Raw genomic sequence first — 144179 nt, forward strand, 5'->3', positions numbered from 1 at the left:
TAGGGAAATGAAATCTCATCTTCAGTGTGGGACGACATACATCAAGCAGTGACAGCCCCTCCTCTAAGCCTGTCAGTCCCGCCCCTGTCAAAACGACCAATTAAAGCAAAGCTAATTCCCCTGTTAACCTCTAGATAGCCTCCGTCCAACACATCCTTCTCATGTAAACAAGAACAGAGCAACACTGTCTGGGGACAGGAGTGTGTTCTCTTATTCCGACAAGTCCATGAGTCTTATCCCAGTAGTTGGAAAAACATGAAAAATGCAGAGCAGACAATGTTGTCACATCCATCATGGACATATTTTGATTATAGCTATATGCTTTTTTTCTCACTACACTAACAGCCAGACTAATTTTCTGTACTCTTTCAAGATGAAGTATTCATACTCCTAAATCATCTTGTAAAATGATGCCAACATAATGAATACAAAATACAATTTTAGGTAAATGTATTACAACCCATGGTTTAAATTAACAGAAGCAGTGATTGAACAAGGTTAAAGCACTACAGTATATCTTTAAATATAATCCATTGGAAAACATGTCATTGTAAGTCACCAATTCAACGAACAGGGTGCAAAATGCATCACCTCTTTAACCAAATTGCTTTCAAGCCATAAATCTCCACACATCTAAATATGCACTTACACCCAGAGTAACATCTTACACGCCGACTTCAGTAACCAGGGACCTACACACACATTACCAGGATTACAAACCTCTCTCCCCAGCCTTTTTTATCTAATATTCCTCACTTGAACTATAAAAAAAGTGTTGCATGTGGATTTGTCAGGCACTGGTGCAGCTGAGAGAGAAGAGCAGAGATAAACAACAGTGTCAGGTGTGGCGATGATAAAGAATTATATGTGTCCCTTTATTAACTAACCCTAAACCTTCTACTCACACACACATGTAAACCCATGCACACGCCTGATCTGATTAAACCCCACAAACATAGATTGGTGGGAGTGTCCACAGACCACAAGGCTAATTGAACTGTCTTCATCCTGAGAAGATGGAGGGGCACGGAGAGAATGATGACGACTGGATTCAACAAGCCGCGGCAATAGTTAGGAGAAGATGCACACAAAGAAAGGAGGGGAGGAGAGGAAGCATCTGATGAGGGAAGCAGTTCTGTCATTTTGTTCTATAGTTGGGATTCAAGTGTGAAAACCTCAGAAAACAAACAGTTAAAAGAGGAGAGATTAGTCAAAAATCTATGCTTTTCAAATTCTGGTTAGAAATATATTGTCCTCCACGTCCCTCTGTTAGATGGCTGAGCTGCCATGTTGGTCAAAGGTGAGTTTTTTCAACGATGGATTCAAATACCAAACCTAAGATGAATGTTCTCGTTCTGAGTGAAATGTCTTTTATAACTGATCAACAGATTGAAAGATGAATGATAGAATATTGTATTATGTAATCTCTTAACTCGCAGATCTGTGTTAAAAAAAATTCAGTGCTCCAGTATTTTGGTTTATAATATCTGTGATATCTTTTTGTGTACTGCAAGAGCAGGCCCCACAAAATATGTTGATTTATTTACCCAGGTTCCTTAGTGCTCATTTCCTGAAACCATAGGCCTGGTTTTGGTAGACTTTCCCAACATTATATGATGGTTTTATCTGAACTCTAAGGAAATGTGAAAAAAAGAAGATTTGACAGAAATCTGATGGAAATGCATATTTGGGGTTATGAGAAAATGATTCATAACTTAATCACACTCCCACAGGAAATCGTATATTTTCACCCAATTATACTGTCATTCCACCAATGTTAATATTTTTCAGGATTTGTTGCAGCGGGGAATCGAGGCTTTGCTTGTTATCTCTTTGTACATCTCTTTTCTTCAAAGTACTGTCTTTAATTAACTAATCTCATCATGGAAGTGAAAATGATTTGGTTGAATGGCACCAACAATGCCAATCAGTGATGACTGCAGAAAAATTAAACTCAGTGGAAAAAATAAATAAATCAGGTTGCTACTTTGAAAATGTTGTACTTGGTTACTTCATTGTTTCCAAAGTGGAACACTCCAAGAGAGAGCTCTGTGCCAGCATCTGCCTGAAGCTCAATAACCTACAAATTGGAACAGCAGACATTCATTACTCACCTAAATCTCCAAAATATGTTCGAGGGCACATAAACAGATGCTCGTTTTGCACAGTATTTTTCAGTAGTTTAAAGCCTTGGTGGATTTGTGTTTAGGGAAGAGCATGTTTGAGAAACAGGTATTTTGGGAACCTGACCCTGCAGAGCGTCTGGGTGTCCAACAGAGCAACAGATGTTTAACTGCTCTGTGCGGCCTCCTCTCTGCTGCCCCGCCACTGCCCCTGTCTTTGTGTATTAACCAGCTCTACGTGTGTCTGTCTCCTCCCCTCATTCACAGACCTCTGTTTAGTACTAATTAGCTATTTGCCTCCTCTCCTTTCTCCCTCCACTTCTACCCTGAAGGCCCATCCCATTCTACTGCCATCTCACTGTTTACTGTTCTAAGTAATAATCATCCAATCTCGGCTCTCCTCCTCCCTCCTCCCCTTCGGACACTCCTCTTCTCCTCCTCCGCTCCTCCCTCTTGTCCTCCTCATTATGTCCCAGTCTCAGTTGTGACGGCCGTCATTAATCAACTCATTTTGGACGACGTTGAACCTTGCAACCCTGAACACCCACCCCTGCTGAACCAGGAAGTGTTCCATTCCTGCGGTCCATTAGGCCAACCAGAGCAAAACTGAGGCATGACAATAGACAAAACAATAGAAACCAAAAGCAGATATTAGACTGGATCACAATAGGACACAGACAGAAGGAGAACAACAGGCCTTATTATACTCTATCTGTTGGGGATTTTCTTCCTGCCCTAATGTCTCCTGGGATACATAGTCATATTTTACTTTGCTAATGCACCGACCCTTGTAATCTGTAATCTGTTCCACATTCAGGGGCCAGTGCACTCATGTCAGCAGTGAGGCTCATTTGGAAAAACAGAATATGAAACAGTCAATTAGTATAAGCAGCAATTCCCCTCATGGTTCATATGAATGTTAAGTGATGTTGCATCAACAGCAAAATCAAATCATTACTCTTATGCTTAAAATCTAACATGTACTAGAAATGTACTCCCACGGTGACAACGTTTTCACCCCTTAACTATGGTGGGTTAACAGACATCGCCCACTGACTTAACCTCTTTTACATTTGTGTATGAATGGAGGCAACATGAATGGTTCTTTTACAGCTAAGGGTAGAGAGGACCAATGGCCTGAGTAGGTGCTCTGTGTCTCCCAGACTTGCTCTTGTCTACTTCCTCTGTGGTCTGCATTGTTGCAGGTCTGCATCAGAGTGTGAGAGCCTTTGCATGCATACTTTTGTATCTGTTTCTCAGGTTGTTTGAATCCAAACATGGCTACTAAAAAAATATGTCCATCTCATCCATAATGCAACAGTTACAATGCCAAAATTCATTAGTGCAAAGGCATCTGTGGTGTGTTTTGAATAAAGGGGGATCTACAAAGTATAAACCAGGATCAAACAGGAGAGAGCACCAGACAGTTTAGCTCACATCAAGCGTGGTGATTGGCCATAACACAAGCATCAGTCTCCTAATTTGACACATAAAAACCTGATATGTCTGCATTCATCATTGCTACAAAGTTTTGAGTTCGGTGCAAAATAAGTGCACATACTGTAAATGTAGCCTAATTTTGCTCTTCTGCCCACAATATGATCTGATTTATGCAGACCAACAAATCCACAACATCCTAAGACAAAAAAAAGAAAGCTAGCTTGTGAGGCAGCCATGGCTAACCACAGTATTGATTTTCTTTTTTTTATCCTAGCTGTCATCTGTAATAGAATCCCATCCATTGGGATGTACTGTCTTGGTAATTCATATTCCACATGTTATAGCTAAATCCTGATGCATGGTCAAAGGCTATGAAAGCATCAAAGTGGTAATGGCCATTACAGATTTTCCTGTAGGAATTCCTACATTTCATACATTTTGATTTCAGTATTACGTCACTGTCTGGTAGATAATTTGCAACAAACAACAAATAATAGTACCTAATAATAAAAATCATGGATGCTAAAGGAATACTTTTAGCAGAATAATGCTTCTGAGAAGGAATGAAGTGAAAACATTACAGCCAAACTGTCTGTCACACACCAGCCTGAAAACCCTTAAAGCAGATAACAGCGGCACGGCCGTTTCGGCTAATGCTGTGTTCAAGGCAGGCTTTTGAAACCGTAAGTTACAGCTTCAAGTCACAACTACGACTTGGTAGCGTTCCAGGTAACCCGTAGCTCGTGTTTTTACCGTCCTGTTGTCTGTGAAAGTTCCCTATAACGGCCACTCGTAACTTCCGACCCGTGAACTCGTACCAGATCGAACTGGTATGACTTCACAGGAAGGAAAAACACAAAGTACGAGTTTCCTTGAACGCACCATGAGTTAGCAGCCCCCGCCCTTGTCAGGCATCAATTGGTCCTCGTGCTACGTCACCACATTCACGCGCATCCCTTGGCTGCACACACAGCCCTTCATGCCGTTCTCTCTCCTCATTGGATAACACTTGTATCCCACAAGGAAAATTTTCTCCTCGGGTTACAGCAGAGCAGAGTGACGGAGAGACTCGTGTTTAGGCTGAAATACTTCATGTAAGTGATTGCTGACGGAAAATAGGACTATTTAGGACTTATATTAACAAAAACATTCCACTGATATCTGCTTTAAATAGTCTTCTTTGCTGCTTCTGTAGGTACTGGTAGGGAAGTGTGAGTTTCTCATTTTCACCAGAGTGGATGAGATATAGTCATATACGCCTCCTGACTTCAACACGGAGGCCTTTATCCTCAAATGTTATTGATCAACAGTGTCTCTATGGTCAAATCAGACACTACAAAGACAGGTCAACCTCATCCTCGCACCAGAGTATATTACTGTACAAAGTATCAAGTTATGACTGATCTGAATAGATAAATGCTATGTGTATGGTCATAAGAACACAAAAGAGTCTATTGTTAAGGGTGATTCATGTGGCAATCTGACCATAAATCACAATTACATTATATTACCAAACATAATAACTCTCAGTGGTGTGAAATTTCAAACGTTGTGTGCTTTGTCTTTATCTACAGGACCTTATCTCAAATGATGTGATATTTGTGCTTGACTACAGTGTCACTGTCAAGACATATTATAAAAACTTTATTAAACAGTGTGATATATGCTTTCTCTTCCTTATCTAATGGAGAACAGATCACAGAGTGTAATTATTTTACAGCATACATTTACAACTCTCGTTTTTCTTTTTTTTTTCTTTTACCTATCTGATGGGAGCAATGGGAAAGAATGTCCTCATCACTAACAAATACAGCACTTATTTTGTCATAGATAATGTCACATAGATGTGAATAACCTTTGATCTGTAATTTAATGCCAATTCCTTCTGCTAAAAGACTAACAGAAAACAAATTAAAATGTTGGACTACATGTGGGGAGAACTTTATTTGTAGATTTCATAGCTCTTGTCTTTCAAAATACAATTAAACAAAGCAACTTTGTGTTGTTTATGAACAAGGTTAGTCTCCAATTGAATGCTTCCATTAACCATACATGCACTGAATCCCAAAAGCATGACATCATTACCTGAAACATTGTAATGCATGCAATCTGACAACTTTCTGCATCCCTTTCCTCTAAATGTGTTTGGTTTCGCTGTGGACTATGAGTATGATAGGTTACTGTGAGTCATTGCAGTAATGGATGATGTAACTTGTAAATTAGTAACCTGTGTCTCCTGCGGGATGACTTTAAACAAAGAACATCAAAGCCTAATGTGTTTTGTGTGTGTATGAGTCAAATGTGGAATGACTCTTTATCAGCATTTCTTTCACTTGTTAAAATCATTGGACTAAATCTAATCTGTAACTGTTACTCAGGCTACAACAGTGCCACAACAGAACACAACAGAAACAATCAATACCTGCCTATTCAATGAGTTATAGAACTTTGTCGACTTATAAAAAAGCATGATGTCTGGAAGCTTTCATATCATATCGTGACACTGAGATAATAATTTACCTAGATGGTCACTCACACATGCCTGCACACCCACATGAACTCATTGGTCGTTAAGTTTATATGTTGGGTAGTTCAGCAGGTGTTGGTGTGTTTGTCTTTGAAGTGAGAGCGGTTTGTTTTCCCAGGCCTATGACTGTCTCTTATCAGTCCTGTATAAACCAGCAGGAAATCACCAAACTGCAGTGAGCACCTACTTAAATGCAGTCTACAGCCAAGTGAAACTTAAGAAGCTCCACCTGACACATTTGTACATTGATTTGGCGAATATGTCGACTACTTGAACTCTATCATGCAGACTTTTGCTCCATCTTGACTATACTGTGTTCCTCCAAGGAATGACATCCACCATTATCATCTCTGCATATAAGACATTGCAACCCTGACTGTTTTTATCCGTGGTTCCCTTATTATGGAACCCATAGATAGCAGGGGGGTTCTGAAAGCCCATCATCCTCTGACAACTGTAAGACCCACTTACAATATACTTTTGGTGCACGCATAGTGTCCATCACTTAATTGTTTTTCAGTTGAAACATCTGCCAGATGTGTTATGTGATGAAATGAAACGTTGTTAACTATACCGGACTTAGAATAAATCTTGATATACATTTTGTATAGTGGTGGGAAAAAGAGCAAACAATTAACAAGGCTTTGTGTCACCTAATCACCCCGTCTAGGTGTGACCCTGGTCTGCAAAGAGAGAAAATGGGTTTGCTCTCTGTCAATTTACAGCTCAATTATCAGGTCCATGATGTGGTGATGACTGATAATCATAGCAACAGCCTGATAAGACCTGGCGGGTTTCTATCAATGTTAGCAGGCAATAAAATCTAATGAAGATTTGGTTGTAAAAACATGAATTTCATCATCTCTCTGAAGCGAGATAAAAACAATTAACCCAGTAAAGTTATAAAGTGCATCTCTGTGTGAGTGTGGCATGTTTGTGAATGTGAATGTGCATATTGAGAGAAAGCTTCAACTAATCTCACCTAAACCAGGTCAAACTGCCAAACAGCTAAGAGAACTAAATAAATAGCCTTCAAAACAAGAAAAATAGAAACACATGCATTGTTCATAAAGCAATAGAAATTAAACCCGTAATTTAAACCTTACAAGAATTTTAACATTATTTCTATGCCTTTTTGTTTTCTTCTTAGTTTTTTTTTCTATAGTTCTCACTTGTTCTTGAATTCCTAGCCTACAACTGACCCTTCAGCATGAGGAGCACAGCCTGCCCTACTGCAGGGCTCTGGCCAATCACGATGCAGCAGATTTTTATAGATATACTCAGTGCGAGTGATTTCTCAGCAAGCTGTCTGAGAGTGATGTGTGTTATTTACGCGCATGGCACAAGTGGAGAGGGGCAAAAAGAAAACATTTCTTCAGCGCAGAGGAGTGAAAACAGCAGTTTCTGCGAACTCTAAAAGATATAAGGTCAACAGTGAGTGCAGAAGTTACAGAGACCAGTCAGAGGAATCTATTTGTTAAGTTCATCACAAGTTTAGTTTCACGTAGCTTAACATCAGCTGAAACATTTTTGAACAGAATGACTGCCGCCGTGGAGAAGTCAAAAAACTTTCGCATTGACGCGCTGCTGGCACAGGACGTGGAGCAGAGGACTGACAGCGATGCTGCGTCCCCGGGGTTGTACTACAGCAGGAGCCCCGGAGACAGTCCGGTGTCAAACCGCGGCTCGGAGACTCCCTCCCCTCATGCAAACCCAGCGAGCTCCTCTCCTGCCCCGCCAGTCCTGTCCAAGTCCCAGCTCTTCAACTTATCCCAGTCAGGACTCAGTGCTCTGCACCAAGGGGGTCTCATCGGAATGTACCCGGGCTCCATGTATCCTCTGGGGGCCCTCGGGGGCCAGCACCCCGCATTCATATACCCCGGCTTTACGCAGCTAGTCCAGCCATACCCGGAGCAGCTGAAGGGGGCCACCATGCCCGGGACAGTGCCACTGGAGCCCTGGATCAGAGCTGGGTTGATGTTGCCCAGATTTGGAGAATATGGAGGTGAGTTTTTTTTCTCCCCCCACCACGTATAACTTATCAGACAGCCTTGTCAAAATGACAGGAATCTTTTACTATAGTTTATTATTTACATAAACTAAATATTATGCGTTTAATTCAAATATCATTCAATAAAAATGTTACACAAGTTACAAATTTAAGCTTTGTTCGTAATTGGACAATAAGATTAAAATTGTAGCCTATTTCATTCTGCAAAATATTTTTCTTTCATTTAAATCAAATGGACGAAAAGTAAGTGAGAAGAATGAGTTCACAAAAAGACAGAAAATAGGTCCTTTATTTTAAAATAAGGTAGGATGTATAGCTAAAGGCCCATCCTATAAGGGCTCAAACATTACTGTCTCTTTAAATATAAATTCTATCTGTCTGTAAAAAGGCCAGCAACCATTCATGTTTGAGGGTCTCCTATCACCTGTGTGCTGATCCTGGTTTTGATAGTAGCCTACCCTGACATTGAGATGCTGTCGCTTAAGGACAATTTATCTCATAAAAATAACAAGCAACATTTACGGTAAAGGTAACACCTGAAATAGATCTACCACTTAATCAATTGATAACATTTATAGTGTTTTCATTAAGGTAATGGACCTCTGGTGGTTTATTACCCCACTAAAGCAATATCCTCTCACCACCACCTCACATCAGGGTAATAAATGTTAACGAACAGAGAGACAGCAAGATACACAGACAGGAAGACAGACAGGCAGCTGGGCCTGTAGCATTTAAACCATGGACTGGTAAACAAACTGGGGGATTGTGGGATCTTCATTTTAGAATTTATTTTTTAAAAAGTCTGTCAAATTAATATTTTATTTCTGTTTTTCTCAGGCTGCTGTAGGCCTATGGGCCGCTGTTGTGTTCTAATAGAAATAAGCTGCATGAAACTGTCTGTATAATAAAAAATGTAAACAATGACAAATGCCCAGAATAACCCCTTTCTTTGCTCTTGGCCTGTGTCTTTTTTTTTTTTGCCCCTCAGCTTCGGCCCAGGCAGGTTTGCTGGGGAAGTGCAGGAGGCCCAGGACAGCGTTCACCAGTCAGCAGCTGCTTGAATTAGAAAACCAGTTCAAGCTCAACAAGTACCTGTCCAGGCCTAAACGCTTCGAGGTGGCCACTTCACTCATGCTGACTGAAACTCAGGTGAGGAAGAAATTACCTGAGACTACAATAATGACATAGCCTAACACAATACACTGACGTTTGTTACTATATCAGACTCTTTTGAAGATATATCGGCAATGACCAACACTGAGCATTAAGTAAACTTTCAGTTATATTGGCTGACTATAAACATGTATAAAAAGAAAAACATAATTTCCAGTCCTAGCAAAAAAGCTAGTTTAAAATCTGTTCAACATTATAAGATTAATATATTCACCAGATGTTAGATTATTTCTTATTACAATACATACAGTAGTACAACTTCCTCACTCATTTTCCTTGAGGAGGAGCAGATTAAAAAAATCATATTTCATCACAAAGTTGGGTAGGCTACACCATTGTTACAACTCACAAAGAGCGCTCACAATATTTAATCAAGTCACGGCATGCCTTTTTAACATTTCTCTCTCCTGTTTTCTTTCACCAGGTCAAGATCTGGTTCCAGAACAGACGTATGAAGTGGAAGAGAAGTCGTAAAGCCAAAGAGCAAGCAGCCCTGACATCCTCACTGACAGATACAGAGAGAAAGGGGATGGACATTGCCAGGCCTCAGGCTGACTCACACAGCTCAAGTCTAGAGGATGAAGAAGAACTCGAAGGGGTGGATGAGGATGAAAAAGAGGAGACAGACATGCTGAGGGCAGGTTCTTTAGGCTCTGTAGGCTTTATGAGGAACGCTATGGGAGGAACAAGGAACTACAATTCTTATTTAGATGAGGAGCTGGGGGAAGGGACGAGAAGCAGGGTTTTTTCATAGCTATAAATTTCAGCACGCTTTATGTCTTTTCATGTTTATTACTCTTGAGAAGACAACACACAGTGCCATACTGTATGGTGGCCTCCCTAAATAGCAAAAAAAAGTTTACATCTGCACATTGGGATAGATATGAAAACAGATTTTATCTAAACATTATCTACTTTGTCCACCTGGACATCATAATTCTGTTTTAAGGGCATTTTTGTGCATGAATTACATGAAACTGAATCTGTATGAAGGGGTGAGGTGGTTGTTGTTGTGCTGGTAATGGGGTGGGAGGGGGGATATAGCACTTTCACGGTAGGTAGGCTAGTGGATGAAAACAATAAATATCACCTGGAGATATTGTCAGTGTTACATTATTATCAGTGCTTCCCAGTCTGTTACAAATTTTGAACTAATATTGGAAACTTAAGACCAATTTGCATTCACCCACTTTAAGTTATGGGGCATTATAGCCTACTCATGGAGTGACAAGAAAAAAAATGGTAGGCTATTCAGGTTATATTGTAGTTTTTTGACTAGGCATATCTTTTATAATATTCAGCTCTTTGTTTTGTATTATCTTTGTGAAATTGCATGTTATTCCTAGTAAAAGCAACACCCACAAAGAAATGACTGCATGTACTAGGCTACTGTATAGAAATGAAAGTTTACTGTTGATATTGCAATTTCAGTTTGTGAACTATTCTCATATTGGTCTTGTCAATATAATTTAAAATTACAGAATTTAATATATTTCATCAAGAATGTAACGCCAATGGTTTGTGGAGGAAACTCTTAAATAAAGTTGAATTAATGAGTGTGTCTGTGTAACGACTTTTTACAATCCATCATGTAGCATCATCTCCATAGGCTACAATCACCGCATCTTCGGAACTTCGCTACTTTATTTCCGTCTCCTTACTTCCGGTAGCCTACTGGGATTTCAAAATAAGGGCATGCATGGAACACTTTTACAAGGGATGTTTGTAACATAATAAAACATTATAACATGTATTTATGCATCGTGTTAAATTTAAATTCGCTTTATAGTAGGTATAAATGGCTAATTTTAATAGCCTCTGCCAGTTTCGCGGATTAGAAATGTCCCTCCTTGGCTACAGTGGTAGCCTGCTATGGTGACACAAACAATTGCTTGTTGCCATGGAAACAGACGACCAACTTCTCAAACCTCCGTTGTCAGCGGTGTTCTCATAACTCACGCGGAGTAAATAGCTAGCAGTAACGTTACCCTTGCTGCCCATCTTCATTATTTGACGTTTGGAAGGAGGTAAAGTTGCGTTAGACGTCCGCGGTTATGTTTATCAGCAACATTAGTCTGTTCAGCTACCAGCTCTCTGCGCCCTGTGTTAGCTTGGATATGTGCAGCTAACGCCAACGCCAGCTTGTGTAACGTTTAAAAGGTGTGTAAACTGCTCTCAACAAAACACTACAATACATATTCCCACTTGTATTATCTTGTTTGATTGATTGTGCCGCCGACATGCACATTACCGTGCCCATCCAACATACGTTACAAATACACACAATAGCCTAAGTTACAATATAGTAAGTAGTCTTACGTAGGGTATGATGATTTCTGTGATAGAGTCCATGGTTTTTCAATAAATCTGGCTAGGACATGGATCTCCACATTGAAAAACCAGCTCGACATACCACACTCAGACATCCAAAATAAGTCGATGTAAAAGTTCCTTCTTTCTCTTTTACAGTCATGTCTGCCGAGGTTCGAGGTCCAGGAGCACCTTGGCAGCCTCCCACCCCTGGAAACGATCTCAAAGTAACTAAAGACTGAACAGAAACAACATGACATCATTATATCCTAGTTGCTAGTTGTTTATTAACATTTCACTCAATAGTGTGTTAAAATTGATCACTTTATATCCACCCCTCATGAGCAATGGTCCATGAGTCATATCTGTCCATTATTTATCATAAAGCTGTCACTGTCCTTTCTCTCCGTTTATGTCTTCCTATAAGGAAAACAAATAGGTGGGCTACTATTAGAGGGACAGTTTTAGAGAGAATGGGCCATAAAAGTCTGTAATAAAATTGATTATTGTTAATATTGGTCTATTTTGTATGTCCTTAAACAGTTACAGTGTTGCTCATCAGCTAGTGTCCTCTAAACTGCACTGTAATAAAACTGACCTCATCATTTGTGCATCAGTTGCTCTGATGTAATGGCACACATGCACAAAACATATTAATTCATGAATGATCTCATCCATTCTTGGTGGGTCTCACAATAATTACATTGATAAGAATGACAGAGTTCAGGAGTCTTTTTCAAAACAGCTATTGATGAATGGCTGTTCACCTCTGCAAAGACTATTAAATACTGAATGTTCAATGCATTATTTTTCTTATTCTAATGACTCTTTCCTAAACTCATCTTCTGCCCTGCCCGGTAGTATCCACGGAATCACCACAGGCAAAAGGGAAGAGAGCGGCAGCAACATGCATTTAACCAAAGAGGATGCTTCTTTGGTTTCGAAACGAGGCCAGAATTGGTCTGGGATGACTGGGACCTCGAGAGCGAGTTCACCAAAACAGTACTTTTAAAGAACACACTTAACAAGCTGCAGAAGCTACACGTGAGGTCTTTCAAACTCACATGGACACACCTTATCATATAACAAATGTAGGTGTTTCTGTCAAGATATAACAGACTAACACTCTATCTCTTTGACCCATCACAGGCCTCCAGTGTCCAAGTTTTTCACTATCTCAATTCCAGAGATAGTTGTTCTCAGTCCAGGGGCTACTTTCTCCATCCCAGTCACCTTTAGACCATTAATGAGGGTAAAACATACAGTACCAAACTTAAAGGGATAGTTCAACATTTTGGCAAATTGGCTCATTGGGTTCGTTCACATTCACCACGCTATGAGATAATAACGGAAGGTTACGAGACAGAGTTGTTTTCGAGGCAAATGCAGAAACTGCTTGCCGAAAAACTGCGGTTTTGCATGAATTTACCTCGAAAACAACTCTGTCCCGTAACGTTTTGTTATTATCTCATAGCGTGGTGAATGTGTGGGTCACAACTTTGTCCACAAGAGCGTTTTGGAGCTGTTGGGTTGTGTATTTGAGCCTCCATAGCATAGCTCTGAGCAGCTTGCGGCTCTGCTCCCCTGTTCTAAAAATAGCTTGCACTGACAAGGTAACAAACCTACTGGTATGACTATAGCGATTATGGCAATGGGACAGTTTGCCAAAATGTTGAACTATCCCTTTTATCTAGCCAATCTTACATACTGTATATTATAAAAATGTTGTGTTACAAGGCTTTCAAATGTAACAAAACATAAGTTTGTTCTTAAATTGCAGACCTCATAAATAGGACAATTTATAGTTATTTCAGGGTTGTTACATGATCTAACTGTTTTCTGTCTTCTGTCTGTGAAATGTTTTGTCTGTTGGACTGCTTGGTACAGTGTGACTATGAGGACAGCATTGAGTTTCAAGGTAAAGATGGCAGCTTCCAAATACGGCTCCGTGCCCCCGTTCCCTGTCCTGCTGTGGAGATGCCTGACACTGTGCAACTGCCCATCTGTGCAGTTCAACACTCCTCAGATACAACTTTCCGGCTAAAAAATTCAAGGTACATCACTGTTGCCCATCAATTCTTCCCATTTTTTTTCTTCTGTGTCTGACTCTTATCCACTTTGCTCATACTCTTCCTCCCACAGTAAACTCGAGACAAGCTTCGAGTGGTTGTGTACAGCGCCATTCCAGCTGAGCCCTGAGCAGGGCCTGTTGAGTCCCGGTCAGGAGTGTCACATCAACGTGGTCTTCCAGCCACAAGAGGCAACGGTGTACCAGCAACAGGCCTTCTGCAGGTTTGGAGAAGATGGGGACAAGGCAGAGCGCTGCTGCACTGTGCTGCTGCAGGCAATAGGTACTACAACCAGAAACTGAGACGATGAGTTTAGCAGATCCAAAGATTTTAGCTGCATGTTTATGTCAATGTATAAAAAAATTGAAACAAATTAAACAAACCAGCTTTGATTTGATGATCTTTTGCATTATGGAATGAGCCAACATTAGAAGTACAGCATTAATACTCTTGTCTTGCCCCCTTTCTAGCCAAATACCCATGTCTTCAGATAAGAAATCCAGCTGAGACAGAGGAAAAGCAACAGGGGAGTTCAGTGCTACACTTTGGTTCTGTGGCAGTTGGTAAAAGTTTGCAGAAGCACTTTGTTATCTCCAACCCCCTTCCTGTGAGTAGTACAAGAAGATGCACTGATGCATATGTGCACTCTGAAAGACCTTTCCTCTCATTTCCTCTTACCTTTTCCTTCAGGTAGCTGCGTCTTTCTCCTTGTCGCGACTATCTGGCGGGTTGCCTTTATTTGGGTCAGAGTTCAGATGTGATGTCTCCAGGGGTAGTGTGGCTCCTGGTGGATCACTACGAGTTACAGTCACCTTTTCTCCGGTTCTGGTGGATACTGTTTCTGTTGACTACTTATCTGTAAAATGCAGAGGGGCACTTAGCGAAACCGTTCTTAAACTCATCGGGAGCTGTGTAGGTAAGGAACCCACAGAAAAGCAAACACATTCTTAGTTAAAAAAACAACAACATTGTTTTAAAGTGATAAATCAGATACTGCACAAGTATATTCTTAAACATTTTCTGTATAACAGGAGGAGGATCTTCAATTCAGGATCTTAAAAAAATGATTCTTTTTGTAACTAGGTCCCAAAGTTTCCTTGTCCTCCTCTGTGCTCAACTTTGGCTGTGTTAAAGAGGGAGAAACAGTCACACAAACAGTGGATCTGGTTAATTCTTCTCCAGCTGAGGCCATCTACCAGTGGGACATAGACTGTAATGGGCACAGTGTGTTCAGTATCCAACCAGCAAGTGGCACTGTACGCCCACATAGCCATATTACACTGAAAGCAGTTTATAAGCCCACACAGCCCATTGCACACCACAGGAGAGTGGCATGTCTCATACTGCACAAGGTAGGAGGCAATATGTAGATTTATACACACACGCACAATATGGAAGTAAGTAATTCTAACCATCTGCCTACATATTCTTCCCTCTAGGAGCCTCTGTTCCTTGATCTGATTGGTACCTGTCACTCAGAACTTCAGAAACCTGCCATTCTGAAACCTGAACACTTGATTTTGTACAAGCTTCACTGGAACCGCAGACAAGACACTCTCAGTGCTGTGCAGCCAGACCAGAATTTACATTTGGATCAGCAGCAGCTGCACTCTACCACGGAAGAGGTGAAGTGGCACAGAGAACATACATGATATCTAGATAATGCAGTATGGGTATAATATTGTCTCTTCGGCCCTGAATCTTTCTCTGTGTCATTTTCTAGCAGTCAAGCCACAGACTGGACAGTACTGCTCTTGTGTCAAGAACCCCCATGGAGGAGCTCTACCAAATTTGCTTGGGGTGCACGGATCCTCTCTTTTCCAATTCTTCATCCTCCTCACATGTGTCTGTGGTGCCTAGTGAGCTGGTGTTTAATCACAAAATGTCAGGCTCCTTGTCCGCCTCAGCCTCTCAGCCTGTCTCCATCATCAACCACACCAGAGGGAAACTTAGGTACCACTGCCTTGCCTTGGATCTTGGCTTCTCACAGTAGCATTACCAGCACACATTTTTCTCTATGTTAAACCTTGATGGACTTTGTTCATCTGTTTTTATAGATTTTTTTTTTTGCTATGTCTGGTTCTGATTTTCTTACAGCCTGGTGTGGACTGTTGCCCAAGACTCTGCATTTTCTGTCAGTCCCTCATCATGCGACCTGGCTCCACTGAAATCCACCTCATTCAGAGTGACCTATGACCCCAAACAGCTGAACACTTTGCATGGAGCCCAACTTGAATGCTTTGGATGCTATAAAATGGTATATAGGATTTTCTTAACTACAGTAAAGCATCCACTAAAAATGAGTTGAGATACATCTCTTTTGAGTTACAAGATATGCTGTCAAAAGTGTGTTCTTTTGGATTTTTCTTCATTTCTCTCTCATGTTAAAATCACAGCAACAGTTTTTATGCAAATCTTTTTTGCTGATGTTGTTCACTCCTTGCCCCCCCCCCTCTCTGGATGCTGTAGGATCACAATGGGGAGCAACTGTTGTGTCCGCCCTGGTGTGTTACTGTCAGAGTCATTGGCCACTCCTTTCAGCCCGGCAAAGAGCACTTCACCCCATGCTGCTCTCTGAAGCCCACTCGAGTGGTGAGACATAACCATGAAAAAACACACAAATGTTTATGTGTTTGTCTCTCTCTCTTTATTTGTCTCCGTTAGTTGCTGATCCCTCTCTTGTTTTTCCATTCACCCAATAAACAACAAAAAATGAAAATGGCATTAAAGCTGATGTATCTTTTCTCTTGACATGAAACACTGCAGTACATCAAGGCTGAGGCACTATAACTTTATCGTCTTGTTCTTTATAGGTGTTTCCAGCTGTCAGTGCTCTTTCCTATCAAACGGTGCTCTTTCAGAATGGTGGAGACCTGCCTCTCACTTTCTGTCTGGACCACAGTTCAGACCTTGCCCTGGCCGAATCAATGTCTGTAATTCCAAACTGTGGTCTCGTCCGACCTGGTCATCACCAAATCCTCACCCTCAGAACAACTCCCACAGAAGACAATCCCAAACAGGGGTTCAGTTTACAGTTGAAGCTCAATGCTGCTAACCAAACAAAGGTACTAAACACACGGCAACTTTTGTATTGTTATTTAATAGTCATGCTGTTCTTGCAAGTGTTTCTTTCTGTTTTCTTTAGGAACTGAAAGTTGTAAATGCGGTGGAAAAGCCTTGTGTGTCTCTTGAGGGAGACGGCAGTTTATATTTCCAACCAACAATCGTGGGTTCAGAGACACAACGCACCCACCACATCAGGAATCTCAGCTGTTTACCGCTACGGTTGGTTCGCTGATTCCTGTATTTCTGACGTCTTTCAGTTTATTGTTTGTAAACCTTAATGTAATCATTGATCCTGTCTACAGCATTACTGTATCTCTGTGTTTGTCCTTTGTGTCAGGTTCCAATGGAGCATTCCAGAGCCAGACCAGGACCTTATCTCTGTTGAACCAGATGCTGGGGAACTCCATCCCAATGAGAGCTCAGTGAGGGGATTGAGAGAAGCACACATGACACTACATTTATGGACACAGTACTCACTTAACTTAAGCCAAATTTTATTGAGCAGTTGACTCCATTGATTTTTATTATAGGTCCAGACCTGGTCCTTCAGTCCGCTGGCAGAGAAAGCATACACACTCACACCTACTCTCACCTTTTGGCCAGTCCAGACTGATGGATGTAAAAAGTCGCAACACACCCTTAACGTTGTGGGAGTGGGCTCCAAAGGCTTCATTGAGGTAGGCCTGTCATTGAATGTGTGTTTGTATGTGTGTGTCTGTACTGTAACTTTGTGTTCTAGAAAATTCATATAACATTTAGAGTGAATAAATTCAAATTTTCAAATGAAGGTTGATGTGAACTGAACCAAGCAATGTTTACATGTTTGTCACCTTCCCAGGCAAAAAAAGCAGTCCTGGATTTAAAGGATACTCTAGTTGGAAGTTACCGCTCAATAGAAATTCCTCTGGTGAACAACAGCCCCTGTCCTGTGACCTTTCACCTCGCCGTGCAGCAGATATTTCAAGATGAAGAACTTATTTCCTACCCTGAAACTGAGCAAATTGGTAAATTCTTCTGTGGTATTTGTGGCAGATTTATGTATGAAATGTTTTTTTGATTTTACCATGAGTATCTGTTAGACTGATAACCACCGCTAGTACGGATACAGTTGAACCAGTGTACAGTATTAGTCTGAACATAGTCTGTACTGTCTGGCCCTTTTAGCACTACAGCTGGACTGTGAGAGCGGAACCATCACCCCACGCTCCACAATGCTGCTCCGATCAACCATCAGACCAAACAGACGAACCCAGTACTCGTGGAAAATCAGCTACCAGACTCTGAATACTAGTGGTAGTTAACAAAACCCACACACAAACTCTACATGCTGGAATATATTCTGCAGTTGTTTTCAGTTAATTCTTCATGCTTACCACTCTCTCCCTCTCCCTTTCTCTATCTGTCATTTTCCCCAGGCTGTGCGTCATCTCCTCTTCAGCCACTGTGTGAGGTGCGAGCCAAGGGTGTGTTCCCCACCCTGCAGGTGACAGATGTGCGCGGTGGAGGCAGCCTGGCCAGACTCAGCAAGGTGCATCTCTGGAAACTCTTGTCGCTGGGAAGCCTCAACAAGCACCTGCTGTCCAACCCCTCCTCTGCAGAACTCACTCATCGAACCCCCACAAGACACAGGTTAGAATATAGAAACATGAAACACACATTTACACACCGCTGGCTTGCACATATTTTTTGCATTTTCAATTAGTTTTGGCAAGTAGAATAGATGTCTTATATTTAGAGTACATTGTGGTGTGTGCATGACTTTGTCTCTTCCTCTTGTCTCTAGTCTGCGCAATTATCCCTCCACCTTCACCAACACCATGTTATATTTCTACTTTGGTGCCGCTCCCATGAATTCAGACCCCTCAGATTTTGTGCTGATGTTGCACAACCCTGGTCCGATCCCTGTTGATTGGTAAGCAAACAACAGACTGTAGGTACAGTAATATGGTCATCCAATATAAAACTACATCTCATATCAAATTGTCACACAAATGTCCCTCTGTTCTGCTCTGTAGAAAACAGACAGCAAAGTCGCACTACCATAGACTGTGAAGTAGAATTTGTTACAGATTTCTACTTAGTTTTGCTCCACTGACAGTGTGATTGACTAATTTATTTTTTTCTCTTCAATATTAGGGCATTCTTGTTTCCAGAGGACCAACAGATAGAGACGGAGTACTGGGCAGAGACAGGAGAGTTCAGCAGCAGTGAGCTGAACCTGATGAAGGTCAGGCATGTTATTATATTCTTATCCAAAAACATTAAGAAAGAATGAGTCAATATCACTACATTTTACCTATAAAGAAGTTACTGACGTAAAGCACAGATACTGTATGTTCACCTCATTGACAGATTCAAGAAAACCGTGTGTTCAGCATTTCACCACGTGTTGGAACTTTGCAGCCAGGCCAGCAGAGGGCAGTACACCTCAGCTACAGGTCAGTTACTTGCGCACAAGATACAGTTCAGGCTGTTGTTCAAGTCAGAGAGTTATTATTATCCTGACAATGATCTCTCTCTATATACAAATATATCAAAATTGCACTCTCCTAGGTCTTAGATCATTAATCATATGAGCCCCCAAATAACCCAAACTTCCTCCTTCACAGTCATTTATTTGCTGGGTTAAATCGGCTTCCTGTTGTTTTCAAACTCTCTTATGGCAGAGAGATCTTGGTGAGGCACAACTCCAGTGATAATATAAAAAAAATAATTTGCCGGAATAAGTTGAATCATAGTTGTTAGATTTTCCCTTAACCTCAACTCCTTGTGATCTGTCATTATGCTCAGCTTAACTTCCAGGGTGTGACAGAGGGGCGAGACAGACCATTTCTCCTCTTTACCTCCAATCATCATGTCTTCACCTCTGTAACTATTGGGGACTGCAATCCCCCCAAGCAGGTCTGTGTTTTACTTAAAACTTTTAACTGTGACCTGTGGTCTGATAAATATTGTATTTCAATTAATATAATATTTCTATCTATTATTAACCAAATTTTGTGTGTCTTTGTTGCAGGTGTATGAACTACACAATGCTGGTGCCTTGCCAGTCCATTATGAGGTGGACAGAGCTGTGTTGTCACAGCTTCAGATGGATAATTTTAACCATCCAGTGCTGTGTTGCCTCAACCCAGAAGGAGAGATTCCTCCTGGTAGGACGGCCATACTGGAATGGATCTTTTCTCCACTGGAGGCAAAGATGTATCATGTATGGATTAAACAATACTGTACTTACACTCTTTCATTCTGCTCTCGCCCTGCTGTTGTCCCTACAGAACCTAAATACTGTGCAATTGGTTTGTCCATCTTTCACTGGAGTTACATTGTTTCGCCACGTGTTTCCTTCTGTAGCATTATGGCCATTCAGCTCATAATAATAACAATATATGCCATTGTCTTCACACAATTAGTCATTGAGAATACACTGTCACCATATGTTTAGTCTCTTGCTTGAGATTTTGATTTGTGACTTGTGTGCATCACTAGATGGATATTCCAATCCACATCCAGGATGGGAAGTCGAAACTGGTGAGGTTTGAGGGGTGTGGGTTTGATAGTCCGGCACTAGGCTCCTCAAACCCCTTTGAATGCAGTGAACCCAAGGCACCAGTATCCTCTGTCCAGAGGGTGCCATTCCCAGGACAGGTGAGAAATTCAAGGGCATTTAATTCAATCGTAATTGAATGTAAATGGGAGCTCAGTTAGATTCTGCTGAATACCATTAATCTGTTCCTTGTCATTCTACCTTGGTGGCTGTTGTTAACTGTGGCTGTCTGCATTCATCTCTGTGTGTGTGTTTGTGCATAGGTGGCATTTTTGTCTCAGGACAGTGTCTCTCTAGGTGACATCTCTGTGAGCTCACAGTCTTCGAGAATCCTCTTCCTCACCAACGTGTCTCAAACAGAGATTGTCCACTACACATGGGACCTGTCCCAGCAGAGGAGCCAGGTAGTAGGCGCAGAAAGGCATACACTACTGTACATGAAAGATATGTGTAATATTTCATGTGTTTGTGTAAATTAGATCATCTTGAGGAGGAAACAAACAGTTCCTCGCTCCTTGTATCTGAAAGTCACATACATGTGCCATATAACAAGTTGCTTCTTTTCTTTGATTAGCTATATGTTGCTATAAGAATTAGCTTTTATTTATAAGGGACTGAAGATGGAAATTAGCCGTTGGCTATAATCTTGCATATTTACATGCATATGTCCATTAATATGTATTGTCCCTATTTTAAATAAATAAACTTAAACTTATTTATGTTCCAGGTGACACACAAATAAAAGCATTTTGAATTTGACAATGGAGGTGTAACATGCTGATGATGTTTGAGTTGTTGTGTTGTTGTTATCAGGTGGTGCAGATCACTCCACAGCAAGGCAGTCTGTGTCCAGGGGAGTGTGTACTTTGCGTCCTCACCTTCACTTCTACTGACTACCCAACCATTTATCAGCTGGATCTCATATGTCAGGTAGCACAGCAGTGTACTGTAAAGTCTCATCAAGCAGCACAATTGATTTTTTGTTTGTTTTTTTGAGCATATTAAATGTAAACACAATATTCACTGATATGTTAGCTCAGTTTTGGAGAGTGTAGTTCTCCAAGCCATTGTATTCTCTATTTCTTTCCTCTTTACTCTTCAGGTTTTCCAGGAAGCTGGGCTGACTCGGTACCATGATGCTTGGAGGCGCTTAGAGGAAGAGAGAGAGAGGCAACTGAATGAATTCATTATCACAGACAAGAACCTTTCGGAAATCCAAGAGGATCTGGTAGATAAGGTCCTTCCTCAAATTGGGAAATTTTGGAAAATTTACGTTACTGTTTTCTTCTCCATATTCACCTTTTTACTTGTTACAGGAACCTGTAGCAGCTCCAGTAAGAAAAGGGCCACCACTCAGGAAATATAAGGTGGTCTTCATTTGCTGTAAAGGCTCTGTCCTGTGAATAAACATTATAATTATCAAATTCATTTGTCTACATCATACAATATTTGTGAGTTTTTAAATCTCCAGCATCATTTTGATGACACCTCTTTGTCTAATTTTCTTTGCTCTGCAGACTCTTCCCCCTATCTGTGCCAGTAGTAGCTATGAAACAGTGGGGTCTATTTGCACTAAGGCAACAAAAGCTGAACGACGGGCACGTCGAGAAACAACTAAAGTACGGAGGCAGCTTGAGCCACCACGACCTGCTCTGTTGCATCTGGAGGTTACGGCACGCTCCCACGCACTTCCAGAGTACCTCACGCACTTTCCTGACCAGTTCAGTAATCTTTCTAGGTAAGGTAACATTAATGAGAAACATCCTGACCTTTGCGATACAGATAGAAATCCCTCTAAATGCTTGTAAACATTTCACTAAAATATTAAAAGTTTAAGAAATTAGTGGTCCATCTTCCATCGAGAGACAAGCAGTAACGATTATCTCTGTTGTGTTCCTCAGGCGTCTCCAGTCAGTCAAACCTAAGGAGCCCGAAACCACTTCTTCAAGCATGTCGCTCTCTGTTAGACTGCCTGCACCAACACATGACCCTGGGAGAGACATTGTCACACACGTACTCAATTCTCTGCTAAGGTGACAAATACACACTTAGACCCATATGCCCCTAAATTATCTTGGTTGTTTGATTGTAAATGCAATTTTTAGTTAGGTACTGTACAGTAATGACTGGATTTACAGTTAGGTTAAAGGAATAGTTCAGCTTTTTTGAAGTGGGGTTGTATGAGGTACAATTGTCCACTAAGTATAATATCTGCAGTAGAAAGGTCTCTGCCTTCCCCCACCGAGAAATACCGGCACATCGTGCTGCACAGAGACACAGGCAGTAAACTGTTGAATGGGGGGCGATTAATCAGTGTATTTTCACCGCCTATGAGAAGTCCTGTCTCAAAATAATACACTAGTTCAAGAGTACGACATAAAGTAAAAATTTAAAATGCATCTGCTGGTCGGAAAAAAAGTTTGTTTATCTGGAACTAAACAACTCACTTAATAATCCTCCGTGCAGGCAGGCTTTGCGACGCGCTGGATCAATTCACCTATATTATACTTATGTGGCCATTTGTACCTCATACAACCCCTCTTAAAAAAAAACTGAACTATCCCTTTAAGTATATTGTTTTGTATTTGTGTATCTTCCTCCTTTTTTTCCAGGAGCATACTGGATGATTCAGCCTTCGTCGACACTCTGGTAACTTTGGCCTCCAAGCTCCACCAGTCCTCTCAGTGCTCCCCAGTGTGTCCCACATCCTCAAGCGAGACAAAGACTGAATCACATGAAGAGCACAACACAGTGGACAGGGAGGGGACAGCAGGGTGTTCAGGAAACGCACCTCCAACACAGAGCACACTGCACGCTCATTGTGTACCTGATGTCCTGAGTGAGGCTATACTGCTTAACACCTTCCAGAACCTGATGATGGAAGCTGTCAGAGGAGAGCTTGTCCTCACAGCACACCCACGCACTGTTATCTTACCACCTGTTTCTACCAGGTGAGGACAGACACATTGCACACATGCATGCATACACATGTGGTAGCTCTGGAAGTGTTCCCTCCCTCTTCTCTTTATTGCATATATCAGGATTAAAACATTATACAAAATGTTTAACATAATGTGTGTTTCATTAAAACCAGGAGGATGTCCAGAGCCATGGCTAATGAGAATGACACCCCAACATCCCACAGGCCCAGCTCTGTCCATCAGCGGTCCACCTTTCCCCATTCTGGATAATCAGACGCATAATTTGTATCTCTTCTGTATCCCCTTTCCATTATTCATCTTTATTCATGTGTCTCCTTCCTGGCCTGCTGACTTCTCACAGATTCCTCCATAAATATTTCATAAAAGTATGTTGTAGTTGTATTAAGTCATTACAGAAGTTCTGAGCATAAGTGATAATAACCTCTGACTATGTGACACTTCAGCAACATTTCAGTGATATGAAATGTCTTTGACCGTGATATATTTTATATATATAAATATATTTTATTCCTTTTTGTATGAGTGTGACAATATGCAAGATCAAGAACTTTGTATGGCTGAGGATACAATAAGACACCATTCCATAAAAATTTCACAATCAGACTTCATTCACCAATATTGCTGCAAACAACCACTTACAGACCCTGTGACCCTATACCAGTTTTGAACCTTTGGCAATTATTTCACATCTTCAGAGTTTTCATGTTTACCATCTGATAAATAGCAGTCGATAGAAATTGGGTTACAGTACAACAATAGGGGACACTGTTTATACTGAAGTTGTTATCATACAGTAGGTACTAACCTCAATGTACATTGATTTATCTTTAAGATTTTTTTTCCACACATCTCATGTACATTTATTTTAAATTTGAACATTTTGTTCAGGCACAAACAGTATCAAGGCTGAGAACAAAGGCTTCATCAATGTTATACTATTTACACATCTTGTATTTAAATTGGCTGCATAAATAGTCATTATGTCCATTTCACAACATAATAAATTAACAGGATAACACAAATAGACACAATTAAGTTTCAAAACTTTTGTTACCTGAAAATGGAAGTTCAAGTAACTACAGCCAGAGAAACTGAGCAAAATCAAAGTCAGAAGGTGCAAACATAAAAGGTGTGGTCACCAATATCCAGCAAAGAGGAGGAACAATACATCATCAAATATCTCCATTCCGTTGTGAAAAATATCCTTGGGAAATGATGACATGTATTTTAATATGTAACATAGTTTGATTTGTGAAACAAAGGTAGGTTGTGAATGAAATGAGAATATGAACGTTAAGGCAAAAACAAAAATTGGATCACTGATTTATTTAGCAGTAAATTCAGTTCTGTCAGGACCACTATGTCAAAATAATATTTATTTACTTGCACAGTTTTATTTGGCGGTATGGTACTGTTCTGGGACCCCCTGCTCTTCAACGCGCTTGCGTGGAAAGCCTGAGACAGGAAGAGCACACCTTCCTGCCCTTCATGGGCCATAATGAACGGCATAAGCAGGGAGCGCAGCAGCAAAGAAAACCCAGACAGAGTAGAGCAAACAACAAGATACAATGATAAGGTTTATGACAGATAACAGGAGGAGCTGGGTTGCAAAGAAGCCAGCAGAGGAAGCAGCAGCAGCAGCAAGGGAGGTGACGTCGGGCTAGAGCAGTTTAAATAGCGCGCTCTGAATGCAATTCCCCAATAGGAAGCAGCCACGGGGAGTCAGCTGAGCCATCAGCTGATCTGCTCGGTGATGACAGCTACGCTGTGCTGATTTAAAGCTTGACGTCATGGCCTGCCAGAACTAACGCTACGCTTGATTTAAATTAACTCAGTATCATCACATTAGGATGTGTATATGCTGAAGACCACAGACAAAACTCTATTTTCCATTCTCCACTTGATATTTTTTCTATTAAATCTATACATTAGAGATCAACCACCAAAAGTCACTGAGGAGCCTCTGGTTGAACTTAAACTGCACTTGAGGTGAGGTGACCGAGATCAGTGTTTGAATTTGAAAATGGTGGGATTTATCTTGTTGTGAAGATATTGGACCTGTTCCTTCTGAGTTCTCAACTTCTCAAATTCAAAGTAAGGAATCTGTAATAAAAGAGGAAGAAGGTGGGAGTTGAGTCAAACAATATATTATTTAGATTATCTCCTTTTATCCATCTACTGCTTGGAGCACCATCAGAGAAAAGATACTATTACATTTCAACTATACTATACTAATATGGATGCATGTTGGGTGAAGCATGTTGGCTAACTTCAGCTACTACCAAAACAAGTGTTGTTGTTTTTTTTTATTTTGCAAATCAGCACTTCTTGACCATCTTGACCATGACAAACGTACCTGCACCACCTCAAAGCCCATCCTGCGCAGGTGTCTCCTCTTTGTGGCCTCCTTCCCCAACAGGTGTTGTGTGTTGCTGCAGAAACGGCTGTGACCATCTAAACACAGCGCCATCCTGGACACCAATATTAAAATGTAATCAGTCAGCTGCTTCAAAATAAAATTGGTTGATATTCCATTATTGTCTGTTGAAGGGATACAGTATAATCTACTGTGACTGCACCAGCCAGCAGTCTTACCTCCTGTGTGTGTGCTCCCACTGAGAAAGAGGCAGAACATATCCCTCCTCATCCAGACAGATCTCCACATCTGGACAGGAGAGGGCGACAAAACAACACAGCGTCCGTGAGGAGGAGAAGCAATAAAACAGGCCAACAGCCTTCTGGGCCATTAGGTTTGATCAGGGATTTGCAAAACCAGTGATAAGCACTGTATCTTACTAAGTATAAAACTGTGGTTAGTAACGTTTAATATGTGTTACATACAAACCATTATTATATACCAAACTGATTACTATTACATTGATTATTTTGACAGTTTTGATTAAGCCTATGGGAGAACCACAATCTGAAGAAACACCGGTCCTGAATGTGAGCCGTGCAGGATGACACGGACATCAGTGTGTTTGTTTGTAGTCAAGAGAGGGAATTCACCCCTTCACTCGCATAGGCTGGAAATTACCGGGAATATTCACCATTGTAATACACTGTACAGTAACTGCAGCCTGTGTTTGTGTAATTGTGTAGAATTCCTCTTTGGGTCGACAGAAGTTACGCACTATATCTTCAACATGTGAAAGCTTACCTATAGTATATCCACTGGAGGTGAAGACTTTGGTAGTGTAAAGCTTTCCTCCAAGCAGCTGTGTTAGGGGCCCTTTGATATGCCTGTACATGAGACTATCCATAGGTGTCTCAAAGGCCTGGTCCACAGAGGAGAACCTCTTCACATGGAGGAAGTGAGGCAGTCTGGGACCCTGTTGAAGGAGGAATTGAGCAGGGCTCATCAATATTATTATTTGTATGACTCGACCACTTTTACATTTATGTGTGAAGGTATGTTTAGTGAATGAGAGACACTTACCCTGTAGTATTGACACTCTAATGAGGTAGAGAGATGCAGCTGTGTCAGTTGTCCCAGTGCATTCTTGCCCAGTGGCTCCCCCCGTGCTGTAGGACAGACAAGGACGGCTTACACAAACATTGCATAACCTACATACACAGACAAACTAGACATCCACCTGTTGTAGCTTTGAGAGCTGTTCCCCTCACAAACAGCAAAATGGCCATTCATAATTAACTGTACTGTACAAAACACATGGTGAAATCATCTACGTGAGCAACGCAAGCAATGAGCTTCTGAATCAGACACAGCTGACAGCACAGCTCACCTTCCTTCAAGCTGACACATATATACGTAAATACACTTACCCTGTAGGCTCTGGAGGAAGAATGGGCTCAAGACTTTGGACATGTAGTTAAGTGGAAAGCGTTCCAGGTGGATGCAGGCGTGCAGCACCTCTATCAAGGAGCGAGGCTGGAACTGGGAAAACCTTGTCGACAAGATACTCTCCAGCTTCTTAAACATCTGGCTGGAACACTGAGGAGTAAGAGGATTTGTGAGAACATAATAGAAACTGGCTTTTCATCTTTTTGAAATTTTAATATCCCACAGCTTTGATTTTCAAATAGTTCCAGCCTAATACAATAACCATACTTCTAAATGTTGTTATAGATAATATTGATATGAGCCCATTTTTTATTCAAAAAGCAGCTGCATGTTTGTGAGTGAGTTCCAGGCTCTTTCTGATGCTTGAGTACATACTGTACAGTACCTGTGGCAGGTAGTTGAGTCTTCCCATGGCAACGATCTGTTTTGCTATCTGAGGGGTGGTATGCCTCTCAGCATTGCACACAAAGTTCTCAGCGACGGCCTCAAAGATGGGCTCTGAGCGGCACCTCATCAGCAGACAGTACTCCATGACAGTGCTGATCAGCTCTGGATCGCACTCTCCCAGCCTCCCTGATGCACACAACAAAGACGTTCATCAGTCATTTTTTTCCTTGTTCTTACGTGACCTCTGAATAGCACACACACACACTCATATGACACACACCTGGCAGGTGTTTCTCCATGGCAGCCAGGAGCTCGTCATTATGCTGCCCCAGGACCATGAGCGCTGAGAGCACCTTCATTATTTCATCGTCGCTGAAAGCCTTAAAGACTCGCGATGCTCTGTGACTCAGCCTCAGCACCAGGGCAATGGCCTGTAGGACATAATATTTGTATGAGTGTCATGCCCTCTCATAAAGCTTCACTAAGAGGGATAGATCTAATATATTTGGTTCTTAAAAGTGTAAAATCGATAGTAAATAAACAAATTAATGGGTGTCCCTTCAACAGAGTGTAATAACTGTTATTGTGTAATTAAATAACAGAGTATGAAGTTATTAAAGTGACAGTTTGATGTTGAAGAATGTGTCAATAGAAGCTGATTTCATTTAAAGGGATAGTTCAACATTTTAGCAAATTCACGTATTGCCATAATCCCTTTAGTTATAGAGGTAGGTTCATTGCCTTTAATTATCGGTGCATTTTGTTTTGAGATCTGCGGGGCAGAGACGCGAGCTGCTCAGTGAACACAATGGAGGTGAATGGTACAGGTCCCCTGTCCCTCATCAAACTCATCAAATACACAATCCAACAACTCCAAAACGCTCTTGTAGACAAGTTGTGACCTGCACATTTGCCACGCTATGAAATAATCATGTATAATTGTGTAACATTACGACCCATGAAGCAAATACTGACTGGAATGTAGTTCCGGCTATGCATTTGCCTACAAAACAACTCTCTTGTAATGTTACATTATTATTTCATAATGTGGTGATGCAGGTCACAACTTCTCCACAAGAGCGTTTTTGGAGTTGTTTTAATGTGTTTTGTCATTTCCTTTGTGTTCCCTGAGCCACTCGCGTCTCTGCCCTGCGGATCTCAAAACAACATGCACCGATAATTAAAGCTAATGAACCTACCTCTATAACTATAGGAATTATAGCAATAGACAAATTTGCCAAAGGGGAACTGAGAGCTGGCTGCTCCTCCTACCTGTTTGTGCTGTAGCTGCAGCAGGGACTGCAGAATGGAGCTGACTTGACTGGCTTTCAGGCGGTGGACCAGCCTCTGTGTGTGTGCATGCAGAGTAGACAGCATGAGTGCCTGCGGTGGGCTGGCAGGATCGCAACACGAGGCCAGCAGGGAGTAGACTCTGACAGCATCACGGGGAGGGACCACATCCTCTTCTACAGCGGCACCCATGGAGTACAGGACCTTTGCCGCCAACACTGACTGGCGTCCTTCCAGGGCGTGTGCCACCTCACCCAGGTGGCAGAGCTGTGCCACACCGACGTCCCTGCTTATGGACAGCAGCTCCAGGCACTCTTCCATCAGTCTAACGACCAGAGGGCTGTGGGCTTCCAAGCCAAATTCAACACATGCTCCAAGTAAAGTGGCCAGTCCCTCTGCCCGGTCACTGCTGGGGAGGCCTGCCAGCCTGGAGCATAGCTCAGGAATCACACGCCCCTCAAACAGAGACTGGATGCTGACCTGTGCAGAGGCGCTGCCCTGATGTTTGGTGTAGGGGCTGTAGGGAGAGAGGTGTGCAGCCGATCCTGGTACTGTGTTGGAAGAAGGCATGCGTCTGACACTTAGCTCTTCTGGTCTTCTCCCAGGTATATGGAGTGGGGTGGGGAGGGGGGCAGCGCTCACCTGCCTGACCACCGCCGTGTTTGTACTCATACTACTGTGAAAGGGTCTCACTGGCTGCTGCGTGACCACTGAATCCACATTAGAGCATCTCCCCACTGGACTGCAGCGGATGAGGGCACGGTGGAAAGGCAGACATGTGGAGGTGTGCTGCTGACACGCTGCTATTACAGACGAGGAGATGCATGCTATGGACTTCATTGTGTCTGTCAGTGATGTAACAGCTCCCTCCTGTAACAAAGTCAAGACAAGAAAAGTCACTGTCAGTTTCCTGTCAGACTTTTACACGTGTGATTTGGAATATAAAGCCCAAACATTAGTTGAAGAAAAAGAAAAACACAAAGACACTTAACGACAGTGCAAAGAAACAACAGAGATAAGAAAACTCGCCTTTAGCTATCAAATCTGAAATCATAACTCGAGCATTTAACCATTGGCCGTGAATGAAACTTAATTTAAATCTGCCTGAGTATGAAAAGACGCTCATGTGAGGAACAACTTACCTCCACGGACACAGCAGGACTCGTTTGAGAAGGAACGGAACTCCCCTCCAGTTGTTTGGTTTGGTAAGAGGTTGTGTAAGTTAACATGTGTTTACATGTGCTGCCGCCCTGCGGTCACGGCGCGTACTGCAGCCTGCCGGGTATTATATACTCGACTCTTCCTGCTCTGATTGGCCGAGCCACACCTGTCTGTCGGTCTGATGGAGGATGTAGAAGTGCAATGAAGATGTGGCCACGTGCGATCTTGTCATAAAGCTGTCATATTTAGAAAGCAGCAGTAATAATTTTTAAATGTTCACTGTCAAAACTGTGACATATGTTTCAAATGAAATAAGCTATATCAAATAAGTTATAGGAAGAACAACCTCCTGTGTTGCCAAATACAGTAGTGACATTCCCTTATTGTCTGTATGCAAGTTTTCTTTTTAAGAAATACTAATGTGTTACAATTTCAAAGTAACCTTTACTTGTACATGTTAATAAGTTGTTTTTAATAGACTCTACATGTTTTTCTTTTGTTCATCCTTTCATTACAGTATCATCTTTTTGAATTCCGTTCCCTGATGGAGGAAGATTATCTGAAAACAGAGCTTGAGTCTGAGCAGAGATGAGATGTTTGGTTTTGCACAGAGGTTTGGTGAAAGTAGTCAAAATATTGTGTTTACTGTTTGGAGAAAAGCAAAAGATGGAAATTAGCTTAAAGTTCTGAACTGGTATAGTGCATCAAATGGCAACATTTATGTTTGAACACACTGTCCCTTTTAAATAAATTCAAATTGGATTGAATTGAAAAGGTTTTGAGAAACGTGTAATAGTGCATTTGTGAAAAACACGTAGCTACCTACTTCATTGCTCATTTATATTGCTTAAATACTTTATTGTTTTACAGTGCTTACAGTAGGTCAGACTGACACTGAGTTGTGAATATTTTGAGAATATATAAAATACCATTTTCTGTTGTAGAGAAAAATAATAATTTATGGCGCTATGTGCTCTGAGCATCTTGTTTTCCATTTTTCTATGTAACAAATGATGGTCTTTTATTTTGATGAACTATAGTCTGTGGTTAATGTCAGCTTCATCATGATGCTGCAGCAATACAGCATCACTGCTTAGCTTCAAACTTTTGCCACAAGATGGCGCAACATACAAAGAAACTGACATGCCCCACAGCTCACACAGCCCATGTTGCCTTCAGTCACAGCTGAGCTTGATTTCCCAGGGAACATCGTATGAGTGGTAACATTATAATATGTATTATTATAGCATTTATTAAACATCTGAGACTTGTCTTTTATCCAGAATAGTGTCATACAGTACAGACAGTGCAGTTAATGACAGTGTTATTAAATGTCTGAAAATATCTGCTTTTTTAATGACATATTGTCTGATAGAAACTGTGTCATATCAAGGTCACAGTTTTATTTTGATCTGTTGTTGTTTAGCAAGGTCAAAACCAGAATGTGCTGCTTCTAAAAAAGCTTTGAATTTGCTCCGAGGGCCTTGTGTGTGGCTGGTGAGACACAGAGTGTGTGAAGGTTGATCCAAAAGTCATCTCCCTCTATCTCGAAGACCATCTGTGTGTGTAGTGTGTGTGTGTGTGTGTGACTGTGTGGCTGTGTGTTACCCATCTGGCTGGTCCCCTCTATCTCTCTGCAAACAAGCAGCAGCACCATGAGCCCTCTGGACACGAGTTGGACAGAGAAGAAAGAGTAAAAATACCCAGGGCTTTCAAATGGTGAGCAGGGCAGACTAGATAAGATCTGTTATAATAAAGTTACTGTTCTGCCGGTAATGCTGATGAATCACACTGAATAGTCACTCTGACTGAGTGGAAATATTTACATTTATCTTGCTGTAGTAAATCTTTAAATGAGCAGTGTGACCAAAAATATATAGTTTACAAGCAACACAAATTCTGGAGTTTAATCAGGTCATTTCATCATCATAAATCATAATCATAACACAAGTCTTATAAAGTTTCTCCTGTGACACAGGATAGCATACGTCTGTTCAATTTGCATTGAACAATTAATGTAAAAAAACAACAAAGAAAACACTTTTAAAGACAGGGAACTTTGTGTGCTAGTCGGAGAAACTGGCAAAAGTGTTGGAAACTTACAAAATGTTATTAACACAGTGGAAACACGTGCCAGTACACACATTGATCTATGTACCCACAAACACACAGTGTGTGGGAATAACATCACACCACACTTTGGCCAAATCTAATCTAATAATCAAAAGTCCAGCGGTGATGTTATCATTAGTCACAAATGGATGTGACGCATTTGGAGAACATGTCTACTCGGTCCCCGTCTAGCCAAAATTATTGCTGCTATTGGATTAAAGATAACACAGTACAAGTGGTTAACTTTATAGTGGGAAATTAGGAAACTCTGGTGGTTCATCATATCCACACTCAAGTGCTCAAAACTTGAGCAGATGTTAAGTTGCTTATCTAGCATCATGTTACAGCTTAAGGGCCATGACAAGTTTTGGTTCAGATTGAAAGAAGATCAGAACAGCTAATCAATAATGTTTTCACTCGCTGCACATCTCAGGGCTCTCTGCAGCGCTGCTTTTGTTTTAAAAGGGCTTATTAGCTGCTGAGCGGCTGATGTCATAACCTGTAAAAACGCTGAATGCGTAAGAGCCTGCGTGCCACCTTAAGCAGCTGTTCTCATTATTTTGTCCACCCCTACAAATTAAAGGACATATTCCCGAGCATACACCAGCTGGACAGTTTAAGAATAACTATTCTGATCCTGATAAAAGTACAACATCATACAGCTGAATGGCCAGTGTTAATCTATGCACTGCTATGTAATGTGTAATTTGATGACTGATTGTTGCTGCAACATGTAAACAGTATTTTATATCATGACTCAATGAAAGGGTGATAATAAATTGTTGGTAATTAAATCTGACAAAAAGCATCATATTTCATGACGTTTTGCGCACAGACCCTGTGAGTGTCTTTGCGGTCTGACAAATGTGTTGAACTCATTTTCTCCCTCATGGAAAAAAAAAAAAAAGTATCTATATATATATATTCCTGACTATATTCCTGACTCAATGAATTGTGCATTAGCTATTTACGTATATGTTTGCACTGGTGAGTTTCTGCCACGTGTTACCTCAATCTGAATCTTTTGGCATAAAAGTATATTTGTGATAACGACCAGAATAAGCTTCTACCACAAAGCTACGAGAGGTCAAACACTCCACTTGGTATATTTTATCACTGTCAATTAAACCCAGATCGATATAAAAGTGACATATTTGATTCTGAAATTAAGTAGTATAAAATTATACTTTAATGTAACAGGAAATTATACTCAAACTGTACTCAACTTCACATCTCATTTGAAGTTCATTCACTGACTTTTGCTGGGTAAAATTCAATCAAAGCTTGAGCACTTTTATGCAGCTAGAATTTATCTTGTAAATTTATCTTGTGAACTAAGAATGTAAAAGTGTTTCCAGTCTTGTGTTTTGAATTTGGCCACAGTTATGCCTTTAAAGCAGTGAAATAATCCTCTAAAAAGAGGTCACAAAAACCCATTTATAAAAGCAGTCACATAAAATCTCGCCAAAACTTGAGGACTATATCCACAGGCACAGTGTACTGCTTTCTCCTCTACTCTCTGTCTGTGTACAAATATGGCACTGCAGGAGGAGATTCTTGAACAATTCAAATTCCTCTGGCAGTTCAAGTGATATAAGTTAGACCTTTCTGAAAAAAGTACCTGTTTCATTGGAACCTTCCAGTTTAACTCATCACCTCTCTGCAGAGCTGCCATTTGTTGTCCCAGATAACTGGACATCCGATCGATTCCAAGCGTCTGCACATTGTTACGATTCAAATAATGTGTATTCAATTACAATAGGGTCACTGAGCTGAACCTGGGCCAATCTTGTGAGAGAGAGAAAAAGCAGGATATATGTGAGTCACACCAAATTATGTCGTTTTTGTTGACAGATCGCAGCCATCCTCAGTGAGGAGCAGTTGCCTGGAACAGGGTTTACTTTCATTACTTGCTGTAACAAGACCACAATTTTGCATAACTTCAGTTCCTTCCTCTCTGAAAAGAGACTTTCTGCTTCTGGACATGTAAAATCATGTGGCTGCGAGAGGTATCAATATTTCATACTACAACCTCTCTAACACTTAAAGTGTGTGTATGTGTGTGTGTGTGTGTGCCAGTTATGAAGGAATTTTATGAACATGCCTTTCTCCTGGGGATTCCAGGGATGACTGTGGTTTGTTTTAAAAAGGTTAGGGCTGTCATATGTTTCTGATTTAGATCTAATTCAAGTTGTCATATAAAATATTAGCTCCAATGGGATTTCTAATCATTTTTGATCATAATCGCCGGGGAATGTGTTTTGTGGACTTTTGAGTGTGGGCGAGGCATTTTTCTGTGGAAACAAAAGGGTGCACGTGTGGCATAGAGAATAGAAAAAAAAAGAAAGAGAGAGAGAGGGTGAAAGAGAATCACATCCAGAGATAGGTGGTGCATTCTGGCAGACAGTAGGAATCCATTTCACGCCCAGATGAAAGCAGTGTGAGAAGGGGAATGTGTGTGCAGCGTGTGTATGATAGGTGTGGCGGGACAGGGGTTAGGCCTGTTAGCTTTTCCTGGGTGGAGGAGGGAGGGAGAGAACACTTCATAACCCGGACCAATGCTCTTTCGATTCAATCAATGACAGACCCATGAGGAAACCACATTATTGCAACCAATTGTTTATTTAGTATTTTTTTCAGGAGAGATAAAACTCCTCGTATTACATTTTTTAATTCATTATGACACAGACTTTTACAGTATTCCAGTATAGTACACAACAGTATCCACTGTGACACAGTAACTTGGGTTAGTGCATCACCGAAGTTATTCAGATTCAACATGAATTTCTGTACCAATTGTCATAGAAGTCTATCCTATAGTGGTCAACATGTATGTACCCCTAAAGGCCAGAAATGTAAACCTCATGAGTGACAGTGTCTGATGACTAACTGACTTTTTACCAACTATTTTGCTTTCCATAAATCCATTTTATTACCAGAACAGTAGTTTCCACTGCATTGTAATATTCTGGGCATTCTTAAAACTTATAATTTCATGTGACGGGCTTTAAAATAAACAGACACACACTGTCCTGAAACAGGTGGGATTGTGTTGAAATTATATCAGTGTGGACTCATGAGAAATTTTCATGTCTTTGACTGAACATGCCCATATTCAAAGTGCTGGAGTTTGGAGGATGCCAAAGGAAACATGAGGATTATATTAAAAAGGTCTGACACACGGGGCATGGGCTGCAAGATCAAGTCCAACTTTTGTCATGTCATGAACAAATCCTTGTTTCACTCCTGCCATTCTTCTCTCCCTTAACTACAAAAAATCTTGTAGAGCAAAACTAACATTATAAGTTTAATGTAATGACTGAAAAATGCACTGCTGGCAGCTCCAAGTGACGCTCCTGTATCTATCAGGGCGTTCTCCTGTACAACTCTGATCTAAGTCCTCACAGATGTCTTATATACACTGGAAGGACACGTCACATATCTCCACTATGAGATACGTAATTAAAATGAAACAGCCAGAGAATAAACAACTGAAGAAATTCTCAGCTAATCACAAAACTCCTCAAGGTCGACATGGTGTGTCAACGTCACGGGAACTGGGATGAGGGAGGGTAGAGAGGCTGCAAGTGAAACTAGAAAACCCTGGTTACAGCTTCTGTGTTGGCCCGCATCTGTTCTGCTGAAGCGTCCATGGGTAAAACACCGAGTCATCTGTACAGTTGTTTTGAAGCAAACAGGGAGAGACAGGACAGTAAAGCTCCCAGGAGGCCACACTGATGGTTTTTTACCCATGGGCCTCAAATCACTTACACTTTCCTGCCAAGGGATACTTAAGCTTTTTATACTGATTTAGTAGTAACAGTCAGTCACCTGCTTTTAACTCAGTTTAGTACAAAAAACTTGAATTAAAAGTGGCACGGAGTCGGTCACCACCCCTTTCAGGCACACATTAGGAAACTCCAACATTTGCAGCATCAACTGCAGAGTATAAACCTTTTTATGTGTGTTATCTTAATATAAATGACTTTTGTCTTCAGAAGTGTAGTGTATATACATTTTACAATATCAGTGTATTACAACACTGTGCCTAATAGTTATTCTGTGGTCAGTGGAGCTCAGGGACTGTGGCCAAGACTGTGGTGATGAATTGTGGAGCTGTGTGTGGACAAGAATCTGAACAATACACATAATGTACAATATGAATCTACTGTATGTGGGCTGATGGCCATCTGGTTAGGGGCTGTGCAGCGTCTCCTCCCAGCAGGCAACTAAAGCTGTGAGCCAAGACCCCAGGCCCAACACCCTGCCGGACTTTGAAATCAGATCTTTATTGTCCATAAAGCCTCAGCCAAGTATGAAGAATCAGCCCTCCCTAACAAAACACACTCATCCAGCAGAGAGAGGGACAAGACGAAGAGAGAAATTGGGGGGAGAGTGAGACACAGATACAGAAAAGAGGAAAGAAATTGGGGGAAGAAAAAAAGAGGTGAAGGTGGTTGAAAGATAGATGTGGAGAGAGAACAGCCGGTACATAGTGTAATGTTTATGCTCACAACTATGCTGCAGTTATTTATAGGTTATTGAGATAACTCAATTTCCATAACTTTCTAATTTTGTTGCAGTTGGTGCCAGTTCACATATCAACACAGCACTCTCCAAAGAGTTCAGCTTCCTCTGCCAGAACACCACAAAATCTTCTGTTTCAGGCACCACATGCTAATTCACCATGTTTTGATTTGATCACATGACACATGTAGGGGAAAGAAACAGGTCAATGAAGAGAGAGAGAGAAAGGAAAACATGTGTAATTATTATGAAGGCTAGAGGTAAAGTAAACAAATATACACAGTACATTTACATATAGTAGAGACTTGAGACTTTTTCAATAGATACACTTTTTTCTGCTGTAATAAACAAAGTTGTTCATTATATGTGTAAAGCGTCAGAGTAAAGTGAAGGAGTCTGGACACTGGTGGAGGAGTAGCAGTTACTACATCCGTCCCCCCTGAAGAGTTTAGAGAATAAAGTGGATTTACAGAGCTACACTTGTTAACAGCTTTGTATATTCTACAACTTTTTATGAGGGTGCACTAAGAGAGGACCGAATATGCACTTGATGAGTCGTCAGTATATTGTGCTATTGACCATTGACTGACTCAGTGGCTGAATCATAGTCAATGAGAAACTTCTCATGGCTGGGATGCTGATCCACAAAAATCTATGTGAGTCAATAATGATTTATCAGTGTTGTTTTTCTCCCCATTTGTTCTCCAGTAACTCACCGTTATTTACTATAAACAGTCCTAAGAGCTATAAAAAAGCTGTTTGTAAGTTTTGTTATTGCTATATAGTCAATAGCAGGAATAACTGTTTACATAGGAAACATGTGCCTTGCCAATTTTAAGTCTTGGTTCTATAACTTTTCTTATACTTAAGTCAGTATTAACAGTTAGGTTCTTCCTGTACCATTAAGACTTGTCACATTTACATAGAAACTAGTTTCCAATCTCTGCTCTGATATACTATATTTCCTTAGAAACTATTCACAGTATTGTTATTGTGTTATTTGCCTATCTGCAACACAAAATCATATTAACATTCTGTCCTCTCAAGTGTCATTATTTCCTTTGCAAATAGGAGATTTGATTAGTTCTACACTAATCATTAAAAAAATACCACAGAAATGTACATATGCTGTGTATGTGCACACACAGTGTGTGAAATTAACATTCAGTAACGTACCAAATATGGGTCAACATGAATAAGGGCAGCAGTTAGTAAATGACTTACTGTATTCACAAGAATCTATATACAGAGAGCAAAGTTAGTTAAAGTAGGACAAGATGCAAATGATTTAGCTCATTATGCTGTAGCAACTGTTGATCGAGGTAGCAGACAACCAAGTGCCTCATCCTCAGATCTCCAGCCTCTTCTTAACAACGGTAGGGGAATTGTTCTAATCACTGTCATGTTAGGTTGCAACCAGAACTGAACTGGTGCTAATGACCCCTTTTCTTTTTTTATTACAAGCAGTCACCCACACTGAAATGACACAAACGATACAAAACTGTCCCTATCCTCTTTCACCATATGAACCCACTGAACTGAGATACATGAGCAGTTCCTCCACCTGCTCTTCTGAGTGTACTACACAGGTGAGCTCATGTTTTAAGAGGTTTTCCTATGTGACTCACTCAGCTGATGCTGCCAGGTGAACACATGTGTCTTGAGGACTTTCATGATAGTAAGACCCTTCATCACTGCTATGCAACAGACACTACACATGTTTACAAAAAACTTGACAAGCATGCAGTGCTTCTGACAAATGACTGGTTTTGAAGAGGGCGTATGGTTATAATGCCAAAACTGGTGCAAACGATTCTTTTAGTACATTTCTAATGAACGCAGATAGGATCTGAACAGTGTGGGCTGATTGGAGATTTGACATCACAAGCCAGGCTATCAAAAATAAAACTTTGACCAACAAACAAAAACATGTATGACATGACTCACTAACTGAATGTGCTCAAAGAAAATATGCCTCTATTCACAAGTAGACTTGTGTTTTGCATAGCACATGTCTGCACCTTTCCACCTGACTTACATGTCAGTTCACATTTTCAACTGTATTACCACAACCGCACTATGATACTTTGACCAATACAAAGTAAATTAAATGTGATGATTCAGCTCAAGTAAACTTCAAGTCCAAACACGTTGTTGTTCACGCTGAAGGGAAATGAATGGGGATCATGTCTGATAGAGAGCTGAGGGGAAAATACACTAAAAGCTCTGCAACATGGAAATTCTTCAAACAGCTGTGATGTAAAGTATAGACAACATGATGTAAATGGACCAAATCAAGAAAAACTCAAGTGTGTTTTCAGTGGATTCGCTTCTAGTGGTTTTTCAACCTTTTTACAAGGTAGTGACACACAAAAATATTTGAATGGATGGAAAGTTTGGATAAACAAATGAAACCTGACACGACGGCTCAGAATTTGCTGAGCTTGACTGTGAGTTAGAAAGAAAGAAAGAAAGAAAGAAAGAAAGAAAGAAAGAAAGAAAGAAAGAAAGAAAGAAAGAAAGAAAGAAAGAAAATCTGATTAAGAATTTTTGGAAGCTTGAGTGAATTGTCGAGAGTAAAGCGCACAGTTGGGGCTGTGCCTCAACATAAATGGGACTGAGGCCTTCTCCAAAAAGACAGTGGTACATGACTGGGTGAGTTCTCCTTGTGTTACACTCGTGATTGATTGCATCACTGCAGTGGAACGAAGTCGGGTGTCAGGGCTTTTATGGGGGACTACAGTACAGTGGTGTTGAATTTCAATGGATATGCCCTTGGCCAGGCAGGTGATAATACTACCCCGTCCCTACACACACACACACACACACACACACACACACACACACACACACACACACACACACACACACACACATACAAACTTCATGGTTTCTCTGGGGGGCAGCTGTTACACTTTGGACACTTGTGTGTACAAAAAGGTTGATATGACATAACAGTTTTCTCTTTCTAACAATTCATATAAAATTTGTATAAATGTACCATTCCATCCAGATGGAACAATAAACATAAAGGTGCTCCCTCACCTGTACTGACATAGGAGGCCATAAGCTTTTATTTTGGGTTCACCACAAACTATGACAGGTCTCTCTCTCTCTCTCTCTGCTCAGACTCTGGTCCTCCTAAAACTAATTGCAGTTTCTTTCTCTCTCCCTCCCTGAGTGACAGCGAGGATTTCGCTGCGCCCGGAGCGACGTCACACTAAGGTGGAAGAAGACGAGAGCATTTTTTTCCTCCCTTTATCATCCAAAGAAAACACATCGTCAGACTTGTGGCACACAGACGCCTCTACCTGCAGCCGGTGCGCACCCAAAAAACCCCCCCTGTCCCATCAGCGCGTCAGCTCAGAGCGCACGGGCAACATCCATCACAAAAGCAAACTTTTTTTAATTGTTATTATTTCATCGGAAGGCAGCAGCGCTCATTTTCGTCTTTAATATCATTTCATGGTTAAAAAAGAAAAGCAGAGACTCCGAGCTGTCCTCACAAGCAAGAGTTCGTGTCGTGCGCCGTTTCGCACTCGGGGAGGACCTCGCCGCCCTGTCGCCTCTCTTTCCTCCTCAGCCCGCGGTGAAAACTGAACAGTTGTAATGTGCTGCGACAGATAGAGCAGAACGACAATGAAGAGGTTAACCACACCTTTGAAAGCGGACGTCTCTTCAGTAGCCTCTTGACCAACTTTGCTGCGCATTAAGATGCGCCCGACAGAAGAGGAGTTGGATGATGAACCTTTCGCGCTCTCGTTGACAGACAGTTTCCAGTGAGATTTTTTGCTGAGTGGCGCCGTCAGAGAACGAGAACCTCCTATGTATTTCAGAAATAACCCAACTCGGTGTTGGCTTAGCTGAGTCAGTCTAAACTTTGCTGGGGGAAATTCTCCTTGAGGATTTGCAGTGTTCAACATGACGGTTCGTCTATCGCGGATCCAACTGGCCCTGTTCTTTATCCTGCTCTGTCCGGTCAATATCATCGGACTGTGGTGGTAAGTGTTGTGTCTTTACCACGTGTTTTTATGTCTCTCTGTCCGCTGTCAACCTGAGATTCACATGAGCTCATCCGACTTAGTTTTATTTAGTTTCTGCGCGCAAACATGGGGCGTAATCATGTTATCTATAATTATCCACAGCACCATCACTCAGCATTAGCTTACCGGCTTTTCACCTAAATACTCACAATGCTTCAGATTGTTCCCGGGATATCCCGAGACTCTGGTCCAAATACAACTGTCTGTGATCACTATAACTATCCAAGGCTCCAGCAGCAGGATGTGAAAGAAGAGCTGACACAATAAAGAGAATCAATAAAAAACGACCACATGAGTAATGACGCACACAAGTACTTGTTGCTGAGATTAACCCTAAAATAAAACATCTTAGCCTGTTTAAATTTGTTGTCATGCAATGCAGTTATCAGTATATATATTTTTTTCTCTTTATGTTCCTCCAATAGCGCATGGACGTAGGCTTATGCTACAGCTAATATATGTCCCAATAAGTAAGAAACAGCCTAATTTATAAGTAATAAGCAGTGAATTCCATGAACACTCACTGGACACGTGAGGACCATTAAAAATTCACAAGTCACAATGAGTCTTAATTGGACAGAATAACGTGGGTTCTCAGTGTGAGGGAGTTCATTAAGATGCATCTTTTTTTTTTTTGATGGGAGTAAGGTGTTTAGAGTGTGTAACAGGCTGGAGTAGGCCAGAGGAACAAGAGACAGAGAGAAACAGGGAGGTGAAAGAGAGGTGTCTGCTGTTCATTGCCTGCAGTAATAGGCAGAGGAGAGGGGAGAGGGAGCACGGTGGAGGTGGTGGGTGTTGATGGTGTGTGTGTGTGTGTATGTGTGGGGAGGGGGGGTTCAGAGTAAGGAATGTCAGGTGGCCCTCTAGGCACAGTGGATATGTCATCATAAAACAATCCATATAGGCTCAGCTCTGCAAGGTGTGTGACAGCTGGACAGACAGACAGACAACCCCTCTGCAGATCTGCTGATAACATGTGGGTCTGTCTGTCTCTCTGTCTGTTGGGCTTTTGTTGTCTTGTGCTCTCTGTTTCATTAGACAACATCCAATGTTTCTGTCCTCATCTCCCTCTCTCTCTCTTTCTCCCTCTGTCTCTCTCTCTCTCTTGTTCTTTCTCCCTCACACACACACTTCTGCAAAGTAGCCGCGTTTGAATGTGAAGCTTTGTGTTTTTTTTTTCTGTCCAGCGAATCCTCCCACTGTTCATTCACAGCCCAGTCAAGGTCAATGTGGGATGTAGTGTCACAGAGGCTGTGTAAGTGGACTGTACTGTATGTCCTTGTAAAACTGGTAGATGTGCTCGCTGCTCGCAGCTTCAGAATATGTGTCCCCACATCTGTTACTGGGTCAATAAGGACAGACAGCCCAGTAACTCAGCTGGTTAAATCTCTGTCCTGGTCCCCTCTGATCTCCATCGTCAGATCTTTCCATAAACCCAAACTCATAATCTGTTCTTGTTCGATATTTTTCTATGTTGTCAGACAACTGAATGAGAACAATACAACATTTTGCTGTTGGCTCCGAAATGCTTCTCGTTGACCAAGAGCAATGGTACAATGCTGCAATATGGATCAAATCACAATTTTGTAAAGTTTTTGATGAAATCAACATAAATATTAGCTCATGACAAAATTGTATAATGTTGTTGTGTAGGCTATATCAACATTTAAAGGGAGAAAGATATTTTTAGTTAGTTGTCCTAACTTTGCTGAGGCGTAATTTCCAGTCTGTCTGTTATGTCATCATTTTCCAAAACTTGTTTTTCTTATCCACACAAAAACACAAGGCTGTTTCTTTCAGATTTATCCACTCTGGTGTTTTTAAAGATTGAGTATCAGGTATGATGAATGTGAAAATAGTGTAGATGATTAGGCAAAATGGGGAGAAAAAGATGGCTCTGTGGTATGTAGGTGTCCTAGTATGGACATACTAAATCAGATTAACCAGAGGGTGCTGATCTGTGCTTTGACCCAGCTGTGGAGAAAAAGAGGGGGGGGGGGACAATGTCCCTGGAGGGGTCAGTAATTTATCATACTGCCTTTAAACACGTGGTTCACTTGGGCTAAATCTTGCAAAGAAACAGCCATGGAATACACCAATTATAATTATAATTTAAAAAGTGTATTCTAAATATGACATAATTCATTATGGATCATTGCACCAATATTAGTGTTCTTTCACATAGTCACTATGGTGTGATCAAATAACACTGAAGAATAAAATAAAGACTAAATGTTTGCCACACCTTCAGACTAACCTTGTCATATTTATGGAGTGAGCTTAACTGAATAAGATCTGACTAAATTATGCTGTTTATTATCATTTTTATAATGTTTATTACACCGTCCTATTGGCAGCATGATCTATTGGACTTTTATCTTTTTAAAAAAGCTGTAGAGGATTAAGAGCGTCAGCATTAAGAAATCACCTACTTCCTCCTAATTCCCATTGACATACGTTGTCATCTTCTTTCACTCACTCACTTATTCATTGGCTCGCTTACTCACTCACTCACACAGACATGCGATACGCACATATTCATGCAAAGACACACACACAGTGCCCGACTGTGGTGCAGCTAGGGTGAAGCCACACCTGCGGGTCGCTCCCTAGTCTTTCAGGACAATGATGCTCTCTGTTGAAAGCTGCTGGACATACCATCGTACATCTCTCCTTCTCCGTCTCATGCGCGCTCCTCTTGAATGTCTCTATCTCTGTCTGTCTTTAGTCATACTTGTCTTTTGAAGGAAAATACCTATCATATAGATAGGCCGTCGCTGAAGGAAGAGAGAGAGAGCTGCAGTGAGAGACGGACAGTGGAAGAGATGAAATGCTGGGAGATAACTGTCCTTTCAGAGCCCCTGCTGATTAGAGCGCTCTAATCATTTGGCCTGAGAGCAGAGAGCACAGCTCAGAGTCTCAGAGTGAGGAATGCCTTTGCTCTCTTATACTAGTTTTGACTGCAGTGCTTAGCAGGGCCAACTTAGTGTGTTTGTGTGTGTGGTGTGTCTGTCATAGTCCCAGTTTGGCAGACAGCCTGCCTGGAACGTGCCACTGGCCCACAGGTGCACACACACACACACTCACAGTTTTGTGTGTGTGTGTTGAAGCTCTGCCCTTTGTGTGTTTATGTATGTCGGTACAAATACATCTTGAACCAGTGGATCCTGGTTAATGTGTTTAACATGTGCTTCGAGATGTAAAAATGCTCTAATTTAGTCATACAGTACTCTACGTGCACACACACACACACGCACACAGTAGAGTCTGAACCATCATCATCACCAGAGGAGAGTTTCATTGTAACAGATCTTATCTTGTCCACTCCACTCCGAGTCTGAAAAGCTAGATGTCTAATCAGGACCAGGGTGATGGGCACAGATAAAGATTAAATGACGATGTGGGTTTGGCATCAGGTAGAGAACTGAATTAAACGTGTTTATGTGTGTATGTGGGTATGTTCGTGTCTTCAGTTGTGTGCAAGCCTGAATTTCTGACATTGATGATGCAATGTATTCCAGTGCCAGACATATAGACAGACAGGGCAGAGAGCAAAATGGTTCAAGTAATGTCCAACATTGCAAGCTAACAGATATTTTACATCATTTGCAATGTAAAATAGGTTTAGAGAGTTCAACACAAATTTCCCCACAGGGACAATAAAGTAGATTGAATTGAATTGAATTGAACTGAATTGAATTGAAATGAAATAAATCTGTTCATTTGCAGTGTTATGCTGGTAGTAGGGAGTATTTTTCCTTTATGTTGGCACTGTTCAGAAACTTTTATCAAAGCTGTCTGAGCCGATTCCATTTGTCAAATTGCTTGCAATGTTGAATGGGCAAGATTTCCCATCTAATAACAAAAACGTCAGTGGCCACATATCGTTAAATCAATGACTTGATGACTCTGACCTGCTTATACCCTTTTAGTGGCAGAAAAATGTCGGTGGAGGTGTCTTTAGAAGCATAACAATAGCAATGTTACTATAGGGCTTTTCAAACAGAGAAAGAACTTACCTACAAAAATGCTACAGATCTCCGACCAATGTTTTAGCAGCTAGCCCTATTTCAACAGACTTCATGAAAATGCTTGCTAATGTTAAATTGTGTTAAAATGGCTTACTTTGATTAATTACAGTAACAGAGCTATTGTTGGTTAAACTGTATCGCTTCTCTCAAGTCACAGCAGCATTCACAATGACTTGGCTTCCCAGCATAGACTGTAGATGAACATAGCCTCCTTGACGACGCACATGGTTTTTGAAGAATAGTTTTGAAAGTCAGAGTGGGTTGCATCTTGTTGCCCAAAAATGGCCAAAAAGATGGGGCACATGTGGCAAGGATATGCTGCTGTTGGCATTGTTAGCACAGCTGGATGAGTGGGTGTATTGCTCAAACCTTAATCCAAAGCTCTTTCCTGTACTGACTAATGAGCTTGTTTATGACTTAAGCTAATTCGGCAGGTGTGGTGAGTGCAGACACCAATTGTAGCTAGTTAGTGCTAACATATACACAATAAAATAATAGGCTACTTGAGTTTTACCCACCTCAATAAACAGCAGTGCAGACTTCCTCGTGTTCTGTTATAGACCGAAATTGTTTCTAGTACCACGCTGTAAACATGTTTAATTCTGCTGTAAACCATTTTATCAGGGGAAATTTATCGTAAGGATTAACTCACTTTTGGCACCAGCCTCAAGTGGCCATTCAAGGAACTGCAGTTTTGGACACACCATTGTTCATTTTTTCACCCTGGTGGTTGCCACTTGGTTCCTATAGCCGTATATTTAGTGCTTAGCTCCACAGACCACAGAGTACATTCCTGTACATTCACACACCTTTAAACCTCTGTGTCATCTGTTGTCTGTTGTTTGACAGTTTTCATGATTTGGGGCGTCTGGCCTGTTGGGTGTGTCACAGTTGTAACAACAGAACAAACTGTGGATGTTTTTCTTGTGTCAAATTGGTTTAGTAGTGTTGGTTTCCTGCTGGTCAAATTTTATTGCTACTGTTTAAATTGGGTGCATAACAAATTAAGTGTTTTTTTTTTTTACTTTTTATTGCAACAAATGCCATTGTTCTTATTATTTTGTACAACAAAAAAAGGTGGCATGTTTGAAAGTGATGAGCGTGTCTCAGACTGCAGGGTCAGGAGCACTGAGAATGGCACTTGGACTCTTGGCGGAGATGCTGAGGAGGTACTAAATTAGTTCCCATCCATCTTCAAAATTAGTTTGGGACTGCAGACAAATTGTACATGTGTTTTGATTTCCATCCCCATTTCTTTATCACCTTTCTTATCTCATTATGTCTCCTCCTTATCTCACATTTAACCCCCGACAATTTTTTCCCATCTCTCCCTAGCTTGTCTCCATTTGATCCTTTTTCTTTTCCCTTTTTCATATTCACTCTGGCGTCTTAGACTAGCGCTTGTCGTGACTTTCTTCATCTCCAGCATACTTGGGGGATTAAGGAGGGATGAAATTCACTCATTCGTGGGTGGAGTGAAAAAAAAGAAGGGCCCCGTACAGTACAGCACTTCATCTATGGTGCCGTGAGATCCTTTATGAAACCTGAGGTCGCTCCTAGCACCGACGTCTAATCTCTTTCTGACCCACCTCTCGGACCAGAAAGCACCGAATAAGGCATCTATTTCTAATTTCTTCTTATTTTCCCCCTCACTTCCAGCTATGGTCCACTGTGAAAAACAATCCACCCAAGCTGTTTTTGAAACAAATAAAATGTAAAAAATGTCACTGATAAGACCTCACATATTTCAGGCAGTCCAAGCAACCACAAGGTAAAGCTTTAGTTCTAGATTGGACTAGCTGTGAACCTGTTGCAGGTGGGAACAGCATTGATAGTTGCACTATCAGGGCTTTTGATTTTTCTATGTTTTTTTGTGTTTTTTTACTTTATCTTGATTTATCTTTCCGTCTGTATGACCCTGTCTCTGTTTTGGGACTTTATCACGATGAAGAACTTTTCATCCGAGACCGTGTTTCCTTTAAAACCCCCTGATAAAATCAGTGACTGCACATCCCTTTTGGTGTGTTGTCTTATCCGTTATCTGTTCAGGAGCTGCACCGTAAATGACAGACAGGGAAATGGTGGAACTTTGCATGGGAAGGATCTGAGGATCTGATTATTGTCTGACTTTGAAGTTCCCTCTCACAAGTGTGTGTGGGCTTTTGTCTGTGTGCAGGTATGCACTGTTGCAAATGCACCTGCTGTGCATAATGTGTGTGTGTGTTTATGCAAAGCAGTGTGTGTAAATTGCATGTATGAATATGCACCATCCCATTACAGTTATTTGAGCTACAAGAGGGTCACATTGATTTGTGTATGGTGCTGTAGAATCAATACACTCATGCAAGTAGTTCAGGCCATCGTTGTGGCTGCGCAAGATGACAAATAACAGAATTCCTGCAGGATTTGAGCTCAGGCCGACAGTTACATACATCATTTCTAACCAACCAATACGATCAGAATAGAAATAAAACAGAAAACACAGATACATTACATATTCTGTCCTGTCAGTCATTCTCAATGTGCTCCTAGCTCTAGTGACTTTATCTCTGACATTTTGACATTAGAAATTGCTTTTTTAAAATACTTCTCTTTCCTTGCTTGTCTTCACTCCTGCACTTTTTGGAGTCAGTGACAAAGTATTTGCCCATTTTTCAGGGTTGCACACTTTAATGTTGCACTGTCCAAACATGGGCAAGAATGCGGGGCACCCACATTCATCCTGTTATCCAGTTAATGCACCCCATTTTTGGGTATGTCTCCAGCGATGCGCTTTTCCACCTGAGTTCACTCGCCCTTTTAGATTCATTCCCTTTTTCTCCTCATCATGCCCTGTTTTTTAGACTTCTATCTTAGACAGTTGAACGCAGATTATCAAGAACAGCCGTCACCCAACATTAAGCAATGGTTCAGACTGAAAGTGTGAGCTACAGTAAAGTAAAGAGGAAAACGACAAGACACTCTCCCTCTTTTTTTGACAGTGGCTGAAATAAGATGGCAGAGAAGAGGTTCAGAAGAAACCTAAACGCAATACAAAAAACAATGACTAAATGCAAATTCCCCAGATCCAGCGAAAATTTCACAAATGAGTTTGCATTTTTTGTGTGGTACAAAAGAGATTGAGTTAGTGCCAAGGGAGAAACTTTATAAGGAACCACAGTTAATTAAAAAGTGCATAATTATACAAAATATTCTGTTTTATAAAAATTGTCATTAAAGTTAAACAGCAACTGCTCTTTTGCCAGTTGCAGCCTTTCTGAACCTCCTTCACCTTGCAATCTTTTTTTAATTTTTTTGCCAAAAAAATTAGGAAAGCTTCTTCACTCTGTCGTCGCTGTCTAACTGTCTCTGTCTCTCACTTTCAGACTCTTTCTCTCTCTGACAGTGATATGGGACTCGGAACAAAACTCCATCCAGTACATTCGCTAGTTTTACAACTCTACACCTCCCATTATAAAAACCAGGCTGGCTTTTGTGAGCTGCTGACAGAGCTGGCTTCCCAGAGCTGCCCCTGGCACATGCACCCGCACAGGCACACACATAGGCACAAACAAGCCAATTCTTATTTTCACACCCAGAAAAATTTTAAAATTGAACATATTACATAGAAATACATGTCTGCATCCACCAATGTGGATTTAACTGTCTGACATACACATGGACACATGCACACCCATACACACACACACTTGCTTGTGGCATTGGGTAGATAATAAGCGGTTGTTAAGAGGGAGTGTGTGTTGCTAAGTATTATACATGTACCTGCTAATTAACATGTACAGACTGTCTGTATGATTTGATTATGTGTGACTACCACACACATTGAGAAAGTCCCACGCACACGCAGTACATGTAGAACACCTGTGTTGAAAATAATGTATTGTGTCCATAGCGATATTGTCAATACACTCTCAGTAATCATAGAAGGAATGCAACAGTGGGTGTCCCTGGATTGTGGTACAGATGTATGTGTGTGTCTGCCTTTGCAGACAGTGCATATACACTCTGGTGCATGCAGTTGTCTGTGTGTGTTTGTGTGCAAGTGCATTGGTTAGTTTTGGACCATAATTAGCAGGTTGTCAAATAATGTGCCAGATATCATCTAGCTACAAGTGAAGTTTTCATTCAATCACATTTTGACATGTCAGTCTGTCATATGAGTGACGTTATTAGAATAAAAACAGACTGGTTTTCCAAAAACTTCAAAAACACTGGCAGGGTGTGTGCAAGGATGAATATACATGCCTGTGTGAATGTGTGTGAAAATGTCTTGCTCTGTATCAGACCGCCGAGGGAGGAGATGGGCAAGAGTGTTTGTTCTGCTTCTTAAAACAAACTCTCGAGGCAGATGAATGATATCAGGCGGCGCGATTAACAGGCACAAGGCTGAATGAAAACCTGGTCCTTTGCTCTCTCCTGCTCTCTGTGCCATGTGAACTCTTCTGATTCCTGTTTCATGGGAAAAGTTATGGATCGGTTATGGACTAAAAAACTCCTGAATCTCAGCTGATGTGATGGAGTAAATGAGGTAAATAAAAGGATGTGTGTGTCTGTGTGTGTGTGTGTGTGTGTGTGTGTGTGTGTGTGTGTGTGTGTGTGTGTGTGTGTGTGTGTGTGTGTGTGTGTGTGTGTGCGTATGGGATAAGTGGCTGATAGTAAATGCAAAAAGCAGAGGAAAAGAGTGGAAATAAAGTCATCTCATAAAGCCACTTTCCTGTTATACCGCTGAAGTGGCCACAGAGACTGGCATTGCTTCAAAGTAGTAGAGCCAAGCCATTAAGAGTTAGAATAAACTATTTATCTTTATTATATATACTCATCTGTCAAAGCTTTTGAGGAGGTCTACAGCCCGTATGTGTATATACTGTATATTTTAATGTTTTAAATATTTGAACTACATGCGGCACACTTGATTTATCTCCCTACACTTTTAAATATGTATTTTTTTTCTTCTTCTTTTCTGTAATATAATATGTAGACTTTTCATTTAGATGGTTTTAATCTTGGAAGGTCTTAAGGAGGGCTGATTTGAGTAGAATGTGTGGTTTAAGCATTGAAGTCCTTAACTGCTACACAAATCTCCAGAGAGGCTATATCATCTGAAAATCTAGAAAGTCTGCCTTCTGGTTCACCAAAATCAACTTAGCATTAAGATCAACTGTAAACGGCCTGTCTGTTAAGAGACTTCCAACTGTGTGACTTCCAACTTTGTGAGGACCACACACTTCTTCCGAATGCAGTCCAATAGCAAAATAGAGACCGAATGTGACGTCAGGAGATGCCTCTGGGAAACTCTGTGCTCTCTTGTCTCCCATGTGCCTATGCAAGAGGCACATTGTCGCCACGGCTGAGATGTGGTGGGCAGAGTTGGCAGGCGTAGCAGCCGCAGAAAAAAAAACTTAGTTTGCATTTGGTTTGTGGCTGCTGATGAGTGCAGCCACATTGTTTACTGTGTGATTCAGTTAACAGGTGTTGCTCAACACAAAAGAGCATGGAGAACTTTCTATTGTCGTCATGTCACTACAAGGTTTTGTCCTCCTCTCTGACGTTGTTTAAAACTTCTTGCAGGGCAGTGGGCAGTCCGCTGGTGATGGACCCCAACAGTATCTGCAGGAAGGCGAAGCGTCTGGCAGGGAAGCAGGCTGAGCTGTGCCAGACTCAGCCGGAGATTGTCAGTGAGGTGGCCAAAGGAGCCAGGCTGGGAGTCAGGGAGTGCCAGTACCAGTTCAGGTACCGCCGGTGGAACTGTACTAGCCACAACAAGTACTTTGGCAAAATACTCCAGCAAGGTGAGTAAGGGAGGGATGGATGTTTAGTTCCTCTTTGTCTCTATGATGGCAGCTCTTTTAGTCCTTCTTTTTCCATCTCGTTTAGTTTGGTGTCCCATTTACATCCACAAAAGTTCAACATTTGGGAAAATGCACTATTGGAGCCAGCTCTCTGTGTAGAGTAAAGACTGGAAACCAACACCTCTCGTATTATGTTTTATCCACGTGTTTAATACGTATAACAGCAGAAAAAATATGACAATTGGGGTTTTTTTGTCTGTGGCTGTGTCTTGGTCAGGTGCAGTGACATCCTGGGTTCACTGTGATATACAGTCATGGTTGTGATATGATATAGTATATGTGCTATGTCCTGGCACTGTAGCCAGATATTAAACAGCCAGATCGCTGCTGACCTTCTCGTTTAGCTCAGTGTAGGAGAGCTTATTGGGCATTATCAAATTCCCTGTAATCGTCTTTGCTCTCTCGACGACCTCTTTTCATCGAATTTAAAGTTCATGCATAAAAAGAAGAAACAGATTAAAAACATTGTCATGCCCCATTTTTCAACTGCGAGTGCCTTAGGATCTGAACCCATGACCTCATGACCGCAGCCGGCGGCCTTACGTCAACTTGAGGTCAGATCCCCGTCTGATGGCAGCACAACAGACAAGGGCAGCTGTTGTATTTCAGACCAGACGTATTCACACTTGACTGACTCTCCTCTTCATCAGATTGGGCTCGCTTGAAGTGATCAGCTAAGATTGCCCGTTCCCTTAACATCTCTCTGAAGATCTCTTGACATCTTCCTCCAGCTCTTTGAAGTTTGTAATATAACTGATGTTGGGTCAGCACCGGGTCTTTTGCAATTACTGTGTTGGTTTTCCTCTCGTATGATTAGATTTATAGAGAGCTGCCTGTCTCTTTGACTGCTAATACAGAGGACCTTTATCTGCATGTTTAGTCAACAAACAGGCAATAACTAATATTAATACACAATAAAAAAAATAATTAAAAAAAACGCATCAGACATGTTATTAAATCCATTTTGGGTCTGATTGCTGGCGGAAGTTTTGTGTTCTCCTTTGATTAACATCACAAGGAAGTAAGGAAGTGGCATGTGACTCTTTGATTTAATTAATTTACCATGCTTTAACACACAGGGAAGACTGGAGAGTGAATTGTAATTTTCAATCTACAGGATTTTTACAACTTTTCCATTTTGAAAAATGTGTGATTAATTCATAACAATTTCAAGTTTAGCAAAGGGAGTTCAATACTCTTAAAATGATGTTTGACTGGTGCATTAACTTTAAATAGTTTCTTGCATCGGAATGAAAACTTTTACAATTACATGAATATGAATGGCACCTGTTTGTAAATATGACTTTTTCAAATGTACTGTACTGTGTCAGTGTGGATCTGTTGCACAACTAACATTTAAGCTTTTAGTTCTGCTGTGAACAAAGCTGAACATTTTGTAATTTGATATTTTATAAGAATCATAAACTCCTGCAACAGCAATTAGTCACTGTAATGGAAACGTCTGAAGTTTGCATCTATACAGTCATTGTGTAACATTAGAAACATGCAAAGTTGGAAGTTTGATACACAAACAAGCTCATATCTGTCTGCATTGCTATACATTGTTTGCTACATTCTGTTTGTTTTGTGGACAGCTTAAAGTTCTCTACACCAAATCGTGTCCTGAACCATTCACTCCAATAATAATACAGACTATGTTAGAGCACATCAGCTTCCCATATGAGTGTGATTTAGCTCCACTCCTTTACACCATCAAAGAAGCTGGCAGGATTGTGTCAGTGCCTCGTGTGACTGAAACTGACATGGTTAAAGAGCATATTGTTTTGTCTCTTATCTCCTCTGAATTTACGACTCTGCCAATGTTGCCAGTGTCTCTGACGGAGAAATAAAGAAGGGGGAAAAAGAAAGACGGCAGAATGATAGATTGAGAAAAAAGAAAGAAAGAGGAAAAGAGGGGGAGAGGAGGCATGAATATACCAGTAAGAGACAGACTAGCAATTAATCATAAATTCCTGCCTGTCTATAAGAGAGGCCAGAGTGCTCCTCTGTTTTGAAGTCTTTGTCCTCAATTACCTGGATCTGCTCTTAATGGTTGTTTATCATGAAGTAGTACCAGTAAATGTCAAAATAAAAGTGCCTTTTTATGTAATGCACTCTCTTTCTAAGTGGTTTACTTAACCTCATTGACCTCTGTTTAGAGTTTTATGTGATAGGGTTATACACTGACACACACCTCCTAACTGTACAGTGAAAACAAAGCCACGGGGTGTTTGGGTCTGGAGCATAACCAACCTGGCTGAACCATCTTTTTCTTTTTTTTTCTGTCTCCACTCTACAAAAACATCTCGGGGCTATCTTCAGCCATTATTCAAACATAACCGTGCTGCACTTGTGTTATGGGCTGTGTTTGTTACCCAACCCTCCTGTGAGATTGGATTCGCTTTGTGGCATTGGTGCTGCATGTCAGTGTGTGTGTGCTTGTGTGTGTGTATGTGTGTGTCCAACTGGGAAGCAGTTTTGTCCTTGTTATATTTTGGATGATGAACATGATAATGAAAACATCACTTCACCAGCTGCATGAAAATGAAAGAACACACACATATTCGTGTGGCGTAGGGAAGGCAGATACCTATTTTGACTGAAGGCTGAAGATGTGTGTGTGAGTATGTGTGTGGTGTGTTAATAGGGGTTTTAGTCGATTTCACAATATTATTGAAACACTGCCATTTCACACGTTTATATGCCAAGAGTGTGAATGAATGAACATGTCGACACAAGGATGAAATCTTATTGTGCGTCAGAATCAAAATGTTCTCTTCTCTGGACATGAACCTTTCACACACAGTCAGCTCCAAAGCAAGGTTGATTTTCTGGTTTGATGTAATTAAATTGTAGTTATTATCCTCTTTTCCTTGATCTCTGCTGCACTCAAATAACACACGGCCCCTGGAGCGCTTATGAAAGGCTGGGTAAGCCAACCAGCACACCGTGATGCTGGGAGTGACAGGAGGGATGCTGCGGCTTTCCTTTGAAGGTCCTGTTGGGTTGTGCGCACGGATGTAAGGACTTGTGTAGGATAAACAAGGGCACTTGCTCTGGGCTGTACAATGGTTGCACATTAATTAAACCAGTCGTCAATTGTGTCAGAATTTTTTAGAACTTTCTCATTTATAATCTTCGTAGGTTGTCACACAGGTATAGAGGCATGATTACACATGTTTACACCTTTGCACACTTCTCCATGCCCTATTTAAGTGGTATTTAAAGAACTATCATATTTGTCAAACAGTAGTGATCAACTCTGGCGTGATAATGAAGACACTTTGACACCATGGCTGAAAGTACATTTGCATATTAGAACCAAGATCTGTTGGGACCGTATACCTGACCTTAATAGACAATAGACGGTTCTGCAGTTTCCCACCACAATCCAAAACATTTTCTGATAACTTGGAAAGTGAATTCATATGGTTTAATGCTGCAGCCTGCTGATAGATTGGTCCTTTATCTGTGGTACCCTGTGCCTCTCATCAGTGTGAGCTCCCCACCTTCGCTCCACCATAAAACAGAATATAGTAAAATATACAATCAATGTTTTATATTTGGATATAAATCTTGTTTGTTTTATATACACTTATATAAGTGGATCCATACCTGTCCTCCAACTCAGCCACCTCTATGACTTTGTGGCCCATTAGATGCTGCAGGATGAGTTGGAGCACTTCCACAGCTCACTATGCAGACTGATCCGCGTGCATTTGAGAAATGAGTTCCTGCAAGTGTCACACAGAAGTAGAACGAGAAAAACATGAGAAAACATGTTTTCTTTTCTACCTCAGATTAGAGCATTAGACCTCCCTTGTGTCTTGGCCGAAAGTAAGAGTATTAAAAGAATATGTGCTAATTCTTGCAGAAGGGACCTCTGGAATTAGAAGCAGACATAGACAGGCCCAGACACCCACCGTGGCAGAGTATTTGTTTGGAATTCATGTCTCCGAGGAAAATATGAAACAGGGTGCCTCAAATCATTGGATTTTTGATAGCTTCTTTTTACACAAAACAATGCTCTTCTCTCTGTGTTTGCGCTCTCTCTCTCTTTTTAATCCTGTGATCTGTTGATTTTATATTCTGTCGTTTAACCTCTTTCTTTGTCTACTTTTTACTGGGTTCATTTAGCCCGTTATCACTTACACTTTCTTTTGCATCTGGGCCAAAAAAAACAGGCGGTTAATAGGACAAATAAGACAAAGTTAAACACATGTCAAAATGACAATTGTCCTCTGCAGAGTTGCCTGGTAGATGCAGTGTTACTTGAGTGCATGTGAGGACATCTGGACAGGCTCCCAGCTTGTTTGGATACAGCTTGTGCTACTATCACCATATTGTTCTAATAATGAGTTGTGTGCTGATGTTTGACACACGTGGTTCCAAATCAACCCAGGGATGTTTTGAAGATGACACATCTTTGATTTGAAACTGTCGCTGCTTCTGAAAGTCTGAGCGCTTTTCTGCTGAGCTGCAGGAACAGTAAGGTGTGGTCTGTCTGAGCTGTAACAAGGGCATGCAGTGCGCGCGCACAAACGCACACACACACACACACACACACACACACACACACACACACACACACACACACACACACAAACAAATATAAACCATGAGATTAAAAACATTAGACAAACAGACTATTTGTGAAATGTCATAAATACTTAAAATCTACATGAAACAGTATTTGTCACACACACAAACGCGTTGACGCACATGCACACAAACTTACACTTACATTTCCCTGTATTGGAGACATCTCAGGGTGTTGGGGCGTACAGCTGGTATTGATATCACGGCGTGCTGGGGTGTGCAGGTTTCGTCGCACGCCATCCATTCTGTGTGTGTGTGTGTGTGTGTGTGTGTGTGTTACCATTCCTAATGAATCCCATTCACTGAATCATGCGATATGGAGTTGGCAGTGTTGATGGTGGTGACTGCACGCTCACCGCCTTCCAGCTCTTAGAAATAAAAGTCCTCTGCTCAGTCTCCACACACACACACACACAATGGCCGAACAAGTGACTATTCTTCCTCCTCTCGTCCCCTCTATTGCCTTTGTTTCATGTCTTTGTGACATAAATCTTTATTAAATAGCTCACATCCAATGCATTTCTCCATTAATACATAAAAAAAAACATTGTCATATCCCTAAAGAGTTGGGAACTGTAGTATTCAGCAAACATGACTTAAACAGGTCCAAGAGGAAAACACATTACCCAATGCAGCAGGGTGGTTCATCTATGAGTCTTTAATAATTACTGGACACAAAGTTTTTGGAGCTCTGTGGCCCAGAGGAACACAGGTCAGGATTTGTAAACACAGATGATACAGATTCTCAACTCCTTTCTTAGCTGCTCTTTTCCTGTGGAGTAAATAACAATAGCTGCAATAACTGAGGATAAAGACACTTTTAGAGTCAAGGGTGAGGATGATGCTGAGGCCAATTGCGAGGACAGATGATCAATTTGCAGTTGTGGTTGGACATGCCTTTAGCCAGCAGTGTTAAGCCCTGCGCCTGAAAATAAACCAGCAGCTGTGGTGTGTTTGAGTGCACAGCTGAGTGTGTGTGTGTGCACGCGGGACAGAGAGAGAGAGAGAGAGAGGAAAAGCCACCCTCTCAGCACGGCAAATCCAAGCGACGCTTCAGATTGCTTTCATCCTGTTCCATGTAGTTGAGATATGGACTGACCGACTGGACGGAGGGACAGATGTCTGGATGAATGGATGGATGGAAACGCGCCTGTTGCACTTGCAGAGCTCTTTCTTTTTCCTATAGTTGTTATCCTGGGATTGATTGTGGACGACATGCATGATTTAATACAAAAGACCTGCGTGTGCCAATGAAAAAATCAACAGATGTTGAGTGTGATGTGGTGATGAAGTATTTATCATTTGAATGTACTGTCACTGTATCAGGATCAAACAGTTTAACCCTGTGTAAAGTTTGAAGGCGTGCATTGTCCAAAACGTTGAACTCATTATGTGAATGAAAGCGAGTTCCAGTCCTGTTCTCAGTTCTCGGTGTGGGCCTGTTTCAAATTAGATTATGAATAATTCCTTTAAATACATACCTTTCTCTGTCTCATTACACATCTGCATATCACTTAACTCCTGCATTTTAGTGACTTTGTAAACCAAACTTCAGCAAACTCAGCCTCCACTTTTTGCCTATCTCTTTCACCGCAGATATCCGGGAGACAGCGTTTGTTTATGCCATCACGGCGGCCGGGGTGACCCACGCCGTGACCCAGGCCTGCAGTATGGGAGACCTGCTGCAGTGTGGCTGCGAGGCCACCAGGAACAGAGCACCTCCGAGGCCTCCTTCACCCTCGTCGCCCTCGTCCTCCTCGTCCTCCTCCTCTACCTCCCCCTCCGGGGATGGTGTCAAGTGGGAGTGGGGCGGCTGTGGAGATGATGTGGAGTTTGGTTATGAAAAGTCAAAGCAGTTTATGGATGCCAAGAGAAGAAGAGGCAAGAGTGACATCAGGACGCTCATAGACCTGCACAACAATGAAGCTGGGAGGCTGGTAAGAAGTAGTCTCAGGGTCTCATCACAGCATTTTAAATTAGTAAAGTTAAAGGGATAGTTCAACATTTTGGCAAATTGGCCCATTGCCATAATCCCTATAGTCATAGCAGCATAGGTTTGTTACCTTTGATTGTCGGTTCAAGCTATTTTTAGAACGGCAGAGCAGAGCCGCGAGCAGGTCACAACTTGTCCACCAGAGCGTTTTGGAGTTGTTGGATTGTGTATTTGATGAGTTTGATGAGGGAAACCAAGAAATCCCATTAGCCTCCGTAGCATAGCTCTGAGCAGCTTGCGGCTCTGCTCCACCGTTCTAAAAATAGCTTGCACCGACAATTAAAGGTACTGTAACGAGTTGAACTATCCCTTTAAGAATACCCACCACAATATAAATGCACTTCATGAAAAAAAAAACTACTGCTACTACTACTGTGTATAACACAGGTCTGATCTTTCACTGCTCTGGAATATTCTTCATTCCACGAACATGCTTGAGAGAAAGACATCGCCCCCGGCCATATTTGTGTAGCGCCGTAAGCCGATATTCTGACAAGAATCAGGTTTCTGAAACACAAAAACAAGAACGTGCCACACATTTTGTTTTCAAGCCTCCGAGGCAGATAGCTTCTAATGTTTCCCCAGCCCCTGTTCAAGTTTAAAGTTCCTCTTTGTTGCTCTCATGGACGCAGAGTGAATCACGGCCATGGCAATTCAACACGCCACGTTTCAGTTCAGTCCGAGTTGATGTCAGACAAGCTAATTATGTTCATTTATAGCGAGGCACGGAAAATCTTCACAATGGCATTTACTTTGAGCTGTCAGTGTTGTGTTGATCTCGGTTTGTTACACCCACCTTGCAGAAATGTTGACACATGCACAAGCAAATCACGGAGTTGCAAAGTTCACAGCGGCTGAGGTCAAAGCCAGGTAGAGAGGAAAAGAAGAGAGGAGAGGAGAGGAGGATTTTGGGATATAGTCCATGCATGCATGTGTACTTGTGTACACATTTTGCAATTGTGTGCCTGTGTGTGTGTGTGTGTGTGTGTGTGTGTGTGTGTGTGTGTGTGTGTGTGCGAGTATGTGATGGGTTAATTATGTGCAGTATAAGTGAATGATCTGTTGTCAAGGCTTGTTAGATGTAGGAAGGCCCGAGGCAACAAGGAGAGAGAGGGGGGTTGTGGAGTTAAATTCCTTCTGAATAGCGTCTGCTTTTATCTTACCTATCTATCAGTGTGTGTATGTCCGTGTGTGTGTATGTGTGTATGTGATCTGGTGGCTTTGTCTACGATATATCATAAAAACACAATAAATTACTGCTTTAGAGAACATGTCATTTGTCAAAGGTAGTTCTGCTTCACTTCAGGGTACGAGGTTAACACCTCTTTGCTCCCTTTTTTTCTGCCTGACCAACCTTTTTCTTTCTCCATTTTTATTTCATCTGCTTGCCCTCCTTCACCTCTCCTCTCTCTCTCTCTCTCTCTCTCTCTCTCTCTCTCTCTCTCCCACCATGCATACCCCTCTCTAAACCCACGCCCCCTCCTCTGCTGCACTCTCCCTTCCCAGGCGGTGAAGCTCTACATGCGGACAGAATGCAAATGCCACGGGCTGTCCGGCTCGTGCACCTTGCGTACTTGCTGGAAAAAGATGCCTCATTTCCGCGAGGTGGGGGACCGTCTGCTGGAGCGTTTCAACGGCGCCTCCAAGGTGATGGGCGGCAACGACGGCAAGACCCTGATCCCCGTGGGCCAGAACATAAAGCCGCCGGATAAGCAGGATCTGATCTACTCAGATGAGTCGCCCGATTTCTGCCTCGCAAATCGGAAAACAGGTTCATTGGGGACACGGGGCCGCATGTGCAACAGCACAGCCATGGACATCAGCGGTTGTGACCTGCTGTGCTGCGAGCGTGGCTACCGGGAGGAAACGGTGGTGTTTGAGGAGAACTGTCTGTGTCGTTTCCACTGGTGTTGTGTGGTCCAGTGCAAGAAGTGCTTGGTCCGTAAAGAGCTTAGTCTCTGTCACTGACGAACTGATGTTGAGAACAGTCAACACCACATGGTTTATTATAATTACGTCTGTTACTTTTTGAGGTGTTTGTTGTAGTTTGGTTAGTGTGAAAGAAGGAAGGGGTTTGAACTTTTTTATGATGATCCTTCTATTCCCATTTTTTTTGCACCAGTTACTATCAGACAATGCCCCCAAAGAACTTCATTTCAAGTAGCGATCAGCTTCCAAAAAGACGTGAGGTGCTGTCCAGACGTAAACAACAACCACATGAAACCAATGGATAACAGGGACTATGCTATATACTTTTTCCGAACTACCTACTTATCATTTCATGTTTATGAAAAAGGACCAAAGAATGTGAAAATGTGTGTTTTCCATCTAAATGAAAGAGGAGGACCTTTGCTGGGAGGACGTAGACATGACCAGCTATCACAGCTTTTTAGTGTTGCTTCAAACCAAAGAGGCATCAGCGTTTGCATTAATTTTATGTAAGTGTCCACAGTGAAACCTTGTAGGTCTCTGAAGATTTTTTTTCTTTGCATACAAGAGTCTATTTGTTACCCCAACAAATACACATAGTTGTATCTTTAATTCTTGATCACGAAGAATCAGAGCATCCTCATCCAAAGATCTTGCAAACTGATGATGTTCCTTACAGGAACTGTAGCCAACCATGTCATAAAGCAGGAACACCAAATACAAAAAGATGCTGGTCTTGACTTTACTGCGTCAAAAATGTACCAAAAAGGGAAAAAAAAGGCATCACATTATCATATTTGAAGAATGCTACCAACACCATGTTTTGTGGGTGTGGACTTGGCCTGCGAGCAAAGACTGTTATTTATATTAAGATATGATAACAAGACTACTCACTTCCATCTCTCTCAGAAGCACTTTGGATGCGACGGCTGCCATGGACTTCCTCAATAGTTTGGCAATAAAACCTTTTTTTTTAGGAGTCGGCTGTTTCTTGTAAACCAAAAAGAGAAACGTTTATTTACATGACATTGTTTGGTATCAAGAAAATGTATATGATGTATTGTGTTTATCTGTTATGATATACAGGGCTAATGTAATAATGCACTTTGGATGTTAGCTTTCATTTGATACTGTATGTAAGTATGTGTGTTTGTTTGTGTGTGTGTGAGAGAGAGAGTGTGAAAGTTATCTGTGACTGTGTGTTTGTGCAGGTTGGCCAGTTTTCACCGTATCCTTCAGCGGACAGTAGCTTTGATATATCTCTTAAGTCTCTGCCTGATGTTAAACTGCATTCTGATTGGTTATTAAAAGCACACAGCTCTTTGACTCTCTGTCTCTGTGCGAGGCAGACTAGACCTTTCATTTGTTGTTCGGTTTCAGTGGAAGTATGTTTTCCCATAAACCAAATCATGTCATCTCATTTACACAATTTTTATTACCAGAGGATGTACAGTGACTATACTAAACTATAATACTACATGCATCTGACTGAGTGCTCAGGTAGGATGGTGTTTCACCCTTGAGGACTCAGAATCATCTCTCTTTGCTCTTGATCATAAATCTAATTGTTCCCATAGCTACAGTACATTGTTAGGGTTTTTTTCAGTGCACCACCACTGACCACTGGTTACACCTACAGTGGATAAGTCCCTTCTTTTATCAGGCTGTTATTGTTAGCAGTCACTGTCTTCCTAACAGTCACTGTATATCCATTGACTATACTCATCTTATTACTGACATGTGAATACACAGCATTTAAAAAAAAAAGAAAGACAAATGCCTACATCTTTCTGTATGAAAATGGTACATGTTGAAGGTAAGACATACAATACGATTAAAAATGCCAATCAGTAGAGCTTTGTACATGGTAATCTTGATTTTCAGTTTATGATTGTCACTTCAGCATAATGGCCCAAGGTGATGCTAGTTCACAACCCTGAGTCGGTCAAATAAACAATGCTGAAAGATTTAGATCTGTCAATCGATGATGAATCATTTCAACATCTGCTTGTGCTAAATTAAACACACTCCACGTGCTTCAAATTCTTGAACATTTTTCAAAGTAGGTTTGGTCATGAAGGCATTGTCAACAGTTAACCGATAAAATGACAGTGGCATAATTCAGTCCATTTCGGGGAACAAATGATACACAATTCATCTATTGTCATTTATTTAAATGCAGTTTTTCATATCTTGTTTTAGATTCCATTCTGCTCTCCATTGTTGTACTCTACAGAAATCGTTTCATATCTGGATGTTACACTGCAGCTTCATTAAACGTAAACGTTGAAAGTGACAAATGTCTGTGGCTCAGGTGCAAATCACTACTCAAACAAAGTGTAAAACATTCGTGTTTTTATTTAATCTTTTTCTTTCCATGCGCTGTATCTGACTTACATGAGACGTGAGGTGATAAGACATTCCTTTTGATAATTTAATACCCCTGCAATATTTGAACCATGTTGACACAGTCAGAGGTTGAAAATGATTCATTGACTTTTAAACCTCAAGATCCCCATGTGAGGAAAAAGACAGGGAAATCAGCACTCAATGTTTCATACCTCGTAGTTTTATGATGTTACACTAAATTTATGTCACTCTGGACTTTGAATGTGGCTTTAAACCCAATCCAGGAAACAGAATATTTCACACCAACCCACTTGTATTAAATACCTGCTAGGAGGAACAACAAAAAGATAGATTCCATCCCATTAAACATTTACACACTAATTTCAAAACATTCTCATATTACTTTTTCCCCCTCGAGACTTTCAAGAAATTATGTTTCTATATATGACATACTTTGTTTTAACACAGGCACCAGGTCAAGGTTTTGACTTCAGGGATGATTTTAATCTAACTGGATCCTCTGCCTCGATTAGATTCAACAAAAAGAGGTGTTGTTTTGAGGTATTTATGCTGTTGAAATGAAAAGACAGAGGGGGTGAAAAAAAGGAAAAGCCGACCTGTATTAGTTTGAGCTCTACAAGTTGACACAAGTACTTATTTTCCAGGAATTTATGCACAGCGGTGTGTAGTAGTTGGGCCAAGAGTTGTGTTTAAGACATGGAGAGGTATAGGCCCAATAGGAGGAAAGTGCCATGGGGCTCTTGTCTCCTTCTGTCTCCTCCTAGCTCTCCTCTCCTCTCCTCTCCTCTCCTCTCCTCTCCTCTCCTCTCCTCTCCTCTCCTCTCCTCTCCTCTCCTCTCCTCTCCTCTCCTCTCCTCTCCTCTCCTCTCCTCTCCTCTCCTCTCCCCTCCTCTCCTCTCCTCTCCTCTCCTCTCCTCTCCTCTCCTCTCTTTCCTTTAAGCTGTGCAGGCTTTCACTGCTGCATGGGCAAAGCCAGAGAAAATAGACAAGTGAGCAGATAGATTTATTGTAGCATTGGTATAAATAGAGCTGCCTGTCGACATCTGTGTGCATGTGGCTGCATGTGTCTGTCTTTGTCAGTCAGTGTTTGTGTGTGCGCATGTGTGTGTGTGTCCATGGGAGCGCGTGGCCAGGTTAGAATGGGCGTATTTTTCCATGTGTCCCTCTCAGAAGGAAATAGTGCCTGAGGAATGCAGCATTGTCCCCGCTAGAGATGAGCTTTGTCTCCACCTGAGCTGACTGTTCTGGGCTTACACACACAGCCGCACACAAAGCGTTAATGAAGGGTTGCCGCTGTAAATGGCTCTATAGTGTTACACTGCAGACTGTCATTTCCGTAGATCAGTCAGATAAACAGAGTTCTGCCATCTCTTATCGCCTACAGTGGAGTTTTGGTGGTCCTCTGTTTATATTTACCGTGCATTTACATTGGGTGTGCGCTCACTTGCATAAAACACGACAAGAGATTAAATAAAACAAGAGAAATGAGTGGTCCAGTGTGGGGAAATGAGCAACAAGGGAGCACAAATTAATGAATGGAGGTGAAAGGAAAGGAGGGAGAGGCTGAGAGGAAGATAACGAGAGAGAAAGAGACACAGAAAGAGAATTTAGAGGTAACCTGACACTATAATGCTCTTCCATTTGTGTGAACTCTCCTCCAATCCTCTATCAATCTAGCAGTGAGATGTTGCTTACACAAAGGGCACATCCAGAGATCAGCTCTGTGTGGGGTTTCATCTGATACCAATGACTGTAATTATAGGAGTGGGAGAGACAGACAGACAGAGAGAAACATGTTTAATACAAACCATGAAATGAAGCAATCTCGCTTCTTTTACAGATGAAATATGCACTAAAAGTATAATTTATCATGCTTTGGAGATAGTAGACATGCACGTTCTCACAGTTGCGCACATCCGCGTACAGTAAACCCCACACATAGCAACCATGACGTTGGCTTGTGGTGTTTTGGAAGAGCCGGTGAACTTTAAGAGTTAATGCAGGCCCTGGAGGTGATGGCTCAGCTGCTGCCTACGTTCCACAGCCCACCCAACTAGGCTGCTGCTGCTGCTGCTGCTGCTGCTGCTGCTAGGGGATTTAACAGTCCATTCTGTGCACATCAGTGCATCTCTGTCCTTTTTAGGTACAGCTCGCCTCAGGTCCCCTTTAGTAACAGTTACTGTACAAAAACAAACAAAAAAACACATCAAGAGTATTTGACTCATCTTGCACAAGGCAGTTCCAGAATACGAGGTGAGTCGAGTGCTAAGCCAGATGAATTTCAGTGCGGTCCACCTAGAGTAGTTTCATTATAAAATGTTTTTCTCCCTCCCCCTTAGGAATTATACTGTATGAGAAAATCCGAGTGCTGTTCTTGAGGAACCTGTCATCATTGCAACATCCTGAAACAACACTTGCTGCCTTGAGAAACACTCATTGACCCACATTATTGTTGTGGGTGGATAAACATTGAGATGACCTCGCAATGAATCCTATCAGAGTCAGAATCTCCCTCTCTCTCTCCCTCTCTCTCTCTCTCCGTCACACACACACAGATACACACACAGTCTTACTTAAGAGATCTTGTCATTTATCAAACTCCGGACCCCCCACCCCCACCATCTTCTCTGTTATCTTGAGTTGTGAAAACATAGCTGCCAGAGGTTGGTGGGAGACGGAGGGGGCCTGCTGTCTATTGTGGCTGCTTTGGCTCGGTATCTGTTCCTGCGTGAAGACATGGGCAGGTCTCTCTCTCTTTAGGACAGAGACAATAAACAAGGTTGTTTGTACAACAAGAGTCATGGAATGGCTTGATGGAAAGCAGACCAACTAGCTCACAAAAGCACATGCACATGTGTGCTGGCAACATGGGATCAGTTGTCTTAAGTATCATTTCCCGTTTCTCAGAGATGAGAATAAGTGAGCGATGAAATCTCAGCGCTCTGCACAGCCGTCCACCTCGGCTGCACGAGGCCGTGACAGCATTCAAGTGAGGACTCCGATCACTGGAACATACATTGAACATAGATTAAACCATTCATGTTGGTGTTTGAACACAAGATGGCGTCCTTGGAGCAGAAAGCTGACTCACTGTGACGCTTCACAACCATCCCATCAGGGCTGCACTGAGTGCTGATAGCAATGATAGCAAAAAGAATAATAAATCTCCAATAAAGTGAATTATACTAAATTGAAATAAATTAAATAAAAATAGCAAGTACAAAATAATGAAAGTAACAGATAATAAAAGGGAAACATGGCAGAAATATATGGATTGTCCATCGAAACTAAACCTGCCTGTCATTTTTAATCCCCTCATTTTCAGCCAATGCAACCATATGCACAATATTTAGATTATGTTTGCTTGTGTTAAGTGTGTGTGTATGTGCTTGCATCACGCTTGTCCATGTGTGACAGACAGAGAGAGGCAGACTCTTATTGGCATTTTCAGCTTCGTAACACATATAATTGTCCAACTGTTCTTTATACGGTCATTTTGCTGTGAAGCTATGATAAGGCTTTGTAAACACATTCTTGGATCAGCTGCGCCTGCTACCTCGCATTCTTTCCCGCGTTGAACTACTACACACACACATGCATGCGCACACAAAAACACATATCTCCCAAGACTGCACGCACACTTAGGCAGAAACTTTTGGAGATAACAATAGCATGCAAACATGTTGTAATCGTCCCTAATTAAAGACACCCAAAGGTACCCTACAGTAAGTGAGGCAGTGAGGAAAACAAGCGCTTTCAATTCTTCAAAACAAAGACTGGGCTGATGAGTGTGTCAATGTGTTAATGTGTGAGTAAAAGTTTTTCTTTTTTCATTTTATTATTCTTTCTTGCTCTTTGTTCACAAATGGGTTGCATCAAGTAGCATACTGAGTTATGTTTTTTTGGTTAAACCCTGTCTATGTGTCCATTATGGTGAACGACGGATGAGGTTCTACAAAGGTCATGGACTGGGCTCAAATCCAGGACATAGTCACATGGTGTGCACCTTAAGGCACCTCAAAAAAAGTGTTTTTGAGGAGGACACTGATCCCCAATGTATTTATGTGACTGTGGCCTTTTCTTATTTAACATAAAATAATGGGATATGAGAAGTAAACTAATTGTAATAAGTGAATTACTGTGACTTGTGTCTTTCCTAATTCTGTGTGAACTGTTTTTAAATTTAACAATTTCTGTGGAAACTTTGGTTGAACTGAGCTCCAAGAATACAACTTTCATTTTCTCCCTTTCCCAAAAAATACAACCGAAGAAATATTTTCTTTTCCAATCACCAGAGGAAAAAAAAAAAGAAACAGAAAAAGAAAAGAAAAAAGCACATGGAAGTTTAGCATCCCACTTTGGTGCCTGTTTTGTTAAAGAATCCTCAGTGAAGTTTTACCTCCCCTCGGGCATGTGTTCTCTGTGCATTCTGTGGATCGTTAGGATCATCCAAAATAAAGCCAGTTCTCACAGCCCTGGGATATTTTTCATTCCCCGCAAAGATGGATTAATTGATTAGAACCACACCACGGTCTCGGCATGGGGATTGCAACACAAATACAATACATGACAGTAAGAAACAACTGTGTGACAGTTCTAACAACATGCATGTGTTACTGGCTCAGGGAGGTACATTTTGATCTGCAGTCTAGCATAGTATACTGTAGCTTCTCAGGCTGTAATTAGGTAAAGTGACCAACTGTACAGTAACAAAGTGTCACTCATGGTGAAGAAATCCAGAGCCCGTTGTCCCACTCCATCTGTGAGAGAAAGCGATGCAACATATTGTTGCTTCAGTCAAAGTGTTCTGGGAGTCAGGAGACGAAAACAACATGAAGTGGAGTGTGTGTGTGTGTGTGTGTGTGTGTGTGTGTGTGTGTTGTGGGGGGGGACTGCTTTCGCATGAGTACATTTTGTTCTTAACTTTCTCTTTTTCAAACCAATACTTCAATCACAAATGCCATTGATCCTGTAAACTGATCGCTTAACTGGCATCCCTTTCATTTGCCCCGGCTTCCTTCGGTGTAATGGCAACATCTGTCCCTTCCTTTGCACTGTTTGTCCTGTCCTGTCTGCTCCCCACATTTCACACGAGATCACTTGCAAAACATATGTCCCCGCATGCAAAAACATACAAACACCCCTGCATATTGACAGCCCCATGCACCCACACTGTTTTTCTCTCTCTCTCCCTCTCTGTCGCATAGACCCGCACAAACACACACAGACAGGGCCAAGAATTTGCTTGTTAGAAGTTAGTTACTAGTGTCGAGCCTTGTAATTGACTAACCTCTGCTCCGCCGCGCTCTCCTCTGCTTTGCTCATTTTCATCGGCTCAGTCCAAAACTCTCCAAGAAACATGAACTCCGCTTGAACTCCCCTCTCAGAGAGACACAGAGAGTAAGGGTGTGACAGACATAACTTATGTCAGCTAATATAGTGCGCAGTGTATTGTCACAGTGTTTTTGGCAGCATGTGTGAGTGGGGTTCAGAAAGGCTTCAGAAAGGCCGAGACTACAGTAGAAACAGAGAGAGAGAGGATTAGGGATTTTTGAAAAAATAAAAAATAAAAAGCCGCGAGCTATCTTTAAATGACTGTATGTTATAATTATTTCTGACCTCGTATCGTAAATCCTATCACTGTACCTTCTACTTAATTCAGGATGTATGAGATCCCAGGTTGAGAGTAGCAGTGGTTTGGGTTCAGGATGGTCCCATGCGTGCATTAAATGGAGAAAGTAACCATGACACCCGCTCTGCTATTTCTGCAACAATGAAGTCAATCTTAAAAAGTTCATGGCAATAAAGGGGGGGCTGCTTCAAACTAATGGAAGCTCATTACTGTTCTGTATAAAATGCACCAAAGTCACGACACTATGAGAACTCTCTACAGTGTAAAGGGCAGTAATATACTTCATCTCCATTTATACAACAGCGCTGACTTTACAAGTGCGAAAGACGTAATCAGAGCAAAGTTACCATGGTTTTCAACTAAGCATGAAAGCAGCAGTGCAGCTGAACTTTGTAGTTAACAGGACAGAGAAAGAGGGTTTTTTTTTTCAAAACTGATGGAAACTTTTTAAAGCTAATTAGCATTTGGGGTATACTTGAAAGTAGACGAGGATGTAGAGGATGAATACAACTTTGCGCTACAAGCTACAGCTACCAGTTGACTAGCTTGGATTAGGAAAAGGACAGGAAATTGTCTGGCAACAAAATTTACTACTGGTAGCCTACATCAAATTGTCACTCATCATCTTATTTATTCAACATGAACAAAACAACTAAAGACATATGTTTAGCAAACATCAGAACGTTCTCAGCTAACTCTCTGCATTAAAAACAAATAAGTCCATTGTGCATCGTCCATATGAGCCTAGAAATGCAGACTACCACAAATGAATGTAACATACTAAAACGTTAAAAAAAACAGATAATCTAACAGATTATCTAAATTTGTACTTTCACCAAACATTTTCAATTTATACAGGAGAAGGTCACTTGAAAAGAAGTGATCACTGTTTTGGTGTGAGAGACCTCATGCTGAGCCTAAGGCGATGGCCACATGACAATTCCTGTTTTACCATTTACTGTATTGGGGCCTGAAGTGAAACTAAAATTTAAAAAGTGGATTTGTCTGACTGAAGAAAGATAGAAAAAACACAGAAGATACAGTCCTGTATTTCTGTATATTTCAGTACAGTATTAAATCTCTGCTATTCCATTATATTACCACACTAAAAGTTAACAGAGTGACTACACAAGACCATAGTCTACATATTCATAAATACAGTATGACCTAATGTGTTTACATGGCACTCGCCACTAGACTGTGAAAACGTAGCTTGGCCATGTCTCTCCCTGTAGGACAATAAAGTTTCAACTGAACCAGACAGTGCAACTCGACAAAAATACCGACACTATTGGGAAAACTCTGTGTTTTAGTTTATTATTGAATTAAATGTTCAGCAGGTTCATATTTCACGTAGCACAGCGAGTGAGAGCAAGCAGTGCAAGATAAAAATAATAAAAGATTTCAATGGCCACAGGAAAATCATATTAAAACAAAAACTTTTCGGCTCAAAATAGGGAACTATGAAATGAACCTGGCATGAGCATTTAACAAAAATAAATTCTTTATGTCTCTAGGCACAGGAGTCAAGTTGATCTGAGACTAGCACTGAAATGTTTCCCACATCATTGTTAATGAATGTAACTGAACAAGAACATACTCTCCGATGAAGAATGGGAAACAATTAAAGGTGTGCGCTTGTGCATGTGTGTGTGTGTGTGTGTGTGTGTGTAAGAGAGAGCGAGTGAGAGAGAGAGAGAGAGAGAGAGAGAGAGAGAGAAGAAACATGCACAAAAAGAGACACACTCCCTGGCAGAGGACTGCAGTCCAGATGGAAGCTGTGTGTATGTGTATGTGTCTGCATGTGCACGAGTGTGTGTGTACAATATCCATTTTCATTATGAATAATGTGCAATATAGCATAGCATGAATACATAATGCACATGTCAAAAAAAGTGACGTTGCCTGCTGGGACCTAAACTTGTCGTTCAAACACAAATAAATGAGGCCCCAAAGTCATTATCCTTGAAATGTGAAAACACTCAACTAAAACCTGCTGGGGTTTACAGTTCCTTAACATTAGACACTGACCTACTGTAATAAAAGGTCAACCATTTGATGCCAGTGACAGGCTTTTGAGTTTCAGGACTAATAGCTAGCTATATCTAGCACACATTTGCAAACACTGACCTGGCTAACATTGGCCATGATAAGCAACTGGCCATACCTGAGCAAGAAAGGCTGTAAAGCAGCAAAACCCATGTGTAGACGATGTGTAGATACTGTTGATTCTACTTTACTTTTTAAATTTCCTCTGTCAAATGTTGCACAGTCTTGGTTTAAGTTACACATTTGAGTCATTTAATTTTTTCTTCTAATTTTAACTGTTTGTGGTATAGCTCTCAGACTATTTTACTGTTAAGTGAAAACCACCTTTTTCATAATTTGGTTCACAGGATTGCTTCACTGGGTCACAGTAGAGGTTCTTTCTGCTGCTGTTTTTGATTTTCCATGGAGAGACATGGGAGTTATGTACTGTATGAGTCATGTTTATAAGGAACTGTGATTTAGAAAATAATGTTATTATCAGTCTTGATGGCAGCATGGGAAGGAATGACAGCATGCAACGCATCCTGCTGTAGAACCAAACTCAGTGTCAGAAAAACTATTTAATCTAACAAGCCTGTTTTCCTTACATGCCTTGAAATAATTAAGCGCAAAGTTGCCGTCCTTGCCAAATCCTCCAGATCAGGGTGCTGTGATAAATCCCTCTGGGAGAAAATTTGATGTGGGATTGTTTCCCTGATCTTCTAAATTTGTGTATGGCAACTTAATTGCGTCTGAACGCTAAACTCGTGTAGTGTTTTACAGCTCTGGTGACTCCATGCTGGCAGAATGCTTGCATCCCTCCACTGGTGGGGGAAACCTTTTTATTTGTGGTTTCTGAATCTTTATTCTAGGCTACTCATAAAGCACTGAGATGAGTGATATCATGTGGTCTTCATCAACAAGGGAGCTTTTTGTTATACTTTATAGCCATTTAAATCAAAAGATTAAAGTCCATGACACACAGGGAAGCTTAGAGAGCAATGGGAACTTCAGCTGACAGTTTTAACAAACACTCATTCTTCTTACAGACAAACCAAAGGGTCTTCACACTGACAGAATACAGAAATGCTGCAAGCCACACACAACCTTATTGTTTTTCAATATACATGGTTGTGTGTGGAAAAAATGTATTTAAAGGAAACCAATTGATTTTACACGAGATGAATTTACGGGCATGGTTTATACTCCTCAGACTGTGACGTACGCTGATGTTGGCAACAGGGTTTACCAGTATACAACACAAGTAAGGATGTAATCAAATGATGCTGTTTGATGCATTATGGGGTGTAGGATCAAGTATTTCTGCAACTCAAACATGCATGGGAACATGAAACACAGCAGAGAACTCAGATTCATAGAACAGAAAGAGATGTCAGCTACATTACTGTGAGAAGAGTCAAACATACAGAGGAGCTGGACCAACTCATGGTCTCATATAAAACAACAGAGGCAGTTTAGCCCAATAGTCCTTCATCTTCATCTTCATCTCATCATTAATCAAGATTTTTTTTTAAATAAACAGAAAAAGAACTGATTATTGTGTCATTCTTATCCTCATCCTCCACTTCATGATCACCTCCATCATTACCATTTTCACCAACTCTACAAAGCCTCTTCAGCTCTAACACAAAAGTAATGATGTATTTTGCAACACAGCCACCCTCTCCTCTTCATCATCATCATCATCATCATCATCATTATCTTCACCATCCTCATCCTCAGCATCGCTCCTCCAGTGAATATAACGCTTTTTCCTCACAGAGGGCGCAGGCTAAGTGTTTCTGGTTTCCTTATCTAAAAGGATCTCTATCCTGCTTTAACGAGGCACTTGACCTCCCTCGGCGCTCTCCTACTCCCCGAGTGACGCAAAAAAGTGGGCTGGCGAAGCGCTAAGTGCAGTAGTTTGTATCGGTGCGCACCGAAAAATCACTAGTCAAGCAGACTTCATTTAGAGCGCCTACCTTTGGACCGGCCGTCTGTCTCTCTCTCTCTTTCTCTCTCTTCCTCTCTCTCTTTCTCGGATGTTACACCAGAGCGAAGACCTCGTTGACGGAGATACGGGGATGTGTACGGATGTGTGTGAGAAAGACTGACTTTTCGTCAAACTCGCAGCAGCCTCCTCCATTCAGTGAGTTGAGAGGTTGATGAAACTTTTCTTGAATGAGTATCCCGCCGCTGGCTGGCACATCTGGACTCAGGGCAGTCGGAGCTGTCAAGTCCTGCGCCAACTTTTAGCCGGACCTGACCTGACCTCCCTCTGTTGCTGTCCTCCCTAAACTTTGAGGCGGAATATTGGACTTTAAAACTCTTTTTGTATTACTTTTTCTTTTCTTTTCTTTTCTTTTCTTTTCTTTTTTTTTTTTTTAAACTTTCCTTAATAATTACAAGACACAAAATGGAACACTTAGTACTCAGACTAACATGCGTCTTGGTGGTTATCTGTCTGTTGGATAAAAGGTGAGTTGAAGATGTGTGAAAATTCAAGCTAAAAAGAAATAACTTCTGTGTTGGTGTAAGCAACTTATGAGTTTTCATTTTAAGATTATATGTTTAAAATCTTGTTTTACTTTTATGTTTTTTTCTATCATAACCTGAATTATTACTTTGCAAAAACAACTTAAAAGTCAGTTTTCATTCGTGCAAGTAAAAGTCAAATAACCCACAGTATTCTGTGCTCAAATCCAAAACATACAAAAAGCCAAAAATAAATTAAAGACTGAAACATTAGTCCACTTTTTTTTCCTTTTTATTATGTGTTTTTGCAGTTCTGCAATCACCTACTGTCTCATTCCCAAACAATGTAAAAAGTTGCCTTTTGGAAGCCTAGCTGTTGAAACAGGTCTACTATCAAAGCAGGAAACACAACAGGTAGCAACAGAAGCTCAACTGCAGTCACAGACAGTTCAAAATGCAGTGCCACTAAGAAAGAAAGACACCACTATGCAAACGACCAGTGTATGTTCCAGCCAAATGTGTTTTTGATAATGATTTATATCCAAAGCTGGCTGCTTTTTTTTTTTTTTTTTTTTAGAGGGGAGCACTAGGTGATCTGTGAATGTTGAGTCAGCCGCTGATACACAGGCTTGCAGAGTTACACACAGTAACGAAACTGGAATAGAGTATGCAAATCTGCTGCAGCTGTGAATGTGTTTTTGCTCAGTGTGTTTCTGCACATGTCTCCCCACACCTGGGTGTTTGCGTGTGCTTGTCATTTGTGTTTATAGATATGTGTGTGTATGTGCGTATGTGTGTGTGCCGACAGCTGAGCACACTCCCCGACTGCATGTGCAGTTGTGAGTCTCACTCCTCCAGACACCGAGGTGCACAGCCTGTGTTTTCCTTGTAAAGATAATGAAAAGAAAAGCTGTATAGTTTCAGGCCATCATCAGGGCAGCCTGTGTTTTCCTTGTTACTGCTCAGACTGTTGCTCTGTGAAGTTGAGAGCTGCTGCTTTGACTGCTGTCAGCTGAACTACTGACTGATTACATGAGGGGACAGTTGAGTAAAGAGACGTCGGGCAATTTACACGCGAACATATTTTCTGTGGTGATTTTATGAGGCAGGTAAGTTGCTATTTTCCCTGCACACGTGTAAAACTGTCACTAGAACTACTAGTAGCTTAACTGTGGTTCACACGAGTGCAGTTCCCTCACTCCCCACTGCAACTCACTTGTCCCACTCTCTTACCTTGCACAGTTGAGCCAACATCAAACCAATTGTGAGAAGAGACACTTCAATTAAGTTAAATTAACACTAAATGCACACATCCATGGCCCAGCACATACAATAGAACCAGTTTTTATTGTAGTTTTATAGGGTCAAATAAATAAATAAAATAAAACAACATTCCTGTAAAATCAGCCACAGGACCCAAGAGCCATTTTGTTCTATTCACTGTCAGTAAGCATTAGCTATTCTGTTGCCAAAAAATGTCATAGTCATAGACAGTCATAGCTCTCTTTTTATTTTGGCGACAATTTTGCGGGACCATAAACTGAAATCTATCTGAAAACAACAAAAAAACAAACAGATTTTTGAGTGCATTCCTCCTTTGTCAGCATCTGGAGATGGTTTTACAACTATTAACCCACATCATGTGTGTTATTGAGGTTTTACAGCAATCAGTCATACTGGGGACCATCAAGTCAGGGCGCCTGTCTGGCACTGTGGGAAATAAGTGTCAGACGAAAATGGTTTTAAAGGTGTATGTTTGTCTTTGTCAATAACCCGACCTTTGTGCTCTATGCAGGGTAGACTCCAATGAAATCTTGGGCCTGAAGCTCCCCAACATTGACCCAATCCTGAACGCCAATACGGTGTGTCTGACGCTGCCGGGACTGACGCGGCGCCAGCTGGAGGTGTGCATGCGGAACCCAGACGTGACAGCCTCAGCAATCCAGGGAATCCAGATTGCCATCCACGAGTGCCAGCATCAGTTCAGAGGGCATCGCTGGAACTGCTCCAGCCTGGAGACGAGGAACAAAATACCCTACGACAGCATAGTCTTTAAAAGAGGTCAGCTTTAAAAGATTCACTATACAAAACCTATACCTTAAGGATAAGCCTGACATGTCATTTCAATCAACTTAACATTTGAATCTGTCTTGTTGGCGTGTTGCATGTCTTTAATGAAAATATTGTGTTTCAGTACTCTCCACGTATCACATATTACATATTACTGAAAATCAACCAGACTCAGTAATTACATGAGGCTGCAGAGGTGAGATGTCACTGCAGGATACCTGCTAAAAAAAAAAAAGTGTGTAAGTTCAAAAGATTTCATCTTCAAACAGGCTGTGGCTTCATTCTCAAACACACTATAATAGAATACCTTGAAAGGATAGGCTTAGAAAGATTAGCTACCACAAAGATACACGTCCTAAACAAGCATTGAGATAATAAATCGTAAATCTTCAAACAAGATCATAAAGAGATCATTTTCACCGTAGTCACAACTCTTGGATGTTATCTCACAACAATAAGGTGCCTGAAATGGTTAGATTATCTTTAGTGACTGGTGGACTGGTATCTACTTTCTAACCATCTCACCATGTCACCTCAATAACCCCTTACAAAAGAGCAGCTAACTTCAAAAGCAGTTAGTCACCTCCAGATTACCGGGCCTCGTGTAGATCGGTTTTCTCTAACGCTTTGTAGTGCTTGGAGCTTTGCAAGTCAGCCACAAAGGATGAAAGAGGATCTTCAGAGTTGGGAAGTCTTTACATAGACTCATCTCAGTTTATTGACTGGAAAAGGCATCCATTTCTAAGTAGCCAGAGCACCTGGAGAGATGAACAGTGCACTGTGCAGTTTGTAGTTTGAGTTTGAATGTTATGTTATAGTGGACTGGTTGCCCTTAGCATTTATTTGAGCGTCATCATTGCTTCAGTGCTGTGAATGTGCTTCTGGAGGGTATAAACCAGACTTTTTTTTTTTTTTTATCTCCAGTATAAAAGAAAAATGTCAGATTTTTTCCTCTATGGCTTTTTCAGTTATCATCTCCTGCATGAAACTTTAATTTTATAGTGCTCATTAACTTAATATCCTGTTAGAAAACTTTAACAAAGCAAAAAAAAAAAAAAACTCTTAACAGTATGAACTTACATACCTCTGGACGTGCTTTCGCTCCTCCTTGCCTCATTGAATGACTGTTTGTCATTATTAGCAGAGGCAGTTGCGAGTTGTCTGGCATCCCTGGTTTGCCTCGGGTGCAGAAACTCCAAACCACTGATATAAACAACCTCTTTAAATCGGATGATTCATATGTTACATGTTGATACGTTCCACTCCACAGAAGCTAAAAAATTGACGCGAATGAGCATTCTGCAGCCGTTATTGCGTGCAGCTACTGGCAGCAATCTCATGGATACAGATTTACAGTCCTGGGTTGGATGGAAGTATGGAGATTAACACTTTTCGCTGTCACTGAGCTTAGACAAATAAACATGGCCTCACACAAAGCATATATGCCCTATACAAAACAGATATTTTCACTCAATTGTTCTTCTACTACTGTAAGAAGTTGATCTAAGTTTTTACAAAGCCAGTGAAAGTGAGTAGGAGATCAGGTGATTTACAGTGCAGTTTGTTTTCTCTGAGATGCTGCTTAGATCCTCTCTAGCTGTGCCATGGATCTGTCAGCTGATGGTCTGTAATAACTTTTATGTGCTGATGTTCAGTCTTGTTTAGCTTGCATTAAAAACTAGGCTAAAGAGGACATCAGGCGAGACATGGATAGACAGAAATAGGAAAATCTCTCTCTCTCTCTCTCTTTCTCTGTCACTGTGTCTGCGTCCTCCCTCGCTGGGCTGCTCCTAATGCTTTTACTTCCCTTGCCAGTGCAAGTGCTTGTGAATTTGCTCTCAGCACTTTCCCAACTCTCTGTGGCAAAAGCATAAACCTGTTTAGTCGGTTTCTGTAACACAAAGTGACAGTTTCCTTTGAAACTTTAATTCATTTTGCCACTTCCTCTGCCATCAGTTCAGCCGGGCGTGCCGCAGCCGGTGAATTATTTGTTAGATTGATTTGTTCCCAGTCTTCCGGGGGCCTGAGTCGAGGAGCCCGTCTCAGAGCGAGACTGGAGCTAAAACAGGCTTTCTATGTATGAGGATGTGCTTAAGTGCCATTCCACTCACTCCCCCCTCCCTGCGTGAGTCAAGGTGGTAGAGGAGAGGAGGAGCAGAGTGGAGTCAAATTATACTTATATACTCATATACTAATATACATATCTTATAAAGTTCAAGCAGTAGCTCCTACATTTATCACCTGGCTTTGCAGTTTACCTCAACTTGCATTTTACAGACAATATGTAAATATTTGGTTTAATATTAAGTTTCTGATTTCATAACTTATATCTGTTGCATGACCAGAAAGACTGACTCCAAATGAATGTTGCTGTTGGATTACAGAGTCACTCTGTCAGCTGTAAAGTTTATAACACATCAATACTGTGTTAAAAGTATTTTAATGAAGTTTTAGAGAGATATTTTTGCTGGCTTGTTGAAATTGAGTGTACTATGTATCAGATTCTGTCATGAGTTGAAGGGTGTTAACTACAATACACAGTGCTAGTGCAAGACCTGGATCTTTTTCTGCAGTATAATACAAATTATGATACAAGAAACACCAACATTTGTTGCCAAAAACATTTGTCTGTTTATTGGAGGGAAAACTAAGGTGGTGTTACAGTACTTTAGATAGGGGTGAAATAACAAACTACCATCCATGAAGGTCAGTTGTGCACCACTGATTTAATAGCTGTCCTGATAGCTTAGCAGAGCAGTGATCATTCAGAGTGAGCCAATATTTTATCTATTTTAAAAAATGTATTTTTTACCATCGTATTGCAAGAGGATGCTCCATATGAGATTTGTGTTCAAATACGTGATCCAGTCATTGAGCCTGTTCTGTACTGTATGTGGAGTAGCTTTGCGGCGGAGAAAGTCAGTTAGTCTGTGGGTAAAGTTGTGTTTCACTGTGTGAATAATGAAGTAACATCAAACATTGGTAAAAAAGAAATGGGCAGTTCCAGTTATTAGCTTTTTATTTGACTCCAACAAGCAGCCTGAATCATTTCCCCTTCAAGCAGGGTGCTATAAACCTCTGAGTGGTTTCTTTTCAAGTTTGCTTTACAAGTTTCCATTATAATCGTCACTGTTCTTGACACCAGTAAGTGACACCAGTGGGGCTTCTTTTATAGAGGCTGAGGGTACCGTGCTCACAGACAGTAAGCTGATATCCATCAACTAACACTGTAGATGTGCGACTACAAATGCTGCTGTCACTGCATCCTTCACGATTCCCCAATGGACATGGATTTTTTCGCCACAGAAATATATCAACATGAAATGGTTGAATGTGTGTTTACACAGTAGGGGCCCCAAAATGTGTATTTTTCTGTGTAGCACTTTAACATAAATCTACTGAATTACAGCTCAGCTGATGTAGAGTTGCTGCATGGAAGTTAGACTTTCCAAAGGAGAAAGGGATGTGACAGCAGCCAGCATGTCATATATTGAGATTTGAAGTGTTTATTTAAGAAAAAAGCTGTGGTATAGCATAATCTTATCTTTATTTATTTATTTTATATACATCTTTTTATTAGATTTTTCATTCACATACAACAACACTTGACACATACATGTATCCAGATAAACTTGTTGAAACGGGAGGTTTGTCAGTGTATGTTAAAAACAACAATTAGTCTAAACTGATCCTCATATGTTTCTGTAATATCATATAAAATTTAGGGCCAAATTATATGTTGTTGCACTTTTGTTTACAGCCAAATTATGCCATACCTAATTTTGGGTTAGGTTAATGACCAAGTCTTCCAGTCACACAAAGACCCACTGCTTGAGATGCATCCAATGTGGTTCAATGGAGCAATTTATGGCCTATTTAGCTTCATTTTTTCCTTACTCATAACCAGTACGTGGTACAAGGCAAATAGACTGCGGTGAGCTTCACAGCTGAATATCCTGTATAAGCAGTAGAGGTGACAAAAGGAGACTCAGCCATGTTTAGTAACAGAATATGAGCCCTCTGTGAATCCTATGATGGGAGTGGTGGGGGTCTGTTCATGTTCAGCTGGTCCGCAGAGACGACGTACGCAAGTGTTTGGAACACTTAATTGTTATTGTCCCAGATGTTTTCCCTGGTTTTATGGGGTTTGGCATATGTGTGTGTAATATACATGTGGATAAACTCTTATGTGTATCCTTATCAAAACAGAGGAAGCTCTTTACTATGGTGTCACTGAGAAAGTGTGAAAAGAAAACATGTGCTGAAGCGCAAACACGGTTGCTAACAGAGAAGTCAAAAGATTTCTTCATCTCAACTCATTTAGCTGTTAAACTGAGTTTCATTGCGAGGAAAATCCCTCTATATCTCAAAGTTGTATCCAGCAGTTTTACAATCCATCTTTAATGAGGGGAATTAGATGAGTTTGTCACTATTCTGCATTGAAAATAGAAAATGTACCACATATTTAAAAAAAAAAAAAAAAATGTAAGCAGCACCACTGTGATTTTTAACTAGCACATGTCACCCACCATCATGCATTCACCTGATAATCTTCTAATTGCACCTGACAGGTTCATGAGGCACGCACTGGTATGTTCTGCCTGCAGGTTATCAGAAATGTTTTAACATTTTACATAAACTCCATCTCGTAACTTATAATGCCTAACGGCCTCTGAAAAGCAACATTCACATTCCCAAACACTGACTCAGTCCTCATGTCAATCAGCCAGTCTCCATGTCATTTTGGACACAGCTTTGAAGTCCTGTGTCAACTTTGACAGAGTGAATTCCATCTTCCATGTCATTGGTTTTTCCACCAGTACATTCACATCACTATTGTCTTCTCTCTCCCACAGGTTTTAGAGAGAGTGCCTTCGCTTACGCCATTGCAGCGGCAGGTGTGGTGCATGCAGTGGCCAATGCCTGCTCCATGGGCAAACTGAAGGCATGTGGCTGTGATGAGAAGCGACGTGGCGACGAGGAGGCCTTCCGCACCAAACTGCACCGCTTGCAGCTAGAGGCCATCCACAGGGGGAAGGGTATGGTACACGGCGTCATGGAGCACTTCCCCGCCGACCTGCCGGGACCCCAGGACTCCTGGGAGTGGGGCGGCTGCAGTCCTGATGTGGAATTCGGAGAGAAGTTCTCACGGGACTTCCTGGATGCCCGTGAGACCTACAAAGACATCCATGCCCGAATGAGGCTGCACAATAATAGAGTTGGGAGACAGGTGAGTGAGTGACAAGTGAGAGGATGTGTGTGTTTGTTGCTATGACAGCTTCTGCAATATTTGCTCACTGCATTTTAATTCATATTAACCCCATCAGACACCCAAAGTTTACTCATATCACATGACCAAACTGTGCACATCCAGTCCAGTTTAGCTAGCCACAGCTAACAAGGAAGCTGTACATGGTCTAAAGATGTTATCCAGCTTCATCATGGGTACATCTACTCGTAAATCTACGGTTAAATTTGAATTTTAAATGTGTTGTTTGTTTTTACTGAGCAGCAGCTGTTTGATTTAGTGTAGTGATTTACCCAGTTGGTCGCTGGGAAACTCCCACAGTGATGTCCACCAACATTAAAAGGGAAGCCACTGTGGCATAACTTCTGAAAATTTTAGAAGCACAAACAATAACGTGTCTTTTTTTTATTTTTATTTCTGCATAACTGCTTTTGTAAGTCAAAGTAGGTCAATTACTTTTTCGTATTTAGTTAGGCTATAGCCTACCTATATGGAGGAATTTATGTCAGAGTAAGAAGTAGAGTTTGAACGCCTAGTCTAATGCTAATTTAAGTGATGTAAGTTAATGTATTCATGTTTTGAGGTTTTCTTTGTGAAATATAAATGAAACCCTCTCTATTAAACACGTTTATGAACCTTGTCCAACATATTCCATAGCACATATTTTAGTCTTTGCTTTAAATGTGTCAGACATTAGCATGCTAACATTTGTTTTGACAGTCTTGTAAAGCCTACCAGTTAAAATTGTCAATTATGAATTTTCAATGGCAACTAATCTCTACATGAGAGCTTATGTGCATAATGCAACCTGCTTTCTTTCAGTGATGAGTGAAGCTGCACTTAGCAAACACATTAGTTTAGAGGCTTCACCCTTTTTGGTGAGAAGGTCAATGCTACTGCCAGCACATTACCTCATATCAACAAGTGAAGATGCTGTAATGCTTACAATTGAATTGACTCCATCTTTCTAAGAAACCACAAACTTATGAAGGGAGTAAAAAATGTCTCTATGTTATCGATGCAACTTTTATGTAATTTATTACACAATAAAACAGGTGGATAGTGGGTGTGTTGAGTGCTACTGGGCCAATAATAATGTTACAGTGCACAACACAATTTGATGTAATTGGCTGGGTCAACAGTGGCCTGTCAGTATTACACTGCTGTTTATTTCTGCCGTTAGAGACTGTTTATGAGGTTGTTGTTTTTTTGCACAAGCTTCTCTTGCAGTAAGGGTCAATCCACAGTTCAAGCATTGCAAAAATAATAACAGGGAAACTGTTTTTTGGAAGTAATTTGAATCAGACTGTGACGTTTATCAAAACACTGAAGCTATATTTGTTTCAACAATTCTGACAAAATGTGTTTCAAAGGGGAATTAGATATCTTATCACAACTAAAGTTGTATTTTATACAAACACATGTAACTACTGTAGAAAGTCCAGCTCAAACACTCAACACAAGAGAGGAGACACTGTTGTTTTTCCTGGAAAAGAGCTGTGTGGAAAAAACAATATTAATAAAGGAGAGACAGAGCGTAAACCTGCACGCTGGTTGCTAGTGCATTGATACAGGTGCAATGAATTATAATTAGCTTTTTTTTCTAAGGTTCTGGTAGTTGTTTTTGTGAGATTACAGCAGTTAGATAACAGATCAGCTAATCACTTTTAATTTTAGTTTAGTTGTAGTTTAGTTAAAGTAGTTTTAGAAACCAGATCCCCAATAATCTTGCACGCTCAAGTTCATCTTCTTACTGTTGCAGTTCAGAGGACCTTCTCCCAGTAGAGCAAAGGGGGGTACTGTATGAGTATTGGATGAGATTGCAATATTGTGGGAATTCCCAGTCTGATTCTTCTTTATACGCATCATAGTTGTCTTAACCCACAGCCTTGGGAATTACAGTAACGCATGCAGTATGTCTGGAGTAACTTTCCACTTCATTCAAACTCAATTTTACATTAAAGTAATGATATATGATTATGTTAAGGCCAAAGCATTGGTTGATGGTTGATTTGGTGTTTTTTTTTTTTTTAGCTCTTATCAAATCAATTAAAACAGACTGAGAGGCTGGTTCAGTCGAGAGACTACATTTATATTTTGTGTCAATCTAGTATTATTACTGTCTGTTAGCACTATTGTTTCCTTGATTTGTTGTTTCACCAGGGAAACTCCAACCCTGAGAGGTTTTAAAACATCTGCAAATAAGTCATTCTCTGACAGATAGGGGAAGTTGTCAGTTTAGACTATCTTTGTTTTGTTATGAGGCAGATGTGTGCTGGCTGTGTCATGTCAATTAGTGTCAGATAAGTCAGAGCGTTAAGAGAGGGTAACGGTACTCAGTGTCAGAAAGCTAGCTGAGAAGGAGTACTTCAGACGTCAAGGATATTGTTTGCATTTTCTTTTGTTGTTATTTTTTTACATTGAGGGTGTTATTGTTAGGCTTACTTATGCGAGGGTAAAATAATTAAAGGCTCTAAAGACTCTGTAGGTGTAATATAAACTTCTAACCAGTTCCAAAAGTGTTGTGCCTTGGGGCAGTGAAAGAGAGAGATGTAAATGACAGTGATAAGCCTTGATGATGTCCAGTTCTGTGGTGGAACAGAGACAAGAAGCCACCGTAAATTGCTCATTGTTCCCTGTTTCCTCCTGAGTAATTTGGGCTTGTATCTTTTCATCAGTTTACTTCTGGCTTCCTTGATTATGCAGACAAAACACAAATGTGGAGCGCGTCAGTTGAATTCAACAACAGCTAGCCTCTCCACAGTAGCCGTAATGGTAGAAATAGCCATAGACGTAGGACTGGTGACATAAATCCCAATCAGTAATGTAGACACAGAGTAAACTTTGAGTGGGGGCTGATATGGCATGAGTAGGAATGAGTTCATGAGCCAAGGAAAGGGAATCATTTGTCTTTTGGGTCCTTCCCTTTTTGTTTGGACCAAGTCAGTAGGGTTATGAAACTTGATAACATACAGGATCACAGTGTGGCCTCATGTATGTTGTCTTTACTCTTGAAGCCACATGCTCACCAATGATTAGACTCCTGGAGAGTGACAGAGACTTAAACAGTGTCTCACATCCAAAATTGATTGTTCCTGTCTCTGTGTCTTTTTTGGAGCAGGGTATCCTGTGGAAATTCCAACAGGAAAGAAAAAAAAAAGACTTGATTTATAGAAATAGATAAATAATAATGTAAAAATGGAAAGAACTGAGTTTCTGTAAGTCGTTAAAATAGATAAATAATAATGTAAAAATGGAAAGAACTGAGTTTCTGGAAGTTGTTATTGGAAGAGAAAAGCATAAACATAAGTACAAGTACAGTAAGATTCAGTGGCTGTTGAAATAATCACCTAGCTTCACTTTACTGCTAACTCCGCCCTCAACACCGACAACTATAATTTCACAATGGCATGTAGTGATGGTCATATATCATTGTTGACTTTAAATGCTATGTGCTCAGTGAGGCATGATGGGACAGATACCAATTTTCCTATTAGCTTAATATTTAGACGCCTTTAACTCAGTTACATGATTTGATACAGGGCATCTTATTAAACAATTACAGATACAAAGGTCACAAGGCTGTTTTGGAAAACTGACTCAGAGAGTCACAACCGAACTACCATTGCTTGTCACTTTTGCCCATGAATCTGTTTGATTTTTTAGTTGCTTAGTGTTTAGAGTGTAGGTTTGGGAGATGTGTCATAAATCTGTTAAGCTGTATAAGCGATGTAAGTCAGTATACATCATAAACAAGTTTGTCAATCCAAGCCAGTTCCACTATTTGGCAGGTGAAGTGCCTGAGAGAAAACCTTTCAAAATCAGGATATTTAATCACATCTCTCAGACTGCAGCAGTAGCTTGAAGTAAACAATCTGTATTTGGCACAGCATAGCCTCAGTTTAATTTACAGTTTGATCTTTCCAGAATGATATTTCGAATAATAAATTTTGCCAGGCTACAAATTCCCAGCCAAGTGAGCTGAGACATCCATCAAACAGAAAAACCTTGACTCATACAGTAGTTGTCAACATCAAAGAGCCTCTATCTCTTTTTGGCAAAGACTCTGGTTACGACCAGCAGGGACTAAACGACACCCAGTGACTCTGACCATTTTGACCCAAACCTGATGACCCCTGATGACCCCGGTAGGGTTCAAAGCTGACATCTTTTGTCTGCTGACTTATGTGACCCAAACCCATTTGCTATTTTAACCAAATTACAAAATTACCTAAATGTAAAACTCCCATTAGCTTTAGGGTCACGAGTAAAGGGTCATATGTAATGGTATATAATGCAAAAAAAACAAACAAAGAATTGCTCAGAGGGTTCTAAGTGACAGGCAGCAATACTGGAGAGACAGAAAGCATATTGGAGCGCATTGGAGGATAGAAAAAATGAGGGAGAAACCAATGATGAGTCATTGCAGAGCTGTTATACTGTGAAATACTATGCACCCTGATGACTTCAAATGGTATAGAAAGCCACAACAAAACCCCTCTAAGACCTTGTAACACACACGCACAGCCCCTAGAATCAAACAGAAAACACTGACAGGTGAGGCCTCAAAATAATGCCTACCCTTCCCTTGTCTCTTTCCTCCCACCGGCCCACCGCCTCCCTCGGCCTGGCCCCCCCCTCCCAGAGAAGTACTCTTTAGGGAGAGGAATGCGGTGGTTTTTTAGCGGGGCGTGCATGTCGCCTCATGCCCACCCCAGGGTTCTCACGACGTCCCGTCTTGTTTTTAGCCCTAATTAGTGGCTGCTGGCAGTTTGGAAACAGATGTTTAAAACCCTGCAAAAGATTTTAGACTTCAAACACTGGGGCGGAAAGTAGAAAGAGATTCGCCCTTCCTTCCCTCCCCTCTTCCCCCACTCCTGCTCTGCCTCCACCAACTTCTCTCCAGCAGGGCTGATTGCAGAAATAATACTATTCACCAAGGAGGAATTAAAAAAGTTACTGATGAATGAACAATTATTTACATATGATGTCAGCATACCAATAACACAATGCATTGCAAACATACAATTCAGGCGTCACCTGCTACTTACAAACCAAAAAACAAAGTATAAATTTGTTGGAATAATTTATGTTAAAAAATAGAATAAATATAAGTGAGAAGAGCAGTCATTTTTACATAAATCTATTGCCAGCAAATTTTAAATAATGTATAATCATCCTGAAAATCAAAGTATCTGCTGACTGAACAGTTTCAAATTCAATTTGATATGAAAGTTGCCATGCAAAAGAGAAACTGTTTTAATTCAAATGGTCTGTAGTTTTTCAGATTGACATGACTTGATAGTTTGATAAACAAATCAATTCTAATTCTGCGTTGATCTTCCTGTGAAGATGCACAGTTTAGTTTCCCATTGTGCTGTTGCGGTGAATGAAAGTGCATTATACTCCACAGCAGTTAGCACAGCAGTTTTAAAGGCTTAACGACACGTTTAAAGTATCTCCTTATGACATGGAAACACCTCACCAGGGTGGTAAATTTTCTTTGCCAAGTTTTTTTTTCTTCTTTTTTTCCTTTTTTTCCTCCTGAGTGATTCTCCTCAATCGTTTAGAGAGCACACCTCAAAACAAATGCTTGGCACGCTTTCTTGTGTTCATGTTGCAGAGCTCAGAGCCATGCCGAGGTTCTGTTGAATCCTGTCTGTTTATTAGGCAGGTGGTGACAGTGCAGGCTATGCAACAGTCTGCAGTCGTGTTACTGGCAAGCATCCTCCAGTAATTATGATTTACCATCAGGGCCTGACTTCGGGGGAGTAAGGAGAGATGGCAGGAAGGAAACTATACACTTCAACTCATTTTCACCCCGTTTTTAAAGATGTTCATTTGGCAACTTAAAGTTCACTGATCAAAAATCATTTCAGACATTTGCTCTGGGTCTCAAAACCATTGCCAGTGATTATATACATGATAAAAGAAGAGGTGCAGTCTGCAAGTAACGACCAAAAGCCACAATGGAATCACAGTTATAGCATCTTAATGATTCAAATATATTTACCGTGAAACTCACCAAGGAATAAAATCCTTCATATCTGACTGGATTGCTGAAAAGTGGGCATGGTTTGCGGTAAAGATTAACTGAGACGAGCTAAAGAGAGCTGTTGGCCACTTACCACAACCTCATTCACCTACATTGACAGATCAGGAAGTTTAGGACAGAGAAAAATGGGAATGACAAACCCTTGAGCTAATGATGGAGTGTGGTTCTATATTCATATTTGGAAGTGGACGAATCCTCTACGGCCACTCACCCTATACCATGTGATGGATTGTCTTATGAATGGCCTGTTGCCACGACCAAACATAGTGGAGAAGACAAGATTTATGTGGCCCTGTTACTGACTGCTTTCATACATTTTGTAATGGTTCCCCAGGTACCAAAGAAACACAGTGGCTGAGTGTGTCAACCCGTCTGAGGCTAATTTAAGGTGTCAGATATTCCTGTGTGATTAATCTGCACCTACTGAATATCTGCTTTCAGTTGCTGAAAGGTGGATTCACTTTGTCTTGTCAGACGCTAATACAATAACTGATCTGCCACTTACAACCTACGTTGTGTCAGGGCACAAGACTGCTTTTTTACGAGAGCACCGAATACACTGTAAGATTTATTCTAACCATAATGAATTTGAGCTGCAACCCCTCAGGCCTGATCCAAACCAGCTATAGTGGGGCTCTGAGGTCCTTTTATGCCTAATTTAGCCATTGAGCAACGATAAACTGCCCTGGAGAGCCCATTCACATTAATTCATTGACTCAGAACCCACACGAAAAGCAAAGTGTGTTTGATCAAAAATAGCAACATTAGTGTGGGGTTAGCCCTGTGCTGCTCGGAGGCCAGTTCATATCATCAGTGGTGTGCAGCATTCCTGAGTCCTGACAGTGCAGAGGCAATGCATTTGATCGGACCCACCACACAGTGTGCACACCAACACATACATCTGCACATGTACACATGCGCACACGCACTCATGCCCACTCTCTCCTTACAACTCTCTTTCTCTTTTTCACTCGCACACACACACTAACACAAATATACACAGCGGCAAATGCCTCACGGTAAAAGCTCAGCAGGTGGAAGTCTTTATGCTAGTAATAACATTTTATTGGTGTCTCTAAATGAGAGTTGTGGACATTGTGTGCAATTAACAGTGAGTAAATACTACACACATGAACACATACATTCTACTGTAGTGTAGTTCTTACCGTATACTGTAGATATGCACTTACTCAGTAAATTGCATGTCATTGTGTTGTGTACACACGGTGCATGCATGCGTGTGTATTTGTGTGTGCGTAATTGTCCTTTTGAAGCAAGGCGTTTGATTTGTTGAAAGTGATGTCTGGGCTTAATGTGCTGCTGTGGGATTTGTTTGTGTGCTTTGATACTGCCTTGACATTCTGCTTGGCTTTAAAGGTCCTTCAGTAGATTGTCTTTGAACTGACAAACATACGGGAGGATGCAGACTGTCCTCTGTTTATACGGGAGAAGGGCCGGCCATGGGACACAGACACTTGATTAAGATTTTCCCAGAAGTGCTGAGTGGTGATGACACAGGGATTGGCCAACGATTAGATTCAATGAACCTAACACAACAGAGAACAAACCACAAATTATACAGGTCCCATGTACCTGGCTATGACTGACTGAGGTTGCTCAACCTCCTGCCTTCACATGATGATAATGTTTTGTAAGTTGCAAATTGCAAAAAAGCGTTTTTATTATTAATGTGGATTAACATTGAGACCAAAAGGAAACAAACTATTTCAGACTTCTCTTGCTTGTGATTACCCAGGGATGGGAACCACAGATTTCACAGCAAGGAGCACAATGGAATACATTTTTTATGTTATACCTAAAAGGTGATACAAGCACAGACAGGCAAATTTGCTCATTTTCTCACTGGCCGTTGCGTCTCTCAGTTTGAGCTGTTGTTATTTATGTCATGCAACAGGAGTTTCACTTCTCAAAGAAAAAAGAAAAAAGCTATACTCTAAATCATCACTGAGACCTTCATTAACACTGAGTCAGTATTGACTCAGCCAATTTTAATATCCAGTCAGGATGACAAACCATTCAGCTGAAAGGGGTGTAGTAACACTTCACCTTTGGCATACTGTAATCCTGGATTCCAGTTTTCATTTTCCACTACCACACAGAAAATCAGAAACTGCCTCATTAAGTTTGTATGCTCTAGAAATAGATCACTGTAATACCTTACTATTGCTAAAGGGAATGTGTTGAACATGTGCAAGAAATTAGAAGGACAGACACTTGTGGACTGTAATTTTTTACTAAAAACAAAAAATCTAAAAATAAAAGAAAGAAAAAAAGGTTTAAATTATGATATAACAACATGTCATGACCGATGATGTGATTATGCGTTAAAAAGCAAAACAAAACAAAAAGTCGCCCTGGAAGTCAAACATATGTAACTGTAACTTCTCTGGTTCACATATGGCTGGTGAACTTTATCATGTCATCACTAGCCCTCTCTCTGCTTCTGTTTCCTGTATTTTGATTGTGACTGCTCTCCACTAAAGCCAAACATGCTCCTGTATCTTCACCTAATGAATACACTTTCAACATCAGGCTGTGTTAACGAAGCTCTGATCTTTAGTCGACTTCATTACTCCTCATTTATTACACAGCAGTCTGCCCTGCTCTACTCCAATGCTGTTCTGTTCCCCAGTCTACTGTATTATGTAGCCTGCAGTCCTAATCTGCCACCAACATGTCCTGTTTGATCTCTGTCTGGGGTTGTTTTATAGACGCCTCTGTCTCACTCTCTAAGCCAATTAAAACATGCCAGATGTGTGTCTCTAACTGTGGTCCAGGATTGACTGTGGAGCATTTACATCCTCGTATAGTGTACGTGCAGCGACGGCCGGTGTAAGTCGTGCATGTCCATGTTTTGTTTCATCTAAACACCATCAGATCTTCTCCCCGTTTAACACAGTGACCCATTTTACCCTTCTCAAACCCTGATTCAAATCCCCTACTAGTAGGGAGGTTAAGCAACTTTTGACTTCAAGTCATGATGCAAAGGTCCCCTTTGGCATGGAAGTACCTTAGGGTCATACAAATAAATCTATCCTAAGACACAAGTGAGATCACACTTTGTATCCGAAATAAACACATTTTTAAAATGGCTTTTTTAAATTGAGAAAACGCATGCTAAAAGCACATTCCATTTAGAATGTCCATATAAACTACAATGTTTTCAGCTCCTGGATGTTATCTACAGCTTATTTGTAACATGATTGCAATATTTCAGGATTTTTTCTCAGTTTGAATGATGAACAGGGATCTAATACTTTTAATTTGTAGGGCGGACTCACATAAGAAGCATAAAGTCCATTCATGACATTCCATTATGGCTAATTTGAAATAAGAAATAAAGATACTGTAACATCATGAGATTGATAAGATGAGCATTAACAAGCATTTGCAAAAGTAAAAATCTACCAAAATAATGAAGCTTACCAGTTTCTCAGCATTACTCTGAGAGAGGATCTTAGCCAGCTATACTGCGCAGGTGAAAGAAGTCAGTCCTAATCATATGCTTTATGTGGGAGCTGCAAACCTAAACTTCCCTATCTGTACCGGTACATAAAAACTGAACATTGCTTATTAAGGGCGCCCTACACTAAAATTTGTTAGTTTACTTTAGGAGCACAATGTAAAATATATTCAGTATCAGGTTATATAAGCCTTAAATAATGTGCAGAGTCCAATGTGACCCATTTTTCCCTTTGAGAACAGTAAAAACATTTTTCCATTGACTTTAAGTTGACTTCTAATATGACCCAGAATGGGTCATACATGTAAATTCAACTTTTTTAAATCAACATACACAAGCAGTAACTAGTTATAGGTAGGCCTATATTTTGACCAACACAGTATTTGGCTAATTGGTCTTTCCTGACACCACTGTGATATGAATTACATCTTATTATTTAACTACTTGTAGGCTATATTTGTTGCACTCCGTCTGATGTTCAACAAATCAGTATCGGTATAGTTTCATTAAAGCAGATATCATCGGCACGGCCGTTTCGGCTAATGCTGTGTTCAAGGCAGGCTTTTGAAACCGTAAGTTACAGCTTCAAGTCACAACTACGACTTGGTAGCGTTCCAGGTAACCCGTAGCTCGTGTTTTTACCGTCCTGTTGTCTGTGAAAGTTCCCTATAACGGCCACTCGTAACTTCCGACCCGTGAACTCGTACCAGATCGAACTGGTATGACTTCACAGGAAGGAAAAACACAAAGTACGAGTTTCCTTGAACGCACCATGAGTTAGCAGCCCCCGCCCTTGTCAGGCATCAATTGGTCCTCGTGCTACGTCACCACATTCACGCGCATCCCTTGGCTGCACACACAGCCCTTCATGCCGTTCTCTCCCCTCATTGGATAACACTTGTATCCCACAAGGAAAATTTTCTCCTCGGGTTACAGCAGAGCAGAGTGACGGAGAGACTCGTGTTTAGGCTGAAATACTTCATGTAAGTGATTGCTGACGGAAAATAGGACTATTTAGGACTTATATTAACAAAAACATTCCACTGATATCTGCTTTAATGTTTTTACATTAATAAAACCCAAAATCCTGTCACACAAGCAGCTCCATGTTGTCTCAGAAGCTGTAGATCTCATCCAGGAGCTGAAGGCATCAGGGAATCTGCCTGAGTTTATATGGACATTCTAAATGGAATGTGCTTTTAGCATGCGTTTTCTCAATTAATAAAAAGGCATTTTAAAAACGTGTTTATTTTGGATACAAAGTGTGATCTCACTTACTTCCATGCCAAAGGGGACCTTTGCATCATGACTTGAAGTCAAAGGCCTATTTTTTGGGCTTAACCTCCCTACTATACCCTGTCTCTGCACATTATGCAACAACGTAGCTCAAAGTTAAGTGTGTTATACGCTGTGCTCTTTTCAAGCGGGCTTTTTATAGCTTGTGACTCAGGTTGTGTAAGACCTGCAATCTTTCTATGTTTCCCCTGCCCTTTGCCACAACAATCAGCTGATGATAGGTTAGGTTAGATCCATGATTACAATCAAATCAAGGTGGTTAATAGCAGCAGGACATGATAGCTGCATCTAGATGGAATACCAGCCAGACACACAGGTGATTTGTAACAACACCCACACACACCCTCACACACACGAACAGCCTTTCAAGCGGTGGAAGGACAGCAACGAGATAATCCAAAGATCATCTCCTCCTCCTGTCATCCTCTTTTCCTCTCTCCTTTCCTCTCCCTTCCCCTCCCTTCCCCCATACTGTACAGCCCCCACCCCGCCCCTCCTCCACCCGTCCTTAGGGTGGCAACTATAAATCACATGCATCACCCAACCCCCCCACAGTAGTCAAGTCAGATATCGTAAACACAGACAAAGAGACAGTCACACAGCATTTTTTGGTGTTGTGTCTCTCTCCATAGTCTTATTACACAAGCCATAGCCCCAAGTAGAAGCCACAACCTTTCATCTGAACTTTTTCATCCAGTCTGATTAGAGTGAGAAAAATACTGTTAAACTGTTAGATCAGTAAAACCAAAGATCTTTTGAAAACAGAATAATTATATGAGTTAATAAGACATGCTTTCACCCTGTTTCTTTCCTTCCTTCAGTAAAATATTAAAAGCAATGTCACGCATTTGAACTATTGTCAAAAAGTTTTAACTAAGGTCAATCAGAATGCTCTGCCGTGTTTCCGTACGTCAAATTAAATCAAAGGCTCAGTCTACTTGTACAAAATGTTCTTACCTGTTGTGTCCCCTGGCTCTTTTGTCAGATGGATCAACGTTTCACATGTCATACTGACAGACCACTTCTAATAATATAGCAAGAGCAGACAGCTTCCCAATTTGCTACTAAAGATCAGGATTATACCTGCTTGCCTTTCAACTACATGTAAAACTACACACAGAGAGAGAGAGAGAGAGAGAGAGAGAGAGAGACATGCAGGTATGTGTCTGTAATTCCACTCAAAACTTTAAATTTCCTTGGAAATCCAGGCAGCTGTTTCAGGCCTTGTCAGTGGTTAACAGGTTAGGACTGAAACTGAGAAGCAACACGTTTTACACATGATTAGCTGTATCTAATTAAACCAAGGCTAGCTCAGTTGGCTGAAATTGCTGTCTCTTCAAAATGGCTGGTTTAGCTTACATTCGTAGCCTATACTGTAGGCTATAGATATGCAAGAAGACATAGTGTCGGTCTTATGGCATGCACATGATGTGGCAAATCAAATTTCTTGAGGGGAAACTGCATTGCAAGCCAGTGAGATGCGAATGTTAGCCTAAACTTTGATGATATTCAGCACCAGGCTCATACAGCTGAGGTGATCTATAACAGCATGGCTTGTAGCTACACAAAATGTACTGTAGGCATAGTTAGACAACAAACTTTACAGGCCTTCCATATAGCAGTGCTAGGTAACTGTGATTTTTTTTTTTTTGGGGGGGGGGGTCTTGGAGCTGATCAGTTGGATTTTTCTACACTACATTGTTGCAAAGGTCAGACATTGAACTACTGGAAAGTGATTTTGTGTGGAGATCGCAGCTTTTACAAGAAGTTTTCATTTCTTTATGGTGCAACAATATAACGGTCATTAGACATCCCACTTTTTTTTCTCTTCTGTTTTTGTTGTTTTACTGTCCTTTGAAATCCTTATCCTGTTGTGAAAGTACCATCAAACAGTAGCAATGTGGATGCAATTATGACTCCTTGGTCAGTTTGTCTCCCTAACGTTTAAGTGGGGTAGAGCGTTTTATGATTACAGACTTTGCTGTGTGTTTAAGGCCAGTACGTTTGTGATTCTGGGGTTGCCTTTGCCTTTATGTAAAAACTGAACAGAACACTGCAATCTGAACTCAGTGCAAGTGCTGTTTGAGCTATTATGGTGTTGTTTACTATAAAGTCTTACAGCCTCTAGTATCTCCTCACCACTGATCACAGTTTCTTTAAACTTTCTTTTCAACACTCAGTTACAGAGCATGTATCTGAAGCATATACTCTTTAGTCACTTTCTGTTATCCTAACAAAAATTAGGAAAAAAATATGCAGTGATTAAAAGACAAAATTGCAGTAAAAAAAAAAAAAAGATTTGAGGCTACATCGGTTTCTAAGATTTCATTTTCTGCAGTGATGGAAAGTCTGATGAGTGATAGCAACATACATTATGTCCAAACATAAATATACATACACTTTCAAAGACAGTGTCTTAATAAGTCATAACAAATGTGTTTAAATAAGTCTTTTAAAAAGATTTAATATTTATATGACTACATTTGTACAGCCTTTAAATCTGAGCTAAGCAGTTTGGTATAATCATTTGGATGAATGAATCATCTTCCCGCTCCACTGGTTTTGCAACAGTTACCTGATTGATTTGTCTTACTACAGTTTTTTGATAAGTACTCACCATTATTAACTTTGGCTCTGTAGTAAACAGATCTTTAGCTGTACGTTTTACTTGTTCATTTCAAACAGATGAGACAAGTACTGCTATTTATCACCATTTCATTCCCTTATCTGCTCATTCATGCACTGGACCAAGGATATTTTTTTTTACTTTTGTTCAGGAAGCCCACATGAAGTTGAGCAATAAACAAACACATTTTTACTATTACAGATAGGAACAACTTGTTCCACCCTGATAAAGGTGGTGTGAAACAACAAAACAAAAAGTGAAACACCTGAACTTGACCTTGATTTTTGGAAGTGTTGAAATCAAAAAGAAATGTGACAGACAAATTGTTTTCCATCTTTACATAAGATATAAAAAAAAGAAAACCCCAGAAACCATGAACTCCTTTCCTTGAATTGGCCATACCGATATGCCTGCTGCCTCTTATCTTATGCGTGTGTGGATGACAGTCAAGCAGTCATATTTTTTGTGTCTGTGCAGAGTAGCATTATTGCTTCCACATGCGTGGAATGAGTTTTAACTGCATAAGTGTGCTGCATGTGTGTGTGTATGTGTGTGTTGATAGGGGCAGCAGCACCGGCATCTGTCAGTACTCTGGGTGGCCTTGTGTTCCTGTTGGTAATTGGATCTTAAAGTTTAGAATGGGTGATGACTGATAAACACATACAAACACATGCAAATGTACGCACTTTCATACACACAGCATAGAGGAATATTTCCAGGATGGTCAGGGTTTATGCCATATGGGATGTACCTGTGTGGTTGTGTGTTTATGCGAGCGTGTTGGTGGGTACGTCCTGCAGCGTTGGTTACGCTCCAGCAGGAACCTTTGTGTTTGTTTTTGTTTATGCGTGCAGATGTACTGCAGGCATAAAAACATTCTTTTGGACCCCATATAACAACTAAACTCTGCATAGTGCCGTCGTTTCGCATACCACCGAGCCTTTATATGAACAAACCCAATTTACGTGTGTAAATGGATTCTATTCAATTCATGTTTTCCTGACTTTTAAGACTTTTAATATCCATGTGGTTTCATTGGCAAGCAGTAAACCATTAAAGTGAAAATATGTAAATACTGCAATGGTCTGATGCTTAATGTGCCACTGCATGTGGGCGAAGCTTGGAGTCATTCACTGCTGCCAAAAGATGAATAATGACAACGCTATCTGTTTGGGTAACACCTGCATCCATCTGTGTTATTTGATACGAGTATGTTTGACAGAGTTGGACCACCTGGCTTTTTCAATGTGGGACCAATTTCTTCAGGGCATACAGTGGAGCAGACGCTTGAAGAGAGCACAAACAAATGAAAAACACTCAAGTCAAGCCTGCGCAAAATGAAATATGTCATGCACCCTGCAGCACACTGCATCCGTATATTACATTTCAAATGAAACCAGTGATCAAAATCAGGTTTTTAATCCATCTCTTTTTTTTCCACCCCTCCCTCTCCTGTCTCCCTCGCCTCTGCTCATTTCCTCACACCATCCCACTCTCTCTTTTTGTCTGTCTCTGTCTCTGTTTTTTGCAGGTGGTGCTTGACCACATGAGACGGAAATGCAAGTGCCACGGGACGTCAGGGAGCTGCCAGCTAAAGACCTGCTGGCAGGTCACCCCAGAGTTCCGGGTGGTGGGCTCAATCCTCAAAGAGCGCTTCCACATCGCTACGCTTATCAAAGCTCACAACCGGAACACCGGACAGCTTGACCACTCCCACCACAACAACCACCACAACCACCATAACCATCACAACCACCACCACCATCACCATCATCAGAACAACCACCACCACCACCACCATCACACACATCGGCGGCGGCCGAGCATCAACGAGCTGGTCTACTTTGAAAAGTCGCCGGATTTCTGCGAGCGAGACCTGGGGTCGGACTCGGCCGGCACACAGGGCAGGATCTGCAACAAGACCAGCCCCGGCATGGACAACTGTGAGAGTCTGTGCTGCGGGAGAGGCCACAACATCCTGCAGCAGACGCGGAGCGAACGCTGCAACTGCAAGTTTCACTGGTGCTGCTATGTGGTCTGTGAAGAGTGCAGGATAACAGAGTGGGTCAGTGTCTGTAAATGAAGAAACACACAACAAAAGACTCAATAAAGAAAACAAAGAAAAGACCTTTTAAAAATCCAGATTATTAATTTGAAAGGGGGATATGACTGTAATGTATGTACCCCATACCTTTTTGCGATGGACTGCTGTTTTCCTGAAGAGCGAGGACGTGAGTGAGAAGCAGTTGAGCCAGCAGAAAGATAGATGTGCTTGTTGGTAAAGAGTGTGCACATGCAGCACATGCAAGTCTAAAGCTGCCACAACTCAGAGAGCTTGGATGTTTACTGCCTTCCTCTTGAGACTAAGGATCACATTGTTATATCAGGTAAATATCTGAAAACTCCAAATATGAAATATGAAATCTGAACTCTGAAATCAGCGTATGTTGACTGACACACAGTTGCCTGAGATTCAGGTGAGCAAAGAGGAAAGAGAGAGTGAGCAGTGGGTTGCATGCACAAAGAAAATAATATTGCTTCATAGCACCGATGGTATAAGGTGGGAAGGCTGATGTATGGATCTCATGAAACCTAAAAATGTGTGGTGAAAAAAACAGACTACAACAACCCCCCTCCCCATTATCTATACAGCATAAACACAGTTACACAGTATTTGCTACTCATGCAATAAAACAAATAGATACCTTTGTTTTCATACATCAGGATTCACAGGGCACATGATTTGACTTAGCACAGCACATTTGGAGCACTTGAAGGTTTTGTGCCTTGTTCAAGGGCAGGTTTAGTTTCTAGCAGATATCAGGTTATACTAATGTTACATCAGGGAGTTGGCTCAACCGACACTGTAGATGTATCAGTCAATATCACTATGTTGTGTTCATAAATCCAACCCTGCTAAACCCATGACATCTCTCAACAAATACATTCACACACTTTGGTAGAAAAGGCCCTGGGCAGACTGGACTATTTAAATCAGACGTTTGCATGAAAGCCACAAACTTTTATAGGAAATAATAGCCACTGTGGAAAGGAGGATATTACAGCAATGGTGAGTCAAAGTGGCCAATCAAAGGACTGATATGAAACTGATCTGATTGTTGGTGCTGCTTCCTGGAATTCTTCATATCAGACCCTCACAAATGAAATGAAAACATTTCCTTTCCTCTAATGGAGGATGTTGAAATAAAATTCACACAAATCAGCCTTCAACATAGTAAGAAGCACTACTCCCCAAAACTATAAGATTCATTTTGTGATACCATTTGGACAATCACAAGCCATCGTGACTCAAGCTTGTACATTTATTTTCAGACCTCCCTTTGACACAGCACAAATCCCACCGCCCTGCATTGCCATGATCCAAAATGCACCACGTGTGGTCCGTGTCTGTGTGTAACGTAATGTAAGAGGACTGTCATGGTGCACAGTGTTCCTTAACGTATCAAATTCAGCGTCATCTTAAACTGCATTGTAAATACAACATAATAATGCTGCACAAATATCATCAATAAAAATTTAAGTGCCTCAGGAAACTGAGTGCACGTGAACAGGCTTCAGTTGCTCACACTATAAACATCCTTAATTGTCATCAATTAAAGTGTTTCCTGTTTAGTGATGCAATGTGTGTGACTCTGTAAGCTTCTTGTAATATATCTACACTCACCTTCTTCACAATTCTCCAGTGTGTACAACAGAGATATTTGGATGTCAACGTCAAGGTATATAAATAACAAAGTTGATATGAATATCTGCCTATGCACATTTTAAAGATCGTATTTGGTCTCAAGTAACTTGTATGAGTGAGGCTCCTTATCAGACAGTGTAATTTATTTCAAGCATATATGTTTGTGTGTTAAAAAGCAGAGGAAAAGAAATATATCTGGGATTATGTTTCCAGTGTAACAGATTATTTTGATTCTGATAAGTAGTTTGCACATACAGAACTGTGTCCAGGAAACTCTGGGAAAATATCAGCAATATGCATTTTTTCATGTCATAAAATGTAATGTATGTATGTATTTTTATGTTTTAATATGGTTATTATCTAAGTTATTTTATTTTTGTGGATAACTTAATATTTGTAAGACAACAAAGAAAGACCATAATATTGAAATGGGGCTTTAATGTGATGAATAATAAAATACATGAAAACAGTGGATTTGGTAAGAGTGTCCTTTTATGTTTATTTTGTCATACGTCAGCTGCCGTCAGCATAGAAATGGTGATGAATTCCTGCTGCTGTATATATGTTACAGTATATTTATGGTTCTTGAGAGGTCATTAGTTTTATTCATCCCATGGGGAAACTTTTGTATTTTTTGGAGGCAGAGGAGTAACAGTTTCCTCACAGTTTCACCATTACAGATAAAAACCATCTACATCTCTGACATACTGCATTACAGTACATAGAAAATGTACAGTTTTATTCACAGTCACCTTGTCCTGTGTGTGTAATGTATTTACTGCAAGCTTAAATAAATACAAATAATGAATGAAGACAAAGAATAAAATACCTCAACACAGAAAATGACTTAACATTATTTCTATTTCAACTATACTTTATTCAAATATAATTTGACTAACAAGAGAAGTGTGCAGGACAAAGTAGCAACAGTTTACACCTACATGTGAAAAAAAACTGCATTCACTCTGTGACACAATTTATTTATCTGACAAATGACATGTACTTTTAATTTTATTCTACATAGTTTTTATTTTCTGTACTCAAACAAGTTAAACTAGATTAATTCATATCCTGATCATGAAGCGTGGCGACCTCAGCTGCATGTGCAATGATCTGTAATAATCCCTTCAGATGTCAGTAATTAAGCAGTCATAGTATCTGTTTTATTAAATGCCAAACCAGAGTAATTAAGAGTTAATAAGCAGGCATTACTGTACAGCAGCGTACATAACAGACATAACAGACAGAATTTGTAGCCTAACAGGATTAACAAGTTACCCTTTAGCTTGGCTTGTAACAGTCACTTTGTCAGCTAATGTTCACTTTATCTATCTCCAGTCTGATACTGTAACATAATACTTCTACTGCCTTTTATAAAGAGGTTAGCTACAAGACTTGGGGCTCTATTTTCCTGGCGCAACTCAGGGGGGCGCAGCGAGGCGAACCCTGGCGCAGCCGGCGCAGTGGTATTTTCCTCCAGTGCAACAACGTGCGCAGCGGATTTGATAAATTGGCAGACTGCTGTGCGCCGAGATGGGAGTGGTCGTGCAGCAGAGGGAGGTGTCGACAGATTCACCTTGGCGCAGTGACAATTTGTTGCCGATAGACCGCGCGGAGAGTGCGCCAAAAGCTCGCCAGCTCCAACCTGGTCTACTCTCAGCGCAAGGCGAAGCGCAGCAGGTGCAGTGGTATTGACTGCCCAGCTCGCAGTGCGCACACCTCACCAAGACCTCACAGGCAGGTTTCCACAGTTCCAGGCACATTTAAATGCAATAAATAATAATAATAATCACAATAACCCCTATTTATCGTAACTATCTGAATCAGCACATACACGTATATCTATATCGATTGTCCCGTCACACTGATGACAGATCAAAGGCTGTCGGCATGCGTAATGGAAACTCAGCCTGACTGAATTAACACAGATGAAACCAGGGAGGGACTGGACAAAAAAGCAGCTGTGGATGTCCCAAGAGCAGGTGTTGACACTACACACTGCCGTTGCGATGATCCGCTATATTTATTTACTTATTGATTTATTAGAGGGCGAGCGCCGCATCGTCACGCAACCATAACAAATAAAACTGAAAACAAATAAACTATCATCTCTCACAGCAAGTGAGACGGGAGGAAACTGCTGATTCAGATAGTTACAATAAATAGGGGTTATTGTGATTATTAATTGCATTTAAATGTGCCTGGAACTGTGGAAACCTGCCTGTGAGGTGTGCGCACTGCGAGCTGGGCAGTCAATTGCCTCCCTCTTCCACGGTGAAATCAAACTTGCGCCTCGCACGCGTGATTTATTTATTGCCTCTATGCCACTTGCGCCGGTGGGAGGGAAGTAGGCGGGATGCGCCCCACTGCGCTTCGCAGGAAAATTGCAAACTGCTCCTGGACACGCCCCGTTGGCGAAGCGAAGGCGAAGCGCAGGGCAGATCCACTGCGCCTGCGCTGGTTTACGAAAATAGAGCCCGGTGTGGATATGGCTTATACACTCACTGTTACGCCCCAGCTATGTCGGCCCTAAGGGGCATATGGACCACCAATGACCCCCAAACACGCACAGAAAGACACAAAATAAAATAGGAAATTGTTTAATACATAATATAAGAGTGACACAAATAAGGTAAGACATAAACTAAAAACAAACAAAAGCCTGGGAGGCAGGCAAGCCGTACCTTCCAATTTGTTATGTCTGGTCACCTTGCCCCAAGAGCAACAACAATACACATACTCCACTGCCTTGCTCCTTTACCTCAACACATAGATGGACTCCTAGAAACTGTTACAGCTGGCAGTATTACTACCAAGTACTTGAACTTCTACAACTACAGTGCTTTTTAATTATGACAGACTGTCACAGTTGAAGTGAGGTGAGGTCATGTTCTTACGTAATGCCAAAGTTTTAAGTTAAGAATATACTAGCAAACAATGTCCAATAAGTATGTCTAATGTAAATTCTTACGGCTCACATGTCCCATAGCTTGCCAGACCACCTGGGTGTGAGAAAGTAACTTACAGTAATACATGGATGGGTGGTGTCCGTTGCTAATGTATCAATGCAATAGCTAGGCCTGCTGTATTTTGGTGGATTTGTAAATGAAAAGCTGCCGTTTTTCCTACAGACTGGGTGGTTGTGTGTGTTAAGACATCAGAATATAGACAAGAGCCTGTGGTGGAAGACTGCCTTGGGTGTCAAAAATATAATCCATTGAGATTGTTGTACAGAAGCGGGCTGGGCAGTGTTTCTTCCAACCAAGGTTAAACAAACACGGCAGCTGGGAACAGTATAGAGAGCACATGGTGTGATATTTGTGTTTAGTGGATCATATTAGTAAACCATGTGAAATTTCAGCAACACTCATAATTCAGCAGTCAATATAGCCAGAAACTGGAATGGTGTGATTTGCTTGAAAATGTCTGTCTTGTTATTTATTTTGACTTTTGAAACAAGATCTACAGTATGTATCATATCTTAAAGGGATAGTTCACCCAAAATTCAAATTTCACTCATTATCTTCTCACCCTCATGTCGACTAAGAGCTGTGAGAATTTTCAGAGTCCTCCGTGCCTTCTCTGAGTTATGGGGGGGTCCGCGCAGCAGTATTTGTCCATATAATCGTTGTGAATGGATACCACTTTTCTTCATCCAAAAAGACACACCAAAAAACATCCAAATACCTCCATACTGATCGTCTGTAATGTCCCTCTTGTATTGAAGCCCCGACATGAGAAATTGTTCCGCCGGTCAGTGCAAATCACGCAAAATTTGCACTGACACAGGAAGAGCAGTGAACCGAGACACTGGGAGCTTCCGCTACAAGCTTAAAATATGTACTTATTTTATTTTTTTCGGAACAATTTCTCATGTCGGGGCTTCAATATAAGAGGGACATTACAGACGAGCAGTACGGAGGTATTTGGATGTTTTTTGGTGTGTCTTTTTGGACGAAGAAAAGTGGTATCCATTCACAACCATTATATGGACAAATACTGCTGCGGACCCCCCCCCCCGTAACTCAGAGAAGGCACGGAGGACTCTGAAAATTCTCACCGCTCTTAGTTGACATGAGGGTGAGTAGATAATGAGTGAAATTTGAATTTTGGGTAAACCATCCCTTTAATGATATATGTTTATGTATGTATGTACAATTTAATAATTCTATCTGTATCCTCCATATTTGAATGAAAAGATTCTTCATATGACATAGCTTTACACTGAGTTGCTGGTGTCTGTCATGTCTAGTGAGTAAAAGGTCTTAGACAGAAAGCTCAGCCAATATACGTCAAATCGGCTGTGGGGAAAGCGCGCAAGATTTTATTTTTTCCCTTCTTGAGTGCATGTTTTTGGAGTAACCTTGAGATATATCCAGTCCAGATAAGACCACAAGTCTGTGGTCGAGTGTAGACCCTCCCTTACCAGTTGCTGCTTGCGTGCAGAGAGAAATCCTGTTGAGTGTCTCGACTCACTTACATATTCTGTGCCCTGAGGGAAGTGATGAAGTCACCAAGTCAAGTGTAAGAATGCAAGAAATACACTTTCAAAGTAAACAGATGTGCAGTAAAAAGGTGCTATTTCAGAGTCATGCGGTTCTATTCTTATCCAAACATACTTCGAACATTGAAAGAGTAAAAAAAAGAAGAAAAAAAAGCTTCCTTTGCCATTCAGGCCTCTCTCACCATCTGTACGTATGAGTTTAGCATGCACCGTGCATCTTTCAGTGCACTGATTTAAGTGAACATTCTCTTCATCTCCCTCTCTACATGTATAAATAATTTATGTGTGGATGTGTACTTGTGGTGAGAACACCATGTGTGTTTGTTTATGCAAGCCAGTGTGTTTCTTTTTGTGGGCACATGTATTTAAGTGACAGGGTGAGTGTATGTGTTCTCGCAGTGTGTGTTGACAACGAACTAAAGCCAGGGTTGAGTGACTTCTGCTCAGGCATCCCTGCTGGGCTCCTCCACTAGTAGGATTCAGCAGCAGCCAAATCAAACTTCTTGGTTCTCCCTATCGTAGAGAAGTAAAGAATTAATTCTGCAGAAGTTAATCCAAATGCTCACTTCTGATTTTTTTCTTCTTTAATGATTAGACCTTGCATGGAAAGGAACAAATGCCAAATGATCATATACTGTAACTGTTCGGAGCCAGAACAGATATTATAATCTTCGATAAATACTTGTATAATATTAGATTTCACAAAAGAAAAAAAAGAAACATTTATCTTCATGAGAATAGCTATTGCCTGTGAATGTCAGAAACATCAGGCCTGGGCTTGTGTGTCGTGGGTTTATTTGAACAGTGCCTGTTATTTTGATAGAGAGCAGGTCCCAAAGTGACTGCAGATTTGAGCTGAAACAACATTATCCTGGTGAATGAGATTTATGATGTTATGATCCCTTCGCATGAACTTGCAGGTCTGCATCACTTGTTAAACATCCTTTGATGTGTCAAGGACAACGATTTCAAGGACAATTTCAACTTGTGCAATGCCAGTGGATCAGTGGACACTCACTATGCATGTAAATAACAAGCAGTGGCATGTGTGTTCACAGTGTCCATGTGAAAAACCGTTGTAAATACACTTTCAGTTTACCAATAACTCAGAAACTGTGTTACTCTTTCCCAGGTTACCTATAATGTCAGTTGATCTGAATAAACTGTAAAGGGTTGTCCCAGGACACTGACAGTTTTAGTTGTGTATACCAAATTTTCAACAGGTAACCACAATAGCACAGTTGTCCTGACCTATTATGTATTCAAGCTTCATGGCGTCACCATTCAAACTGTAATCAGCATTTTCTTAATTCTTGGGCAAGTGTGCGTAACATATCTGTGCAAAAGAGAGCAGCTGAGACACTGTACATGTGTATTTGAGCAGCCGTGCATGCAAGTGTCATTTGCAGGTATGTGTGCATCTGTGCCTTTTGTGAATAAAACAAACAAATCTAGTGTGTGTCATTCCAACCTGACCCAGAACCGTGTCATCAGTCACCTTAACAGATTATGTTAGGTGTTTAGTTTAACCACAACATGAAGAGCAAAACAACAGATTAATAGGTGCATTGAGCTTTTATCTTTAAAGACGTAAGGTGCAGAGGCAGATGGGGGGTTAAACAGAGTTACAGTTGAGTAAGCAAATAACACAATACGACGGATAGAAAGAAAGATATGTAGGAAGCCAAAGATAAGCAGACAGACAGGCAGCTAGCTGCTACAAGCTTGTTGAGGAATAAATGTTCTACTTGCCTTTCCCTCAAGGGTGGGTTGAAAAGAACAGACGTGAGGACCAGTCCCTACAAGTAAACGCAGGAGAAAAACATTGAATAGTGCATTATAACAGTAATCCGCTTGTGTTGTGTGTGCATGCCACATGCAGCAAATAGCAAAACTGAGCAAATCACCAGTATTTACGATTGGCACTGTGAGCTACAAGGGCACATAATAGATAACAACAGAGTGTGACTGATCGTTCTGCATCAACTGAGCATCAATAAAATGAGTAACGTCACTGCACCGAGGAGAAGCTGCATCAGCGGTCACTGAATCTCTATGGCTGTTGCGAGAGCGTCATCAAACTGAATCTGAATAGTTGTCTGTATATGATGCAATTTCACCATGAAGGTAATTTGTTCCTCTGAAGGACACTATGAACATTCAGAGGGGGAATTGAAGCAAAGCAATGGTAGCTAGTGTTTTAAGATTGCTCCTGCAGTTTGTCCATATCCAGTGGGGACTTCTTAAAATGCATGTTTGGAAACTCTGCTACATTCCCTGACTGCCATTTTAGATATACCACACCAGGATAGATGTCCCTGGTTGAGGCTAGATCAGAGGAGACCACACAAGTGGATAGCTTAATCCAATTAGCCGAAGCAGACCAACCCTCTAATGTTAAATCAGTTTGAAAGGATGTGTTGTTGACTGATTTGTTCACTGGCCTCAAATTAATTAAAGTACATTCACCATAAGATTTTTTTTTATTCCCAATATTACACCTTTATCTCTATGAAGACAGATTTTTAAAAACTCTCATTCAACATGTCTAAAGATAGGTTTAGATAATTAATTCATCATATAGAATCGCTTTAATCCAAATGAAAATTTAATGTGAGAGAACCAGAGAACATACAAGGCGCATCCACATTATCTCATAGGGCCTCTCTTGTATATAGTCCTTTCAGCTTCTTTACAAATACTTGATCTGCGCTAACACAGCAGTTTGATCTGTGTTACTAATTCATGCCGTCTTCCACCAGGGAAGGATCAAAGAGGAAACAGGGATCATTTTTGTGGGCCTCCTCACATTAATTATTGAGAGTGGAGGCCAACAAGTACATGCTTTTAACACCATTTGCAACATGTTCCACTCGACCTAAGTTGACACTCGCTTCACTGGATTTGAGTTCACTTTCTTGAAGCCTGACAGGGAATGAGATGGTGGAGAGAAAGGCTATGGGCTGGCTGACGGATTCACTTTAACTCAAGCCTCACACACCCACCCGCACACACACACATCATATGATGACGTCCTTGTCATCTTGGGAGATTGGGAGTGACACAAGCAGCAATTTCCTAAAATATTGATCAGCAAGGGTCAAACATGTCCTCATAAGAAGGGCTATATATGGAAGAGGTCCAGCCCCTCAGGTCCAACAGTTCTCCCCAGGAGGAACCTTTAACTCGTCTGATTCACCTAGAACTGGTTGAAATATTGCACTTTGAGCTCAACAAAGTGGAAGACAGCAAAATGGTTATAGGTATTTGGACCATACTTTGGGAAAGAAGTTGGGCAATGACAGACAGTGTTTCATAAGTCTACACGAACAAAGCTACACACAAAAATGCAGAGAAAGGCATATTTCAGGTATGAATGACTGCACAGCACAATGATCGATGATAATCACTCAATCAAAAGCTTAAAAAATGTGTAAGTGAGGATCCTCCTTGATCCTGCCTATTCATGTTATACGGGTAGAACCCAACAAGCATGAGTAGTTCAGATAAAACAGAAGTGCTTCTACAGCAGGATCACAACAACAGTTTACACATGGTATCATCATGAGGATAAGCAATGTATGCCTTTTTACAGGAGATGTTGGTTATCTATCAACAGAAGTCAGTTAAATGTTTTTGAAGATTATTTCTGAAATGTAATCTCACAAAATGTGTCATCGTGTAAATGAGTTGTGTGTGTGTGAATGATTCCACAATTTAACAAAATGTTGTACTGACTCTCTGTTTGTCTTGCATAGTGACCACCGAGAAGAGGCTCGTTGTCACCTTTAGTAGGCCAGAAGACGAGTTGCAGTTAAGATTTTGTACAGATTAAACTGTGATAACATAATTAGGTTCAGAAGCACTAACCTTTGGAGAGAGCTTGCCTAGCCGTTTGCCAATTTTCAGTCTCAATGCTATGCTAAGCTAAGCTAACAGGTCACTGGCTCTCGCTTCCTGCGTAACTAGGTGAGTGGTATCTAAGAATCTCACTGTTAGCAAGAAACAAAAGACGCATACAAGAAGTTCAGCTCCTCCTTAAACCTCAGACTTGACCTCAGCTTGAGTCAAAAACACATCTGAGGATGGCTGATATCTTGATTATTGCCCTCAAACAAAGGAATGTACTTAATGTGCCATTTATGTTTGGTTTATCTTTGCATTCTTTCCTCATTTGTCATGCATGCTCTTAAACCACTGGGAACCCTTTCCCACCCACTGTACCAATGTCCACATGCAGTGATGAGAATATAGATGATTAAAGTCTTCATTCACCCATCTACTGTTTCTCATGCATCCTCCGTTTTTTTTTTTTTTTCTCACATTAGGCTATATGAGATAGGGCTTCTACTATCAAGAAACTTCAGGGGATGTGTTGAGCTCAGTTGGTAGAGCAGCCATCCCATGTGTTGAGGCTACAGTCCTCACTGCAGGCGACCCGGTTTCAATCCCGCATCGAGCGGCCCTTTCCTCCATTCCCCATTTCCTCTCTCTCTCTCTCTCTCTCTCTCTCTCTCTCTCTCTCTCTCTCTCTCTCTCTCTCTCTCTCTCTCGACTGCTATCCAATTAAAGCAAAAAAACACCCCCCAAAAATATACTTTGAAAAAAGAAAAAGAGAGACTTCAATAAATAATGAATTGTGGTTAAAATGTATGTATTTTTCAGTCTGGGTTTTATTCTTATAATCATAACCTTTTTGACTGTGGATGATGCTAATTTTGCACACCTCTGTTGCATTGATTCTATACACAGCTAACCCTTAAAGTGGCTATAAACAGTGTTTCTATAGTGTATGAATGATAATGTGGTAACAATGTGTAACAATGGTAACAACAATGGTAACAGTGTGACCGTGTAAAAAAGGAGTGCTCGTAGTTGTGGGCTTTATCATCCGAATATTAAACTCAGCTTTAAAGCTATTGTACTGTGTTTCAGCTCATTGTTAAAGTGTTCAGCCTGCCTCTTTAGGTTGACTTTTCATTGGATTATTTTCAGTCACAAACAGATAAAAAATATAAACTTTAGTACCATCTAAACTAATGTGTGCAACTCTCTTTTCTTTTGGTATTATGGTTTGCCACACTTTTAACATCTTTTAGATTTATTTATTTTTAATTATTTTATTTTTTAGCAAGATGTATAAGACAGGCTTTTGTTTTAAGTATATTGATTAATTGACTTCTCATTATTGTAGCAGTCATATTTTCTACTCTACTCAACTTCTTCTAATGTATGCAATCATCAGTATTGTCCTCTCTCTCTCTCTCTCTCCCTCTCTCTCTCTCTCTTCTCTTTCTTTAACTGTATGAACTTAAGTCGTCCCTTTACCAAGCCGGGTGTTCTTCTTTGATCCGTTATCTGCCCCTAACAAGTTAAATTGCTGCATTATCAACCAAGCCTTAAAAACATCTGAGACAGTATAATTAGTAATTTTGGCATTAATAACACAACGAGGGACAAGCAGAGGTACCCTTTAATCTTAAGCTTTTCAGAGGGCTCTTTTATGTCCCTCCTCTCCACCTCTTACTTCAAGTGACCCATGATCGCCTGCAACCCTTGATCCTGAACCAAACTAGACTTTAAGCCTCAGAGAGAGGGTGTGTATGGTTCTACAGACAGATCTGTGGTGGTTAGCCAAACAACTTTATTTGTAAGTGATATTTCCTCAGTAGTCCTCCTAAGACATTCTCTGGTGACCTGTGGTGCATCAAAGGATATGACTTCTGCCTAAATTATATTGTAGCTGAAGCTAGTGAGCTGTGTGTGTCCATAGAGCGAGACTCTGTGTAGCCATCATTTTGCTGAACAGACAAAATAAAATCCACATCTGGGTGATTTCCTCAATAAAATCCAACAATGTTACTCTTTTTCACATCCCCATTATGCAGGTAAAGCCCCTGTCACGCTGACTGACCATTTAACACTGTCATATAATCATTATGGTCCAGTTTTTATTGTCCAGAGATTCAGCACTTGCAGAGGAATTTCAGTTATCCGTTGCAATGAAGGTCAAAATCTTGATCGCCAATTTCATGGCCTCGGACTCAATCAGAGTCATTACCAAAACTGCTCTCAGCTGTAGACACAGCCTTGATGAAAAGAAACAAGTGAGTTTTCCTCCTCATCTTCATAGTTCAGGGGCTAGACTCACAAAAATGCACAAGAGTTAATAGGCATGTCTTATATCTAACTTGTTGCGTTTTTGGTCTCCTCCGATTCTCCAAGCTTTGTAGCACAGATGACTTTTAAGACAGTAAGACTTAATTACAATCAGTTGTCTGCTGCCAGTAATTTGCCTTGTTTCAATGTTTTGGAAAAGTACAGTGATAATAAATGGTATGGTCTCCATCTTGAGGGTGTTTTGTTTTTTGTGGAGTTCACTACCCCGGTAAATAAAACACATTTCAGTAAATCAAGGCTCACAGCTACTTGCCCACTACATACATTTCAGTTATGCATCACTGATAACTAGGATTAGGATCTGTTAGTTGGACTCACTCCTACACAAGCGTTTAAAATTGAGTTTTGCAGCAACAGCTATTCATTTAAGGTCTGATGGATGGACTCATTTAAAGCAGAAGTAAGTGGTCCGGTCGTTTTTGCTAATGCTGCGTTCCAGGCAGGCTTTTGAAATCGTAAATTACAGCTTCAAGTCACAACTTACGACTTTGTAGCGTTTCAGGCAACCCACTCGTGTTTTTCCGACCTGTTTTACCGGTGAAAGCCACTATAACGGCCACTCGTAACTTCCGACCGGTGAACTCGTACCAGATCGAACTGGTACCACTTCACGGTCGGAAAAATACGAGTTTCCTTGAACGCACCATAACAGTCCTCGTCGCTACGTCACCACATTCACGGCGTTCCTTGGCTGCACACACAGCCCTGCATGTCGTTCTCTCTCCTCATTGGATAAAAACTGTAGGATACGATAAATGTTTTCTCTTCTGCTCAGAGCAAAGCAGAGGGACTGAGAGACCCGTGTTTCAGTCCAAACACTCTATGTAAGTGATTGCTGTCGGAAGATACAACTATTTAAGACTTATATTAACACAAATATATCACTTACTTCTGCTTTAAGGAGACAAAGTAATTGCATGAATCATTTCAAATTCAGTTCTGCAGTTTACGTCATAACGACATCATTACATAAAGAAGTTGTCACTGAAAATTTTGGATCATTATAGCCAGTGTTTTCTGGCGACTGATTTTCAGTTATTAACAAACCTAGGTCCTCTTTTCAAATCTCACTTATATGCTCACTTCAATCAATTAAGTAGGTATCCTCTAGGTATAGGTAATCTTCTCAAGAGAAGTGAGATACATGCTCATTCATAATGCACTACAGATGTGGTCTTCATAGAAAGTGTTATGGTGCTTCCTGACACCTAATTATGCTTGTGAAGCTAAAGCAACAACAGCAACAATGAATGCAGATTTACAACACTTTCTGGTGTTTTATCCAGAGTCATATAGAATACCCACCATTTTTTCATAATTGCTGTATCATGTCTTGAGTTATGGCTAAAAAATGGAAGAGTGTCTGGCTGCAGACCTCCACCGTCAGGCTGCTTCCGGTGCAGGCTCCACGCTCAGGCTGCCTCCACTGTCAGACAGGAAGTGCACGCAAGAAACTTCAAAATAAAATCATGTAGACATTTTTGGAGGAAATGGCTTTGTAGTTGATTTATATATTTAATTAAACAACAATGTAACGCGAGTCTGTCAGCAACATTATTGCATTACAATATAGAACGTCTCTGATAACATCAACTGTCAAAATGGGGTATAGACCTAAACTCTGTCCACATAGCGACAAGTTCATCGAAAAATATTTAATATTTTAACTTTAACTTTTAACCTCAGTTCCAGTCTTTGTCAAAAGAACAACAACAAAAAACACCTTATTTACCATTGAATGGTTTAACAGTAGGATAGGCCTAGTGTACCTAAATAAGATCTGATTTAATATGAAAAATGTATTTCAAAACACAACGCTGATGCATCTGCTCAAAGGCTTAAGCCTATACGTAACTTTACAGTAGGCTAATCTCCGCACACGTACAGTAGAGAGCAAGATTTGAAACCATCAACCAACATAATTAACTAAGATTGTTTTCATTGCTCCACATTATTTAGTCTATTGCATGATTCGACTTGAGTCTTTTATATGATATACTTATGGTAAAATAAAATAAATACCGGAGTCGGACTGAAAAAAAGAAAAGAAAGATATGCTCAGAACAGGCTGGACTCAAACCCGTGCTACTTGTACCATCTGCAGTTATTGCGGTGACTCTACCAGGAGAGCTATGGGATAATCACAGTATTAATATTAAAAAAAGAAAAGAAAAAAGAAAAAGAAATAAAGGTAGGCTACCGTAGGCTACTATGCTGCCCAAAGCATCATTAGTTTAAGTTTAAACATATTCACGAATTCATAACCGGACCCAGACAGGACGTGAAAGGTGCATGTCCGGCCATAAGATAACTCTTGGTCACCCTAAATTAAAACTGTATTAACATACAGTGTTCTTCATGGTATAATGAAAATAAATTATTAGGTGGGTATCAGGTGTTCATTAAATAGGTAATGAAAACACACAAAATAACAAAATTTCATTGTTGCCTTTTATTCAACAATATTTGTCCTCCATTTCCCATTCTCATACCCTCGTCGGTCAGAAATACGCTACGTGTTTTGAACTTAACGGCTCCAGGATGACTTCTCTCTCCACATCAAAACTCGTCGTGTCGTGAAGCCTCTTATTCCTCCCGGATTGGACTAAAAACAAAACATTTAATCCTTATTCCATCTTCATTTAGACAACAAATAAACCGAGCGTCAACTGCTAACCACCGTTAACTAATTTAAAAATTACAACAGCATAAACATTCAGTCGGTAATAAAATAAATAGATGTATCCTAAAGGCGGCTGCTAAAACGGTAACGTTAACACAACCCGTGTTGTTGTCATGGTGGAATCAATGCAAATGAAGAAAATGCCGGACTCCTTTTGGGGACGCAAAAAAGTTTGTTTTTTCCTGTCCTGACGGTGGAGGCAGCCTGAGCGTGGAGCCTGCACCGGAAGCAGCCTGACGGTGGAGGTCTGCAGCCAGACCTCTCTCAAAAAATGTTGTGATGTCTCTGAACTTGACCTTTGACCACCAACGTCTAATCCATTCATGCTTGACTTCAGGGAACATTTTACAAAAGCTGAGGAAATTCCCTCAAGGCGTTAATGGGATATCATGTTCACAGGGCCCAAACAGTGTCTTGTGAGGTCACCACAACCTTGACCTTTGACCTTTGACCTCCAAAATCTGATCAGTTCATCTTTAAGTGAGATTTGTGTTAAAGTTCCATGAAGGTGTTACTGATATTTGGGGTTCAACAGAATATGGACGGATGGACAGGCAGACAACTCAACAACAGTCTACAATCTGCCTCCAACTCTGGCTAAAATAACTACACTTTCTGACAACGTTTTAAAGGTCAATGATAAAGTCTTTGGAGGGGTTATCTGTTGAAGACAGTAAAGAAGTTCAGTATCGACCAGCAACATCTGTCAGAGTGATCAGTTAAAATATTTTTTGATGAAAGTTGAATTCGATATCTGGCGAGTATAGCAGGTTTTATCAAGAAATGTACACAAGCTTTAAGAGTGTTTATCTGTGCCATTATGGAGCAACCAGGTGAATTAGTTAAAGATTACGGGTGCATGACGTCTGTCTGACTACCCATTTCTCCGACCATACATTTCTTTATTTTTGCGTCCATTAGTCCGACCTCCCATTTCTCCGACCTTTTAAAATCCAGCCTATTTTTTAGGCCTTTTCTCGAAAATTGCATATCCATAATAAAATGAGTATATCTCTGCAACCACAAGGTCTATTTGAATACTTTTGGTGTCATAGTAAAGGGAAAAAAAATGAGGAATTGCTGAAATGTGTAAATTTCAGTATATCTGTTACTGGTGAAGAGTAAATGAAGATGACACACAGAAAAAAATTAATAAAATTAATATTCGCCTAAAAAAAAAATCATATTTTTGATGAGTGCCCTTTAGAATAATGCTGATGAAGCTCAAACTCTCTATAAAATCATTGTACAACATGTGAACATTGTCTCTGCAGTGGTTGATTCTGATTAATTGAAGCAGGACAAAATGATTGAGATTTTACTACAAAATATCCAGGCGAACTTTCCAAAATGTCCATTTTTGGCACAGCTTGGAACCACCTGCTACTATAAACTATTGTTTAATCTTTATTTTCACACAATTTGGATAAACTAACTGAAAATAAATCTACTGGAACCGATTGGAAATAACTAACATAGTGGATTCAGTCATGCGTCCCTGCTGCTCAGAGCAGCTTATTTGGGTGGGTTTGGCTTTCAGCCTCTATCTCTGCAGCGGAGTGGTCGATTCGAGTGAGTGGCGGCAATGACGCTAGACCCAGGTCGATGTGATTGGCCGCACTGGCAGCCATGTGACAGCCATGAACCAATCAGATCAGCAGATCCACGTGCAGGCCAACGTGGGGTTGTATGCGCTCCGTCAGGCTCCGTGCAGGCTTCCGTACAGGGTCCTAGCGCCGTCGGGTTTCGGCCCGGCTGATTCAGATGTAAACACTAGGCAGAGTTCAACTGGAAATATTGTGGATTTACCCATAACACAACCTTTTCACGGCAAAACAGCAAAGGTAAGAGCAAATGTACGACCATGTTTTGGCCACGCAGTGTCTGTTTTTGCTCGACTTTGCTGGTTGTTGGCTTCTCCCTCTGCCGTGCTGCTGCTAGCTGCTGTGTTAGCCGCGGTTGCTGGGGGACGCCCCGATGTTTACGTTCAGATGAGAGGTCGCTGATGTGTTTTGCATTATGTACAGTAGTATACGAGCCAGAAATGTGGCGACTGGGTCCACACAGAGGTGCTTTATGAAGTTTGATGTCTAGTTGTTTGTTTGAGTAGTGTTTGGGCTGTGTTTGGGTCATATAAACATGGTTTTTACACGTTGTAGCCCAGCTTCTGCTGTTTAATTTGACATATAATATGACCATATTCTTTCATAATCAGTGCAGTGGGGGCTTTGTTATTGTTATGCATGTCTTCAAGTCCCCCAAATGGGGGACTCTGGATTACAGGAGGATTAGCTAAGTAGTCCTAACCCTTAACCTTACCCTAAACCTAACCATAACACTGTAGAATGGGTAGTCAGAGAAATGAGCCATCGGACTTTTAGGCAGTCGGACTGATGTATGCTCCCCAAAGATTACTGAGTCCCTATACCCGATCAATTTAGTGTCAGCAAGGATGTCTCACTCACCGGCCTTATATTTTCTACAGTTAAAATCAGAGAGGTTCACATAGAGACAGTGCTGAAGACTGGGTGTGTGAGTTGATTTGATGTAGGTTAATCAGTAGCAAGTTCTTTGTGCAGATGCAGAGGCAAAGATGTGTCCCTAGGCCATTTCTACTACCTCTCCTAGAGTTCACTGTGCGTGTTGTCGCTGCACAGACCTGCCGGGCTGAGCTCACCCTTCATTCCTTGCATTCTTCCTCCCTGTCCATCCCTCTTTTCTCCCTCTCATGATCCCGCAGGGCAACGCTGTCTGCTGAATGTGGCACAACACTGGGTAGCTATGCCTGGAGCGGGCAGGATCACATGACCTTATTTTACCTATATGCACTTATATTCTTTATTTCTGTTACACCCACACTCTGGCTTTTTTTCAAATTGCATGAGCATCACGCTTACCACCTTTTTGACAGTGAAACACAATCGATCATTTATTTCTTGGAAGGCACATCTACAGTATATATCCCACAATTGAGTGCTTTTATGATATATCAAATTCAATTAGCCTCACTTTTGCAGATGTCTTTTGCCAATAGACACATACGCAATCTTTCGTCTGCAGTATACGTACATGTTCATCTAATCGCTACCTGTGAAAAGCATGCACACGCACATACGCAGTTTAGTGTAAGGAATGTATAGCTTACACTTTCACCTTCTGTTTCATGCAGGTGTGACTCCTGTTTCATGTCAAAGCCCAACCCATGGCCCCACCACCACTTAAAATGCCGTTCTCTACATTTCCAGTAACTCAGAGGTGCTTTATTGACCCCATATTAGTAAATAACTAGGAAATCATAGAAGAACACACAGAATGCATCATTTGTCTCTCTGCCACCCCTCCCTTCTCTTTTTGATGTGACAGACAGAGGTGATCCGGTGCAGATTAAGTGGAGAATCACAGATGAGGACAGATTGGAACATGTCAGAAGGGGAGTGCCAAGGCTTCACTGCTACCACAGTGTTCAGACCTGCCATGCTGGAGGCGGGTGTGTGAGTGAGCTTGCCTGTGTGGTTGCACATGTATATGTACATGTACACACATATACAATCTTTTCCAAGTATGTATCTTTGCAAATCAGACACCTCCCAATGTAACAGATCTAAACCGCAAGTAGGCAGAGGAATTCAAATGCTAAGCCCTGGGTCTTGACTCTGAAGGTTATTAATGATGGTCATTAGTATCCACACCAAAGGAATTGAAATATGCAGCTCCAGAGATCATTTTCTAAAATAAGAGAACTTCATATATCGTTTTTTTTTTTTTTTTTTTTCAATTTAATGCATTCCCCTTTGTCATGAATACGTTTTGGCCTGCATTAGCTAGAGTTTAAACTGACCACTGAAAAGTCAGTGGAAGGCTTAGGTGTGTTATGCTAGTTGTGGCTAATGTAGCATTGAGTTTGTAGCTTGAAGCAAAGATGAGGAGAGGTCTGGTATCATTTCTTGCAACACAAAGTATTTTAACTGTCTTCTTCACCCCCAGCAACCACTGACTCACTTGACATCACGTGAGGCCTAATACCCAAGACCTGAAAAGAGATGCTGATGTGTACAGTTGGATGGAGTTCCTGTTTGTGAAGTTTGATCTACACACTGTAGCAAGGTCAAAAATTCAGCAAAAATTCAAAGGTTTAGCAGGAGAATGGAAAGAAGCAGCAAATTCAAATTTTGTGCAATTGTCAGAATAGTGGCCACAGAACAGAACAGAATGGTGTGATAGCTTAAGGGTCAGATGATGAGACATTTTTAAGAGTTACAGTTCAGGGTTAACTGAGAAGATTTGAAATGCTAGTCATAACATTCAGAGAAGTTTTTCTGCACAAATTAAAGATTAGGTATCTTTCCCAAGCACACTTCAAACTGGAGGATCGTGCTACACCAACAATCCAATTAGTGAATGACCTCTTGAGCCACAGTAAGCCAAGAAGCTTCATCCACTGGACAATTGACTAGAAAGCTTAGCCTTGCAGGAGCCAAAGGTACAGGTAGACAGTCCATATGTGAATATAGAAAGCATGTCTTTAGACTGTGGGAGGATGACTGCGTAGCCGCAGAAACCCCATGCTGACACATAGGAAGAGCATGACACACAGAAAGACCCAACGCTTCAGACATTACTAGATACAATTTACAATAAAATTAGTAACAAAATAAAGTTATGGGATTGGGTTTAAAGATTGTCTCATCATATGTTTACACCACATTATCCTGACAGTCTAATCATGTCTTATCTCAATCAGTCACTCTCTGGTAACTTACTGTATTTGCATATACAGTATCTGTCTGTGTGACTTATCACTATAAAATGTATGTTTGTGAGTCAGTACACAATTTGAAGTGTTTGCCAATGATAACATTGCCTGATTCTCCATTTTGTAATAATGTTGATAAAATCCTGTCCTGAAGGAAATTATAATACTTGTGTTATCTGACAAAGGGAAAGACAGCTATGTCATTGTGCGTGGATGTGAGGTGAATAAAACAATCCCATTCTTCTTCACCTGCACCTGAACGGGATGACATAATGCTCGACTAGGTTGCATCCTTACCTGCACCAGATGTCTAATGAACAGCATTCCTTCTAGTATGAGGCAGCCACTATTGGTGTCTCACCTCCGCTGTGCAACTGACATGATCACACCTTCTGGCTGGATGACGTGTGCGAGTGTTGTGTGAGGGAATTCAGAACAGTATGATGTAGTGAGCAGACATTCATCTTACGTGATCTACCCAATACAATGATGCACACACCAGACATCTGGATGGCTGCACTTTTATTGGGGTAATGACATTAACAGTATACTCTTACAGGGATCAACAAACGGCGTGCGCATGAATGTGTTTGCAGGTCTGTGTGTGTGCTTGCAGGTACTTGTATCCATTCATTGGTGTTGGTGTATCTCCATTCATGCGCGTGCCAGAGTGTGTGGAACAAAGAGATCAGATGGATCAGACACAAAGAGGGAACATTTAAGAATGCGCCTGCCTCCCAGAGTCACAGCAATAGCCTTCATCTCACCCAGAGAAACCACAACAGAGGATCAAGGGGGATACCTCACCGGCATAAGACTGATGGGCCCCGCCTAAAGGGGAATTCCACCCTAAAACTAATTTTACGCACAGGTGGGATAAATGACAGACACTACTCTTTACAGAGGCCCTTGTCTTACTAACAGCAGAATTAGATGTAGTTTGAATTCTTGCATAAAATTTTGCATGAGACATTAATCTTTAAACTTCATAACTTATCTGAAAATATCACTGCCAACGCCCACATTAGTGTGTTTCATACATTAATAATTGGCCTTATTAATCACTTGGTCACTGTCACATGTTTTGTATCCAGCCCTCTGCCTTCATACCTTATTCTGACTCAAATAGATTTGGGCAAATTTCTAACTGTAATTTCAAATTAGAGTCAGTTATCATTGTTTTTCCAGCAAGAACAACTTTCAAGTGACACTTTTATAGTGCCAATGATGTTCAGCACTTGTTGCATCTGCATTGCAGTGAAAATGTAAATTGGATTGACAGAGAGTACCTAGTACAGTTTTACAGTTGGTTTGTTTACCAGCATTATCATTGTACACTTGCTTGCTCGAGTTTGGCAGGTGTAGAACAAGTTACTAAGAGGGACAAGGCTTAGTGAACATCCATCCATCCATCCCTCCATCCATCCACCCATCCATCCATCCATGCATGCATCCATCCATCTAACCACTCACTAAGGGCATCCAGTGCAGTGCAAGCCTCTAATCTGTGGGCCTGAGCAGCTGCTGCCTTGTGGTTGACAGGCAGCAGGGCTCTTATTATTGTACACACATGCATGCACTCACACACATGCAAGCGCACACATACATGCACATACACACATACATACACCAGAGTCCTCTCATGTGGTAGGCCAGCTGCCAGTGGCGTGCCTTCCCCTCACCAGTGTGACCTAAACACTGCTGCTGCAGCTCCTGGTGCTACTGCAAAACTCAGGGGACTTTCCCGTAGAGAAGTGGGAGAGAGTGGAGGAGATAGGGGGGGAGAGAGGAAGGGGGGGAGATAAACAGAGGTAAATGTTGCAAAGTAGCTTCAAAACAAATAAGGAAAGGAGAACAAAAGAGGGGGGGAAAGCACTAGTGATAATGTAAGCAGACAAGCTGATAAAACATGAGGTTGAAGGAAAAAATGCAGAAGCATGAAGAGAGAGGAATTTGAAAGACTTAAACAAATAATTTTGATATTTTGTTTGGAGTTTGATCAAAGTTTGGCTTGAAAAGAGAGGCAAGGACATCTGTAAATTCAACCCATATCGAAGGCAATAGTAACTGATATGACAGTTGTTTGGCAGACAGGACGTTCATGAGTGCCTGTGAGGAAACCCTGTGTCTTAGTTTTAATGCTATTTTGTGTTATTTTAGGGATCAGATAGATGACTTAAATTGGCTAAAAGTTTCATATTATAATTATTTTCAATACAAAGGTGTCACCTAATTGCTATATCTCATAATAAATAATATATTACATATGAACAACATGGAGCCATGTGGGACTAATCACGCTTCTGTACCCCAGTGCTTGCAGAAATGATACATATCTGTACTGCCATAAGTTGCTCATTGTTGTGCAGGTTTCAAGCCCCTTTATGCAAATTACTCTTTATCCCTCTAGCACCGTAAATATACATTGTGGATTTTTGTCCTCTTGTCTCCCTCTTGGTTTTGTACATGTTGTCTTTGCCTCACTTTCCACTTGCTTGTATATTTTCTGTGTGAATGATATGCTGGAGTTTTGTCTCTTGTGTGTTTGTATAGTCTGTCCCCTTTCCATGTCTCCATGGTGAAGAGGATGTTGTGCGGCTTAGGGTCACTCTTTGGCAGCACCTGGTTTACAGTCTCACTATAATTTTGTCATTCTGATTGTCCATACAGTAATACCATGTTTACCATATTGGTCTTTTCTGGCTGTTCTGGAAGAAGGTTCCCTCCTCTGTTACTCTGCCTGAGGTTACTTCCACTTTTTCCCCATTTTAAGTTTATTTATTTATTCAAATAAAATTGTCTTGACTTGATTTGACAGGAGCTTGAGTCCAGCGCCCCACATGTGGTTAGGTCTAGGCTACTTAAACACGTGGTTAAGGTTAGAATAAGGTGGTGGTTTCGGTTAAATATTGAAAAAGTCAACTTGTCTGGTCTCGTGCTTCTATTCACTGCTGATCGTTTCAAATATTTAACCAAAACCATGGTTTTCCATAGCATCAACATGGCATTAAAGTAATCTGAGTGCACTAAATGTAACCATAAAAATGTCAGTTGAAAAAAAAGCATATTGCATGAAAAAATACATACAGTAAATTATTTCCTGGTGTGTCCACTATAACTCTTGATATATTGATAAAACACATTATATTTCCTCATCTTTAGGGAGTTGGCTTGACTGGTTGATAATGTGCATGCCATACTTCTGACATGGCATACCTTCCCTAAGGAATAAATGTTGCAATATGTGTATATGACCACTAATATACTGTAATAGAATAATGGCCACTCAGTTATAAGCACAAGAAGCATATGAGAAAAATGACAAATGCACGACTTGGATGGGAATATCCATGTAAATTTAACAGTCCGACTCTTCTCTGCCCAACCCTGGCCGGCCCAGCCCAGCTTGCAGGCTGCACATCTGCTGGTGAGGTCAGCGATCTCTTCCCATCGCAGTAACATGAGGATGATGGATGCTTTGGCCACAGAGGTTTTCTCTGTGGTTTCCTCCTCTATAGAGCTCAGATCCAGACTCACTCTGTCCGTCTCTTTCCCCTCCTCTGATCTCCCCTTCAGCTATCTTACCACTTGCCATCTTTAGCGACTATGTCATTCTCAAAAACATTTTGTTTATTAATTATTGCATCTCCTAATATATTTATCTCCCTCTCTCTCCCTCTCCCTCTCCCTCTATGTCTTTACTTACATCTTTTTTGCCTGGTTTGGGGGGCATGAGGAAAGCTTTGGGCAGGGCCAGGCTGGGTTAGGTCTATATAAAGAAAGCGGGGTAATATCTGTCATATGGTCTACATCTCCATGGGTTGGCAGTGGCAACAAAAAGTTTTCAACAGAGGCCTAAAATTCTCATTATGAACTGTGAGAACTGTACCGTAGACTTCTACTATTAAAATGCAGCAACGTTTGTATCTAACTTCTCCTCTGTGATAGCTACAGTTTACTGAGGGTGCAGCTCTCATGAGCGCCTGTGAGCAATCCATGTGTTTGTGTTGATGACGAATTGTTGACAAGCTAATTATTGTGGTAACCCGCATCTGGCATTGTCTCTGGGATAAGAAGCATCAGGAGATGACAAGTGAAGCTTACCAATGCATATCATAAAAAAATAATTTAAAAAAAATCCAAATGGAACCAGTAAACAATGGTCCAGTAACAGAACTGTGTGAGTAAATGAGCATGTCTTGGTCAGGGAGGCAGGGAGCAAACAGGAAATGACTGGAGAAAGTCAACAAACACATTTTCCACATATGGCCCATTGAGCAACTTTTGGATGCCATCTTTGAACATCATCTCAATACACGATTGTAACTAGATTAAAAGTTTACTTCATAGTAATTCAGCGAAGCCACCAGCCCTTTGGCCCTTTGGAGGGGCAAACCAGTGTGTAAACAAAACTGTATTATGTGTATTATAAACACGACTGTACAGTCCAGCAGCTTCATGGATCTAAAGCCAAGTTAAGATTCATTAATTGAGCAGGGACTAGTGAATGTTTTGTCTTGTGTGTGCGGTTGACGACACAAAAGCATGTGCTCAGCGTTAAGTCCCATGAGCAGCAGTGCATCTGTGCTGTGGAGAGCATTTCACATTCCAACAGCATCATGCCACATTGAGGACAGTGTTTATAATGCAACAGAGACCTTTGTACTTGGTTACACAACACTGAGTAGAGCAATGTGTAGATTGGTAACTGCTGAAAAATCAAGATGCTCATAAGGACCCTAGAAAACACTTGATAAGATTAATAAAACAACCCACCAGTCATAGGCAAATGAAGCAGCAAAAGTCCTTTTATGTAATATCCAGTCCTTGTTCTTTGATGCCTTGAATTGCTTGAAATATGCTTTATTTTGGGGCCTTTGTGGTTCTCGAATTGAATGTAGAGAAGGATCAATGCATCATAATGTTCTGAAAAGATTTAACTGAATCACATACATGACATTGTGAAAGGTGAATGGGATGAACAACCCCCCCCTGCTTTTCCAGAGAATAACCTCAGCTGTACTCACACATGTTCACGTCATGTATTCGACTCTACATTTCATTCAAGAGGAGCATTTACAATACAGCACGCACACGTACAGAACCAGGGCCAGCTGTGTCTGTTCATGAGAGGTGATGGTGTGATCAAAGCAGTCATCGCACCACACAAGACCACACCACACCAGGACTGATCACACACACCACATACAAACACAAGGGAGATTCAGGATGTTTTTAATCAGTGGCAGGTGGAGCTGGGGGAGGAAAGGAAGAACTAGTGAGGAAATCCATTGTGCCTTGTATGATCTTCACATGGGGTTGCCAGAAATTTCACTTTAGAATAAACCCTTTAGGTCCCATGCAAAAATAATAAAGACACATGTGTAAAACCCGAGTATTAACATTTTTTAACATGTGGTAACACTTTACTTGATGCCTATCTCTATAACGCATTATAACCATACTTATAATGAGTTATAATGCAGTTATAGCACTGTTTAACTATAGTTATGAACACTCATAAACACATCATAGAGCATTTTATAATGGCTTATAAGGTCAAGTATTATAATAGAGTTATAATGCTCTATAAAGTGTTATGCTTATTGTTATAAAGCCTTAGGATAATTTATGAGTGTTTATAATGATGTCTATAAGACAATTATAACTATATTTATAATGCATTATCCACGTGGGCATTGTCAGCGAGCTACTAATAATTATATTGTATTATAATACCTGACCTTATAAGTCATGATAAAATGCTTTACAGTGTGTTATGATTATTGTTATAAAGCATTATGATCATTTATGAGTGTTTATAACTAGTTATACTGCATTATAACTCATTATTAAGTATGGTTACAATGTGTTATAGAGATAGGCGTCAAGTAAAGTGTTACCACATGTGTTTTTCCTGTCCACTTGGAAACACACCTGATGGCGAGTGAAAGTTGTTGTTATGACAACAGTTCACAGTCCAAGTATTTAGATTAACTAACGATTTTCAGTAGACATTTCTGTCACTCAGTCAAGCATGTATTTACCAGGAAAAGGAACACAGGTCATGAATGTAACAAGGTTTTCTGTATGAGAGTTACAATTGAAAGGTTTTGAAATTAAAATGCATAATTGTGATAATGATTTTTAGATTAAGAATAAAAGCTTACCCACATGATCTGAGGGATCTGTTGAACTATTTCACCCAGAACCTTATACTCATCCAAATAAATAGGGCAAATAGGTCTGTTGCATAAAACTACAGTTGAGATGCATTTTAAATACCTATGATTACACAACAACAACTAGTTACCCTATTGGTTGTTGAGGCACTTCCCAAGAACCCAAATGAGTCACAGGCTTGTGTCTGTTGGGTCACCACATGCTCTCTGTGATTCAATATGCCTGTTTCCCGCGATGAGACTTCATTTCCCAAATATAGGTGCCAGATTGAAAAGCTTAGGGGACCCATGTGAAAAACAAATCTTCTTCACTCTGCCCATCTGTTTCATTTACAAAACTGATTGACTGACCGATCACCGCTGTTTTCTCAATAACATGTTCACTGTGTCGCCACTATAAATCTCTCTGGCCATTAAAACGTCTAAAATGACCATAAATTGCTCTGCATGTGGGATGAAGTCTTTGATTCTCGGGGCAGACTAAGTAATGACATGGGAGTGATTAGATGAGGAGGTTAGTGCTGACCTGCACTGAGGGGGAAGGCTCTTGGCTGAAGCTAAATAATAGGGTGGGGCTGACTGCCATATCAGGTGAATGAGTAGCTGTCACTTATGGGGATCAAGAGAAGATGATTTGTTGAATGAGCCATACTTACACACTTGTGTGCTCACAGACTTACATGGATACACACATTTGCAACATTGCAAACAAACAATCAAAACATGTTGCCGGGAAATCTCTATAGTCATGTTAATTGAGTCATTTTCTCTGCTAAGATTACTAATCTGGTAAGAACAGATAACACACTTACTCTTTTCACTGCAGGGAAAATTACAGGCATTTTGTTGAGAGGCTGGTGCTTTGTAAACTGTTTTCAAAAGACGCACTGCAGGAATTGCAACGCTACACTTCAGGAAAGACTCTGTTGTGTTATAATAAATAATGCATAGAAGATTGAAGAAGTTTGAAGCCAGGTGACTTTCATTAGCATTTCCAGTAAAACTCTAGCAGCTGCTCCATGACATCCATCACTTCTCGCAGCTATACACAGTTGCAAGACGCCTCGTATATTTGGATATGTTACGGGAACAAAAGCCTTGAGTTACGGTAAGTGTTTGTGTGCGTCTGTGTTGAGTCACCGTTCGTGAGCAAGTCACTAAGTGAGGTCAAAGGTCAAATGAGGTCCTACTTGCCTAGATGGGAGCAACCTTATTTCCTGCGGTCCCAAGCTTCTTGTGTGGCTCCTGAGATTGTTTGCAAAAGAGAGACAAAAAGAGAGGGTAAGAGAGTCAACGAGGGATTGGGCTAAGAAAATAAAAGGTAACACTTTCTATGAAGGTCTAGTTTATAATGCATTAGGAGAACATGCATAAGACGTTATAATGCATTTATAATGCTTTATACATGTCATTATAATGGTGTATAATCATGTATAAGAACTTATACCAAGGTTTATAAAGTATTACAAGTGTGGACATAATGTATTATAAATTAAGCACTTATAATGTTTTATACCTGCATATAAAGTGACAACAGTGTTTGAATGAAGAATCTGAAGTCCTGGGTCACATAACACATTATAACCATCTATACTCTAGCCAGTGGTAAATACAAACATAGAACTGCTCAACATAGAACATATACTAAATACTCAGTTATGGAAAGGGCGTAATGCCTTATAAATATCAATAATATGTTATAGGGTGACTTTAAGAGCTTTTAGTAAAGTGACAACACTGTATGAAGTTATTACCAATTGTATGACATTATAACACAATTATAATCACTTAGGAGCAGTATTTTGGTGGCTGTAAGTAAAGTGTAAGTTAAAAATTATACACCATAATGATCTTTAAAACAACTCTTTATTTTGCAAAAACAAAATATAAAGAAAAGGTGCGTGTTATTCTGTACACATCATATCAATACAATTGAAATATGTAAAAGAGAGACTAAAGAATGCAATTTATAACATAACAAATTATATCTTGGAACAGACTGGCTTTTTTGCATTTAATGTGCAATTGGTAGCAAAGTACCATTCTCTTTCATTTCACTTATGCGCTCCTTAATCTCAGCTGTAATAGCTGCATGTCATCTATCCACAAAGGTGAGAGCTTTTCAAACTTCTCATTCCACTGGCCTAGAGCTCTGAAAGCTTCAGGGGTTGCGAGGCTGGGCTCTGCTGTTCTGGTGATTGTGTTGCGCGGTCAACACCAACTTCTTCAAAGGCAGGTTTCATGGACCCCATGGCTCCACCGATCTGTTCCCAGATTTGACTAGCTCCCTGATTAATTCAGCCTTGCTGGTCAGTTCACGCTGAAGATAGTCTTTATCGGACTTCAGCATTTCGATGGTTTCTTCTCGGAGTCTCCCGCGCTCTCTCTCTGCCTCCAGCTGAAGTTTGATCATGGCCAGCTCATGCTTGATTGTAGGAGCTGCACACAACAAGGATGACAACCTTGACAGGGATGCTATGCCAAGTTTGAAACACAATCTATAACCTTTTAGGCCTATGCTGGATATGACTCAACCAGGCATCATCTAACTTTAAATTTTCTAATGTTAAATGGTTTGAATATGACTAACGTTACAAAGTTTCAGCTCTAACTTACACGCTTCAATATTATACATTTAATGATGCATTTTGGACAATCTACAGAAAAGAAACAACCTAAAATGGCAATACATAGCCTACCCATTTTCTCTTCCTCCACAGCAGGAGTGGAAGCCCTGTTGTCTTTCGGTGGCGGAGGATTCACAGCTCCCCTTCTCCTGTACATGGCTATCCATAAAACATAATCAACTGGGGTTAGCGTTGAAGCATTATGCTTTGGCTATTGTTAGTTTGAATTTGATTCAAACTTTACAGCAAAACGCTCCCACATTAGCACTATGCACAAACGTTTGCCTTGTCAACATGTTGGCTGGATTAAGTTAGCTTAATGTTACCCATGTGGCCTGGATGCTAACGTTTAAGCTTGGCCGACAAAACTTAGGCCAAAACCCCCCAAAATAACTATAGCCTATGCATTTTGTTCATAGTTACAGTCCGTGTTGAAAAATATTACCTTAGAGTTTGGTTTCGTTGCCTTTTGCAGACCGCCTTTCTTTTCAAACCTGAAGTCAAGTGCCTCCCTCTATCGTCGTGGTCCCCTGTGCTACGTTCAGGAGTAATCAGAACTCAGAAATTCTAGCTTCTGACACTCAATAAATTTTGTTAATGCTAAATAAATTCAATTGCTTGATTTCAGTTCACTTGCATAACTCAGCTAATGTTACCTGCCAACACAGGCTAACTAATTTAGTCAATACAATAGCAATTAACCTCTACATATTGCTGTAATCATAGTGTAAGATAAACTAAGCAACCATTATAGGCTAATGTATAATTACAAATTAAATGTACGTTGAAATGTCAACAAAAAGCAGCTCTGAAAAGACAGCAGAATTTAAGACTTTAAACTAAAGAATTACAAGTTGGAGAACCATTCAATTTATTTTTAACAACTCAGAGTTCCCTTTTCCCAGCGTTCCGACTTGCGTGAACGCACCAGTCCCAGAAGGCAATTTTGGACGCAAGCGGGAGATCGCATGGATCCATGGGAGATCGTCGCTGCCCGCTGTTCAGGTGAAGAATGTCAACATGGCAAATTTATTGAGTGAAGAGGACACGATACGCAACCGGAGAAAAATAGTTGTATGGATGCAAAGAAGAGGAATCCTAAAGCGTGCATGACCTGCTCCACCTGCAAGAGGCCCATGCACCTAAACGTTGTCTCCGAAGCTGATGGATATGTATGGTAAGAAACGCCATTGCTACGTTTATTTTATGCTCAGACATGTCCACTTTTCACATCCGGCTTCGGAGGAGGGAGGAGGGGGAGATATGAATTCGTAAATGGGCCATTCTACAAAATTGGTGCAAAGTCAGAGTTGGAAACATCTTGAAATAAATGTGTCTTTTCCGCAAAACTTTTCAGGTATGTTAGTTGTATAATATCCAAGGTACACATTTCTAGTAGTTGTACAGTTAATTCTCATTTTGTATTTTCAGACAGTTTTGGAATATTTTTCCTCTCCCAAAATTTGTCACTACCGAAACACAATCACATATCACATAAAATGAAGGGTTTTATCGATCTATTAATTTTTTTTTACATCTACCTTGTAAATATATTTTTCTAAAATGTTATTTTTCAAAATTCACAGGTAAATTAAGAAGTATATCATTTTAACAAATTGTTTAAGCATGATTTATCAGAATCATTGGATTTTGAATCCAAATTTTCTTTGTAAAGGGCATAAAGTTGATTATAATGATTACAAACTTATGGATTCATTAGTTTTAATATACACTCAACCAAACACCATCACAATATCTTAGTTGATAATTCAATATATTGTATTTTTGACAAAACGGTGTGACTGCACCGTTTCGGTAGTGACAATATTGTTTCGGTAGTGACCACAACTTGTTTGTCATGGCTGAATAAGACTGCATCATTTTATGTTAATAAAAATAACTAAAACTCATAAATGTTAATTAAATGTATATCAGACACACATCTTACATTAAATATCTGAAAATGACATTTTAACATTTTTTGACATGCTGTTTATCAACAATTTAATACAGGTCTCAGATGTCCACAATAGTGGGACAAAAGTCTTTTGCCTCAAATTCAGCCTTGGTCCAGGTTTACAGCCAGTCTTTAAGTCCCCCTATTGAGCTCTCCAGAGAAGAGGCTGATTTGTTGCATAACTAAGTTAACATTTTTCTGTATATTGCCTAATTAAGGGATTAAGTGTTCCATTTTGTCACTACAGAAACAATTATGTCACTACCAAAACGTCACTACCGAAACAAATGTGTCGGTAGTGACTGTTTCGGTAGTGACAATTTTAGATAACTTTGAGCCTAGCTTAAATATGATAATCAGCACATGGTTAGCTAGCACTTTTCTGAACTATTGCACACACATAAAAACTATTTTTTCTGCAATAAAACAAAAAAAAATTGTTTAAGTGCAGGAAATAGGTGTTTCGGTAGTGACGTCTCTTAAAGTTACACACTGATTTTCAGACTTGTAAACACCTTCTCTTCAAAAATGATGAACCTAGCTACTCAACATGCAGCCACAACATGAGAGGGACAAAGGAATACCTCCTGATAAAAAAATTAGAGGTGTGGCTTAAATCAGTCTCAGCCTATGGACTAAAACCTACAACGTTTCGGTAGTGACAAAAAAATGAGGGACAACAATTTTTACATACATTTTCAAGATTTATGAAAAATATATAAAATCAATGTCCTTTTTTACACTTAACTTTCAAAAAAATCCAAAAGATCTTTATAAAAACACCAAAAGAAAAATTTATAAATATCATTTCAGTATCATTTTCATGAATTGAAATTTAGGAGTTGGGGTTGGGGACAGCCATCTCCCAATGTTAAGTACCCTATAAATGTTCATTTTATATATATTAAGCATACTGATATCTTAAATATTATTTTGGGTTTCAATAGATAATTGCAAGATCTTAGTAAACATTTAAAATTTGCATACTTAAATGCTTTTTAAATTTGTTTTTTTGTTCGGGGACAGCAGTTTGCACCAATTCTGTAGAATGGCCCAAATATGTCCGGTTTTCATTGTTTTTTACGGGACCGTTCAGCAACTGATGATGGTGTTTTGCACAACTTGCTATTGTAACGTTACATCTTGTGTGCACGCAAATGTCAGGGCAGCATTGCCTCATTAAAAACTGTCCAAGAGTGGGGCCACCCCCATAGCGTGCACCATGTATTTTGAGTTTTGACTGCAGGCCAGTGTGCAATTTTAGAGACATGTCCGACCTGGATGGGGGGCTAGTGAAAAAAAAAAATAATAATGAAAGGAGGCACTGTCGAGCCGGCTCACCTGCAGCCCACACAGGTGACAACTGCATGAGGAGCAGTCTGTTGTTTCTTCCTAGGATATTATTCATTCATCAGTTCATGTAGCACTTATCCATAACGCATATGTAATAATAAATTGCATCTGGTATGGGTATATCCAGAGACGTTGGTATATCCCCACCCTGCTGCAGGCACAGATGTACAGTAACTTAATATTTTGTAATTATCAGTTACAGTGTTGGTTAAATCTATCGCCAATTGATAATTATTAACATTATTTTTCTTACTCACCCATTAGGTCATGTGGCAGAAAAGGCCATGCCAGAAGAGGAGATCTGTCAGAAGTGGATCGATCTTCTTCAACTATCGTAGGCCTCTCCGAAAGCCTTTGGAGTTCACCTATCGGTTGGTGTTTTTTGTTAACATTACCCATTTTAATACCCATATGCAAATGCTGAGGTCCAAATTATTCATATACTTCTGATTGCCTGTACATGATTTATGTTTTAATTTTTAATTTTACTTTAAGATCAACTATTTCTGTCAAAGGTATTCTAAGGGATTGAGGCTGAGGACAGATGGATATGATGGAGGATGGTATTGCCAGCAGCAGTCGCACTTTGACGAAGATGGCTTCCACTATGAGAAAGGTGGCGAGCTTACCAGCGGGCACTTGGAGATATGGAATTTGACCATCACACAGTATGCCATAAAAGGGCATTTTTGTTGACCCAGACACATGGAGCCACACTCAGCATTTGGATACGTGCATGGCAGACGTTCAAGGTTGAAGTGTGGAGGCACCATGGAAACGTACCACCAAAACTTTTGCAAGAACATTTAAAAGTGATTGGGCAGTATTCATAGATTTCTTATCATTGGCCGACTCCTGCATGTCATTCATAAATATGCAATTTGTAACTGTTGAAAAACTGAGGTACATCAGCTGATAAGAGTACCAAAATATTGTGCCTCTACCGGTTTTATTTCGTATTTAAAACTTGTAGATCTTTAAAAGTATTATGTAAGTAAGTAATAAGTAATATGCATTTTTTCTGATTTTGGTTAAGAGAAGTGCTTTTTTTATTGACCTATATTCTCTCCATAGGTCAATAAACCATTTTGTTTCTGCAAAATAAAGAGTTGTTTTAAAGATCATTATGGTGTATAATTTTTAACTTACACTTTACTTACTGCCACCAAAATTACTGCTCCTAAGTGATTATAATTGTGTTATAATGTCATACAATTACTAATAACTTCATACAGTGTTGTCACTTTACTAAAAGCTCTTAAAGTCACCCTATAACATATTATTGATATTTATAAGGCATTACGCCCTTTCCATAACTGAGTATTTAGTATATGTTCTATGTTGAGCAGTTCTATGTTTGTCTTTACCACTGGCTAGAGTATAGATGGTTATAATGTGTTATGTGACCCAGGACTTCAGATTCTTCATTCAAACACTGTTGTCACTTTATATGCAGGTATAAAACATTATAAGTGCTTAATTTATAATACATTATGTCCACACTTGTAATACTTTATAAACCTTGGTATAAGTTCTTATACATGATTATACACCATTATAATGACATGTATAAAGCATTATAAATGCATTATAACGTCTTATGCATGTGCTCCTAATGCATTATAAACTAGACCTTCATAGAAAGTGTTACCAAATAAAAGTTAATTCTGAGGCCTTATCATCAGGGTGTTTAACATCCCTTCATCCATAGACAGGAGTCGGCTGTAATGACACAATTGTATCCAGATGATTGTGATGAAGGGAAGGATCACTTTAAAGTCTTTTCTCAGGAACTTTTTTTTTTTGCTTTTTGCTTTTACCAATGCTCATGTTAACCTGACAAACTGGTTCAGAGCTTCTGATTCAGCTAAATGTTATAATTAAAGCTATGGTCTACGATTTGGAGCATTGGTAATTATTATTAACATCGTTTATACAGCGATTATGGTCCTGTGGTCCGATATACACAATATAAATAGCAAAAAGAACCAAAAAAATCCATTCAGTCTATCAGCCGTGGGCCTGCATAGAAATTGACCAATGGGCACGGCGCACCCCGTCTGGCTCCCACTGGCTCGTACCCTCCGTCCAATCCCCTCGTCTCGCCTGCTCCTCCTCGACCCGCCTCGTCCCCACCCCCTCCGCTTAGAAACTACAAGTAGTTGTAACCGCTCTGAGCTGCTCAGCCACAGACACATGAACCCACCAATTCAGCGCCTGTTGCCCCCCACCCCCGGTCGGTCTGCCGAAAAAAAGCCCCACTAGGATTCAGAGAAGCACAGAAGCACAGAATGTGTTGCTGCCCGTATTACTAGTACCGGTGCCGCGTCGAGTCTCCCTGATCCTCTCCCCGACACACAGCCGCTTCCAGCCGCTGCCGCAGCCTGACCGGGGTGCTCTGCACCCTGCACACCGCCGCCCTGCTGAGCTACCCTGGTCTTCCTCCTCTCCCCGACACACAGCCGCTTCCAGCCGCAGCCTGAGCGGGTCTCTCTGCACCGCGGCGCCGTGGAGCTCCAGGCCCCGGTCTTTCTGCTCCTCTTCCCCAGACACAGCACCCTGTGGCCGGTCACCCAGCGCGAGGAGTCTCCCTGTAGCATGAGGCTGTGCTAATGGCTGCTAATGGCTGCTAATGGCGGCGCTGCCCGTACCAGCGGTCGCCGCAGTCCTGTTGCCGGGGACAGCGACGACGGTACTGGCACACCGCCTCATCACCGGCTGCTGGTGCACAGCGGCGGCATCGGGATTGGCGCCGCCGCCATTAGTAGGCTAGCGCCGAGCACAGTCTCATGCTACACGGAGACTCTTCGCGCTGGGTGACCCAGGACAGGGTCCTGTGTCTGGGGAAGAGGAGCAGGAAGAGTCGGGGCCTGTCGCTCCGCGGCGCCGCGGTGCAGACCCGCTCAGGCTGCTGCAGCAGCGGTGCTGAGTTTATGTTGAACAGGTAATCTTTGGTTTTATTGTGGAAGTTGTGACTGTGAATATGACATTTTACTCCGCATTCAAAGCCGCGTTTGGTTTCTGCAGCCAGGCAGCAGCAGGCTTGTTGCTTGCTCCGCTCTGCTCTGTGAGGGGAGGGGGAGGAGGAGTGTCGCGAGGAGGCCCCGAGGGGCGGGTCATACGAGCTCAGAGGGGAGGGGCGGGGGTGTGTGAGAGGTGCTTTTTTCAAATTTTTCTCATCCTCTTTCAAATCGTAGACCATAGCTTTAAGGAAAGCTTTCATCATTTGTTGACCAAACACAGTGAAGCAATTCTCCTACGTCAAGGTCAGAACAACATTGCCCTGTAAGTCACTGTTGAATTAAGTGTTGTTCATTTCGTACAGCTTCCCTGCAGCTAATCTGCAAATAATAGCATGTTCACTGCACAAAGAGAATTAGTCGAACTCATCAGTCACAAAAGAAATATGGACATCTCAGTGGTGGACTAGTCCACATGAGCCCGGGTATTTTTGAAACCGTGAACATATGTTCCCGGTTCTATGTTCTGTCCACAAGCAACCGTGCTTTTGGAACACTGAAACCGTGGTCTTTTGAAACCGGAGTCCAGGGTGAGGTTTTCGGCCAGGTTTGGTTTCACAGGGTTCCCGCTGGGTCTTAAAAAGTCTTAAAAGCATTGAATTTATGGATTTGGAAATAATACCTTAAAAAGACTTGAAAAAGTCTTGAATTTTGATTTCTGGGTCTTAAAAGTTGTGCTGTATTTAACTTCTCCATATTGCATTTTTCGTCAAAAGTTTCATTTGTCAACCACGATTATTTTTGATCAATGTTCTTCTTGTTGACTTATGGATAGTGGAATAAGTCTTGTACTGTGGAGCTTATATGGTATTATCATACAGTGAGATTTTGATATCATGATGCCTTATGATACTGCAATACATATCATGGGCTTGTTATTGTTGTATTGTGAGATTTTGATATTGTTACATCCCTAGTAGAGCACAAAGAGCAGAAAAATAGTGGGATGATACAGTTAATTTACAGTAAACACTCTGAAATTTGAGGATTTCACTTTTCTTTTCCGGTAGGGCAGTGAAATAGGTATTACATTTATATAAATGGTCTTAAAAAGGTCTTAAAAAGACTTGAATTTAACCTGAAGGAACCTGTAGGAACCCTGTTTCAGCGGGTGCGTGTGGACATGGCAACCGCGATTGTTTCTCTCGTTTACGTCATAGCTGCCCGTCCGCAGAGGTTGTTTGCAACGGTTTGCAGGAGTTGACGTGAGCTCGCAAAAAATGGAGGTGACAAAGTGGATCTTGTTTATTGGCGTGCTCCTGGCTTTATGTGGTTGTCACATGCAGTTGCTCAACCTAATGCAACAACAAAGGCGCCTGGACGAGCAGCGAAGACCCAACGGCAAGAGGACAACAACACACCCGGCGTCAGCGGAGGTTCTGGACGAGGCCATGTTGGACCTCTGCCTGGTTGATTGGTTAAAACAGCCTTCCCATTTTACCTTACATCGCCACCTATGGTTGTGGCATATGTATTACATGTGCATTGCGTCACGCGGTGGTGGATTCCATGGTTGCGTGTGTGTACGGAGTATTTTTATTACACCACTCGTGTGGACGCGGAACAAAACTTTGGTTTCAAAAACACCCGGGCTCGTGTGGACTAGGCATAAGTGGTCTAAGGTTCATCAAAATCGTCATCGTCAACCATGGTAACTAACTGTCTAAACAGAACTTTTACATGTCGCGGTGTAGCGTATTTTCTACCTCAGCGGCAAATTCCTTTTCCAATTAATAGTATGTAATGCAGTGAGGGGTAATATAGTCATGACATGATATTTTCTTTCGATTTGGAGCTAGATATTTTGACACTGAAGGAGTGTGAGGTCTGAAAAAAAGGTTTTGCACTAAGCTGGAGTAAAACATACCGTGGGCCGCAGGCCAGCCATCTTGCGTTACTTCCATCTTTTCTCATTTTCTCGTGTTATTTTGGACTTTAAATCACAGCACTGGAAAGAAGAACAGAGTTGACTGTGTCTGAAATATAGCCACTGGTTATCATGATGTTTTTTAGGGTTTTGGATCCGTGCGAGGGTTTGTTACAGTTGAAATCAGGGCCATTCATAGCCGTAGCCACCATAAAAGACAGAGACGCTGATGAAAATGCAATCATGGCTGTGTGTGTATGTGTGTGTATGCAGTGTGCACATGGGAATGTTTTATCGAGGGGACAAGAGGTCCAGACTCTGGGGTGAGACGTTGACAACTTGGTTATTATTTCCATTAAGTCACTGGTTACTATATACTGCACACTGGCCTGACATTTCAGTGTAGTGTGGCTCATATAATCTTAAAAAAAGGAAAAAATCACATTCATGAATAACACAAATCTTAATTTTAATTAGATTGTGTGTCACTGCTGTCGGTAAAAATGATAATTGTTTTAAAGGTAGAGTCTGTAGGTTTATTCATTGCAGTTTGTCAACAAAACATTCAAATTGTGCGCACGCCCCCTGCCCCCGACAGCATTTGTCGGGACTGACCCATGTTCTACTGCTACCCTTCTCCATAAGGCTCCACCTGTGCTTGCTGATGCGACAGGTCACTACCACCCAGACCCGTCCCCACCGGCTCTCCTACTCAAGGCTCAAGGCTCCTGTTGCTGGTGACGGCCGGGTATGGGCCTGCCATTCCAGCGCCTCACTCTAACTTCTCTTTGCTGTTAGGGGTGCATTTCTCTCTTCTTGACAGTGCCCAGTCACTATGTTTTATGCAAACACACGGTGCTGCAAGCCCAAATTCACCTGCGCTCTGTCATTGACTGCCCAGAAACGTCCTGACTACATTAAAACATCAAAATACAGGCAGAGCCCTGCAGACACAGTCACCACACGAAGCCCATAGGTTATGATTAAGCAGGATTCTATATTTTGTATTCTAGGAAAATCCTACAGACTCTACCTTTAAATCAAGAATATGTGTGTTGAACATGTTAATTGACAAATATATTAAGAAAAATTAGGATTTATTAATCAGTCCATTCTTTACAAAACCCCATAACCACTTTTGGAGTGGAGCATCATTTTGAAAATGATGTCTTCTTTCTCTGTTGCACTGCCGTGAACGAAATAACATCTCTTTAAGAATTATATGAGAAAATATAATATTTAGCAGATTTCTTAAGAATTTCTATTAGATAAGATAATAAACCATGATGCATATCTTTTTTTTTTTTTTTTTTCAGTCGAGCTGGACACTTGTGCTGCGGACTCGACTCTACTCGCCCATTTTCTGTTTCCATTAGGTAAAAGTACCTGGAATCTGGTAATGGTACTACTTCTCTGGTACCACCTCGGCCGAGGTTCCAAAACAGGTAAAGAGATACTAAAGGTGACACTGCAGACCACTGATTGGACAAACCCACACAAAAAACCTACATGTTTAACTGTAGTATAGTTAAAAAAAATAATAATAATAATAAAAAAAACTAACTATAAAGTAATTACATAATCATGAATAGTGCTGTCAATTAGACATCTATGTCTTCCCTAAGGCAGCAGCACAAGGCCACCATTAACACCCTGCCACCACCAGCAGGTAATTTATTGCTTTAATTACAGACAGAAAGAAAAACTGAAAGAGTTTATAACCACTCTAAGAGGTGTGACCCCTGCAGGTCCTGTGCAGGGTCAAAGGAGGTCACCATCACTCTTCATAATATGAGTTCACAGCATGGGAAGTTTGAGTTTGGGGTGATTTAAGTATCTGCTGAATCTTAACGTGATATTGATAGTCAAAAAAAAAAGTTTTCTGTTCTGTTCTCTTGCTGGTGACACTGCCCTTGGTTTATTTGCGCTAATTTTCTGACCCTGGGACCATTGTACATCTGTTGCCTCATATTTTGGCTATCTTCCCTGCGTTCCCTTGTAATGTAGGTTGAGAAACTAAAACATTTTAAAATGATAGAGATTGTCACTGAATCAAGAAATGTACAGTGCAGCTGCAGGATATACAAAACAGCATTCATTAAACATTTGAAATTTGGTATTCAATTCTTGTCTTTGATGATAACTCTACAAGCTGCATTCCTTTCCCAGGGCATTTTTTTTAGATTTCCAGAAATTTCTAAAACCGACCCGAACCACATTAACATCAACCAGATTCAAGCAGGAAAATTTTGTAGCTGAAAAAACATTATTGGTTTGAACCCCTGCATGGTTCCATATGTGTATGGTCAGGCTGAGCATGCATGCATCTGTGAGTGTACTTATGTGGTCTGTGAGTGTGCTTGTATACGTACAACAAAGCTGTATATAGGCTACATAGAAGTCAGGTCTATGTGTGTTTTACTTGCATATTTGTGTTCACTTCACATTTGTGTGTGTTTTGTTTTGCTGTGAGTGATCAGGGTGGGGGGATTAAAGACCACCCTGATGTGGTTGCCTCCACACTGCTTCAACACATGGAGACGGGGGCATGAAGCTCCACGCATCACTGAGAACGTCTGGGAACCGTCTTGTGTGTGTGTGTGTGTGTGTACAGTAGGATTTCAGATGGGCTGGATGTGACCATACTGATCATTATGTATTGGTGTGTCATGACGACGGCTTGGGAATATTTGCTCCAGATACCAGGAACAGCTGCCCTGCTAACCCTGCATGGTACACCACCATCACTATCAATCCTTCTGGGAACCTGTCTCTCCCGTATGGATTTTCCTCATGTGTTTATTATAAGAATTTTGTTTTGTATACTGTTTGTTTCATGGCTCCATTTGTTTGTGAGGACATATGCTCAGCAGCAGTTCGTCTGGCTCCTATAAGGACTCAGCACAATAATGTCTCACAACACTTATGATTTGATTTTACTTTCTGTAATATTCATAATTAACTCCATTGTCTTGCCTTTCTTTTGTTTCTTTGTGTTGTTTTTTCCTTGTGTAGCAACAGGGTGACTCAAGTGCAGCTTGTGTTCATTGTGGCAGAGGTGGGCACAACATCCTGGGATGTCTGCTTTCTGTCTGTATTATTGGATGGACTGGTTTCCTGTTCCTTCAAAGTTCCAGATGATTTCACTCTTGAAATGACATAAACACGCACACATGATAAGTCTTTTGTAACATAAATGTGAAATGAATGAACATAGACTACAAGCGCAACACCTTGTACCTGTGTGTATGCAAATCAACTACTATATCCCAGAAATTTGTATAGCCCGTTTTTACAAACAGTTTGTCTCAAAGGGTTTTACATGGCATCATAACAACATCCTGGTTTCTGGACATGGAGCTGTTGCTGTTGCCAGTGGGACTGAGTGATACTAAGCAGCAATCCATCATGGATAAAACCCAACAGTCAAATTCAAAGTGTAACTTAGTAAAACATGACTCTCAGTTTAGCATGTAAGCAAATAGCTACATCCACAACATCCACGTTTCAGCAACAACAATGCACTTCACAGCAAGAGATGAGAACAGAGTGGAATAGTGCATGTCTGGATCTATACTCTCTGGAAAGACCAAAAGCAGCATGATAGTGTGATGTACAGGAAATAAACTGAAACTACTACAACTGCATGTGAACAAGAGTAGAGAGCTTCTCTGGCTTTAATGAGCAACTCCACACTGCTTCAGCCAAGCTTGTAGTTGACTGGTAGGACTTATATACCATTTCCAAAATAACTTTGTTAAGTGTCGTGGTATCATATATCTGTTTCACAACACACAACTCTGTAAATTGTGGCTATGACACATGTCGAGGTTCTCCACGCGGTACTGTGGCGGTTCCCCAAGCGGTTCCTTGAGCGGTTCTCGTGGTGTTTGCTCTCCAAGCAGCTGCACAGAATCGGGGCCAATCCGCTGCTGACTTGACTGTTCTGCTTCCAGAAGTCAACCAACCCAGGCAAATAGAGTTCAGCTTTTCCAGGGATCTCGGGCTCTCGGGATCAAACATTGTTGCTAACAGGCGGCCCCAGCAGGCAGGCAGCGGTCACCAGAGCAGCGGCCCATGGGCCAGAGGGAAACACCCTCCCTGTGGCTTCCATCTCCTGACAAATATTAAAGACCTGGCCTTCCCCTTTGGCCATTTCTGCTTCCCTTTATATGTGTGCCATTTTGTGGTGGTGTAAATAAAAAAAAATCAATATAATCCTGCACTCCATTATTTGTGTTTAATATCTAAAAATCTAGTGAAACCCAAAAATACAACAAAAAAACAGACACACCGAAGCATCCGCATCTGTTGAAACACTGTCTTTCGATAGTAGCTACAGCTTCTGACATGGTCTTAAGGAAAGTACTGCAGAGTTTTCCAACATCAGCTACAACTCTCCTGTCCCTTGTTTAGGGCTCTCTCTCCCTCTCTTTTCCTTGCTGTCCTTCTCCCTATTCCCTCCCCTTCTTTTCTCTGGGATTAGTACCTAACTGTCTTCAAAGGCAGGGCCATATACGCGGAGCTTTACTACAAACACACCGGGGATAATTGCAACGAGGTTAAAGGATTTACACTCCGACTGCCTGGAATCACAGGACACTTCATAAAGTCCATTACCACATTACATCTCTGATATAACTCGCGCGGAGCGCTTTATCCATTGTTCACGTTTAGACCAATTTTCTCTCTGAATCCTTATGTGACTCATAAAACATTTGTGTGTGGCAACTCCCTCCTTCTTTTCATTCCCAAAGAAAAATATACTAATTACGCTATCGCGCCGCAGGTGCTGAAGTGTATATAGGTGCTGAAGTGGCATAAAAAACAAACGCTTCATCTTCGTCAGTTTAAAGGGCTTTATCGGGCGTAAAGCGGGCATATGGCAGGGAGTGGCGTAATGCAGTGACGTGAAGAAGTTCCCTCGTGTCTCTTGCACTCTGTCACCAGGTGATGTTTCAGTTCCTTCATTTCATCTTTCCTTTCAACTTGGGCATAATAAAGACTTCTGTAAATAATCACAGCATGGAAAGAAAGGGTGGAGGGAGACACAAGGTAAGAGGTGAGAGGAGAAAGGTGAGGAGAGCTGAAGAAGAAGGCTGCATTTGTAAGGGTACTTTTTTTTGGGACAGAGAGAAAGAAAGAGAGAGAAGAGAGAGAGAGAGAGATGCTTACTGAAAAAAAAAACACCACAAAGTTTGAAAGTCAAGCTCTCTTGCGGAAGAAGACATCTGGAGAGCAGGTGTTACAGCCAGCTGTGGTAGAGAGAGGAGTTAGTGCAAGAGCGTAGGACACTGCTCCCTCTACAGGTCAATGATGAGTACGACAGCTCAGTGGTGAGGACAGGAATAGGTCAAGACATGCCCAGGCAGCAACCATTACCATAGTCAGGCATTGGGAGTCATGGTGATAAAGCGGCACTGAACATCTATCAGTCCCCAGCCTTACGGGGAGTGTAACGCCACTGTGTCAGCAGCAGTGAAACTACAATTACTCAAATACTGTGTTTTAGCTTCCTGTGCTATTGAGGGCAGAACTGTCTGCTCCTGTAAGTGATGTATGTCAGCAGTTCGTCCCACCAGAGGAAAAATGAACATAAAACGGATTGCTATGTTGTTAAACACAATGGAGAATTTTTATGGCTTCATGAAAACTTTTTTTTTTTTTTTGCCTCACTCAAGAATTTGGTAAATGTTGAGTTAATGCCACTGGAAAATAGAATGAAATATTTTGGGTGGTGGACATCTTTTCCTTCCACCTTTTCTCCCCTTTCTTTTCGTATCATTTTTCATGAACACTTCTAGTTGCCGTAACAGCAATGTTGACACTCAAGCAATTCACATTAAAGTCATGATGAAAAATGATCTCGGCATGACACAGCATGTCCTAAGTAAAAGGCACTTAAGGTTGGTGATTTATTCTATCTTGTAAAGATTTCACATCCGCGTGTGTGTGTGTGAGAACAAGGGAGAGAGAGACAGACAGAGAGAGAGTTAACGCAATGTCAAGACAAAAATGCTCCATACAGCTGTACGCATAAACTACAGATATATGCAGATATTCCAAGAGTGTTCATCAGTTTTAAAGTGAAAATAAATTATCAGACAAGCCTGTAATCATGGATTAAGAATTCCTTCAATATTTTTTTCTTCAGATTTTATTTATTTGATATTTATTTATCATGAAATAAATAATTGTTTAATAATTGTTGTTTTTTCACTGTCCTATTTGTTATTTTTTACATTTTAATACATACATTTAATGAAAAAGCAACACTTTTAATCATATATGAGGTTTACAACCTTGTTTAAGGCCAAGTTCCTGCTGAGCCCTAACCCCTGTGTTGGAGGAGGAACAGAAGGAAAAAAGGATGGCACCAGTGCACCACAGCCGTCCACCTGGTCCACAAAAGCTTCACAGAGGAAGACTTACACTTACGTTTCTTTGGCCAAAAGCTTGGTGCCAGAAGCCAGATTCTTAGGCCATGTTTCAAAAATGTCTTTTAAGGGCAATAGGGACTGTTTTATGACGTGACAGATTTTCCACAGGGAAATTATGAAGAAGTAACAGCCTAATTGAGGCATTAAATGATATGAGATGTGCCTTGGGCTCTGTTAGGCACCAATCAAGTCTAAACAATGTCAGACTTTGAATTCCAAGGATTTGTTAGAGAAAATAAATTTAATTAAACTGTTGAAGGGGGGAAAAAGTGTACAAAGTGTCAAATTCAAGTAAACAGCTTTTCTGTTTCATTGGTAGTTGTAGATGCACATGAAGCCCCACAGACAAAACAGCCCAATCGAAATCATTCAGTTATTCCAGTGGTTTGTTAATATGGTCACAGCTTAGAAAACAGTTTTGCAGAGGACATAGCAGGATGTTTTTATGTAGTAACTGACTACAGTGTTCACTCAACTGTTGCAGAAAATCTTCAAGGAAAAGTTGAACCAACTAACAGCACAAAGACATTGACCTGTAACCTCACATACAGAAAAAAAGAGGACATGTGATTATCCCTCCTGTGTTATGATCAGTAATCTATGAGCCCCGTGTCCTCACAAAGGTCGTCGTCTGACTGTCTCACTCTACATCACAGAGGTAATCTCCAGATGAAGATGTCTTTGCAGTAATCATGTTTAATCCACTCCTCAGTATGCGTGACTTAATAACCCTGAAAGTTTTTACTTCTCATTAAATACTGACAGCCGAGATGCTATGACAAATTACAGTGCGAGTCCACACATTTTCAACTGTGTACGTATATCAAAAGGACAAAAATGTATTGTGCTCAACGTATTGTGTGCGTCTGTGTGTGTGTGTGTGTGTGTGTGTGTGTGTGTGTGTGTGTGTGTGTGTGTGTGCGTGCGAGTCTCCATATATGTATTTGTGTATGTGAATTAGTGTGTTTGCACATTCCTGGCCCTCCGAAACCATGTATAATAAGCTTTACTTTGACGTGCCCTAAAGATGAACTTGAGAATCAGCATCGTTTGACTTCTTAGCTTTTGACATGGCTGCCAGTCAGCATCAGTGGTTGGATGAAACCAGAGCTGCTGCCCTCAGAGGATCTTCTCTCACTCTTCCTCTCTCTCTCTCCCTCTCCCTTCTTTACTGCTCTGTCTCGTTCTTTCCGTTCCTGTCTCGGCATTTCTCCGCTCCCTTCACCGGCCAGGTAAATCTGTTTCATATGACTTTGCAGAAGGGGCCCTCCGCAGAGGTTAACACCAAAGGTGGAACACCGTGCACACATAAAATGAATCCACAGCTTCTACAAGCTGATTTACAGTATATCTGATCTCAGTTCAGTTCAATTCAACAAACTCTTTGTCCCCAGGGAATAATTTATAAGGCACATAGTGTAGACATCAAACACACAAAAAATACAGCCAGTGTAAGTGGTAAACAGTTACTGAACAACAATAGTGACATGAACATCAGTGCAAAAACAATAAGCTACAATATAGTGAGACTAACAACAGGGGAGTGACTGACTGTACACGTTTTGATCAATACTTAAAAAAAACTTTTGACTTGTTGGGAACATTCTGTATTTATTTACTAATACTTATTTCCCAACAGCTTGATGAGGAGATTCACTTTACCCTGACGTCAGTACAAAAAATTGTAATCGACAGCCAACAGGTGGAAAGACTGGACATGCAGCTAAAACACAAGCTAATTGAAATGTAAAAGCTACATTTTAAGGTTATTGTGCAAATTAAATAAACAAGTTAATGTCTTAAAGAAAAGAAAATGTGTTATGTATGAAGAACAAGATTGTCTGTTTCCCCCTCCTTCCAGTCTAAGTTAACTGAGTACTGGCTGCTGCATTTTTGCAATAGTTTGCTTTACTTTGGGCTCCAACTATAGTCAACGTATTCGTCCAGAGCTTTAAAACTGTTTATCATTATGTATTTTGGGGATATTTTTTTGTCTGGACATATTGTATGCACATGTTTTTTCAGCAGTCTGGGTGAGATACTGAATCCTTTATACAGTATTTCTGCTCATACTGTATCCTCCAAATGTCAGATGTGTATACATTGAGCAGCTCAAGCAAACCCAGTAATCCAAACCCGTAACAGATTAGTTTGGATTTTCTGTTTTCAGAGCTTTGATTTTTCCTCAGCCACAAATTGATGTCATGCTCGTCAGCTCCCCTCCCGTCTCTTGAGGAAGGCAATGGGAGATGATAGCTGGTTGTTGCCAAGTTACAAAAGGTGAAGGGTTAAGGAATGCCTCTCCCTGTGATGGTGTTTTCAGAGAAAGGCCAGTGAAAGTACCGCTCACTCCTCGATACTTAGAACATGCTTGTCTTAGTGAAGAATCAAACAGTAAAGATTTGGCTCTGCCTCTGTTAGACTCTTGTCTCTCAGTCTGGCCTGTCTCTCCGTCTCATGTGTTTTATCTCAGGGCTCTATAAATTGTCTTTGCTTCTTGAACTTCAAGATCTGGTTTGTCTCTGTCTCCCTCTGGCTTTATCGCTGTGCCTCTGCCTTGACTTTTCGAGTGTATCCATGTTCCCCAGGGTCCAGTATTCAAGGGGGTCTAGGATCTCAAGGTTCTATGTACTCTATGTACTCCCACTTGGGTCCATGTTCCCTAACCCCTCAACCTATATGCAAAGAAGAATTAAACCATGGTGTCTGGTTATTGACGCCTAACCACAAGTTCCCCCCAAAATAGGCCTATTATATTTGGAGCCATACAGTATACTTTGCAATATAGAAATGGGAGACCAGGAGAGAATGGTACCAAAGGAACATATGACCCTCAGTACATAGAACTGATCTTCTGGGAACATCCTGGGAACATTTAACTGGCTTGATCTGACTTGACCCTTTGCCATGTCTATTATGTGCCATATAAACCAAGGGAACACAGGACCTTGGATGTTATAGGAATGACTCTCATTTGCTACTATAACAGATTGTTCTGTCAAGTGTATTCCAGAGCCAATAAAACATTACTACTTAAATTGAGAGCTACAGAAGTTTTGGCCTGGCTCAATGTTCTCATAGATATTTCTGTTATGAAACATGAGACAAAAAAGTGAAACTAAAAAAAAAAGAAGAAAAGAACGAAAACCCTATAACATCCAAGGTCCAAGGTCCCTGAACCAAATTTGATCTTTGGCTGCTTTTCTATGACCACTAAATGATATTTACTCCCTGCTCAGTGTCAGATATCAGCCACACTTCACTGATCAGGCACTTTAAATTATCCCAAAGCTCATCTCTGTTTCTGGGTCTCACACATACTCTTGCTTCTGTCTCTATGTTTTTGTATCCACCTCTCTTATCCACATACACACTCGCAGGGAACCAAGGTCATTATGGAAAGCCACTGAGCCAAAGATGATCAGAGAGCACAAGGCAACTTAACCTAAAAAACCCAAAGAGCATGATAAGTAGCCTCTTACATGGCCTGATATTATCATATTCATGCCTCATTCATAACAGACAAACTGATCAAAAACCTTGAGCTGTTCCAAAAGGTCATCCTTGGGTTCACTGTAGGTCAACCTCACCCATGAAAGCTGAGGGTCATGGGAAGCTGCAGTTCTTGGCTCGACTGGATAGGAACTTCACTGACAGGTTCTCTTGGAGGATGTTTGTAAAATGGCCGACCACTGATACCACAGTAAAGAGCAGCACTCGGTGACTGTAGCGTACATCCTGGGCCAAGGACATGGCGAGCACATCATGACCAATGATCTGAACCAGGGAGGAGGCACTGTGAGAGGAGTGGAAGACTGAGTCCTTTACTCTGGGTTTGGAGTACGGGAAGATGTGTGGACATGTGTGCATGCGTGCCAGTGTGTGTGTTGTATAAGCGAGAGCAGCGAGGGAGTATGTGCCCGTGTTTTAGTGGTTTGAATTGGTTTGATTACATTTGGAGATAGCAATCAGCTCCATTCCACTCGCTGCTTTATTGTGTTTGATGTCCGATGAGCATCCAGACGGAGCAACTCAACACGCATAGCTTGCTAATGCAGACGCACACACTCACACATGCACACATGGTGGAGAGCAACCAGACAAGAGCACCGTCTAACTGACTTCTCATGTCTTCTCTCTGCGGTGCCAACACTTTGTATATGACACAGGTGTGTGAAGAACAACTAATCCGACACCATCCGAAGGCTCCGTCCGTCATCTCTTCTATCTATGTCTTTCTCCGTATTATGTTGAATATCTGCATCCGTCTCGATATTTGTCATTTTTGGTGGCAAGTGGTTTTCTTTCTAAGTAAACACATTTGGAAATGCTCTGTCACTGTTTAGGGTGGGAAAGCAATGTGTATGTGTCTGCGAGTGATTGTGGTGGGGAGGTACAGCTCACACACACATACACACATGCAAATGTTTGACTGGATGTCGTGGAAACGGGTGATGTTTGGTCCTGATAGTTTCTCTCTCTCTTTAATTGTGGGGAAATGGGTTTCAGATGTTACTGCGCGACTGATCACTTTGGGCCCCGCTCGGCCCCATCATGTCCTCCCAAACCACATCAAGGAACCCTGGGCTGATGTGGGACGATAGCGGCCCAGAGAGGGAGGCCCACTGCAGGGCTAAAATGCTCCTCTGGGTGCCTTGCAATAACAAGATCCACATTAGCAGTAGCCGTGTGATCTGTCTGCTAAGCTAGTCTGTGCTGCTGCCTACCGTGTCATATGTGATGCTACTGCACAAAAACAACAAATTGAACATGACTGGAGTGAAAGATTCTCAGTTATACTAGTTTGTTGACTGTACTGTAGCTCCTATCAGATGTAATTCGTTCCCATCTTTATGGAGTGGTTTTTTTTTATACCTGATGGGAATTGTTGCTGGAGTCAAATACTTGACCATACAGAAGCTTGGTGTGAATTTTTCTATTCAAGCATCAGTTTTTCCTCCCCTGTTTACACATATGGTGACAGCCAACTGAAAAACACAAAGCTGCATAAAAAAAAAACTATAAAATCAAACCAGTGAAAACTGTCCTCCACATATTTGCAGCACCTGTAGAAGAGATGGCAGATCACTGTGGGTGTAACAAACCCACATTCCAGTAATAGAGCCTTTTGGTTGCTTTGGTTTGTTTTCCTTGGATGACTCCTTACCCCTGGGTGAGGACTCTGGTAATTCTCAGGGGAGAATGCAGGGGCTGATGTCATGTGTTCCAGCTGGAAGAGCGGGGGAAACAGAAGCAACCACAAAGATGCAATGCTGCCCTCTGTTGTTGGGCAAGACAAGGATAACGTCTAACATACATATGGTTGACAAATGCAACCTTAAATTGTGACCTTTCAATGTCTAAAGTTGACATTATATCGAGTTATGTGCATTATCCCAAATGTTTCATACAACATTTCTCAAACCTAAAGACGTGTTATTTTAATCATGATAACGACATATCATTTATTGTGTGTTGTGGTGTCGTGCCAGATGTTCAAGGGTGACGTTTGTCTAGTTTTAAACCACATACACATTTTTTGCTTTAGTCATTTTCAATTATACAGTATATCTTAAGGGTAAAGGATTTTAGTCATCGGACATTTATAAATCTAGAAATAGCCTGGGCAAATCAAGGCCTTTTCTCGAAAATTGCATATCCATAATAAAATGAGTATATCTCTGCAACCACAAGGTCTATTTGAATACTTTTGGTGTCATAGTAAAGGGAAAAAAATGAGGAATTGCTGAAATGTGTAAATTTCAGTATATCTGTTACTGGTGAAGAGTAAATGAAGATGACACACAGAAAAAAATTAATAAAATTAATATTAGCCTAAAAAAAAATCATATTTTTGATGAGTGCCCTTTAGAATAATGCTGATGAAGCTCAAACTCTCTATAAAATCATTGTACAACATGTGAACATTGTCTCTGCAGTGGTTGATTCTGATTAATTGAAGCAGGACAAAATGATTGAGATTTTACTACAAAATATCCAGGCGAACTTTCCAAAATGTCCATTTTTGGCACAGCTTGGAACCACCTGCTACTATAAACTATTGTTTAATCTTTATTTTCACACAATTTGGATAAACTAACTGAAAATAAATCTACTGGAACCGATTGGAAATAACTAACATAGTGGATTCAGTGTCTCTGCCTACTGCTGCACTCAGAGCAGCTTCTGGGTGGGTTTGGCTTTCAGCCTCTATCTCTGCAGCGGAGTGGTCGATTCGAGTGAGTGGCGGCTCATTGTGACCATTAGAGAGCAGAGAATGACGCTAGACCCAGGTCGATGTGATTGGCCGCACTGGCAGCCATGTGCCAGCCATGAACCAATCAGATCAGCAGATCCACGTGCAGGCCAACGTGGGGTTGTATGCGCTCCGTCAGGCTCCGTGCAGGCTTCCGTACAGGGTCCTAGCGCCGTCGGGTTTCGGCCCGGCTGATTCAGATGTAAACACTAGGCAGAGTTCAACTGGAAATATTGTGGATTTACCCATAACACAACCTTTTCACGGCAAAACAGCAAAGGTAAGAGCAAATGTACGACCATGTTTTGGCCACGCAGTGTCTGTTTTTGCTCGACTTTGCTGGTTGTTGGCTTCTCCCTCTGCCGTGCTGCTGCTAGCTGCTGTGTTAGCCGCGGTTGTTGAGGGGCGCCCCAGTGTTTACGTTCAGATGAGA

At 40.9% G+C, this 144179-nt stretch overlaps 5 protein-coding genes across 8 annotated transcripts; 4 read left to right on the top strand and 1 right to left on the bottom strand.

Annotated features, from left to right (window-relative positions):
* Positions 1-7381: 7381 nt before the first annotated feature.
* Positions 7382-10836, top strand: LOC146964781 (uncharacterized). Its single transcript, XM_085764564.1, has 3 exons — positions 7382-8095; positions 9093-9253; positions 9702-10836. Exons 1-3 carry the CDS (start codon positions 7630-7632, stop codon positions 10029-10031), a joined length of 957 nt encoding a protein of 318 aa, XP_085620690.1. The 5' UTR covers positions 7382-7629; the 3' UTR covers positions 10032-10836.
* A 349-nt stretch (positions 10837-11185) lies between these two features.
* Positions 11186-23553, top strand: cfap65 (cilia and flagella associated protein 65). Of its 4 annotated transcripts, none has more exons than XM_085765438.1 (35): positions 11186-11304; positions 11747-11814; positions 12449-12636; positions 12737-12839; positions 13475-13641; positions 13730-13938; positions 14127-14263; positions 14347-14572; positions 14740-15008; positions 15096-15281; positions 15380-15609; positions 15754-15913; positions 16126-16248; positions 16470-16721; positions 16802-16941; positions 17060-17144; positions 17253-17399; positions 17561-17726; positions 17887-18015; positions 18138-18351; positions 18506-18634; positions 18859-18949; positions 19075-19160; positions 19332-19398; positions 19513-19623; positions 19739-19930; positions 20209-20367; positions 20530-20673; positions 21080-21196; positions 21369-21503; positions 21583-21633; positions 21784-22004; positions 22168-22299; positions 22879-23217; positions 23361-23553. In XM_085765438.1, the coding sequence occupies exons 2-35, from the start codon at positions 11749-11751 to the stop codon at positions 23455-23457; spliced, it is 5268 nt and encodes a 1755-aa protein (XP_085621564.1). In that variant the 5' UTR covers positions 11186-11304; positions 11747-11748; the 3' UTR covers positions 23458-23553. The 4 variants fall into 4 exon arrangements, with proteins under 4 accessions (XP_085621564.1, XP_085621566.1, XP_085621567.1 ...); XM_085765440.1 differs by having other exon boundaries at positions 20530-20670; XM_085765441.1 differs by having other exon boundaries at positions 15383-15609.
* Positions 23554-25022: 1469 nt separating this feature from the next.
* LOC146964783 (FAST kinase domain-containing protein 3, mitochondrial-like) lies at positions 25023-29912 on the bottom strand. Its single transcript, XM_085765583.1, has 10 exons — positions 29833-29912; positions 28673-29560; positions 27681-27831; positions 27399-27586; positions 26995-27163; positions 26648-26733; positions 26369-26540; positions 25804-25873; positions 25565-25679; positions 25023-25311 (listed from the first exon to the last, which is right to left on the bottom strand). The coding sequence occupies exons 2-10, from the start codon at positions 29528-29530 to the stop codon at positions 25213-25215; spliced, it is 1908 nt and encodes a 635-aa protein (XP_085621709.1). The 5' UTR covers positions 29531-29560; positions 29833-29912; the 3' UTR covers positions 25023-25212.
* Positions 29913-39612: 9700 nt separating this feature from the next.
* On the top strand, positions 39613-60401 carry wnt6b (wingless-type MMTV integration site family, member 6b). The gene is made up of 4 exons (XM_085765001.1): positions 39613-40491; positions 50133-50353; positions 56609-56949; positions 58512-60401. Exons 1-4 carry the CDS (start codon positions 40412-40414, stop codon positions 58971-58973), a joined length of 1104 nt encoding a protein of 367 aa, XP_085621127.1. The 5' UTR covers positions 39613-40411; the 3' UTR covers positions 58974-60401.
* A 10376-nt stretch (positions 60402-70777) lies between these two features.
* On the top strand, positions 70778-96409 carry wnt10a (wingless-type MMTV integration site family, member 10a). Its single transcript, XM_085764752.1, has 4 exons — positions 70778-71442; positions 73235-73500; positions 78366-78739; positions 93750-96409. Exons 1-4 carry the CDS (start codon positions 71381-71383, stop codon positions 94299-94301), a joined length of 1254 nt encoding a protein of 417 aa, XP_085620878.1. The 5' UTR covers positions 70778-71380; the 3' UTR covers positions 94302-96409.
* Positions 96410-144179: the final 47770 nt, after the last annotated feature.

This window comes from Trachurus japonicus, chromosome 21 (assembly GCF_045865225.1).
Source record: "Trachurus japonicus isolate A0001 chromosome 21, Traja_1.0".
Lineage (NCBI taxonomy): Eukaryota > Metazoa > Chordata > Actinopteri > Carangiformes > Carangidae > Trachurus > Trachurus japonicus.

What these genes read in the sequence shown, in the direction of transcription:
- LOC146964781 (XM_085764564.1), top strand. Translation starts at nt 7,630, where the DNA reads ATGACTGCCGCCGTGGAGAAGTCAAAAAACTTTCGCATTGACGCGCTG. An exon ending in CAGATTTGGAGAATATGGAG is followed by an intron (nt 8,096 to 9,092) that starts GTGAGTTTTTTT and finishes TTTGCCCCTCAG; the next exon opens with CTTCGGCCCAGGCAGGTTTG. An exon ending in TCATGCTGACTGAAACTCAG is followed by an intron (nt 9,254 to 9,701) that starts GTGAGGAAGAAA and finishes TTCTTTCACCAG; the next exon opens with GTCAAGATCTGGTTCCAGAA.
- cfap65 (XM_085765438.1), top strand. Translation starts at nt 11,749, where the DNA reads ATGTCTGCCGAGGTTCGAGGTCCAGGAGCACCTTGGCAGCCTCCCACC. An exon ending in CACACCAGAGGGAAACTTAG is followed by an intron (nt 15,610 to 15,753) that starts GTACCACTGCCT and finishes ATTTTCTTACAG; the next exon opens with CCTGGTGTGGACTGTTGCCC. An exon ending in GTGAGCTGAACCTGATGAAG is followed by an intron (nt 18,950 to 19,074) that starts GTCAGGCATGTT and finishes CCTCATTGACAG; the next exon opens with ATTCAAGAAAACCGTGTGTT.
- LOC146964783 (XM_085765583.1), bottom strand. Translation starts at nt 29,530, where the DNA reads ATGAAGTCCATAGCATGCATCTCCTCGTCTGTAATAGCAGCGTGTCAG. An exon ending in TGCAGCTACAGCACAAACAG is followed by an intron (nt 27,832 to 28,672) that starts GTAGGAGGAGCA and finishes TATGTCCTACAG; the next exon opens with GCCATTGCCCTGGTGCTGAG. An exon ending in GACTCAACTACCTGCCACAG is followed by an intron (nt 27,164 to 27,398) that starts GTACTGTACAGT and finishes CTTACTCCTCAG; the next exon opens with TGTTCCAGCCAGATGTTTAA.
- wnt6b (XM_085765001.1), top strand. Translation starts at nt 40,412, where the DNA reads ATGACGGTTCGTCTATCGCGGATCCAACTGGCCCTGTTCTTTATCCTG. An exon ending in AATATCATCGGACTGTGGTG is followed by an intron (nt 40,492 to 50,132) that starts GTAAGTGTTGTG and finishes AACTTCTTGCAG; the next exon opens with GGCAGTGGGCAGTCCGCTGG. An exon ending in TGGCAAAATACTCCAGCAAG is followed by an intron (nt 50,354 to 56,608) that starts GTGAGTAAGGGA and finishes CTTTCACCGCAG; the next exon opens with ATATCCGGGAGACAGCGTTT.
- wnt10a (XM_085764752.1), top strand. Translation starts at nt 71,381, where the DNA reads ATGGAACACTTAGTACTCAGACTAACATGCGTCTTGGTGGTTATCTGT. An exon ending in ATCTGTCTGTTGGATAAAAG is followed by an intron (nt 71,443 to 73,234) that starts GTGAGTTGAAGA and finishes TGCTCTATGCAG; the next exon opens with GGTAGACTCCAATGAAATCT. An exon ending in ATAATAGAGTTGGGAGACAG is followed by an intron (nt 78,740 to 93,749) that starts GTGAGTGAGTGA and finishes TGTTTTTTGCAG; the next exon opens with GTGGTGCTTGACCACATGAG.